The sequence below is a fragment of the Trematomus bernacchii genome, unplaced genomic scaffold (assembly GCF_902827165.1).
Source record: "Trematomus bernacchii unplaced genomic scaffold, fTreBer1.1, whole genome shotgun sequence".
NCBI classification, from domain to species: Eukaryota; Metazoa; Chordata; class Actinopteri; order Perciformes; family Nototheniidae; genus Trematomus; species Trematomus bernacchii.
This window is the reverse complement of record NW_022987616.1, coordinates 2,562,035-2,677,714: the sequence shown is the minus strand read 5'-3', so window position 1 is coordinate 2,677,714 and position 115,680 is coordinate 2,562,035. Positions and strand designations below refer to the sequence as shown.

The 115,680-nt window shown below is 40.5% G+C and overlaps 8 protein-coding genes and 1 long non-coding RNA gene across 12 annotated transcripts; 5 read left to right on the top strand and 4 right to left on the bottom strand.

Annotated features, from left to right (window-relative positions):
- Positions 1-57,684: 57,684 nt before the first annotated feature.
- Positions 57,685-66,642, top strand: LOC117483923 (cyclic nucleotide-gated cation channel beta-3-like). Its single transcript, XM_034132266.1, has 17 exons — positions 57,685-57,822; positions 58,374-58,428; positions 59,472-59,595; positions 61,641-61,801; positions 61,968-62,488; positions 62,571-62,621; positions 62,700-62,786; positions 62,877-62,941; positions 63,076-63,198; positions 64,390-64,531; positions 64,860-65,019; positions 65,151-65,248; positions 65,331-65,414; positions 65,599-65,717; positions 65,843-65,995; positions 66,386-66,527; positions 66,622-66,642. Exons 1-17 carry the CDS (start codon positions 57,685-57,687, stop codon positions 66,640-66,642), a joined length of 2,244 nt encoding a protein of 747 aa, XP_033988157.1.
- Positions 66,643-67,977: 1,335 nt separating this feature from the next.
- Positions 67,978-75,129, top strand: cngb3.1 (cyclic nucleotide gated channel subunit beta 3, tandem duplicate 1). The gene is made up of 17 exons (XM_034132265.1): positions 67,978-68,065; positions 68,391-68,540; positions 68,987-69,254; positions 70,502-70,662; positions 70,929-71,228; positions 71,301-71,509; positions 71,633-71,683; positions 72,236-72,322; positions 72,402-72,466; positions 72,807-72,929; positions 73,025-73,166; positions 73,271-73,430; positions 73,554-73,651; positions 73,742-73,825; positions 73,909-74,027; positions 74,262-74,414; positions 74,549-75,129. Exons 1-17 carry the CDS (start codon positions 67,978-67,980, stop codon positions 74,697-74,699), a joined length of 2,409 nt encoding a protein of 802 aa, XP_033988156.1. The 3' UTR covers positions 74,700-75,129.
- A 218-nt stretch (positions 75,130-75,347) lies between these two features.
- On the bottom strand, positions 75,348-87,689 carry nsmaf (neutral sphingomyelinase (N-SMase) activation associated factor). The gene is made up of 31 exons (XM_034132302.1): positions 87,583-87,689; positions 86,590-86,676; positions 85,618-85,696; positions 84,625-84,686; positions 84,226-84,262; positions 84,054-84,104; positions 83,588-83,659; positions 83,357-83,404; positions 83,095-83,147; positions 82,842-82,971; positions 82,684-82,755; positions 82,487-82,595; positions 82,013-82,189; positions 81,734-81,813; positions 81,334-81,424; positions 80,742-80,805; positions 80,412-80,463; positions 80,113-80,233; positions 79,839-79,970; positions 79,721-79,763; positions 79,471-79,637; positions 78,886-78,997; positions 78,532-78,590; positions 77,987-78,054; positions 77,833-77,900; positions 77,628-77,751; positions 77,380-77,463; positions 77,078-77,228; positions 76,498-76,600; positions 76,138-76,247; positions 75,348-75,994 (listed from the first exon to the last, which is right to left on the bottom strand). The coding sequence occupies exons 1-31, from the start codon at positions 87,618-87,620 to the stop codon at positions 75,900-75,902; spliced, it is 2,739 nt and encodes a 912-aa protein (XP_033988193.1). The 5' UTR covers positions 87,621-87,689; the 3' UTR covers positions 75,348-75,899.
- A 662-nt stretch (positions 87,690-88,351) lies between these two features.
- Positions 88,352-92,264, top strand: LOC117483948 (transmembrane protein 241). 2 transcript variants are annotated; one of them, XM_034132301.1, is made up of 15 exons: positions 88,352-88,556; positions 89,138-89,184; positions 89,523-89,600; positions 89,698-89,779; positions 89,943-89,993; positions 90,220-90,245; positions 90,340-90,391; positions 90,510-90,558; positions 90,709-90,754; positions 90,931-90,966; positions 91,046-91,080; positions 91,183-91,252; positions 91,690-91,783; positions 91,896-91,960; positions 92,042-92,264. In XM_034132301.1, exons 1-15 carry the CDS (start codon positions 88,485-88,487, stop codon positions 92,103-92,105), a joined length of 867 nt encoding a protein of 288 aa, XP_033988192.1. In that variant the 5' UTR covers positions 88,352-88,484; the 3' UTR covers positions 92,106-92,264. The 2 variants fall into 2 exon arrangements, with proteins under 2 accessions (XP_033988192.1, XP_033988191.1); XM_034132300.1 differs by having other exon boundaries at positions 89,916-89,993.
- Positions 92,265-92,373: 109 nt separating this feature from the next.
- Positions 92,374-96,935, bottom strand: rbbp8 (retinoblastoma binding protein 8). Its single transcript, XM_034132299.1, has 16 exons — positions 96,851-96,935; positions 96,674-96,765; positions 96,395-96,467; positions 95,965-96,146; positions 95,765-95,860; positions 95,188-95,261; positions 94,983-95,050; positions 94,551-94,812; positions 94,274-94,439; positions 94,059-94,147; positions 93,761-93,881; positions 93,484-93,630; positions 93,350-93,395; positions 93,176-93,263; positions 92,953-93,094; positions 92,374-92,768 (listed from the first exon to the last, which is right to left on the bottom strand). Exons 2-16 carry the CDS (start codon positions 96,717-96,719, stop codon positions 92,668-92,670), a joined length of 1,701 nt encoding a protein of 566 aa, XP_033988190.1. The 5' UTR covers positions 96,720-96,765; positions 96,851-96,935; the 3' UTR covers positions 92,374-92,667.
- Positions 96,936-97,095: 160 nt separating this feature from the next.
- LOC117483949 lies at positions 97,096-97,862 on the bottom strand. The gene is made up of 3 exons (XR_004556059.1): positions 97,743-97,862; positions 97,277-97,402; positions 97,096-97,138 (listed from the first exon to the last, which is right to left on the bottom strand). It is a non-coding gene; the product is annotated as an uncharacterized LOC117483949 (long non-coding RNA).
- Positions 97,863-98,422: 560 nt separating this feature from the next.
- Positions 98,423-103,259, bottom strand: fam168b (family with sequence similarity 168 member B). Of its 3 annotated transcripts, none has more exons than XM_034132295.1 (7): positions 103,120-103,259; positions 101,462-101,560; positions 101,277-101,360; positions 100,969-101,111; positions 100,640-100,835; positions 100,082-100,206; positions 98,423-99,965 (listed from the first exon to the last, which is right to left on the bottom strand). In XM_034132295.1, the coding sequence occupies exons 2-6, from the start codon at positions 101,544-101,546 to the stop codon at positions 100,094-100,096; spliced, it is 621 nt and encodes a 206-aa protein (XP_033988186.1). In that variant the 5' UTR covers positions 101,547-101,560; positions 103,120-103,259; the 3' UTR covers positions 98,423-99,965; positions 100,082-100,093. The 3 variants fall into 3 exon arrangements, with proteins under 3 accessions (XP_033988186.1, XP_033988187.1, XP_033988188.1); XM_034132296.1 differs by having other exon boundaries at positions 101,477-101,560; positions 103,120-103,258; XM_034132297.1 differs by having other exon boundaries at positions 101,492-101,560; positions 103,120-103,258.
- Positions 103,260-103,803: 544 nt separating this feature from the next.
- fbxo45 (F-box protein 45) lies at positions 103,804-106,600 on the top strand. The gene is made up of 3 exons (XM_034132659.1): positions 103,804-104,296; positions 105,116-105,472; positions 105,595-106,600. Exons 1-3 carry the CDS (start codon positions 103,970-103,972, stop codon positions 105,778-105,780), a joined length of 870 nt encoding a protein of 289 aa, XP_033988550.1. The 5' UTR covers positions 103,804-103,969; the 3' UTR covers positions 105,781-106,600.
- Positions 106,601-109,949: 3,349 nt separating this feature from the next.
- Positions 109,950-114,857, top strand: nrros (negative regulator of reactive oxygen species). Its single transcript, XM_034132636.1, has 3 exons — positions 109,950-110,536; positions 111,777-111,891; positions 112,773-114,857. Exons 2-3 carry the CDS (start codon positions 111,790-111,792, stop codon positions 114,726-114,728), a joined length of 2,058 nt encoding a protein of 685 aa, XP_033988527.1. The 5' UTR covers positions 109,950-110,536; positions 111,777-111,789; the 3' UTR covers positions 114,729-114,857.
- The last annotated feature ends 823 nt before the right edge of the window (positions 114,858-115,680 follow it).

Below are 115,680 nucleotides of genomic sequence, written 5' to 3'. Positions count from 1 at the left end.
AATTATATTCTACTGATTGAGTGGAAATGTTTGCTACATTTCCATTCCATTGAACCATATATTTAGTATTATTGCCCAGCTGCCTGGGAAATGGCTCACGGCAGTCGGCTGTATAATGATTTAGCCACCACAATAAGCAGTTGGATTGCATTTCCTTTTTTCCTGTTGTTTGCCCTCCTGTTTTCAAAGAGGACCCGGCACCGGGCAGGGCAACCAGTCATCTCTTTCCTTTACTCAGAGAAGTGTTAAACAAACTCTCGTAAGGAATTGATAGGGACGACAGGATAAAAGTCCAAATTAATGAAGCATAAATACACTAGTAGGAGTAGCAAATCCTGAAACTCAATGGCAGTTTGACAAAAATCTATCCTGAAGATTTCCAAATCTCCACCAAGCTTGAGATGAGGACACAACATGCAATTAAACACTTCAAATGGCCACCCTCAGTATCACATCATTGATGTACAGTATGCCGTAGAAAGAAGTTTGGGTAAAAGTCTGCATAACTTTTAAACTCCAAGGGGTTCCAACAGAACAGAAAGGATGATGCAAATAAGAACTAGACAGTTCGCTGTTCTTAGAGGTCTATCAGTATTCTGGCAGAGCCTGTAAAGTTTCTCATGTGTTCTACATTACAGGGAGTGTCTCAGGGATAACTGATATAAAAGGGTGTTGTTGGGAGAATTAATATAAATCTAATTTAGGGATGGATCGATCCCATCCTCCAGATTGGCTTTGAGCAGACCAGGTGTTGCACATGACGTAACTGTTCCACATTCATTTCAGTGTTTCTTTGGTTATCAGTTACATTCATAATGTCATGGCTGGCCGTTGACCCGGTCAGTACTGCAGAGATCCCAGCCAGATGCTCTCTGCTGCCAAAACAACCCCAATGAGGTCCACGTAGTACGCTATACAAAGTTCAGGGTACTCTAATGCAGGCGTTAGGGATACAGTTGGGCTTTAATGAAACACGCCTAAGATTTGCTTTATTGGAAATATAGGTTCTATTCATTTTGGAGACGGGTTCATAGAAAGTAAAAGTTAATCCCGACTGATTTGATTTTACTATTATTCTTTGATATGTCGTGAGTACTGGTGGTACTCTGTATGGACAGAATAAATGAAGATACAACAATCAGCATTGATGTAAAAGGGTTGGATTTGTGAAAGAAGAAAAGCTGATGCATGTTTGATGCATTGCGGTTCAATCAAAAGAAAGATGTGTATAGCATATATATTATCCTCAGTTAGCTTCTTTAGCTGCGGAGGATCTACATGATACTTTTCTTGTTTTTTGAAGCAGTGGTTGAGACGGCCTCGCCCATGGGAGAGCAGAACTGGGTCAGGGATATTATTTGGATGCCTGGCCCATTATTTGATGAAGTGCTTAAAGTTTCCCTGAGGTCCAAGACAAGATTCTCTAATATGATTTCCCTACTGGCTAATTACATTATGAATAATTTGTAGCCAGTCCACCCTGGCTATTACATGTGGAGCATGAATTGATACAGAAGAGTGTAAGTGTGTATGCATGTGTGTTGGGCTCATAACACCAGAGAGGGAGGAATACAGAATTAAACAGAAAAGAGGGGAAAAAGATCAGTCTTAGCGACAGAGGAGAGCATGGAAGATGACAAGGTAACTGATGTAATGTCAGAGCAGCAGGCTAAAAGGGGCTCTACAAATGGGCCCTTCCCTTGACTACAGAAGATAATAAGACAAGATAATGCATAGCTTTCTAATAAAATCTTAATGAGAGTGAATATATGCTGGAGCTCTCGTGTGCAGATCATGCTGTCTGGAATAAAAATGCAAATTGTCTTTCTGATCAGTTTGCTCTTAAAACCTGTTGCCAAAATTGGGTCCCAGATTTTAGTTCATTAGGTTAGCTATTTGTATGTCCTTCGAATGTTTTGCTTTAGCTACAGGGGGCTGTCTGCTCAAAGTACATATAGGTTCTTATATATTAAATAATTGACGGAATAGAGTGGTGCAGGAATATGTCATACAAAATTGAAAAAGAGTTAGCATTCCCGTTTCCTTCTCTCGAAGTGTTTTTGTACGTGTTTTTGGTTAGATGCCTGAAAAAGGTTATGCGGTTAACACAAGGTTAAGAGATTTTCAAGTTTTGTTTTGTGACACACAAAACGTCAATAAATACCCCACTTTTAAATTGTTGAAGCTTCTATGTTGCATAAAAAACAGCTGTTGCTAACAAGTAACTAAATGAGACCACTAAACGTCATCAAGCCAAACATTAGGCTCCTTTGGCTTAGCGGTTTAAGCCATGCAACGTTGATGCCGTTTGTTTGGAGCCCAACGATTAGCTTTTCTACTTCTGGCGATTGCATTTATGCATTAAAAATCATAAAAGTTGTTTTACAGCTATTCAAAATCCAATGGAATAGTCCTTGAAATGCTTACTTCTGGGTCACTATACAAAAATATAGCGTCACTGCACCCCTTTATATTCTACACTGTTTAATGTGACACTGGTTGAGCCTCTGCTTAATGGTTCATTCACAAAAAAAGAACACAGACGGAAAGAAAAACTGGATAATGTTAGAGCTCTGCAACAAATGTGTTTGTTTGTTTTTGCCAATGAATGATTCACTTGACTCATCACTCAGAGCAGCTGTGAGGCATGTGGGGGGGGGGGCTGAGCCTGGGAGGTGAGCCATGCTGCGTGAGGCGGCTCCTCCTTCATCCCTTTGGGTGTTTTTGACGCTGCCGCTGACACAGTGTAATTTGTTTCCTTTCTGTTGTTTCATTTTGTCATCCATCTAATCGAGTGGCTGCGCCCGTGTGTTTTCCTCCCCGCGCTGTCATGTAATTGGTTTGCGAGGTGGCTTTTTGTTTGTGACAGTTATGCAGCATATATGGCGAAGATGAATGGAAACTGTCCTAAAACTCCCTTTTAAAAACGATTGCAGCGTGGTGGCATTAAATGAGTGTCTGATTCAAAGAGTAGAATAAGACAAACTGAAACAGTGGTTTCCTATTTGTACTTTCACTACCAGTATGAACTGGGCTCTTCTGTGTTTGCAGCATGATTGGAACGTATGAAATAAGAAATTAACAACATACCGTCTTTCCCTAAATGTGACACTAAATTAAGATTTTTGCAGCTTGTTTCTTCATTCAATTAAAAGGCCTTCCTAAAAAAACATATTTGCTTTGGAAATCCTGATGATATAGGATAGACACAAAAGTAAAACTCCCTTATGAAAAATGTCCCTATTAGGCCTTGTGTTATTGCATAGAGATTATCAGAGATTTATTAGTGTTCAAATGTCCAGGGTTTTCACCAGCTTATTAACCGGTGGAAAACATTTACTCACTGTGGCATCTCTTGTTTTAACAACAAGAAACCAAGAGGATTTATTATCACAATTCACCCTCTTTTTGTTTGTGTGTGGGGGCTTTATAGCATCCTAGGTCTTTATCCGTCCCTCAGATTGGTGGTTAAGTGACGGATAGATGATCTGAGCAGAGGACAGCAGGGGTAGAGATCACACAGAGGACTGAGAAACTCAAAGTTTGTGAGGGTGAGGCTCGGAGAGTGAGACGAGGATCTAGCAGGAGAAAGCGACAGAGCCTCAGGAGGATGGGCAGACCATTGAGAAAATGAGGAGGAATGTCATGCTCATGAGCAGTGGCATGGAGGGAGAATAGCTGCAGGAGATGAGAGCTTCAGAGTGATGGGGGCATGAGAGGAAGAGAGGGCAAAGAAATACTAGAGAACATGCTTTATGAAGGAAGAAAGGACTGAACTACAAAGACATGATCCGTTTCTTTCTTAGCTGGATTCCACTTGTATCTGCTTGGATGGCAGATTTCTGTGTAAATTATCATGGGGAAACTTGCACCTGTTTCATCCAACTCCTCTCACAAAAAGTCTTGAATAATTGTTGCTGTCAATGAAACCTCTAGTTGTTTCAAGCTAGTATCCAAAAAAAACCTGCGTTCACCCTCCGTTCTCTTATTTGCATCCTTTTTGATCTCTGTTTTCTCAAGATTTAAGCATTTTGCTGAATTGCATTCCCTTCTGATCTCAAAGGGGGCATACAAGGAGAATATTACTTTTAAGTACAATACACAGAAAGTAATTTATCACCAAAGTGTTATCAGTTTTAAGAACAAACAGCGATGAAAGTTTGATTTCCACGGTCTTCCCAAACCACATGTTATATGCTCCTGCTTTACATTTTCACATAAAGTGTCAGAAACAATAACAGTTAGTGAATGTCTCTCCACATGGAGTGGGAGAGGTAAATCCGTTTGTCACAGAAAAATGACATTTAGCTTGATTTATAGACTTGCTCCAGTAATGACAACATTAGGAAACCACCCACTGTATAACTAATCCTGTCCACATTGGGCTAAAGACAACAACCTCCACCTAAAGCTACAAAGGGAACACACAGAGGGACAATTTGGGTTTTCTGCATGCACAATCTGTGGGTTATTTCATATATTGAATGTTTCCCAAGCCGTTCTGGGAAAGGCACATTTGAATTTATTCATTACAGTTTTTATTTTTACCTTTTTTTAAATCCTTCTTAATCTGTGTTTAGCAGGTTTTTCTCACAAAAGCTGCTGCATTAGTGTCACATTAGCTCTTAAATGACTGTGTTTTACAACATATAAATACATCCATATTTGTATTGAAAGGATTAACAGAAAGTCTGTCGGGAACCTTTAAGTGACTCATTAGACACCAATGGCAGCTAAAACTGGCAGGTTGCTTTTGGAAACCTGGATGCATGATATCCAGCATAAAGGCTTCCCCTGCTGCCTTAGAAATGTGAATCAACTGCTAGTCACAACAGCATTTCAAATGAAAGAAATGAGTGTGATCTTTCTGCGTAGAGTTCAACTTTTGGGAAAAGGTTCCTCCCAATTAGCGCGATTGACCAACAGGAAGCAGTCGTGACAGCGGTGACCTTTTAAGAGAATGGAGAGTTATAGATTCTAAAATGCTACACAAAAGAGACTTGATTGTCGATAGTACAAATATGCATAATAAGTTTTAAATAAACTTTGTAAACCTACTGTGCTGTTTGCTAACAAGCTTGCTAACTACCAGTAAGCTAACTTGCAGTAGGCAGGGCTGAAAACTCTTTCTATCTTAAAGGGGACCTATCATGCAAAATTCACTTTTTGATGTCTTTTCTACATAAATATGTGTCCCCGGTGTGTCGGGGAACTCACGCAGCGTCAGAAAATAAAACCCTCTCTCTTTTCCTCCGTACCCAAATCTCTAAAATTGGGGGTACAACGGAGCTGATCCAGATTTGCGTCCGATATGACGTAATATCGGAAATGTGGATCCACGGCCCTATCAGAAACGTCGCTATCAGAAACAATGCCCGACTGTTTTGGACGTAATATGGTCGGTGCATGTTTACATTAGCATCGCTAACACTCAGAGCTAACCTGTACTGCACAGAGCATGTGTGTGAAGAAGCAGGAAATAAAAAGGAACTCACCGTGTGGTATAACCGGCAAGAGAGAAAGCCTTTGAGCTCCATACTGTTTCAGAAATAATCCTTGATAATCCATGATATGGCGTTTCATCACGGCAGTATTTAGTTTAGACAGTAGCTGCCGGGTCCCGCATGAGCTCAGCCCCCTCCTTTTTATACCCCAAATCAGCACTTTTGAAACAGGAAGTGAAATAGAGGGATATGAGGCATGGCTAGAATGGGTGATCTGTTTGGTATTTTGAGCAAAACACTTCATAGACATGTTTTTTATATATTTGTATATAACTGAGACCTATGCTATTGCCTAAAAATAGCATGATAGGTGACCTTTAAATAAAACTTTTTTATTGTAGGAAATGATATACAATCCTGTGAGCAAAATGAGACTGAGGATCAAACGGCCTATCTGGTTGATACACTGTCTTATATTTGACCAGTCAAGAGGGAGTTTTCAGCATCTATCTCAGTTTCCAAAGCTTAACATTGGGACCACAGTTGTGCTCATTTGTTCCCTCAAGTGCTGCCAGTTTGCTTTCTCAGCTTACTGTACCAAAAACAATCATGTGGCAGGGAAAACCCAGCATTCAGACCTTAAACCAGGGCCAGTGACATTGCTTCCTCTGTCCTCTTTTCACATACAGATTCCCATCACCCTTGGGAAACCATCAGATAGCAACCACAATGGGTATTAACCTCTGCCACAAACCGTAGACCAGCACGTTGGCAGGCGCTCTAAAGAGTCGTCGTGTCTTTGATGAGGTTTTAAGGTCCCTGTATGGTTTTCTGCACTGAGGAAAACATAACATTTTAGGTCAGCTGCATCATAGTTCCACACACAGTTCATCTTCTTTTAGCGTGTTTCAAATTGCATCTCCAATTATCTTGGGAATATTGCCTTTTATGCACTACTGTATACTCCTTCAATGAGCAGTTATTAGTCAGGGATAAAACAAACACTGCGAAAAAACGGAATTTATTTGAAGACCAATGTATTCATTTTATTGCTATTTTCTCCTTTTTAATTGTTTATCAAGAAGCCACTGGAGACAAGGCTCTATGTCAGGATTTTATTGTACATTAGGGGTTGAAAGTAATATTCACAACAAGTTTAAAAGTGTATTGCGTTATTCATAGGCTTCTTTTGCTACATTTCCTGAGTCTGTCCGAAAATAAGCTGCTCTGACTCCCCTGTAACAGTTTGATAATGTCAAAAAGGACATATCAAATGGCTATGTAGTAACAACATTCTGAGGGGACAACTTGACCTTACTTTGAATCACATTAGATCATCGTCTAGGCTTTATTTCTTCTTATATTATTGCTTCTACTGGGAGGTTAAAAAGGCATATTACTGTAGGTATTCTGATGTTTAAATGCCCATTCCTTTCTTTCATACTATGAATAAAAGACTGCAGATCAACACCCTTTACCTTGAGCCAACCGCCAACTTAATCCTTTCACTTTTGCCTTCGTTCTACCCATAATCATAAAACATGACATGTTACTTGTTAGACGCTTTTATCCAAAGCGACTTACATACTCAATACTGTGGACAATCCCCACAGGAGCAATTTGGGGTGAAGTGTCTTGCCCAGGGACACAACGACATGCTGACTGCAGTGGGGTTTGAACCTGTGACCACTTGATCCGAACACTAACGCTCTATCCACTGCGCCACACGCCTCCCATAAAAGCACTGAAGCGTTTGATTCCTGTCTGCAGGAATCCCCTTGCACCAAATGGCTGTCATTTTTGGTTTGGACAATCAAGGCGGATTATGTTTGCAACCATATGGTTTTATTTTTCAGCTGAGCCACTGGCCTGAAGGCTGAACTACTTTCTCTGTTGTTATCATTATTTTCTACAGTAAATCTGCCCTCAGTTCTGAATTTAGAAGTAGGCCTAACAGAGCCCAGAAGGTGCACTCGACCCACAAGCCATCTGTTTGTGTCCAAGTTAGTTTTATATTGTAAAGCTGTCAAGTGTTTTTGCAGATTTATAAATTGAGAAGCTTCAACTTCTGCATTAAATTCATACGCCATGTAATTCACCGTTAAATATTATATTTAACGGGCTCAGAAACATATCAAAGCTAGCAATGGGCTTCTACTGAAAAGTAAACAGTACAAATAAAGTAAGCTGGTTCAACTAAAATATTAATATATTTCCTCATTCATTTCATTCTTAGTTTCAGGTCAGAAGAGCTTGTTATGTTAGATTAAAAAAACATTTCAAAAACAAACTTAAGAAGTTTAAGTAAAGATGTACAATAAAAAGGTAAAATGAAAATAAAGAAACATCTTTATATACATATTAGAAGTTAAAGTAAAAATGTGCACATTGTGCTACAATATATACAATTTATATTACAATAATAATAGTGGTGTCTTCTGGAAACGAGAACAGTTTACATTCATTTATTGTTGATAAGTTATTAGTAAAACGCTCAAAATTTCTGCCTATAATTTAACTTTCTTAAGTCTAATAAATATTAACCTTCTTTTTTTTGGTTATATTCAAAAGTGCTACATTGACAACTTTCCAAGATACTGTCACAATAAGTTATGAATCTCCCTTTCTTCACTTCTGAGACTAATAATAACACGGGGATGACGATAGATAACAAAAGCCTGACATCTCATTCCGTTTCCCATCACCCGGGCCTTCAGCGGTACAGAAGTGAGAGACACAAAAGCAAAACGTATCCACATCAATCTCATACGCACACACAGATGCCGCTCAACACTCTCCACCTGCCTCGCCATGTCTGCCAAATTAATCTGTGTGAGGAGATGAGTTTGGGATGAATTCATCTCGGCTGGATGAGAGAGCAGCGTCCATATGTTGGGCCTGCTGGGAACCTGAGTGCTGTATCCTTATTTCCCCCGAGGCGGCAGTCGCTGCAGCCCAGACAGAGGCATGGCGGCACTAAATGGAGGAGAGATAGGGGAGTGTTATCAGTGGAGCCTGCTGAGAGTGCACACACACACACACACACACACACACACACACACACACACACACACACACCCACACACACACACACACACACACACACACACACCACACACACACACACACACACACACACACACACACACACACACACACACACGTATCCTAATGTGACCTATTTGTCCTTATGTTACCTAGTGTTATCCAGACTTCTTATCTTGTGTCTGGGAGACGCTGAGGCATCTGAGGGGAACTATACTTGTTGGTGATGTTGAATTTTAAAGAAGCTCAACAAAGCAAAACAAAATGTTAAAGGTTAGGTTCTATAGAAATGTGGAACAAGTAGATTTTACGAATATAATGTATGACGTTCGATTATGAAGTGAATAACAGAGAAAGGAGCTGAACGGGCAATTGAGATGCAAATCGCTGTATACATTCAGTCAATTTATGATTTTGCTGCAGTTAACGAGAGACAAAACATGTTTTCCCTATGCCAAAACCGTTATTTTTGATGATGAGACATCTCTTTATGGGTTTATGGGTAGTGTAGTGTCTTCTGCCATCCTAAACTCTGAAAGAATATTTGTTTCTCCGAATCGAAGGGGAAAAATACAAAAGCATTGTACGCAATTTAAACCAATCAATGTTGTGTAATTAACAAGGATAAACTGCTGTTTTTGAGTTGATGAGTAGTGCAGATATCACTGTAAAATCAATCGACAGTAAGGAGAATACTTACTTCCGGGTGTAAAATTCTCCGTTATCCAATGGGAATACCTTTAACTGCCGCCGACATGGACCGATGCGGTGCTTCCCTGAGCGTCAAATACCTCCGCCGATGGGAATACATTGCAATCAGTTGAAAGCTCTTTGCGTCCGTTTATGAAGCTGAAGGAGACTCGGTGCGTCACAACTGCACGCCAAAGGACCCTGACCAAGCGTCGCTATTGGACTATCAGAGAGTGAGACTGTGTTGGCCAATCAGAGGCATTTATCACCCATTGTTTTAAGGATATACTGTAGTCTAGCCAACCAATGAAACCCCACATATTGTATTGTGTCTTTATACATTTTATAAGTTGGATGGTCCCAAAAAAAGAAATGTATCTCACAGTGTAAAAGTTGAAGACATGAATGACTGTTTTTTAAGGGAAATTGATCATCATCCACGTTAGGAAAAGCTTGAACTTATCTAAAAACATGGTGTTCATTTCAACTTTCAGGAGATCCGGCTCAAACCTGTTGCATTAAATCTTTTGACCTGACCGCTGAAGTAATTTGTTATGTTTAGAATCTGTGGACCATTATAAATGGATTTGTCAGTATAATGAAACAGAGTTTAGCCATTTGTTTAACCCTAGCAAACATGAAACAAAGCAGCCATACTGGCCCTCATACATTATACCTAACACAGCCATGTCTGGAAATGCTCAACTTCTTTTGTTATGCTACAGCTGTACAACAGCACCATATGGAAGATATCACACATCCTATGCTAGATTTAAGTTTCTTAGAATGATCCCCCAGCTTAATTTCCTTTTGCTTGTTACCATCATACAAGACGTATTACATCCAATAGTGTCTTTGATCAGAACATCCTCTTTTAATTATTTCTCTTTGATTTTTATTATAATTTCCTGGAACATTTGACAGTTTTGAAGCAGTTACAAATGATCTGCCTTGACCCTGATCTCAGATTCTCAGGGACACACATGTCCATATATGCCTTTTACTGTAGACGTCCATAACTCTTACTTGCCAAACTGTGATGAGGAACAACATTTCACTGAGATATACATCTGAGCACAGACTAAACACAAGCTAGCAATTTATCATGTAAATATTATGGCACAGCTGCAAAATCTGGAAAAAAGCTCATTCCTATATAAATAACTGGAAGTTGTGTCATAAGGCTACATAAATCAACAATGGAAACCTACTCTGCATAGCGTAACTCCACATGAAAATCAGATATAACTTAGATTTCTCATTTAATAGACAGGAAATTGGATGTATGAGTTTTGTGCCAAACAAAACAGAAAAGAAACTGGTCAAAATTGGGTTTTTTTCCTCCTCTGTAGGAAACAAAATGAAAAACACAAGCACAGAGATATGGACAGACATTGGGTATAGGCGCTCACACACCAGCACAGAGGCCGGAGTTTGATGAATGATGTTTGGGCTCAGGGAGGTTGCACTTCATTAGGGAGGAGGACACACTTTGTGCCAAGCTCGGTGCTCTGTTTATCCTTTCTGGTCTCCTACGAGTCAGCGGAGGCAGTGGGAAACAATGCTCAGTGTCAAAGGAGGGGGCTCACACATCCGTGACGGGGGTCTCTCTTTACTCTCTCTTAACTGTATTGTATGTCGTCCACATGGGTCCCTGAAAGTTAGCCGGTCAGCACTGCGATGATGGATCACCTATAAGGACTGGAAGTGTAGCCGGGTCTCATGTTTCCTCCTGTGTCCTTTGTTTATTATTGGACACTGTGTGGAGTCATCTGTCAGCAGACCTGCCTCAGGCTGCGTTACAGAAACCGTTTGACTAATCAGCCACATCAGGGATTATGTTGTTATTAACGCGTAATGTAAATCCAGTAGACTGTGTTTGGAGCTAATAAAGCTGCTGCACTAACAGTAATGTGCCACAACTTGGCATTGGACCAACTAAATCATAAGAACTTGCTCATTGTTGCCGTTGATGCAGTAGAAGGCTTGGAACACGTCGTAAGGCCTTCGTTACGCTGTGTTTCTTGTACTTTGTTTTGGTGGAAGCTTCATTAGACACTCACACAGTACTGTTCCAATTTGAAGACATAATTCAGCCCGATGTGGCAAGCTCCAAATATCCCAAAGAAAAGGTGATTTATTTGTACTTGAGATAAACGATACACCAACATGCCTTTTACAGACAATTAAAACCAAATAACAACAGTAGTAAAAGGGCCACATTTAGTGGCATTATCACTGTTTCTGGGCAGAAAGCTGATTTTTATCAGGGTTTTTGATTTGGGTATTTATAAGTTATTATTGGGTTCACAACTTTTACTTTTTACTATTGACCAAGCCCATCATCAGAGTGCTGACTGCACCAACGGAGAGCTAGCTTCCTCTGTCTTTATGTCATAGCTTTTGCACTGGGTTGCATATTCCACTTTATGTGGAAATTCCTAAGGTGTCCATTTTAGACAGGTTTAAGAAAGGACTCAATGTTACAAATATGGCTATTGAAAGAGCTTCATTTATCCTCTTAGAAAACTCTGAAACATTGTACAATCCTGATAACAAAAAGCCAGGTGTGAGAAAAAAGGTCCATTGTTTTCAAATGTGTACATTTCTTTTAGATGGATATATTTCAGAAATTGTAGCAACAGACCTTTGTTTTCTGTTTTCCCTGCTTGGTTTGCAACAAGGTACTTTGGCAGAACATTATACCTCTGCTTCCCCCGTAGCAGCCACAAACACAAATCAGGTGTTGAGTGAAACTGATTTTCTGAGGCGACGTTGCTGTGGAGCACAGTATAATTTAGAGAACAACAATGGCAGGCTAAGGGGAGCAGCCTGTTCCCCTGACAGTGAAATGTGAAGTGAAACAGTTTGCCTATTGTTTCTTTGGCTTTGTTCACACACAGGAATAAAATGTAACTGGGAAATGAAGCCAACACAGTCCCTCTTGTTCCTTTGTCATCCAGTAGTATAAAGCATCACCGCCCTGTGTTGTTGTTGTTGTTGTGAGTAACAAGCATTGTGAGAATGTCAGTAAACACATTATGCCACACAAATTCTCGATATGGATGTTTTTATCCATATCGAGATTGTCCTAATGTGCACAATGTAGTGACTGCTTTTTCGTCTTTTGTTTTCTTAGTTATGTTCTCTGTATTTTATATGTTTGTGTTATGTGTTATGTGTAACGTTGCTGCCTTCTTGGCCAGGTCTGCATTGAAAATGAGATTTTATCTCAATGTTTTTATCTGGTTAAATAAAGGTTAAATAAAAATGTTAGTATCCTCTCATTGACATTTTGGAGAAAAAGTGCTGTCCAACATTTTGGAGAAATACTATGCTATATATATTTTATATGGATGTATTTTTGTGGTGTAGGTGCTCGTACATCTGTGTGTGCGTCTGAGGGTGTGCTTTTGATTTTAAATGAAGACATATCGGCCTTGAGGCAGAGCCGTGATCACTCTCCGGCAGCTCGTCCGGATGTGAGGTCATAGGAAATGTGTGTTATATTTAAGAACCTGTCAGCTGGTTTCCTGGTGACACCTCCCGCAGCACATAGTGTCACCACACCTCATGAGTCCTCTGGCCTCCCGGGACGCTTCCACAGGGTTTAGTCCAAATAGCAGAAATGACTTGGCTGTGACCCTCCTCTCCTGTACCTTGCTAGGGCAAACAGGAGGCTGCACAGACTCAGCAAACCTTTCAAACGCTGAGCACATCAAATGGGGTTTTTCTCTCATTCTAGTTGAATGGTTTCTGATACAGTATTGTGACTTTGTGAATGTCAGAAACAGTTTCACAGTTTCTTGCCAAGACCTGTCAGCTCATTTCACAAGCCTTTTTACAAATTGTTCCTTGGAGTTTTGCAGTTTTTTGGACAGCACTTTAGAAACTGTCCTACCAGAAAGCACTCGTATCTATTATAAAAAGGCTCCACATTACAATTAGTAAGTGGACATTCATTTTGAGAGTGGCTTTTGGAAAGGCAGTTGGTCCAGACTGAAATACCTTTTATAATCATTTAATGGAAATCCAACCCTAATGACTTTTATCCCAGTTGTTTTTATCTTGATTTTGACCGAATATCTGCCAAACTACACTAAGTACATTCCCATTAGCCAGTACTTTGTCTTTGGTATTAATTAAGGAATGATAGCATGCTAACACACTTAACTAAATTGGTAAACCTTGTGGCCCACCTGTTAGCTCTCATGATTTAGCTTTTTATTGGTGCTTCTTATAACAACTTGTTGTGATTTCTCTGGCTTGACAGTTTTGCTATGCAGGTTTTCCATGAACTGTACACACTTAGTGCAAGGATGGCAGACTGGAACCAGCATGTCTGGCACAACAATCATCTTCTGTGAACATGACATGTCCTTTCTACTGTTTAGTTTACCAATAACCAAACCTCTCAAGGTTTACTGAATGCTCTATAATCTTGCTGTAAACATGCGTCACTGTCTCGATGAGTAAGCCATTTAAACAAATAAAAAAGGAAGTGCACATTATAAAACATGCCCTGAAAGAACTTTGGTTGAACATTTAAAATGTTATGAACAAAGTGAAGTGGAAAGAAACTGTTATTTTCTTTCTTTCACCGCACCAATGTCATCTCGACAACTTCTTTCACGATTATCAGTGAAAAACAGAGATCCTCATTGAGATTAATAAAAAAATAATAATGACACGACACAGGAACAGCAGCGACAGCAGACGGATATCTCTAAATGCTTAACTTACGCTAGTCCAGCTCTCTGCTTATGTCGGCGTTTCATCTACCATCTCTGCTGATAGGAATATCCCCCCCCCATAGAATATAAACCTAGACATAAAAGTAAAGGACTGAAACAGTAATTACCTGATGGGATCTGAATCCAAAAGTTTTTTTTGTCTCACCCAAGAAATAAACCATATGCTTGTTTATTTTTCCGTTGCACGAGAAGTATGCTGTTTAAAGGAAAGCACTTAGATATGATCAACAACACAGGTCACTTGGTGTGAGGGGTCTCAGTTGATATTCTCCTTTTTAGAATAGATGTACCCAGAAAGAGGGGTCTCTTCAGTTCAGGATGACCAAACTGTTGCTTTTTCAAGTGGAAATATGAAAGATTCTTGAAGAGGGTCAGACAAGGTCTCTAAACACAGTCGGTGTTATTTATGGTCTCTGTTATTCTGTGCTGCTAGTCGAGATAGAGAAATGTCCTTATGTGACATTCTGATCGGACTGTTAGGAAAGGAAAGCAAATAATGTCATTCCAGTTTCTCCTTTGTGTTGTCTGACACATTAGAAAACACAGTGTCTCTCAAGAGAGGGACCTTAATGATTACCCTTAGAAATAAAACAAAAAAAACATGGCAGAACACTTTTCAGTAAATATTTCTTTTGGGATGGGCTGATATTGAGTGGACATAAAAACTTGATATCAGACTCACTTCATTCTTGTGGTCTGCATCCAGTTTTTAAAGACATCGGTTAGCTAAGTGTCGTTTCTTTAAAGCTCCAGCTGTGATTGATGCTTTCAGTCTGGATAATAAATGGTGAGTGTAGATGTTAGAAGTGGGATCTGCTAGAATGAAGTCATCCTATAAACAGCATATTAGGGTTTGGCAGGGAACGTTTGTGACTATTTGAATATTGCAACATCTGGCTTCCTCCTGGGTCAAAGGCAGTATGTGTCCTTCAAAAGGGATGAAGCTTTGGTTCGTGACACAAAATCTACTTTTCTTTGCTTTCTTATTATACAATTAATAGAAAGTGCTTCTCTTAGAACTTTTTAACAACAGAAAGAAAACAGATGGAGCCCAATTTCCTCCAGATATGAGCAAGCCTTTGAGAATAAGTCACACAGACCACTTTGACTCCACCTCGCAATTTACATCCAGGGCCGAAGTTCAGTGCCAATACAGGAGGTAGTAGGCCCTGTGTATGCCCTATGCAGAATGTGAGGGTGTGGAGTTGGGGTGGTGGCTAGGCAGAAAGCCTGACTGACTTCCCTTACTTTGATCAACTGTATTTAGTGCTTAACATTAACTATGATTCATTTGTATAAACTGCAATCTTTCTTTCACCTCAACCTTACCACAGATTTAAATTGAAGGCATATTAACATCTTAAATAATATCTTCCACTAGTTTTCCCAACTCTGCCAGGAGTCTCTGGAAAGAACACAGAATACATCACAAGAAGTACACTCATTATATACACCAGGAGAATGGTTATAAATCAATGCTGTGCTATTACTTCAACTATCTCATGGGCCAAGGTTGGATCAAAATGATAGGAAACAGATAACCAATCATAGAGTGAATTAGAGACAGGCAGGCTGATTTGGCTGTGGAAACAAATCAAGAGATCGATGTGCATTATGTTTATGAATACAAACCGCTGCACTCTGACGGGCCAGTCAGACGGCTTTGGAATTCAATCAGAGAATGCATTCTGTGTGCTCATTATCCGCCTCGCACGCACGCTCGCACGCACGCACACACGCACGCACACACGCACACACACACACATCAGTAGACTGACCGATGCACAGACAATGTGGGCGCACAATTCAATAAAGAAGGAATTGGAGCAGGAGCCTTTTTATTGGGTTCGTTAGATCTTACCTCAGGACACAGTTTCCAAAAATAAACAGTCATAACATAATTAAAAGGCTTTTAATTAGTCATTAAGGCGTGTTTGATATTCATTGTAGACCTTTGTGGTGGTAAATGACAGATCTTTTGGTAAAGAACCACGCTTCAGTCGATCATAGCCTATAAAAACAAGCCGCAAATCTTGTTTATAAAAAAGCTCTACAAAAGTTGCCTGTTTCTAATAATTATAATAAAATACTCAAATAATCATGATAGCTGTTTAGGTGTATAATCAACTGAAAAGCAAACATTAAAACACAGCACAAAAATAAGAAACTTAAGACTAGGGATGGGTATCGAGAACCGGTACTAAGTCAGTACCGGTACCTGATTGGACGGTATTGGTATATCGTTAAGCCGCTGGACAAACAGCGCTGCTATCGGTATATGAATTACGCTACTTCCTTAGTTTAAACAATTGGGAACCCTCATCCCGTGTGACGTATCCGGCTTGAGTACCACTGATTGGCCACTGTGAATGCCACTCGTCATCTCTCCTAACAGCGCTCTTATTATTGTGAGACTCCCGGGGGCAGACCATAGGGGCAGACGCAACATCTTGCTAGAAACAGCGTCTCAAGGCTTCTTAACATTTAACAACCTATTAATGATGCATACCCACTTAACGGGAAAAACTCAGCTAACAGACGATATTAACCATTTTACCTACACGGAACAGAAGTCCAACACCAAGAGTCTAAATCAACACTTAGCAAAACGGGCTAACGGGGCTAACAGGGCTAACGGCTACTTTAGCACATAACTGGCAAAAGCGATCTTTTCTACGTCATTTTATCTGCACAAACAACATATCACATGAAAGCTGATTCCATTGGTGTAAGTCTCATCACTGTACGACCAAAACTCACTGAACTAGCAGCCAGGAAAGAGCAAAAAAACATCTTCACTTTACGTAGCCATGATGATAGTTATGTCTTACCTTTGCTGTTTTGTGATCAAAAGTTGTGTTTAAGGGCATAAAAACAGTTAATCCAATGTCTCTGTGTAACTTTAAAATGATTACTGATAATCCATCATTACAATCATACATAATAAACGCAATATAATGGTTAGCCGACCGGAGCTTCAGGTTTAGGAGGTGCGCACGCAGCGTCTCGTTTTAACTGAATAATGGTCATGTTTACATGGATTTATGAACTGCCCCTAATTACCGCCCCCCTTCCAGAGACACACTGTCAAACACACTCATACCTGCTTGGTATGACATTGAAAAAGTTACATTAAATAATAAATACAAATAAATTACAATAAAATGACTGTTGTTTAATCTTCACATCTTGTAATCATGTCTATAATTTTGAGCACCAAATTCTTGAAGAGTATCGATAAGAGTATCGAAAAATACCGGTATCGATAAGCAGTATCGGTATCGATAAAATCCTAACGATACCCATCCCTACTTAAGACCAATATTTGAGAAGGAATAGACTAGAAATGTCACATGTTTTGGAGGTAGACATTTTTCTTCAACACTGGCTAACAATGATATTATTTGAAGGAAGCTGAAGGTTCACTTTGCTTTTGCCTTTATGTGCTCCCTCCCAAATGTATCCACATCCCTGCATGTAACTTATTCAATTGACAGGAAACCTACACACACACACACACACACACACACACACACACACACACACACACACACACCAAAAAACCTAAATTTAGGCTTTCGATGACGCAAGTGCTGATGTCCCAAAATTACAGCCCGGATTACTGAGCAGCAGAGCTGTAATTTATAGGACAGATTCGCCCACTTCTCTCCCACCAAATCCTATATTAGCTTTTTTTCCTACAGTTGCCAGACAACAGTTCTGGGATTTGCTAAAACTAGATATTAAGGCAGATTCCTAGTGTATGGGTCATGTTAGGTAGAGCCCCATCGGTTCAGCCCTTATGCTGAATATTAAGCTAATAAACAACAGGTTAACATGTTCTTGTTAAATAGCCTGGAAGATGAATTGATAAAAGGCTGTGAGTAGTTATTAGTATGTAAGTGAATCATAGTTTTGTAAGTAAGATTGACATGTTTTTGAAGGACTCGCATCATGCTGCTTTCTGGGTATTAACGGAGGTGATTCTCTAAATAATGTTTGTATGTTCAAATATAATACAGTGTTGAAATGTACAGTAGTTTATCCAATAGTGGGGATCACCTGACCTGGAAGAGAAGAGTGGTGGATGCTTTATGTACTGTACATGCATCTTTGATTTCCTTATAGGGACTTATAAACCAAGTTATTGGTAACCCAGTTTCACAAACTGCTTGTCCAGTGTTCAAACCTAGTTTCTGTACACCTTTGTGCATCTGCTGTCCTGCCCATTGTCTGTCTTGGCTTCACGTCCGTCATCCTGTCCAATCCGTTTGTTTTCTGACGTGATCACACAAGCTGTGCAAGCATGACAACGTGCGACTCAAAAAGCATCTTTAATGAGTTGTCTTCTCTAAGTCAGGATTTAAACCGATGCAATGGAGCAAGGCCACACGCTGGTGTAATCATACTGGGAAACTGGCAGAATCCCAACATACGTCTAAAATGAGGGTTGGGGGGAGAACTAAAACAAAGAGAAACTACAGGAGCTGCGGGCAGGGAATTAGTCAACTCTGCTGAGTGTCAAAGTATACACACACACACACACACACACACACACACACACACACACACACACACACACACACACACACACACACACACACACACACACACACACACACACACACACACACACACACACACACACACACACACACCCCAACAGTGAAATCACTAGTGATAGATCTGCTGTTACTGGATTATAAAATGGAATGGTCCAATTTGCTTACTGTAGCCTATTTTCATTCTTCCTGTAACTTACTCCGTGAACCGATTTTTGCCAACATTAATTATTTGTGGTATGTTCTGCCACGGCCATTTTTGATAACGACCATTCAATGGTGGAAGCCAAATGAAGTGGACCTTTACTGTTGACCCTACTTAAGCCTAAGCACCAACACTTAAACCCAATTTAGCTAATGTCAGTCAGAGAAAGCTGTGTTAGGTGTAACTCTGTAGTTACCTTTTCTCTTTTCTGTCTCACTCCGGATAATCAGCTTTATCCCAGGTTCTTGCTGTGACTCAAATTGATCGGGAGATAGAGAAAAATGACCCGCAGGAATTGTAATATATTAAACCCCATGAAAAGCTTTTTTGTTCAAACTGAACCAGTTCTTGAGTGCTGGTGTTGAAGGACAAAGACCAACACAGACAACACTGTAGGAACATCTCACTGCAGCTGTTGGTCTTTGCATGGGAATTCCTGATTAACTTGTGATTCAAATTTGTTTTAATCTTTGGTTGTTATTTTTGTAAACAGATGGCAGGCATACCTTGTAAAAGATAAGAGCGCAATAGGGAATTCAACTGAACATGCATCAACATGAACGTTTTGCTGCGATGGTTTAGCAGAAACCACACTAGAGACCACCAACAGTTCAAGTGAACACTGCTATACACTGACATCCACTGATTACCAATTGTTCACAGAAGCTCTATTCACTTTTAATTAATCTGGCCAACCTATAACATTGCAGAAATTCTATTTCACAACATGTTAATTGTTACCAGAGGTGCATTTACCCTCTGTGACCTAAAAGAAACCAACATGATGTACGTCAAATTATAGCTTTTTCTCTTTGTAATGAGGAAAATGTATCTTCCAGATCAGATGCTACTGTTGTCCTGTGTACTCACTGCAGTATTGTAGATAATTAGGAATTCATTACTTGGTCATTCTTTAACATTTCAAATGTGTCCTGTCTTTAAAGATTACTGGAGCGTTCAGCTGTAGAGCAACTCGGTAAACCCAACAATCAGACATGACAACAACCAGAGTTCAGTTTTGTCGCTATTTCCTTTAAGATGTGCTGTTTTCGCAGCGATGGCAATGTTTTTCTTGTAGATGTTGACAAATCCCAGCGATGCGCCTCTAACTCCCCTACGGGCGAGCAAAACTGTGTCAAGGCAGACATCCAGCTCCCACTGAGCCGCAAATGAATGTCTCCATATGACACATCACATAATATTATGATGTTGCTAAATACCTGCATGTCACTCCAAATCCACAGCTGTCAACAGTCAGAAAATAACATTTAGAAGCTTTATAGAACACAGGAAACCGCAGGAGCTCTACATCGTTATCCTGTGCAGGGGAAATCCTTCAAGGCTTTGATCCGATCACAACACCAGGGTCACACTGTCATTTGTCGGGCCAATTTGTCCATCAGGGCTGGATTGCAACATGTGTCAAGTGCAGCTGGGGCAGTGTGGTTATCATGATTCAGATCTGAACAAATCAACAGGAACTAACAATACAGAATAAGAAAGGATTGTAACTAGGATAATGAAATGACATGTCAGCATTAATGCAGGATCCCAAACACTGTATTTCACTGTAGTGATAAGTAAGGCAGTGATAAGTAAGGCAGCATTTGGATCAAATTTAAATTCTACAATCATACTGCAATCTCAACCACAATTCATTTATCCTAATAACCTCGCCCTCGAAGCATTGTTTGATTGTCTTGTGATGAGGGAATTGTGGATCCCTTAAGTGTTTCCCATTTTTATTTCATTTGCCTCCGATCTATTTTTGTCAGAATGAGGAGAATATATTCAGGAAGGAAAGTTACATAAATATGATGGGGGACACGGAGGTTATGCTGAGGACGATTTGCTGACGGAAGAAATGATGCAGCTTCTGTTACTAGGCAAAATGTAGAACGTGAAGTAGTAGTCGAAGATTTTTGAAACCCTAAGATACTCTCTTTCTTCATCCTAACATGACTTGATTTGGACGTCCAGGCTACTATCTTTTTACAGTATTCTTGTCTTTTTGAACCCTAGCCTCAGGTGACTTTAAATATACCTCTTCTTATGTCATCGTAACCTCTACCTATTGCTCTGTGACATTACATAAGCCACTCTACATAGAAACTTGGGCTTAGCAGCCTAAACATGTACATGTGAAGGAGTCTGCAGGCAGAGAAGCTGAATTATACCGAGCATCACTGACACAGACACTCTCAGCATTTCAATCCAGGCTAAACACTCACTTGTATCGCGCTGCCTGCTCCTCCTAATCCTCTGTTTGTTCTCCTGCCTTCCCCTCTCTCAGAATTATAATATATTTCACTGTGACATGCTTCAACACCTCGGTCAAAAATAGACTTGATTTGTGGTTCTTTGATGCATTTTCAAGCACTACTTTTGTAATGCAATTCCCATGCCCAACATTTACTTGCATGTGCGAAAAAACGCTTGCACAGCTCATATGGAGAAGTGTGTGCTTTACTACTAAAGGACGCTCACTGCTGTTAACAGACAGTTTGTATTTCATGCTTAATTTTCCATTTACTGCTTCCTGTCCACTGAGAAGTACCTCTGTGTAGGTTTCAAACTTCAAAGGCCAACAGGCTGAATCTATTAAAGGGCAATCATTTGGGATGGGACACTCATGCAGCTTTAGCTTGTGATTTAAACTGACACGAGAACATTATCATTTAACAGTTATAACATTGCCACAACATTTTTCCTCACTGACGTTTTTTGCACCTGTCTACATAATGGCTTTTGAACGGTGTCTCCTCAGTCAAATAATGTTTCCATCTCTGCAACCCATCTGCTCCGCCCTGGTTCTGTGTTTCTAGTCTTGTAAAAGCTAATGAGCCCGTGACACAGACGCCATCATCTGATCCAACGTGCTTCAGAAAGAGAACAAATCTAAGCCACTGTAGACCAAAGAGAAACTACACAACTTCCTGGGAATGATGTCAGAAGTTGCAAGTGTTTTTGATCAAAGACTGAGAAATGTTCTCTGTTGGGCAAGACTTTAGGAATATTGCTTTGTCAGCCGATCAGACAATGCTTGGGAGGAGTGGTGCATCATTCCAAAAACTTTCATCAAAAAATTACATGATAAGAACAAACAAACAAAACTGAAATTGAACCAAAATAGTTTCTGTATTGCTATGTTTTGTATTTGTTTTAACTCGAAGTGTGTCTAGAGAGAGTTTCTTAACAGAAGAGCGACTATCAGTTTAGATTTAGTCATAGATCTGTTTCCCTTGACTATACTATCAACACACTCAATCCAACACACAAAGTTAAGCATCTTGGGGCAAATACAGAAAAATGATGCTGATATCATCGTAAAAATCTAAAATGTGCAGAGAAAAGAAAGAAAGAGAGATTATTGTTTTTTGGGAGGAATACTGTGTGCTATTGTGGTTATGAGTTGCATTGATGAACAGCAAAGCCCATTCTAGTTTGATTAGACAGTGCATCAGTGCAGGTTTTAACCTTATCTCTGGCCTGGGGATCACAATCAGGAAGCATCAGTCTGGACTAGAGGGAGGTGTGTGTGTGTGTGTGTGTGTGTGTGTGTGTGTGTGTGTGTGTGTGTGTGTAGTGTGTGTGTGGTGTGTGTGGTGTGTGTGTGTGTGTGTGTGTGTGTGTGTGTGGTGTGTGTGTGTGTGTGTGTGTGTGTGTGTGTGTGTGTGTGTGTGTGTGTGTGTGTGTGTGTGTGTGTGTGTGTGTGTGTGTGTGTGTGTGTGTGTGTGTGGTGTGTGTGTGTGTGTGTGTGTGTGTGTGCTGTGTGTGTGGTGTGTGTGTGTGTGTGTGTGTGTGTGTGTGTGTGTGTGTGTGTGTGTGTGTGTGTGTGTGTGTGTGGTGTGTGTGTGTGTGTGTGTGGTGTGTGTGTGTGTGGTGTGGTGTGTGTGTGTGTGGGGGGGGGTGTTATTGAGCTATCTCACATCCTCAAAAAAAAACAAAAAAAACTCAGAAATTGTGCAAATCAGCCAAGCCATGTTTTAACTATCATCCCCATGATGCTAATTGTGAACATTGCCCAACATATGCCCACCCTACAATACATTTCATAACACTTTGAGGTATTCTACATCTCCAGGTTCACTACAGAACTCTAGGAACTAGAATACATTTTTTTGGGAACCGGAGCTAACCTGGAGAAAACCCATGAGGTGACTTTTCAGTCTCACTTCACCTGTAGAAAAAGGTGTGAAGCAAGCAGGGATCAGTTGATGCATGGCTTCCTATAGTACAACAATGACTTGGCTGATTTGGACAATTTAGGAGAGGTTTAGGGGGTTATTGAGCTATCTCACAACCTCAAAAAAACCCAAAACAACTCAGAAATTGTGCAAATCATCCAAGCCATGTTTTAACTATCATCCCCATGATGCTAATTGTGAAAATTGCCCAACATATGCCCACCCTACAATACATTTCATAACACATCTCCAGGTTCACTACAGAACTCTGGGAACTAGAATACATTTTTTTGGGAACCGGAGCTAACCCGGAGAAAACCCATGAAGTGAGTTTCAGTCTCACTTCCTATAGAAGAAGGTGGCAAGCAAGCAGGGAGACTTAGTTTCTGCCTGGCTGCATGAAGGGAGGTTCTCCTGATCCCTGATGTTCCCCCTCAGGACCTCCTGATCCCTGATGTTCCCCCTCAGGACGCCGATGCTAATGTAGCGTTAGCGTTAGCATGTCTCCCCCGGGGGCATCCGGGGGAGTATAGAATGATCACACCGGTGTGACAGTACTCTTCAAAAGTTCACGAAATATGACTACTACTCTTACTGTTTAACATTTTGGGTTACTTAATGTTACTTCATGTTAAGGCTAATAAAAATGACAAGGCTAAGGCTGTAATGCTAACTAACGTGCTTGCTACTAGCTAGTTAGCTAACTTGATCCAGCCACTCCTGGTCCTTTCATCAGATGGGAAGCGAAAGAACAAGCAAGACCCATTGCTGGTAGGATTACAACCTGCTGGTACTAAGCACACAGGCATCTTGTTAAAGTTATCTTATCTTAGCTATCTCTTATATTTAGTGGAGGAAAACAATTATGACATCACTTACGCGACTCTGGGATTTGTAGTCTTTCTATTTGTGTATTTTTCATAGTCTTATATTTCAACAGTTTTACGACAAACTGTGACTTTTTTGACATGGAAATAATTGTTTAAGATTGACAAACATCATATGTGTAATTCATGGCACAATTCAACCGGGATCAAAATATATACGTTTTCTCTCGCCATTGACTTCAATACATAATTTTTCCGAAATAAGGTCCCATGTGTTCCACCGGAAAGGGAGGGACTTCGCCTCTCTATCGGCAACAAATGTGAGTGAGACCCAGCAGAGTGAGATGAGACCTTGGCCGACCTTACACCTGGGTTTGTGTGTGTGTGTTCGTACAGGGCTAATAGAGCCAGATGCTCCTGAGGCAGGACAGGTGAGCAGTGGCAGGTGTCTCTGCTAGGCAAGTTAAACATTTTTAGTATAGAACTAGTCTCTCCTTCAGCGCTGTAGCCATGGGTGGGCCAGGATGTGCCATGTAACAAAAACAAAAAGTGCATTATGGCTAATCATAGACAAGGACTTGAGCGCTGTAGACACAACAGGGTTGCCATTTATTGTGAATGGAAGTTTGAAATAACACCTTACCGCCACTGACAATCAGCGATGCCATTCAGAACTCGGTAAGACGGAGGAATGTTTGATTGTCACGGTCGACAGGTTTCGGTTCTCTCCATTTATATTTCAACAAGCTTCTAGGGCTAAAAGACTCGCGTAAAATCATTACCCAGGAAGTGAACTACCTCGTTGTGTACCATTATAAAGGAGAAAATAGCTGCTAAATCCGGTCTTTAAATTACACTCTCAACGGCAAACACACCTGCAAGCTTCAGGCTTTATTGTGTGAGCATTTATAGCTGTTCCCTTATGTCTGTTCTGTTCTTTCAGTGATAACTCTCTAAATGTAAAAGCCTACACGTCACCCTGTGTGACTCATTGGGACATGTTTATGTAGGGTAACATTGACTTAAGCGTGACCAATCGAACAGAGTAGTGCATTTATTACTTTTTGCAGCAATATTCTCCAAAAAACAAGTGTTTGTGAATATATACAATATTGTGGATTCATAAAAACATTCTTGACTTCTTCACAGCTTCTTTAGAAAACTCAAATTGTCGCAAATGTTACGTTTCTGTGTGGTTGATCATCACCAAACATGCTGCTTTCAGTGAATACGCTCAAACTCACTTTCTTCTTCTATTTGGATTACGTTTTCCATACAGCTCCAACTTGACAGCAGTGCACACAGCATTGTGGGTTAGCAGCCTGGATGTTTATTAATCAGCTGCAAATGTAAGGCTTAAGCAGGATGTGTGCTCTGGGATCCACAAACTGCCATCTGTGATTGACACCAATGAGGCTAAAGTGATGTGTACACAGTTAACCGTGTGTCTGTTGCTCTCTGTTGGCATAGTGCATTTAAGTATATCTCATATCTCACTTCCCAAAAACAAAGCCACTGTGGTCGATTGTCGAGTTACTAAGCAGAAAGGGCTAATAATGTGCAAATCATCTTCTCTAATAGCCCAATAATAGCCAGCTATTACCCTGTTTGAGATCTTCATTGACAGTAATGAGAGCTGTGGAGCTATAATCAGTCCATAATAGTGTGCAGGCCTGGCACATAAAGCAACAGTGGGAAAAGATGGAGGGATGGAGCGAGAAGAGAGGAAAAGGACAGCTGAGAAATCTCAGACGAGACCAGATGCCAACAACGCTAGCTTTAGGAGGAAATTAGTTCATTCCCAGAGGATGTATCGAGTAACATCGGCGTACACACACTGCTGCTCAACCGCTGATAGCTCAGTGGGAACGTTACCCAACGCTGCGGCAGCTACACAATACGCAGTGGATTGTAAGCTTTACCACCTGCAGTCCCTGAAGGCGTCAGAGTGATGCCATAGCGCTGAGCCGTCCCACTCAATTAAGGACATTGCGACAGGACAGCTTTAGTTGGGACTAAGTCTTCACAGGATTAAAGCTAGGAGGCATGGCAAATCGATCAGGTCTTTCACTACATGGCACTATGAATGGATCGGCACGTTTGACATGTAATCCATCGGGCTGGGTGGATTAAAACGCCTGCATTTACAGTCAATTCTATCCTCAGTTGTATAGAGAGCCAACAAACAGGCCTCCATGTAGGTGCGTTTATACATGTGTGTGTGTGGTAGATAACAATGAATCAAAAGGGCCCAGCTGACTTATGTGATCGTCTGGAAATGAGACACAATATTCCGATAGTTTGTCCAGTGAATATTCCACGGTGTCTTATTCCAGGATGGTCTGCTCCAGTTTGTAAGCGTGGGAAAGCAAAGCTGCTGTCTGAATGAGGCCAGGCCAGCCAAAGGCCTGTGAGGTTTGTTTGCATGTGTGTGTAAATGTGTGTGTATGTGTGTTGCAGCTGCAGCACAATCAGTCAGTCCAAGCATATCCTGTGAACTCATCCGAAGTCATAAACACAAGAGCTATGTGTATCTGGCTACTGTGTTCATGAGAGGACTGACTTTATTGCACTGATTTTAAAGTCTGAAGCCGATTCCTTTGTACAAGCTCTCATAAAGCTTCAACTATTTATTGAATGCTATTCAATACTCTGTTGTGGGAGAACTACAAACATGACACCTGATTGATTTCTAAAAGCTGATTTAGGTTTTGCACAAACACGTTCAAGTGACACGATATGTAATTGGATTTGAGGACATAAAGGAAATGAGGCCCCTGTCAGCCATATTGGCTCCACCTAGGTTTTTTGATAAGGAAATGAACAGTGTCATTTCATCTCTGCTGTTTGTTGACAGGGATCCAATATACTATCCTTTATATATCCAATATTATCACTGTCACACCAACATATTTGCTTATTTGTCTTGATATGCTTTGAGAATGGCTGCAACTAAAAAGGTGTGGGAGAGAAACTCCCTCTGGAGGGACCATTTACAGTACATGCACAACAACCTTTATATATACAGTCTATGACAACAACCCATATAACACACAATAGGAAAGGGAAAACTAAAAAAAAGCACAATATGGCCTCTTTAAGACAGACCCCAACCCTCACCTGAAACAATTCATTTGTGTAACATGTGTAATTGTTGCACTGTTTCCATTCTCTCCCCATCTCACACACACACACACACACACACACACACACACACACACACACACACACACACACACACACACACACACACACACACACACACACACACACACACACACACACACATCTTTTTATCTACCTGCCTGAATCAAGAGCCTGGATCGTTGCATACAAATGAGGTAAAATGATTAAGACAGAGACGGCTTCATTCGCTGTGTTCGTGACTGTGTCAGTGCGTGTGTGTCTGGGCTGAAGCCGTGTGCTAGTGGCTGTCAGACACCTGTCGGGTGGGGGGGCTGATGAGACACAATCAATCCACCCCCCCTCGGTCGGCCTGGTTAGCTGTTATCTCACTCTCCACTCTATCCATATATCTCTCTGTATGTGTCTTTCTTTTTGACTTTCTCTCTGTTAACCCTGTTGTTTCTTTACACACTCTGTCTCTTTCACCGTTAGTATTCCCCATCACTTTCATCTCTTATCTCTTCTTGACTAAACATAAGCAGTGAAGTTCAATCAAGAGTGCTGTCACGTGTGAATATCTATGATGAAGGAAAGATGAAAACTGATAATACTGACACTTAACTGAATGGGTGTGGGTATTTCAAGTTTTCTTGAAAAAAAGAAAAGGTGTTACCTAGCATTGTTAGCTGTTTTAACCGAGAATGACTTAGTGTGGCTGCAGCTGTTAGCTCCCTTAGCTTTAACTCACCAAATGGAGATTCCAAGGCATGGTTTAAGTAAGGTTTTCAAATACTATCAGAGAGTTGTAGTCATGCTGTAGCCCTAACCAGAGGGCAGGAAACATTTCATTTGCCAGTGATGCTCAATATGAAAACAAGTCTAACAAAAACACATAATGAAGAGTTCAGGAATGACACAAACTTAAATCATATCCCCTAACATTTTTTGATAGACTACAGAGAGAACACAAAAACTGAAAAAATATGTATTTAATTCAGCTACTTTTAGAGATTGTATGGCATGACCATCATGAAACACATCAAACAATCATTTCAAATGAGATTTCAGCGCATTCGCATTCAGCTTTTGTTATTATTCTCCGGGCGATTAATAAACCAGCCTTCACCCAGATGAAAGCCAGACATCGAATCAGGGCAGAGGCTTATCTCTCGGGGAAAAACAATTAGGGGTCCCAAAAGACAACTTTACATGGGAAAAAGACACATTTATTATTTAGTTTTACCCGCTAGTTCCTGTGAATTTCATTAAACAGTTGATTTACAAACCTTCTAGTGCATCCGGTATTGACATTTACTTATGGCTACTTCAATCCTTGTTATCTGTCTTTGTACAGTTGGCTGGGAGATTTCTTTTCCCCAGAATGCTTCATGCCTCAGGCTTGTTTCCCAATCATTAATCGACGACAATGTAAAGTGATTATCAGGTCTGACAAAGGGAAGGCAATTTTGTGAATGTGAGCAAGAGAGACTGGCTTGCATCAAGGCCGAGACAATCCTGACATGACAAATGAAAATCCACTGAGCGTTGTCGGCTCTGCTTTGACAGTCTTTGATAATGACAAATTGTTTCATAAATCGAAGCTGGTTTTCAACAATGTCTTCAACGGTCAATCTAATATAAGTATTTTCATTTGCAGCAGAGCTCCAGCACGTCTCAGCGGGTCATGTTATTTTCACCACAGGTGGATACTTTTCATTAGAGAGGAAGAAGGGTAAGGATTTGTTGTGCTGGTGAGAAAAACTGCATTTAAGCAGCAATACATTTAAGGATGTGAAGATAGAGGGATTGATGACGTTTCTCAAGCACTGCACAAACATCACAGTTCAAGGCTTTAACTTAAAATGAAGTCACAATTTGGTAAACCCTTCCATAAAACATATCCTTGAAAAACGAATGGGCGCAGTAGGCCTGTCAAGCTGTATATCCCCCCACATGTTGAAGGGGTGGTTGTTTAGCAAGACTGTTTTCCTTAATTGTAGAAGCAAGGCCTTGATGCTATCAGAGTTTTTCAGAATGTTTACACTTCAGTGACTTATTTGCTTGGATACATTTAGCCAGTATGTAAGTAAGTATTTTCTCTCATATTGCTATCTGTGAAAACCCACTATTTTAGAATACAACCAATACATATTTAAAAAACAAACCTCTTGCTTGTTTTAGTACTCAAGCAAATTGTAAACCAGTTTAAAAGCAATAAAATGAACTTTGATTTTGCATTATTATTGCAGTTGGCACTTGATGGAACCAGAGCTTGACCTCTTGTACGCTACACAGTGTTTTATTCAAAGCTTCTTTATCGCTTGATCTAAATTCAATGTGGCACACTTATGTCATATGGCAGATGATAACAGCATAACAAGTCAATAAAAACCTTCAGAGGGCTATTTGGCACCAGAGTATTACAATAAGAAGCATAACGTAGGTGTTGGGGGCGAGGGGGAAGCAAAGACCACCTTTTCTCTTTTTACTTGACTACAGTATATGGTTATTTGAGCAGTTTAATCTGAACAATGGATCATTCTTACTAATTCTGGCTAAATGTATTGCTGATTTAGTTCAGTACTTCACAAAGACCCATAGCCCATTAGTCTATCAGCCAATGTAATCATAGCTTCAACAAATGACCTCTCCCAGCTCAATCTTTATACTACACAGGCACTGAAAACACATCTCTAAGAAAAGCTAGACCCTAGTGCCCATTATTGTCTTATAAAATCACAACCCTGCCTCCCTCTCATGCCCCTGATTTATGATATTGAACGCTTTTACCCTTCTATCACCCAATATGGCTTTTTGGGTCCATAGATATAGTCACGCCCACTAAACACTTGCAAGCTAGCTCCCCTTTTTAGTGCCTGCAGTCTGTAGTCCTGTTACTTCCAGGTTTAACATCAAGTTTTGCTCGATGGCAAGTGTTTAGAGAGTAATATAAGTGTGTCAGCTAAATGACATGTCATGTAATATTGTAATAATTGATCAAAAAACTATCAACAAATGGGAAAAAAGAGTAAGGATATCTAGTAAGAGGAACAATTGCTTTTCATACTTTCATTGGTTTGCTGCTTCAGTAGACAAGTTGCTTCAGAGGCTAATGGCTGACAGCTTTCTGCAATGGTGGAAATCCCCTCGGTGGCTCTCTTCTCTTGCCTTTCCTCTTCTAACTCCCATCCATCCTTTCCTCCTTTCCTTCTCCCTTCCCTTGCTCTCCTGCTGTAGTTTTGTCCTGTTTTCTGTCCACGTCCTCCTCTTTCTGATCTTTACCACATGGAAGGGGGTTTCCAAATATGCTTAATTTGGCCGACTCTACGTGGAGAAGGAGCCCTTGAGCTGAGGAGCAGAGAGAGTGAATTAAAGATGGATGGATGGAGACTGAATAATTAAAAGAATCAGAGGCAGATGGGACTGCTTTGGGGCAGTCAGACAGCTCTCCTGATATTCATATTCAATTATCTTATACAAACTGCAATTCAGGGTGTGTGTGTTTACTTGCATACATATGCATCATGTGTGTGTCTAATGATTGTCCAGGCATGAGCTGTCTCCCTACAGCTAAATCTAAGAGACACACAGACAGCACCGTCTGCTCGCTTGATGTATTCAAATGGCTTTGGTGAACAGAATGAATAATAGATGTGATTGTATGTGTTTTTTGTGTCTTCGGTGTGATTGAGAGTGGTGGCGGGGAACTGGGCTGTCTAAAGCAATAACATCAAAGCTCTCTTTGACGGGACAGTAGTTGTGAAAACAAACAACAGAGGGATGTAACCGGCTGTCAAACTGAATGCCTGTCTGTCTGAATAATTTACAGTGTTTCATTTTACTTTATCTTTAAGCCTACCTGTCTGTCTGCCCATGTCTTGTGTCTCTATAGGAATGTAGAAGTTTGTATAGTGTCTATAGTGGGCTTTGAGGTGACATCTGACGCATAACTAACTACAAATGTGGCGTTTTTTTAGAAACTAATACGAATTCTACTTCTTAAGGCGCATGTAGATTTCAGTATGGCTGAAGGCTCCCAGGCGCACTTACACCAGAGTCCTTGCAGATCCTTAAAATGTCTTTGAATGTCTGAAATTGTAGAAGTGGAGGCTTTAAATCTGGTTCTGGGTCTGCATGTTCTTTAAAGAGAGGCGACATCAGACCTTGGCTTTGCATCCCCCAGCATGCACCGCGTGTTTCAACCATCAACATCTGTATCCGCTGATAATGACCTTTGATGACTCCCATAGGGATGACGGATGACATTCCCTGCAGTGGGTAATGTTTGTGTTTGATAGATTTTGCCCCAGTTAAATGTTGTTTTTCTCAACTTATTTCTTGTTGGACTCGAGAAAAAGCCACTGTCTGGACTTGACTCTGGCATGACATGAAAAGGCTATAAAACTTGGGCCCTAGACATGTTCTTTCAGAAAGAAGCAATATCTTGGGAGCATACACAAATGTAACCACAATTAAAATGCAGCACGTAATGGCACAACTGCAGTTGGTGTGGAAAAGAATGCAATTATATTACGTGAGGTAGTATTCATCTTTGCAACATGACCTCTATTTCAGCCTCTGAAGTAAAGCAATTATCCAACCAGAGCACACCTAACCACTAGACAAGCCAACTGTGAAGAACTCAAGACAAAGACTCTAAGAGGAAAAGTTGTGTTCACAGTTTCTGTAAAACAATAAAGGTTTGGTCAGTGATCCAAACAGTAAATAGATAGGACCCCTAATAGTCTGCCAGAAAACAGCCCTTTCTCAGTACAGTCAAATGCTCTCAGGGATGGCGGGGAAAACATCACGTTCTGCTTGGAAGGAGGCTTTCTGAGGTCAGATGTCTGAATTACATTTCATTGTTTTGCAACCTGAAACTTGCACTTTTCAACGTTTTCTGGAAAAGTCCTCAGGAACTTGCTGCTACCTAGATTTTCCTTGGGGACGTGTGTATGTGTGCATCTTGGGTGTTTTGCTCCACCACAGCGTGGTGATGATGATGGGGTAATTAGGTTGCCGATGTGGCTGCCTGCTCGCAGAATAGGTCAGACACATCAATCACAGAAACCTCCACAATGCAGTCCTGATGGGAGACTGTAAACGCTTTGTGTTTGAGTCTGAGAGAGGCGGAGGGAGATGTTATTGTGTACGATTTTTCATTACTCGTACGGGTGTGGGCTCAATGTATGATTATTTCAACTTGTGTTTGTCCACCCTCAGGATCTATTCACAGTGTAACAAAGAAGCCACATCACACATGTCCTTTTCTTCTTTCTTTACCCTGTCCTCATTTCATCTCATTGTGAATTCCAATGTAAGAAACCAAATTTAAAGCAGGACATCTTTCAGACGGAACAAATCTTTTTAAATTACTACCTGACAGGACAGCTGTTGCACAAGAATACTGTCTGTTGAAACATAAATAAGATTCATTTTTTCATTTCATTTTTGTTGCCAGATGCTCACTGTTTTCCATCTTTAGCAAACCAACAAATAAATGCACTTGTTTCCAATCAGTCACCATGACAACTGTTACATGCAGGTTTGTATGCAAGTTGATGCTACCATGTGATGGCATTCTGTAGTCAGCCATTGGTATGACTCATGTTGTTGTGCAAGTGACTGATGAAGAGTCACAATGCTGTCAGCACTGAAGAAGGACAATCTAGAACATGTATCACTCCGAAGAAAAGACGAACACAGAAAAGCTGTAAGCAGGACAAGCTATTCACTTCCTGTTTCTCCATTTCGGTTGTGCCCATACTTTGCAGACCTAAAACATTGCTAAAAATAACAAATACAACTATAATCTTGTTGATATATTTTTCAATGATATTTGGAATAAGGTTTTATTCCGTGTAAGATTCCAAATCATATTTCAATGTCAGTCAAAATAATCAGATTTGTTTATTTTTCTCAAAATCATGCAATCTTTTCCAAACTTTGACCCATATGGTAGTTGTCATATATGAAACCGATTTAGGTTATTCTTTTTTTAATCCTTGGCATTCAAGCAAACATTTGATACACTATTTGAATTGATAGGCTGTGCAGAAGAAACAAACTTTTCACATTTCAAACTTGTCTCACAGGACTGTGTGAGTTTTGTCTGAACATTAAAAACATGAAAGTATTATATGAACAAGTCTGCACAGAGAGAATCCAATATGAGACTTGAGCACTGCAGTTTCAGATCAACATTTTTTAAAGTCAGATGTGAGCTCTCCGTCGGCCCTGCAGCTTCCCCATCTGCCAAGCCGAGCAAAGCCTGTCGATGATGAATCTTCCAACACCGAGGACCTCTGTCCTCTCAGACGAGTCATGCATGACTTTTGCTGAGCGCTGCCTCATAGCTTCCAGCTTATTTCAAAGGTTCAGTGCTGCACAAGTTCAAAGAACTTGCATGCTAAATCAATGCTTATCCATATAGTCACACTGAGGCCAAAGGGGAATAAGCAGCCTCTGGTATCTGCATTTCATTTCCGTCTTTTGGCGTTGTTGCATTTGTAAGCATAACGTAATAATTAGTTTATGGTTATTGCACATCATAAGAGACTGGATGAGCTCACTGTCAGTTATAGTGGAGCCAAAGTCAGCAGCGTTATGCTGAGCTGTGCTGTTTGAGTCTGTTGAGTCTGTTTTGATATCCATGGCACTACGGAGGGGTTTCCCTTCCTTCTGAAGTCTCAGGGGCCACATGTGTTTTCATCCCTCCCCATATTTTGTGTTATTTATTTATTTCCATGTGTGTTTTATATATTTCACTAAGTTCTTTTGTATCACCTCGCCATCTCCATCCTAAAAGTTTGGGATGGGGGGGGTTTTACAAACAAACAATTTCCCTTCATGCTCTTTCCACTGCATGAAGAATCTTCACTAATTAGATCTCTGCGACCACCTACCTTGATTTAAGGACCTTGTTTTCTTCCAGACCTTTCGCTGCCACTATCTTTAGTCTTGACCCCTGACCTGCTGGTAATTTAATGTGCTTCCTCTCTGAGAGTTACAGCATTGCTAGCCAAATGACGCCGTACATGTGTTGCCTCCAAAGGTTAGCGTTTGGGTTGGTAATGCACTGGCTGTAAATACAAACAAAGCAAGCTGTGGATAATAAGCAAAGCGAGACCTCCTACAGTCATTTGATGACTTTATGTGGCTGATGTTTCACTCTTAGTACGCAAGCCAAACTTTTACGGCAACAGAGGATTGATGCAGTGGAAATGCAATAATGCCAAAATAGTCACAGCAAAGCATTTAAATAAAGCTGATGGCAATTTGTAACGGGAACGCTGGATTTATACTGTTTACCTCACGATTGTAGCAACACGATTTGATATATTGGCCTCTTTTTTTTCTTATTCGCAACTTCAAAAGCAATGCTGGATTTTCAATATTAGTGATTCCTTTTGATATTTGGATTTTCGAGGCAAAGTAAAGCAAGTGACCTTCTCTGGCACTGTATTACTTTCCGAAAACATTTCTCTGTGAGTATGCTCCAGAGCTCAGAGGGTAAATACAACTGTAAAATAGCAAAGCTGTGCATTTCTTAAAAACCTCAAGGTTAGGCCATGAGGAGTGCTCGCGCTTCATCCTGCTTTCACAGTAAACAAACATTGTTAATTAATTCAGGCTTCAACTGCTATTTTTATACAACACTTGGTGACACCAATCATACATTTTCCAGTGATAATAATAATTGCCCCTTCTAATCCTCCCATACATTTGTAATTAACTGGTGGAAGAGTTTATCATCGTGAGTACAGGAAGGATTCTGAATTATTCTTGGGGGGGAAAAAATCATTTTCTGCAGTGTCAAGGATTAGTAGCTCCGTGATGCACACAGCAAGGAGCTGAGCAGTCAGAAAAGGGACAATTGTGTAGGCAGAATGGGGTGCAGGGTGTGTGTGTGTGTGTGTGTGTGTGTGTGTGTGTGTGCGTGTGCGTGCGTGGCAGTATGGGTGAGAAGGACAGAGAGAGAGATTGACGGTGTCCTGTGCAGGAGGGGGTGAGGAGCCATGTGCTGCTGAGTTGAGTGCTATAACACTTCTGTTGATGCTGTACTCCAGAGAGAGTGTGTCACTTGGTAGTAAAGAGGCAGAGACACATACAAGAGAATGATCTGAACTCCTGCACCACCAGATGCTGCATTTCTCTTTCTCCTTTAGTCTGTATCATCTGCTCCTCTTCCATCTCATTGTCTAGCATCCATATTTCTAACCAAATTATAGTTTTCTTTTTGATTGGAAAAATAGGATTTGATCAAAGATCTTCAGCAGCAGCAGTATATAACACCAATGATGATTCCTGAATGAATGATTCATAGGATATGCAAATCTTGTCAGAAGAGATTCATTTTGTAATTATTTGTGGGTGCTTCAGATGTCTTAATCTACATGAAAAGGTGACTACATTATCCGTGTTGAGTTGCAACCGTCCTGTAAACTGTCAGAAGCTCTGTGAAAAACCCAAGACCATAACACAAACATCTTATAGAAAAATATGAAAGCAATGACAAGGAAAGCTTTGCATAGTTACCTGGTTGCCATACAAGTTGGCAGATAAAAAGAAATACCAATTATCGGAACTTGTGGAATGCGTCTCAATAGACTCCCTTATTACAAAAAGTGAATGGCTCTCTGGAGTTATAGCTCTGTGTGGTGGCCTTCTACTGTTGGAAAAGATTGCAGTCCTCCGTCATCAATCTGTCATCATTAGTAATAGCACTGACGCTGATTCCACCTCCACACATCCTGCTTCTCCGGAGTCATTATATCAAAGGCAGTCCCGGCCAAAACACTCTGAGCGACGATGTGTTGGATAAGATTTGTTTCAGGTCCAACTTCGCCTAAACCTCGCTGTGCAACTTCCTGGGTATCAGTACCAGGAAAGAGACCAGCTGTTAATGACCCGACAACAGACAGAGCTCTAGTTAGGGCAGTGGTTCTCAAACTTGGTCTGTCATTCCCCACTTTGAACAGGTGGGCCTTTTCAAGCCCCACCTGTTCCTCATCGCTCCAATAAAATGGTAGGCCAAGCTTAAAATTGTCAAATGTATCGTTCTATAACAAATAACCTCAGTTCAAAAATAGAGAAAATCAATAACAAATAACAGTTCAGAAATAGAGAAAATAAAAGTGCAATGGTGTCAATCCTTGCCTCAAATGGGCTGAGTTCCAAAAATATAGAAAAAGGGCCTATACTTTTAACAATTGTGTTATCAATGGTAGGCCAAGCTTAAAATTGTCAAATTTATTTAAATAATGTCAAGTTGTACATCACATATTTCAAAACGCGGTGTTACGCCCAGGTCTAGGGGAACCTAGGCGCAGCACAAAATTGCACTCTCCCCACTCCCAAGAAATGGACAATGAGTCAGAAAATGCCTTTGGTCATTTTAATTACCTGTTTTTTTTAACAGGAGGCGAGACAACCCACATAAACAAATAAACCTTGGCATACATAAATCTTGCCTAACCAATAAGTAAAATAAAATACAGGCTTCTTACCTACTCTGACGAAAAAACAGGAGAAAACGGGATTTAAACAAAAGAAAAGGGTTTCGCACTCCTGGGCAAATTAAAGCGTGTCTTTCAAGACAGGTTCAATTAGTTTAGCTTTCCAAGATACAAAAGTGTACAAAAGGACCGGTAATCGGTAGATTTAAACACACAGTACAACAGATCAGATTTTCAACAACAATCGCGGAGTTGGGAGTAGGAGAGGTCGATGGGAGAGAGGCAGAGGAACTGCATGGCTGCAGCTTAAATGCTCCTGTTTCCTCAGGTGGACCAATCAGCCTGTCGAAGGCAGCCAATCAGCAAACGGCCACCACCTGCTCACTCACACACACACAGCCACACAGACTCTCACAGGAGGAGGGAAAAATATCCGCACACACATGACATAACGACCCAGGGTCGTAACAGCGGGTGCAGGCTTGATAATGCAACTCTCAAGTCGTGCTCAATGTTGAGCCTAGATCTGTATTTTGTTTTCAGTGTTGCAACAGCTGAAAAGCCCATTTCACAGAGATAAGATGTGGCGAAGGGAAGAAGAATGTGCACAGCTCTCTGCCCAATGGTTTCAGTTGTGTATGTGTGTGTGTGAGCAGGCTCGGATTGGCAATCGGGAGATTCGGGACTTTTCCCGGTGTGCCGCTGCCGTTGGTGGGCTGCTGCCTTCGGTGGGCCATGGACTTTCACAGCGCCGCTGCACCGGTACCGCATCAGCCGCCGCAAACACCCGCCGTTGCAAGGCTCCGGCGCTGTGAAAGTCCACCGCCGTTGCGAGTCTCCGGCTGTAAACAGTCCACTACCGCCCGCGAGGACCCAGGTTCGATTCCGGCCTGAGGTCCAAAAAGTTTAATAAAAAATAAAATAATAATCTCCAGTTCATCGCGTCCATTCACGACGCACCTATCACATCTCTGCGCCCCACCAGTGGGGCGGGCCCTACACTTTGAGAAACGCTGAGTTAGGGAGTTTAAAGCCCCAATGACTAGACACTGGGTGAAATAGGATTAAGATTGGAAAGAGAAAGGTGATAAATGTAATTCTAAATCAAAGTGTGAAATAGGGCTGCACGATTTGGGGAAATAATCTATTTGCGATTTTTCAGACAGATATTGCGATTGCGATTCGATTTGCGATATTTGTTTTTAAGCGACCCAACGGAAGTTTATTGTAAAATGCGGCCATATCTCCGGCTAGAAAGGTCGTATCAACGTGCTCCCGTCTCTAGCACCCCCGCAGCCCGAGCTACGAGTGAAAGAACTAAACTTACATGAAACTTCCGTTGGGTTGCTTTAAAGTCAAGCTTCAGTTTAAGATTCACCCTGTAATAGAAACATGTGATGGAGCATTACTAACCTGACTCAGATGCTTTGTTTCACCAAACCATCTAGGAAAGCTCCATTGGAAGCCATTTGGAAAGGGCAGGCACTTTCAAAAATACTTGGCAGGTGATTGGATCAATCTGTCAATCACCTTCTATCATGGGCCACTTCTGATTGGTTAACAATGGCTGGTACATGTGGAGCACAGCACTTCTGATTGGTGTGGATGACTGACACACAAAAAAATTAAAAATAAATTAAAAATTAAATTAAAAAAAGATCGCAGGTTTTGCAATTTGATAATCGCATCATTTCAAATCGCGATTTCGATTTAAAATCGATTAATCGTTCAGCCCTAGTGTGAATTTCAATTTGCGATACCAGTAGAGGAAGGCCAATCTGCCATTTTGATCAGTGTGATCTGAAGATTCAGAAGTAAAGAACTGTCCCTTTTCCTGCCTCTGCTGTACTTTTCTTCAAAAAGAAATTGAAAGGGTTAAAGGTCAGTACTGAGGAAAAAGGCAAGCTGGTTTAGTTTCAGTTGTAGCAGCTGTAGGGGATTGCAAAGGAAGCTGAAGCCTGGTCGAGTCTTTGGGGAATTGTGGGGCAATGAGATTCCCGCTAAAGTCATTTAGAGCTTTATCAGCACCGAGGACCATCCATCATGGCAAAGAGAGCCAGGCCTTTGTCACTAGATAATGCATTGTGAGGAGAGAAGGGGGAAAACGTCTCAAGTGGAGAGTGAATGTCCTCCACTGTCCTTAAAGGAAGTTATTTCATTCTCATGATAGTCTTTGACTGTAGGCGTGTGCGGAGCAGCAAAGACGAAGTAAATAAACAACAACTTACAACAAAATTACCCAGAAGCTCTTCCCGCGCTCTGACAACCACATATTTCTAGAAACCCCCACAAAACACCAGCCGCACCAACAAGCACCAGAGGGCTCAATGTCCATCCTCATCACCAAGTCTGGAGCCAGCCCCAACACTCAGCCACTGGAACAATGGGCTTGATTAATGCCCCGACTCCTCCAACTGTTAACTAGTGAGAGAAATAGAGAGCCTGAGGATGAGAACAACCCCGAACAGAAGAGGAATAAATAAGCAGCGAATGGGTGTTTAGAAGAACTGGTTTTCTCATGAGGTTTTACCCCGGCAACAGCAGCAGCAGCTGTCTTTAAACTGGAAGAGAGACCTGGCAGAGGGGTGTTATGTCCCACCTCTGCCAGAAAGAATTGAGTCTCAACAAAAAGAAATCCACCACAGAGATTAAAGGGATAACAGTCCCTGAAAGTATTCTCAGCAGTGCCAGTGAGAGATCGGAGAGAAAGGGAGGGACAATATGTTTTTTATTAATCCAATATGAGATAGATGAGGTCTATTATATTACAGTCAGAGTATATTCTTTTTTGTTATTGGCAATAATATCCTCCCCGTACTGTACAATGAAAGATAGAAAAAGAAAATTCCCTCTTTAATAAAAGTGTCCATCAGATAGCTGTTTTCTCTTTTGTGTTTGCAAAACAGTTTAATCTTACGCCCCAGGTCCTCTGACAGCAGAAAATGGGAGATAACCTTCACTAATGTGAATAATATAGCACAGCCAACCTTTTTATTTTTTAGAACAAACATTAGTATTAAATCTTTTAAACCGAGCATGAAATTAAAGTGGCAGAAGATGCATAGCTAAACCACATCCACGCTACACATTTGCATGAATATAAAATGTTGTATATCTATGAATGTGAAACCTGGTTTTATTAGCCTTTGTTACTGATGACTCATGTTGGGACAGCTGTGTGTTGGCCTGCTGGAAGCCCCTGTGTCCAACTTTGCAAGTTAGATTTTCACAAAGTAATTTATCAAGCTCAAAATGATATTGTGTTGGGACTGTTTCTGTGGCGGATTTGGATCAAAGAATGGAAATTGAGGAAGAAATTGAGTTGTATAGGCGTTTGTTGGCAGAGACATTAGTATCTTGATAGCTCTCTTTCTATGATGAAAACAATAGATTTATTTCTGGCGGGTTATCTTGAGGAATAAGTAATATGGTGTTTTCTGCTCATAGAGGTGCAGGTTGTATAAAAAGGTGGTGGCTCTGTTATGGGTCCAGAATTGTCATTTAACATGTGACCAATAATGTTTTTTTTTAGTTGAGTGATGAAGTGACGACCCTTCTTGACTGTTAATAGAAGAAAGAGTGAGACTTCAAGGTAGGGTAGGTAAGAATGGAGAAACCAGCTCGAGTACGCTAGAATTTGAAAGTACACAACCGGAAAAAATCTGCCCCTTCCTTCAGACTTCCTTACAGAGCCCCTCCTCCAACACACACGAACGCGCACATGACCAATGGGGCCACGAGATAAGTTTGTGCACGAGATGGAAGGCTGACAGGCAGGTAGGCCATCCAGTTATCTGCTGCGGGCCGAGGCAGATAATTGGACTTGCTTTTTACAGCGCCAAGGCTTCCACAGATGAAATATTAGTATATATTTATTGTCAAAGCATTTAATGTATTCATTGCTATCGGGATGTTAAGAGCATTCCATGGAATATAACAAAAAGTGTTTCTGAAGTGAAGTGAATTACCTACCCTACCTTTAAGGAAAACCACATAATCAGTTGTTTCCACAAAAGGCCGGTGAAGACATATTGTATGTTTAAGTGACAAAACCATTGTTTAGCTCTAGGAATTATGACTCCTATTTTTTAGGAGTAAAAAGGCACAAAGTCGGCTGGACGAAACGATTGGTCAAGAAAAAACAATTAGAGAACGCTGTACACTTCTTGTTGCCCACCGTACATTTGTTTTGGCCATGACTGCTACTGCTATATTTCTGTAACGGTGATTTGTAACAAAGTTGGATGGCACTGGCATGACATGAGGAAAATTGTGTATATTTTAACAATTAGTTTTCCCTTTTTTCCTTTCGCTAAAGCGATGTTCCTGCAGTCAACCCCCATGACCTAATGTGTTTTACTCTGGGACCACCTCCACCATCAACAGCTCTCTGTGACTATTAAGCACAGACTTCATTTCCATTACTGGCTTGTGTTTCTGTCTTTGAGTTAAACATTCATTTCTCATTAAAAGATAAACTCCCATTGTCCTGTACCAAGTAACATGTCTTTATATTGATATAACTGAGCAATTCTGCGGATGATGAACTTGGCTTTCACAGATGATGTTTGTTATTGGCCCGAGAAGCCTCTCTTAACAGATTGTCTGTTTTTCTTTCCCAGAAACCACAGTCATTATATATTTGCTTGACACTTAGTGATTTCTATGTAATGCAGGCTGGAAATCACATGCTGTAGATTGAGGTGATTACGCTGTCGGATTTAAATTCCGATTTCACCAACTTCAGATATATTCCTGTCCTGAAATGATTTATTTCTTCCTTTAGTTCTCTCTTATGTGACTGAGCTGAGCTGTACGCTGTCATTTTCTTTGCCCCAGGGAACTCTCGGTCTCTCTTATGTTTCACCACCAGACTGGAGGCAATCCATAGTCGATTGTAGAGTGAGGAGTTCATGCACCCGTAATGAATGACGCTGCTACCTCTGCTGACCTTTTACTCAGTCCTGAAATGACTGCCTAGCCTAGTAAACCGAAAATAAACGGCATTGTTTCTGGCCTGACAGTCAGCTGTGAAGGATTTCCATTCACCTGACTAGTCATGAAAGACGCTCTACCTCGACTGACCCTCAGTGAGTTGGGAAGGGAAAAGTGATTTAGCATCGTGACGCTCATCAGGATGACTCACTCCTCCTCTGCCAGAACCAGATGAGAGGGGAACTTCCCTTCTTTCCTCCTCCAGCGACTCCTGTCTGTTCTCTTTTCTCTGCGTTGACGTTTCAACAGCACGAATAGCACCCGGGTAATATTTAGGTCCAGCTTCTTTTGTTCCTGCCTGGCAGAGTGTCAGACACATTTAAATAAAAAACTGGAGATGGGCATAAAATGAGGTGAAAGCCAGCGGGTGAAAATTATGGAGGGAGGAAATAACTTGAAGGAATATTGTGTTTCCAGTACTGCAGGAGGGTTTTATAACAAAGCTGATTCCAAGCACCTGTCTCATATTTGAGAGTAAGGCTTTTCCCGTCAATGTTGTGCAGTCAATCATTTCTATGACAGGTAGGGTGCTGGAAGACACTTTTACAGCTATCTGTTCCATTTCCTGGGCTGGCATTGCACCAACACGCATCTCTTCAGCAAACTCTACTGCATTAAAACAATTTTTCTCCCTGCACATAAGTCTCGCAAAGACGGCTGTGCAGTGTGCGAAAGCATAATCTACTTATCAGACTAGATGTATATCACGCTATAAAAACATGCCGCAGCCCCTAGGTTTGATTCATCTAGCACACAACTCACATTAGTGGGGCTGAGGTTCAGCAGAGAGAGGGATGGTAAAAGCATTTGCACATGAGACAAGACATCAGTCCCAGCCAGAGTTCTGGCAACACTTCTTGGGATGTTTAAAGTCGCTATAAAATACTTCAACATGTCTTTAGTCCTGTAAATCTCTGGTTTCTGGGAAATCCCTGGGAAGATCGGAGTTTAGAGGCACACCCTCGCTTTCTTTAGGGTATGTACAGCTTGCTTTCTAACGTTTACTACTAACCTCAATTGGTAGGCTCCTTACTTTCTATGAAACGAAAACACACTGTTTTTATTTCTCCCACTTTGGATTTCATAGACCTTTTGGACATTACGTCAAAAACTATTACTTCTTCACATTCTGTTGGTAAAGAATAGAATAGAATGGGAGGGATGAAACCCTCTTTAATGGTCACACATGCAGAGCACACAGCACACAGTGACATTTGGCCTCTGCTTTTAACCCATCCTAGTACCAGAAGTCTAGTACTAGGAGCAGTGGGCAGCTATTATACAGCGCCCGGGGAGCAATAGGAGTGGGGGGGGTGTCCGGTGCCTTGCTCAAGGGCACCACGGCAGGGCCAGGAGGTGAACTGAGACCTCTCCAAGTAGCAGTCCAAACTCCATATTTGGGACTTGAACCGGCGACCCTACAGCTCCCAGTCCAAGCCCCTAGTGACTGAGCCACTGCCGGACAACCGGTTGCCACAACCGTGTTCTTCCTACTACTACAATGCACTAGTAAGCAGATTTTAAGTTGTGTTGGACCATTGTTGTTCTTTAAATCAATTACATATCCAAGTAAGCATAGTTACACACACAGTTACAATGCAGCAACCAGGTTACACGGGCACATCAATGAGCTTAGCTTTTACTCCGTCACTGTGTCTGATGCCTCAGGACTTGCCGCATATTGATCACAGCTTCTAGTTCAGTGAGCAAACACAGACGCAAGGCTGGAGCAGGCTATCACGTTGCAATATCCACTCTAACATGATGGTGCCTATTGATTGGGCTCATCCCAACGGCTGCTAATAAATACCTTGTTGCTTCAGCTGCTGCAGTTTTACCCTGAGCTTGCATTTCTCCGATATGGATCCTGTGTGCTGCGTAAATCCCCCATTTGCTCTAAGTAGGACCTTGTGCCCTTGCTTTCTAATAAAGATTAAATATAGGATCTTGGATAATGGTGATGCGGCGATATATGGTAATAAATGGCTTTAAGAAGAGCAGGACCATCATCTTGCCCAGGGTGGAAATCAGGAAAGGAATAGCTGTAGTAATTGTGTGTAGTAATTGTGTATAGTATGTGTGTGTATGAGTGTTAGTGCGCAGAATGGTTTTCTTCCCTTGCAGAGTATTTTCAGTGTACAACACGGAGATAGCCGGCTGTCTGGCAGGCTTCAATTTGTGTAATTATCTTTCTTTTTTTTTACCCACCTGACAATTCCCCCTCACTCATTCAGAGTGTTGTGACATTCTGAATCAGCAGCAGCTTCCAGACAGCAAAGTGACTGACAATAAAGTGAGCTGCTCCTCTGTCCTCTCCTCATACGTTTCCTCTGCTTCAACTTCAAACATCGCAAAATAAACTGGTCAGACTACTCCTTGACCTTTCATCTAGAACCCACCTCACCTCTGCCCACTTTGACAACCTAGGATGGCTTAGAGTAGACGACAGAGTACAGCTACTTGCAATGGGCCTGGTCTACAAGATCCACTACACCTCTATGGTACCCATGTACATGTCAAAATTCTTCCCAAAGGTCAAGGAATACCATGATCATAACACCAGAGGGAGCTCCACAAATCATGTAAAACCCAGATTTGGCACAAAAAAGGGGGAATACACGTTTCGCAATTATGCCACATCAAGGTGGAACGCTCTTCCCACAACGGTAAAGGAAAGTAAAACTATACTTACCTTCAAAACCTCTCTTAAAGAGCACCTTCGGGGGAGAGCATTGCAAAACTGGCCCCGGTAATGGTACAAATCTCAACCTGTCGTACAATGGACAGCTTCCCCCCCCCCATCTATGTATATACTCGCATTTTAGACTCTGTTACTAACTGTATATCTGTAGACTTGGTATGTCTTAAATGTCCGGTTAGGATGTATTAGAACGAAATCTAAAATGAAAATTGTAAATAAGCCATCTGTATGTAAAAAACCACCTGTATGTAAATTATAAATAAGTCATCTGTATGTCAAATATGTCTTATATGTCTTAAATGATATGATGAATTGGAAATGGGGGACCCTGATGTAAACAAGACGAAAGTCTTTCTCTGGTCTGCATCCCCTTAACAATTGTATGTTTTGAGCTGTACTGTACTGTACCCAATATACAAGCTGTTAATAAACTTTTCAATCAATCAATCAATCTGCTGAGGCAGCGATGTCAATAAGGCTGTCTACTGTAGGTCACCTCAGCCATAATGATCACGGCAATGGCCTTTTTATTTATTGGCTTTATCAGTTAAACAAAATCACCGTTAATGATCGCTTTTTACAACTATAATTGTTTTAAGCTTTGCTAGTGAAATTGATATATCAGCCAATGATTAATGGATTGACATGACATTTATTGCAGGCATTGTCCCAGAGGAGGAATCCTACTTTTTAGTGATCCTCATTTCTGTCGTGCCACTATGAGCTTAGCTTTTGTGGTTTGCGTTGAAATGTCCTGACAACTGGATGGATTGCTATGAAATTCAGTTCAGACATTCATATTCCTCTCTGGTTGCATTTGATTAACTGTGGTGATCCCTGGGCTTTGTCTAGCATCCTCATTATCCCCATTACTCTGGTCAAATGATGACCCCATTCACTGATGAAGGCTTGAGAGTTCACTTGAAGCAAGTTAGGGTAACAGAGGGTAACGGTACAGAGATTGATGTTTTCTTACACAGGGCGGCATTGGGACTTTTAATCACAGGGACATTCTTTTATGACATACAATTTGACACGTTGAATTGTTTGTAGACAGTAGACAAGGCAGTGGCTAGAAAAGAATGGAAGGGAAACAAGTTTTTTCCTAATGTATCAACGTACTGGAACAATGCTACATATGGCAAGAGGAAATGGAAATGGAAACAAAGAGAAAGGAACATAGATGAAATCAGAAAGAAAAACAGTGAGAGTGAAGACAAAGCAAGTTCTTTACTGAAGCCTTTTGGAAAACAGGCTCCCCTGAGCTCACACATCAAGTGCTCCTGTCCCTGTGGCCGTTGCCCACAAGCCCCGGGGCTGGACCCCCATCCCATCCTGTCCCAGCGAGACGCATCATCTGACATGCTCGAGTGGAGGGGCAGGTGCTGCGTCCCAGCAGGAGGACAATGTATGCCATTCCTGTCTGGCATGCAGTCAGGCTCTCACTGGAACAAGGCACAGGAAAGGTGTGTGTGTGTGTGTGTGTGTGTGTGTCCATGTTACTATTGGGAATCTGAAAGTGAAAATCTGGCGAGGCAGCAGGGATAGGTGGAAAAAACGGCAATGCACTTGGACTTGATATAAGGTCAGCAGTATATGAACACACACATATACACAAAAACACACACACCTTAAATGCCGTTCAGCAGGTCTGTTAAAGTCCAACGATCTACTCTAGGTACATTAGACCCAAGCAACACCTCTGCCCACCTGATACACATTCAACCACAGAGTCATTTATTTGAAATCAAAACATCAAATGACTGAATATACCAAAAATAGTCGCAAAATTCACAATATCTCCACTGCTGTGAATTCGCACATTGAAGTCGCAAAAGGTAGATCCACACCTTGACGGCCTCATGTGGTAGTGTGAGATCCTGAAGTGTTTGAACTTCACCATCACAGATTTATGAGAGGCTGTGAGTAAAAGTTTCTTCTTCCTGTCAAGTGGAGATAGAGGTGATGAGGGCAGTGTGTTTCTCTCAGAATGTCAGTACAGTGTGTGGGGGTTACATCCAGCAGCTGGCTGCGGGGTTTCTGTGTGGAGTTAGCATATTTTCTGTGGGTTTCCTCTGGGTCTCCTCCCATAGTCCAAAGACATGCAGCTCAGGTGAATTGGAGACACTAAATTGCGTCTTAGGTATGTTTGATGAGAATGTGATTGTCTGTTTATGTGTGTTTAAATGCTGACTCTATTATCTGGAATATAGTACCTTGCTCTTCGCAGTCCTGCAGGTGCACAGATCAAACGTTCTATTACATCACAGTCTCTGCATTGCCTGTGTAAACAATGAGTGGCAGGACATAGTCGATAAAATCCCACTAGTTGACGAAAGACCTACTTTATCCCAAAGACTTGAAATTCATCCACGTTGCGCTAAATTGCATCTTTGCCAGCTACATAATTTAAGCAGACTCCTCCATGAGTCCCAAAATAAATTAAACAGTTTTTTTGACAAGAATGAATCACATTTACAGTCGTAATTATTTCATCATATGGAAATTACATCATAACATTCATAAAAAATGTATGTTGTGCTCTGTATTACAACTCCCAGCTAACATGTTTAACTCTCTGAGTAGCATAAGTTGAACTAAATTATAAATCCATTGCATTAAATCTGTAATTTGTCACTTTAACTTACATTTTACATGAGGATGCATTTTCATTTTACGTTCATAATGTTTATGTCTCTGCTTCTCACACTCTAAAATGTAGAGTAATTCATTTCATGAAAACATCTGCATTTGCCAGTCTAAGCATGCGTGGCAAAAGGCCTTTAAATCAAAGGGTGGGGTTTGTTTATGTCTGTTGTTTGTTTTGGAATACTCGTTAAAAAAGAACTACAGTTGATGTTAACCTTGATATAAAAGTCACATAAACCGCCACCTAAAGGAACTACATCTTATGTCATTTCCCAAAATCACACTGATTACATTGGTCTGCCGAGAAGTGGAAGTGCATTTTAAATCACAGAAATTAGGACAATATAATGAGAGAGGGAACTCACAGATTACCACCTTTTAAAGAGTAATGCCGTGTATTTAATCTCTGTCTCAGCTACTGTCTGTAATAGGAAGCAGGAGAAGCACATTTTGTATAGTAGACTGATAGCAGGAATTCAACTCTTTCATGGAACAGACTGGCAGTACAGTCAAATAATTACAATAAAAGTCAGAGGAAATAAAAGTGCCAGTGGAGTGTTTTTGCTCCTACACGGCCCACCTGCTGTGCACAGGCCTCTGTGATAACGCTATCCTTAGCTAAACAGCATTGTATCACTTCAAAAACACCAATGGGAAGCATGATGTATCCTTAAGCTGAGGTCAACTTCCCTTTGTTATTATTACACGGTGGATTTATCTGGAGGTGATCATTTTTACATAAAAAGCCGCGCTACTGTATTTAATGCACACAGTCTCAGCAACGCACGGCTCTTCTATATATAAAACACATATCCACACACAGACCTGACGGATTACAGTTGGCATCCGTAGCATAGATATGAAGATAGTCGGAGCTGCAGCTCTTATCCAGAGGAAGTGGAGCTCAGTGGGGCGGGGGGGCGGCCGGGGGCCAGAAAGTAGCTCTGAGAGGACAGGAAGAGGGAGGGTGTTATCAGTGTCTCCATCTGTGGAGGGTGGCACAAGACAAGATGAGAGCCACACCTTTCACTAACCTTCACCTTCCTCCTCTTGTTCTGGAACGTGTGTCTGTGGTCAGATGGCAGATCATGCGCTGTCAGAACAATGCATGGAAAGTCCCTCCTAGTATTGTTATAGACATTTAAGATTGATCTTTATCTATGTCAATCAATGTCTGCTCATGTAATGTTTCAGGCATTTAAGCAGTTCCAGATTTTGTCCATAGGTACCACTGTTGGTGATGAATCACTTGAACTATTAGTTGATTAATTGGACTTTTAAGGTCATTCAAAAACAAATCATCAAAAAGATTTCATCAAAGAAATGTTATTACCTGTAATATCAAGCAACAAGCTCCGCCCCATACCCCATGTTAACATTCCTAACTTTAAAGTACAAATAAACATGTTTACAGCATAGCAAATTTGATATATTGATTGTTTTGATCAATGAAGCAAACTTTCACATTTTGACAACTTAACAGGAGGCACATTTTATATTACACACCTTTATAAATTCAAAAAAGGCTTAAAGTTAGACATGTTTAAGGACATGGTTGCTTTGAGTGACAGGTGGGTGTCATAACAAGGCTTAGCCCCTAGCTTGAAATGTGTTATTTCTTTCTTCGACCTTTATAGTATGTATCGCCCATTTATTTTAAAGTGAAATAATTTTTAACTCATTGTTAATGTTCTTTTTCTGCTATGATATACCCAATTCTGCGGATTCAGACTTCCGTCAGTGCAGTCGTGCATTCAGCATGTTCCTTTACAATGTTACATTGAGCACAATGACAAAGACCCAGTAAACACAAGAAGAACATATTTATGTCATAAATGGCTGCTTATTTCCACTCCCTCACACTAATCATTAAAGTTTCATCGCTTCATATTAGCCTCAGTCAATGTACTGTAGCTAATTCAAGAAGTGTTGACAGGAAGTAGCTCATATTTTTCAGCCGCAGTTGACCTTTGTCCGGCTTGAAGTGTTGTGATGAGGAGACCTGTAGCTTAACACTGGATGACAGCCTTGTCATGTAAGACTTGATTGGTCCCTGGGGGTGTGTCAGACCCTGACATGAAAAAGGAAAAAAAAGAAAATTGGCTTGTTAACATTCATGAGAAATTATCACAATGTCAAAGGGAGAGCTTCAACGTGTCATTCTGCAGACGGCACTGATCTATGTGACTGGCTGTCTCTCTTCCATTCAGCCCTGTGATGTATGGATCCATCTCATCTGCTCCCTCTTCTTGCTTTTTTCACATCCTCCATCCTTTCCTTCCTTTAAACCCTCCTTCCTGCCCTTCCTTATTTCCTTTGTTAGTTACTTTTCCTTTTTTCATCCCTCACCCCACCTTCCCTCCTTCCTTATTACCCCTTACTTCTATCTTTGGCTCCCTTCTTTCATGTCCTTCTAAAAGTCTTTCTTCCTTTCTTTTTTCACTTCCTTCCTTCCTTTTCTCACTTCCTTCCTTCCTTTGTCAGTTCCTACCTTCCTTCCTCCCTCCTCTCACTTCCTTCTCCCCTCTTTCCCTTTTCCTTCCTTCGATCTCTTAGGCCCCGGCTCCACGGGAACGCATACGGCAAAACGCATCGGAGTAACGCAAACGCAACCGCAAAAAACCTTCCGCCCACACGCAATATACACCGGATTGTGTCAAGCTCCACGAGACGGCTCAGTTTACATCCAACCGCTGGAAAAGCTGCAGTACATCTGCCGAGCCTGTACGTGGCGCTGTAACTTCCTCCACAAAAAGCAGCAACTTCCTCCACAAAAGCAGCGAAGAAGAATGGTTGTCATGGCTGCACTTCTGTTTATTCTCCGCGGTGGGGGCCGAGGGAACCGCGCAGAGTTTTTCGCCGGTCAATGTGTGTTAAAGTTTAAATCTTCATGCTTCCTCATGCAGCAGCTGATCCAGTAAGTAAACTCGACAGTAAAAATAAACATATTTATAACTAGTTTAGGTAGTTTGAGAGGTAATTAAAATAGCTAAGGGTGGTGATCTGACTTGAAGTGTGTGTTTTGCTCCCGCTGCATCACAGCCGGAGGAGCTGCGTGTCTCCGTCCTGTCAGATTAGACTTCACTCGCATTTATGTTCATATCGAGATAAAGATAAATAATCTGAATTCAGTGTGCAGTGTACTTTTGCGGGGGTGAGCAGCAGAGGTGGGGAGAGGCGGGGCTATTGAGTCGTCATTATCACAACCCACAATAATGGTGCAACCCTGCGATCCGCCATTGTTGTTGTTAACGAAACACATCAGCAATGATGCGGGGTACGCGGAGAGGTGGGAAGAGGTGGGGAGAGGCGGGGAGAGGCGGGGCTATGAAACGGATGACCGTATAGGCGACCCCACGGCCCCGTTGGACCCCCCAGAGCGCTCCGTTCCCAGATCTATCCACCTTTGGACCCGTTGTCGTTTGCGGGGTCTGTTTCTACGTTTCCGTTACGGCGTCGTCGAGCTTAAAGGGCTATACGCATGAGAAATATGCGGATTCAACCCGTTTTCGTCCCCGTGGAGCCTAGGCCTTACCCTCCCACCTTTTACGTCCTTCTAACACCCTTGCTTCCTTTCTTATTTCAAAGTCAACTTTAATGTCAATCTTACTCAGTTTGTGTTTACAGACAGAGAGATCGAAATGACGTTTCCAACAATCCCGAATGTAAAATTATACAGTATTACAGATATGTATAAAAATATGTATATCCTATATACACAATCAACAGACACATTTACACATATGCACACATTAAGATACAAAAAAAAACAACACAACAATCAATAATAACAGTCACTTCAATATCATTATCTTTGGTGCAAGATTGTCCATAAAATGTGCATTTATTGCAGATTGTCCATAGCAGCGTAAACAAAGTGTCTTGTGCTGGATTTGAGTGTCTGAGTGTGTGGGGAGTTATAGTCCAGTTGGGGCAGGGGAGAGAGGGGAGAGGGGAGAGAGGGGAGAGAGGGGAGAGAGGGGAGAGAGGAGAAAGGGGAGAGAGGGGAGAGTTCCTTCCGTTTCCATCCCTTTCATCCATCTTTCCTTTCCTTCCTTGTTTCTCCCCCGCATTTGTCCACGTTTTATTTTATTTTCATTCCTTTCTTCCTCCATTCCTCTATTCCTTTTATCGACTGTTCCCAATGTTACGTCTCGCACTTTTGTACTTTTAAAAACGTTCAAATCCCAAATCATTCTGAGCACCGCCATCCACCTCTGCCTTGTCAGCAATGTGAATGAGGCCACAACGCACATATGAGCAGTATAAATAGCCAACGGGGGAAGAATCGTGCAGACATCCTGTAGATATGAATAACTAGCATCACGACGCAGATCCCAAGGCCTGATGTTGATGCGTAAGTGTTAGCATATCCCTGCTTATCATCCACCTGTTCATGCAGAACCCCCCTCTCAGTAGGCGGCTCAGAGCACCTGAGCTTCTGATCTGGAGTCATAACGTTATGTAACAGGTGACTGTAAGCTTTAATAGGCAGTCTAAATCACCGACATGTCACTTTATGCCTCCATTCAGATTAATGTGCACATCAACCGGCCAGGCATTAACCCCCAAAGGTCCTTTCAATGACACACCTCAGCGCTCTGTGGCTCACACACTGAAAGACCCCACCGAGGCTTCTCATGCTCTGGCTAAGAAGCTTTGAAAACACAAACATCTTCACCAGGAAAGTCCAGTAGACCAGCACTCTGCAACCTTGGGAAGAGATCAATGGAAAGAGTGAAACAATGGGAATGGCTGGGAATCAGATGTTTCTCAACTGTGGAGTTCTCCAATAATAACACAGCCTTGTATTGTCTCGCTTACCTCATCTCACCCTGTCAGACTTTTGTTAGCTGCTAAAACACAATTCAAGATGGAAAATCAATTATTCGTGATTGATATTTTTGGTCGTTATCCAGGAAATGTGAAGGTAATCTTTAAAATGAGACACAAATAATGATGGGACATTGAAAGCAAAGGTTTGTTAATGTTAAGTAAGCATTCAAGTTGGCATTTTCCAGATAAATGTTCCTCCTGTGTAGCACTTACACTCAATACATCATCATTCCCTTGCAAAAAAATGGTTTTAAACTAAGCTTTTGACACCCAAAGAGTCACAGCCAGTGCCCAAAGAAATGCCTCATCACAAAGAATCAGATGTTAAGCATTCATTCTTGGGTTTGACGTTGAATTAGTGGCTCCTTTTTATTTCCCTGGGACAAGTTCTGTAGTGGCACCAGATGTGGCTGACTTTAAAGTGCTCATAAGTCACACGGGTGTCTGCTCTTGTTGGCTTTCTCAGATCTCAGGGTAATTCTCAACAGCATCTGGCTAATTCGAATGAAAATAGCTCAATCATCTGAAGGAGAGGAGACATATGAAAGGATGCTCTGCCCCCTTTTGGAAGCACACAGAAATGCAGCCCTTAACATTAAAAAACGTAGACCTCACTAGCGTCAACACTCAGCCCTTTTAAACTTGTCACACATTCCCTTTGAACCACCATTCCCAAGCTACACTCAATACTGCTCATGTGCAAAGTGTTTGATCACCAACATAACATTTATTTGTAGAGTAGATATCAAAGGCAGCACGTAATTACATCAGATTTATACCATTTTAATAATTCTGTCTCTTACTGTAGGTACATTATTACTCTGAGAATTTTAACTTACATAAATGTATAACTTGCCATATTAGGCATGAATGTATGTGCTTCCTTAACGAATACAAGGGCCTACACGAACACATTACATACAAAACTAATGGAGCACAGGAATGCTTATGGTTATTCTGGAAAAAAGCAATAAGCATAGAAAACTAGATATTTAGTGAGAGCAGTGTGGGCCACCGTGGCTGATAAGATTAACAGTTACACCTGAAAGTCAAACTTTCTCAACAGGAAAGCAAAAATACCACAAAATAACCAGAATGCTTAGCAACAACATTGCCAAAAAACCCAGGAGGATTGAAAGGATTATTACTTTAATCCTTGTGGACCTGATTTGATGTGTAGGACTTAATAGGTTTCTAGCACGGGTGAAAAACGGGAAAAAATGGTGTTCAATTGTCTAAATATCTGCAGCATTCTGATTCCTAATGTATTCCAGCACCAAAAAAATCCAAATGAATAGACACGAAGCTTCATAACTCACACTGGATGTGGACACTATAGTCAGGGAGCATGTTCTGAGTCATCTCTGGGTTGAATAATTAAGGCACCTAAAGACAAAGTTAAGATCTACATTCAAGCTTACAAGTCAAAGCTCCATGTCCATTAAAATAAATCTCAAATACTTCAAACAGTGGGATAAGTGTTCTCTTTAAGTCATCTGAAGTAATCGCTTTTCTCGGAGCAAATCACGGCCTCTTTCCGTCCTCCCGTCACTGAATGGAGACCCCTGAAATAGTGACTGTAAAGTGCTTGAATTCTATAGCGTTACAAAAGGAGAAATCATTGTGGCCTTTGTCACAATGATTAAGCCCACACTTTGAATTGGCCTGCTTGGTTAGGCCTTGTTATAATGTCCAGACCATAGGTCCAGACCCCTGGTAGAGAGCAGCTCTGTATTACAGCAATTAGAGCGGTGAGTCATATGTCACTGGCCACCGGAATTCAGCCTCCTCCAATTTGTGCAGTAAATGTAGCTCTCGCTGCTACCCCTGTCAAGGTCTGTTGTCGTTCTGCTGCTGACTGACAGCTGTAACCTATGTGCTGGTTTCAAGGCGATGCGGTAGAGTGTGTGTGAGGAGGTGAAAAGGTCAGGGTTTATCTGAATTAAGACACAATTACATTAATTCATCTCCTATAATCACTTTTCCCCAATTTCATGTACCATTTTAGAGTCATCAAAAAGGTACTTAAAGGGTTTTCTTCACCTCTCCATAAGTGCAAAGTGAGTAAAACAACAAACAAGACAATTATTTGCTCTTTTTATTACCAACCAAGCTCTTTCACAGCAGTGTCAGTGACTAGGCCCTCCCCCCAAGGCATAATTAGAGTAATGGTAGAGATGGAGAGGATCTAATGACCCTATCCCCTTGCATCACTGCGTAGCGGAAATATGTAGAGGCATGAAAAAGTGACTCGCCTGCTTCCTCCTCTACTCATCTCCGCGCCCCAGACAAGTCAATGGTCCTTGAGAACGCTCCGAGATACATTACACGAAGCCCCCGGCTGAGTCAAGCCCCGTCTGCATCACCGTGGCATTTCATTGGTCTGCTCTCCCTGTGACAAGAGAGATGGAACAGCAGAATATGGGCTCTGTGGGCGGGTGTCATTTTATTCTTAATGACAGGCAAGCAAATTAGTGTCTTACTGAGATATGGGCTATGGGAACAGGAAAGTTTGTGAGATAATGAAAGTGAAATGGAGAGATTTATGGGGTGAAATAACCACACTTATAATTTCTTCCTGTGTGTATCTTGGTGTTTATGAAACCATTTAATGTATTCATGATGTAAAGTCTCTACACTATAAATCACAGCATGTGGACAGGAGAAATGTATATGCGCCCAAACACACAGGTCTGAACCTGCCCTGCTTCTAAATGTTGTTACATTTAACTTGTTCATTCATGTTTTATTCTGTAACTCACCTCTCCTCTTGTTTTAGATCCGTTCACTTCCTGCCAGGTTTGATTGTCTGCCCCGCCTGATTAATTTGAACTGTCCCTTTGTTAATCGTGAAGTCACATCACCATTTCACCTAATCAGTCTTTCCTGCCGATACTCCTTTTTTGCCTTGAGACTTTGTAAGTTTATTCCATGAATACATCATTAAACTCTTCCTGCTGCTTCCTCTTCTTTTAACCTGTGTTTGGGTTTTAACTGTGCATCCACTGAGTATTGATTCACCTGGTCAATCCACCTATTGACAGTTGGGGAAACTAATGCACCAAAACAAAGACCGATGTTAGACCCATTTTCTAAAAACAGTATTTTTTTCTCTTAAAGTGGACCTATCATGCTATATTATAATAATATAGTGTAGGACCATACCTATATAAGGCATATTTATACTTTTTTTTTTTCAAAATACCAAACAGATCATGCATTTTAGCCATGCCTCATTTTGCTCAATTTGAAATTGTTTAGCTCTGTTTTTGCAAGGGCTGATTCTGTGAGAACAGCACCATCTACAGGCCTGGCATATGTACTACAGCGTCTCCAGCGCTTTCGAACGGCAATGGCCGTGGCTGTCTCCTCCTGATTGGTGGAGTTGGCCCAATAGCCGTAGCGCCACCGTCCTGACGTCAGGACAGTGTTCAAATCTGGATCAGTTTTTATCAGATCCGTTGCAGCCCCTTTTTTAGAGATTTGGGTATGGAGGAAAATAGAGAGGGTTGTGTTTTCTGACACTTGGTGAGTTCCCTGGAACACCGGGGACACATATTCATGTATAAAAGACGTACAAAAGTGCATTTTGCATGATAGGTCCCCTTTAAGCTTTATGATATCCAAAGCCAAAAGTTCAGTTCAGAAATAATTGTGCTTGACTAAAGTCTTTCCTCTACATCAGTTCCACTAACCCTAACCCTAAAACAGTATAACAGGGGACCTATAAGGAAGAGAAATAATGATAATAAGATTCCTGTTCTGAAAACAAAAATAAAGTAATCTTTACACAAAGTCACTATTTAAACCACTGCCACTATCTAGTTTAAGAGCAATAATATTCTTATGATAAAACATTTGGAAAAGTATTAATTTACACGCGTTTAATTACATAAAGTATAGCCGTTATGTTAAGCAATAATAATATACTTAAAGGTGGGGTAGGTAAGTTTGAGAAACCGGCTCGAGATACACTTTTTGTTATATTCCATGGAATGCTCTTAACATCCCGATAGCAATGAATATCTTAAGTGCTTTGACAAAAAATCCATAAAAAAATGTCATCTGTGGAAGCCGTAGTACTGTAAAAAGCACGACCAATCATTTCAGCCGGCCCGGCTAAAATAACTGGATGGCCTACCTGCCTGTCAGCCTTCCATCTGTGCACAAACTTATCTCGTGCCCTCATTGCTCATGTGCGCGTTCGTGTGTGTTGGAGGAGGGGCTCTGTAAGGAAGTGGTAGATTTTTTCCGGTTGTGTATTTTCAAATTCTAGCGCACTCGAGCTGGTTTCTCCAAAATTACCTACCCCACCTTTAAGAGAAAATCGATGTCAACATTGTGATTATTGTGTTTACTGTTGCAATATACAGAAGCCTGTATCAGAGTTCACATGTTTAAAGACACCTGTAATAGTCCTGCCTGTTATCACGCTCTGATCAGCAGGTGGTGTCTGAGCATCAATTAAACCTTTTGGGAGATACCATGTGAAATCAACTGAAGAGGGGTAAGTATCCTTTAATTAGCTGTTCAGGTTTCTTTTATGATTATCTTGTGATGTGTCAAATTAATTAAGATCCTCTAGTAGTCAGTGTATTTGTCATGTCGCGTTAAATGTTGTTAAAAATGTATTTGAACGTCTTTGTTGTATTTGAGTTTTTTGATGTAAGATGCGATTTCCCTATACTGTGGTAGAGGTCGAGGGCGTTGCCGGAAGCAGGATATATTGTTGCCTTCGTCGAACGCACACAAGCCCCCAGGAAGGGCACTTTTCCCCATTGAATAACATTGGGAAAGAGACGTCTGGAGATCAGCGGATACTTTTTTTTAAACTAAATAAACTACCCAGTATGAACTATTTTATAGCCCTTATTAGAATGATTAGGTCCTTAAAGTTGTAAAATGCACTAAAAGCCGAATCTAGATTTATTTTCTGACTCCATTCAATCTGCTGAGCCGAGAGTGGGAGCTCCGGGGGCGGGGCTTAAGGGGCGCATGCTCTGTGAGCGCACATACGGGTTCTTCTGCTCTGACAGCTAGGCATGACGGGTAATCTGTGACGTTTCGCTCTCTCAAAAATTGGGCCATTTTGTCCTCATGCGCCAATGAGCAGCTCTCATAGGAAAGAACGAGACCCCGCCTCCGACGCTGTATCCAGTTCTTATTATACATCCATGAACGCACATCTGTAAAGACGACCTGTTGCTCGTGGTTGATTGTTGCCCACGTTATGTGAAAACTGCCATTGTTGTATTTATTTGTTTGCACAGTGTGGTTGCGGTCATGGTTGGTGTGCCCCTAACCTCTGCATCAAGTCTCCTGAATTTAAAGTAAAATACTGCCGTCCCGACCCTCGCCCTCTTCGCGGAAATGTAACCCCCACCACACGACCGTCCGTCCGTCCCTCAGGTTAACGCTAATGTCGTTGTTTGCACTGTACTCACCTGTTACCTGCCGGCCACCGCCATTTTGAATCGCGTGTTAATGCATCCCTCATTGAATATTCAACCCATGTACAGATATTTATGTCATAGCTAACTTTAGGCCTACTGTATTATTCTAAGGTGAAATGTCGCAACTTCTCTAAGCCCTTGAAAGTCCTTATTTATGAGGAAAGAATCGTAAGATCCAATTTAAATATGGTAGTTCCTCTACATTCTACATTCTGGCATCAAAACTGTACTGAATCAAGTAAAAAAATAAAAAATACTACTTTTGTTTTTCTAGTAAAATAATGTTTAAAGGCTTACATTTTGAGCACCTTTACTTTATGGAAGTGTCTTATTACACTCCGACATATTGGAAGAGCCAGTTAAAGCTTGTAGTTAGATAACATACATTATGTGCTGCAATGCTTTCAACGAGATATGGGTTAAATGAGAAGTAGCATTTAACAAGTGCAATGGTGAAAGTATTCACACACGCACGTACTCTGTACAGGCAGTAAGCTTACACCTGTAAGCCTATTGCAATCTTATGGTGATGGGCTTACATGACACTAATGGTGGGGGCTATTCTCTGTGCAGGAGTATTAGTGGTGCTAAAAGCAGTAACACCATTGGAGACAGCTTGTTTGTGTGGACGTGTTGCTTTAAAAGAATGCAAGAAGAAGAGTTTGACAAAGAGAAAAGAGAGGGTTGATCTAGAAGGGAGTATTTCAGCTCGCATGCAGACATAACAGCAGGTTATGCTTCGTTTTCTGGACATGTTTGGCAGGTTGAAGAGAGTCTTTGCTGGCCCGCAGGTGCCAGAGGCTTCAGGCACCCCTGCAGCTCCTGCTCCAGCTCCTGATCCTGATCCTGATCCAGCGCCAGCTCCAGCTCCTGATCCAGCTCCAGCCAAGGTAAGACTTGTTTTAAAAAGAAAAAAGTGTGCTATATATTCATTAAGTAAATACAACTGTTAATTGTAAACTGTGTAATGTTTACAGTGATTTCTAAGGCATTCATTTATTCTACAATGCTTTAACAAGCGTTCAATAGCCCTGTAACAGCCAAGACTGAAATCAAGCATGATAACATCATGTGCAGTGTTGCATCCAGCCTGTAACACAGCAAGTTTGGTTTACATTTGTTCCTCACATCAGTGGCATCTTATCTGCTCCCCCATACACTCAATTGTGCCGTACCCTTGCCAACAAAGAATCAAATAAAATTGCTTCTCGACACGGATCTCATTGAAATTGCTCATTACCCAACGGGCACTTTTAAATTCATTTCATCTCAGACCCAGCTTGTTTAAACAATTTTTGTTTAAAGTGTATCAGGCAAGAGAGTAATTTGTCAAATGCTAAATTCCCTTTTCTTTAAAAGGCTCTCTAAATTAAAGTGTCTCTCTAATGACCATGTTTTGACTAATGAGTAACTTTGTGGGAAATGTTGATTTGTCTTGTAGGAGGAGAAGCCAGCCGATAAGGAGAATGAGGCCAAGAAAGAGGACAAACCGCAGGGTAAGTGATCATTTATGTGAGAGCCACACATTTAGAAACCAAATTATTCTGCTTCCCTTTTTGTTTTGCTTTGTGTGTCAGCTGGACTTTACTGTCCTTTAAGGTTGAAACGGTATACCAGGCATACTGCAAATGTTGTCACTTTGTACTAAAGTGACCTTTAGCATTTGCAACTTAACCATTGTCTGTATTAGTTTTTAATGCATTGTATTGCCCATTCCTGTCACTTGAAAAAAATACATATATATTATTATTTATTAATTATTGAGAAGGATGATCAGATCATTCAGAGTGGCACACATTGATAAACTGCAAACATGTGTACAACATGTAATGTCTCTTGTACTTATTGTCTGTCCAAACATCATTGACCCTGCAGTCTGATGTAAGATGCATTGAATTCAGTTACTTGTTGATAGTGTGGCTCTCCTTCTAGGCACTTGTCTTGTAGCAATTGTACCATCAAGCACAATGGGTGTGTCATAGCTCTGTTATTTTACCTTATATAGATAATAATACTTTTACTTAATTTCTCTGAAAACCAACTTACCCTTTAAAAGGCTTTTACTTTAAAACATGCACCACAGACAAATCTGGTACTATGGACATTGTCAATTTCATTTATATCATACATGTTTTTATATATTCATTTGGAGCGTAATTGATAATGACGTGAGATACTTTATAGCCACGGAATTATATACTGTCATTCTGAGGTTATTATTTTTAATTTAAAATGTTTAGAATCTAAACCTATCTCTTAATAAAGTGCCATATGCTTAACATACCGTGGCAACAATAATGACGTTATTTCTATGGCAAGAAAAATGAAATGAGAAAAGTCACATGAAAAAAAACACACAAAATGAAGAAGTTCAGGAAATGCATAATGTTAAATACATTGTTCAAATGCAAGGCTAAAAAAATGAGGAAAATGCGTTTGGAGGAGATACACTTATTATGGATTCTGATTGTTCCCATTTTCTCAGAATCAACACCTGCCCCAGCAGCGGCCCCTGCACCTGCCCCTACTCCGGCTCCAGCTCCGGCTCCGGCTCCGGCTCCGGCTCCGGCTCCGGCTCCGGCTCCAGCTCCGGCCCCCACTCCGGCAGCAGCCCCTGCCCCAGGAGCAGCTCCTGCTAACCCTGATCAAGCTGGACCTGAGGGGTAAGACATGCACCCTTGCTGCTTTCTGTAGTCTCCAATAGTTTGAGCAATACATCATCACAGGTATTTTCTCTGTCTGATATGTTTGCAGACAATATAGCTGGGAGATGCATTGAGAGTATAATAAAAGTATTGGGCAATTAAAGAGAGTAGATGAAGTTTGTTGATCCGTCGAGCCTCTAAACACCACTTTAGCGTACCAAACCACGCGCCTGCCAAGACACTGACACCGAACTAGTTTCAATTAATCACCCAATGGCCTCTAATTAATCAGATTTTCTGGCAAGAACACAGGGAGATACAGAGATGAACATATGTGAGATCTTGATCCCTCTGCACAACATGCATACAAGGGGGGGTTGACCTGAAAGTGGATTAAAAGCTTTGCAGCTTTTAAGGTTTAAGGAGCTCAAGGCTGCTTCGGGCCCAGCAAAAAAAAACCTGACTGTGGCATATTGACCTGCAACACTTAAAAACTAATATTACTTATCTATATGAGTAGATGTGGCATTGGGATATTTTTTTTTTAAATCCTCGGGAGCAGAGAGGAGCTGTGGATTATTGTTATTGATTAATGCATCAGTGTTTCTTAGGGTCAAAAACACTAAACTTACAACTTAAAATGAAAGCGTTTAGTTTATTTAATAAAAGAGCACATGTTCAATGTGAAAAGTGACAGTAGATATAGATTAGTTGCAATTTGGTGCTCTATATATATATATATATATATATATATATGTATAAAAAAACCACCTTGAATTTCAGGGGGGGCGCGGGGCTCCGTTGGCGGGGCGCAGCGCCCCTCCAAGACAATGGTACGGGAAACACTGTGGTCATATAAGAGGCAGCAGTTTGCAGTGCTGTTGAATTGTTGAGTTATAAATAGAGGCATTTTTGTAATTTAATTTACGTCATTGATATATATCTGTTGGACGAAATGATATAAACTTGTTTCAAGCTATTGTGAAAAGTATTGTCTTTAATTTGATTACATTTTAAGTTATTCAATTCATATATGGTTACGCTCAGGATGTTGTGGTGCGGTAGTGATTTATTCAAATCAATGACTTGACACCATAGACTGTATATATAAAGCTTGAAAACAAATGCTTTTCAGCTGGGTGTAATACTAGATTGAGGCCACCAGGGGGCGACACATGAGCACAGATGTCCTCTTCTCTATCTGTACTGCTGAGGCTGCAGTTGCCTGTTACTTCCTAAGCTGAGCCTTTCAACTTTTAATGTAATTTCACAGAACAAACTGTTTCATTTGACATAACAAATCACTATTTGCTATGCTGAGCCATGTGTGAAAAGCAGTTGTAGACTGTAGACATGACATACTGTAAGTAAAACAGTTACTGACTTGTTCTTACTTTTTTGTTAAAAGACACATAACATTTCATTTTCTCTGCTACTACTTTTCGTTTAGTTTGACCCACTTGCAGGCAGATGCTAGAAAGCTGTGAACACAACCATTAGTTATTCGTTAAAGTTGAAATGGCAATCTTTCTAGCACATATTTGGCTATTACCCACACCCAGCTGATACAACAACATTAGCATTTGATCCAGTTTGGTTTCTGGCAGCTTGGTTTATTTAATTCTAATATTCCTCCCATTATTGGCCACTTCACTCTTAAGGGAAGTAACTAAATCTACTAAATCCTCCACTTTGTACAACAGCTAGACACCTACTGCATCTAGTTAGCGCTATGCAGGCAGTGTTTCATGTGTTTTAAGAGTTTTAATTTGGACTGCTCAAACAGGTGTCTGCTCTGGCCAAATAAGAGCATTAATGCTGAACCAACACAGTAGAGTTATGTTTCAGAAAACTGTACACTAAAGCTCAATAGATGCGATGACAACTGCAGACTCTTTGTCAAAAATATTGATTGTAGGCACTAAGTAACATCACCTCCGACTAGTCTTGCTACAGCTTGCTAATTACAAAATAAATTGCTTATTTGCCATCTTAAATTCATATTTCATTCATATCCAAGGTACTGTGGCTAATATGTCTGCTAATTGTTTTTTAATCTACAGAGAAGAGGCGCCCCCTCCTCCACCTCCACCTATTGTCATAAACAAGTATGCAGACGAGCAGCTCAGATGCATAGCCCAACGCATGCAAGCAAGACTGAACATCTACAAAGAGAAAGTGGTCGATCAGTACGCTTCATCCCCAGAGATCACTCCTCCTGTCAGTAAGTACTAACCCATTACAGCCTCACTTCAGCTGTGTAAGTTAGCATGACAGCTTCATACCAGCGACTTGCGGTATCTTCCGTGCTTTACAGTCTTTATAGTTCACAAACAATGAAAAGTTGGTTTTCCGTGTCTCCAGCCCACTTTTAAATATTGTCCTTTCAGCGCCTGTGCTGCTCAAAGACGAACACGCAAAACTCCTAGAGGAGAGGAAAAAGCAAGCAGAGGAGGACCTCGTAAAGAAGGAAGAGGCTGACATTAAGAAGAAAGAGGAGCAGGAGAAGAAGAAAAAGGAGAACGCAGAGAAGAAGAAGGAAGACGACAAACAAAAGAAATTGCAGGCTGCAAATGTGCAACTGAATAGGAACATACCGACCAAGATAAAGGAAGCTTTCTGGTACTCGGTGGACGTTGTTCTGAAGCCAATTGAGGACAAGATGGACTCTGTGCTGGGGACCACCATTGACCCTTTCACAGACCGGCACTACATCGCCTGGCTGAGCGTGGTGACCTTGGCCTTCAACTACAACACCTGGTTTATCACGGCCCGTCTGTGCTTCCCGTACCACTCGGAATTTGCCATTCCCTTCTGGTTCGCCGCAGATACGCTGGCAGACCTCATCTACCTCACAGACGCAATCCTCTTCCAGCCCCGCAGACAGTTTGTCCAAGGAGGGGACATCATAGTAAGTCTAATTCCATTCAGTAGATCCTGATGATGAGAATGATTTAAATTTAAATTGACAAATGATTCTGTTCCCTTTTTAGACAGACCGACTGGTGACAAAGACAAACTACAGAAAATCTGACAGATTCAAGGTTACTATAACTCCATTTCTTAGAAAAATTAGGAAGAACTAATCTCAGTGACCTCATATCTCTGTCTCCCCTCAACAGCTAGACATGCTGGCCCTCATGCCATTCGACTTGCTGTACCTAGAGTTTGGATTCAAATCCATTTTCAGAGCCAATCGTCTGATAAAGGTGAGTTTCCCCATGTGTTACAAAGGCCAGCCAATTGATGCTTGACCTCGATTCCTTCCTGTGGCTGACAGTTTCTTGCTTATTCTCAAGGTGGACACATTCTTTGAGTTCAGCGATCGTCTTGAGAGCTTAATGTCCAAAGCTTACATCTGGAGGTCAGTCAAAGGATCATGCCGTAATTGATGTTACCATATTTGAATCACTTCATAAAAGTCAAGGCTGTCTGTTTGACAGGGAGTTGACAGAAAAGGAACAGATAAAAAGAGACGTTTCTTTACTTTTCCATTAGAGTGATTCGGACCATTGGATATCTTCTCTTCATGCTGCACCTCAACGCCTGCTTCTACTACGTGGCTTCAGAGTATCAGGGAATCGGGAAGACTAGATGGGTTTACTCCGGTCTGGGCAACGCGTAAGTACAACAGTTAAAGTGTGAGGCATTTTAGTTTTCTATCTCTAGACATTAAACATTAAATACAGATCATGAGAAAGAAATGTAAATATCCTGAGAGTGAGGTGGAAAACTGAAATGGCCTGAATAAAAAAAACAACACATTAACGACACTTTATCCTTAATCCCAGTTCTACAAGAAACACACTTTCACCAGCATCTTTATCTATAAACGCAATTTGAACTTTAATTAGTATTCTATATGATAAAATAAGATAAGATGTACTTTATTAATCCCAATTTGGAAAATGTTTGCGTTGCAGCAGCATAAAAGAGAAGGCATTGCCCATAAGAGAAATTAAAAGGGTAGAAATAAATCATTCTAAAATGTAAACATCTCAAATTAGAAATAAAAGAGCATTAAAATATATATATATATACATGTTGAAATACCAATTTACAGTAAACAAAATTAAGCAGGATATTCTATACATATTATATTATTTATTCTTTTGCTCATTTAAATAAAGGTGTAGTAAAGTAGTTTCCCATAAACATAGGGGCTGCCACACGTGACAAAACGGGACACATTTATCAAACACCAGCCAGCTTTTAGAGTCATTGCAATGCTTGCTGCACTGAAAACAAGTTGTAGTTTTCTCCATCTGTGTGGCGTCCACACTTTGAACATGTCTTGTATGTTCTGTCCACCGCTGCTGCAGCTACCTCAGCTGCTTCTTCTATGCCGAGAAGTCCCTGCTGATGATCGCTGAGTTGCCATTACCAGACACCATGTTCGGACAGATCTTTCAGATGACAAACTACCTTTTTGGGGCTTTCTTTATGTCCACCATTCTTATCCAGGTAGTTTGATTATAATCATTTTAAAAACGTTTTTATTTATTTATATATTTTTATTTGAATTTGAGCGCATTTATTTTCTACCTTTTTGTATTTTTGGCAGCAAGGCGTCAAGGCAAAAAAAAGGATACATAACAATCCTTCCTCCTCAACACATGCGCACATACGTCTAGCACTATGTCCGTCCCAAAATATAACAGGCCAGTGAAATATCAATTCAATTCAATTCAAAACCTTTATTTATCCAGATGAAATCCCATTGAGATCATTGATCTCTCTTTCAAGGGAGACCTGCAGATGCAAATATAGTGAGTGTGACTGCCGCCCTAACGCCCCCCCCCCTCTCCACAGGTACCTGCGTTGTTACTACTACGCTGTCCGCAGTCTGATCAACATCGGGGGTCTTATCGAACCCCATACCGTGTTTGAGATTACCTTTCAGATGACTAACTTTTTCGTGGGCGTCTTTGTGTTCTCCAGTTTGATTGGACAGGTAACATGGAGCTAATTCATGAGTCAAAGTCCCAGCATGCTCAGTTCCTGTAGAAACCTCTAAATTACCGTGTCTCCTTGGTGTCGTAATGTAGTGACAGATGAATAAAACGTGTGGTGTTAGAAATGACAGACACCACCATTCATCTCACCATAGTAGTTCCACTAACACCCCATCTTCCGTCACTCTAAATGTTGTGTTCCACCGGTTCCTTGTGAAGTCTTGACTGTCAAAAATCTTTTTAAATATCCAGATTTTAGCTACAAAAACATGTGTAATCGACTGCAGTAGTTCTCCGATTTGAACGAAAGATTTCCCTGTGCTTCAGATGAGGGACGTCATCGGTGCAGCCACAGCAGGACAGACATACTTCAGATCCTCCATGGACGGCACTGTGGCCTACATGGTGACCAATCACATCCCCACTGAGGTGCAGAACCGAGTCCGCACCTGGTACACCTACACCTGGGACGCTCAGGGCATGCTGGGTCAGTAACACTACACAAAGTGTTCAGTTTACTTTTGTTAGAAAGCCTTTCATTATTAGAATCCACAGTATCTTAAAAGAGTGACTTTACTTCCTCCATTAACCTTTCCTGTTGGACCTTGGTGCTTTCAGACGAGTCGGAGCTGCTGGACAGCATGCCTCTGGTGATGAGAACCGCCATCGCTGTCGACATCAACTTGACCACCTTCCAGAAGATTGATCTTTTCAAGGTGCCTTTCACAAACACAGTGAAGCAGACATACTGCAGCTTGGACATTAGGTCATTTAAACATCTTGTTATTATCTCCCAAGGGCTGCGACCAGCAGATGTTGGTGGACATGTTGCTGAGGCTCAAATCTATCATCTATTTACCTGGTGACTTTGTCGTAAAAAAGGTAAGTTATTATTATCACGTCTAAATGTGCTCCACATTATTTAATTTTCCCTCTTGAATTTGGCCTTATAAATGTAAATCTGTATCACCCTTTATAAGTCAGACATTTCATAATCATGTATTGTTTGTTATTCTGTCCATTATTTTGTATGTTTCTGCATGTGTTTGACTTTGCCGTCTTGCAGGGGGACATCGGGAAAGAGATGTACATCATCAAAGAGGGAGCGGTGCAGGTGGTGGGGGGGCCGGACAACAGCATCGTGTTTGTCACCCTGAAGGCTGGCTGTGTGTTTGGAGAAATCAGGTTGGTCATTGTCACACAGAGATGATTCATGTGCCACAATGTAATCTAGATGATAATAGAGTCAAATCCACAGACAAAGAATACAGTCCGGGAAATGTCATCCGTAAAATGTTGTTCTTTCTCAGTCTGTTGCAGTCTTCCAAAGATGGAGGGAACAGGCGGACAGCTAATGTCAAAGCGTATGGTTTTGCTAACCTCTTCGTCCTGGAGAAGAAAGACCTGTTCGACATCCTGGTCCACTACCCAGAGTCTCAGAAAGTGTTGGCCAGGAAGGGAAAGTAAGTCAGACACTCGGGACACACCACTACTACAACATCTTACTCTTTCCCAGAGCCACTGCACACATTCCAGCAATAATGTTTTTAAATGATAAACCAATAACACGTTTGCTCAATTACAGAGCTATTGCTGAAAGAAATGTTCTCACCAAATGTTGATATTAGCTGTATATAATCCTAGTATGAAAAGTGTATACTAGGCAGCTCACGTTTCAGCAACGAAGACCTTTTTCCTTTCCCTTAAACATTTGATCTCTCTTTAGAACCATTACATTGCAGCAAACGTAGACATCGGACTCAGAAATACTCTGTTTGTTACCCGAGTAGCAGCTGCTTTGTAGCTAGCACCAGAGCACTTTGTTCAGCCAGCTTCTCCGTGTCTGTGTGTAGGAAACTGATGAAGGCGAAGGGTCCCGCAGCAGCTAAAGCAGATGACGACAAGAAGAAGGGGCTCGCACTGTTCGGACCCAAACCCCCCACACCCAAAATGCTGCGACTCTTCGGCGGAAAGAACATGATTGAAAGAATGAAGGTAACAGCACTTACACTTCTCTCTATATGTGCTCATTAAAACTTCATTACAGTAATGCTGACATATGTTTTGTATTTCCCCCCCCCCCCACCAGGCTGCTTCTGGAAACAAATAAGGATTGTTGAGAGCTTTTTATTTACAACTCCTTTTTGGGAGTGCATGTACAGTTTACTTTTGTACTGATTGTGTATTTTGTGTCATTTTAAGATATGGGTTTTCTTTCATTACAAACATTTGGTTTGATATGCTTAGACAACTCAACAGAACCTCCCTATCTGAGTAGGGCGTGTCGACGCTCATCGTCGGCCTGACGCCCACCGATGGCCAAAATCGGCTTGGTGTGTCCGGGCCTTTAGACAACAAGACATACAACAATGTTACCAAACTATTTGATGAGATGTGCAATATCTGTGTGTGAAAACTACCGCCCTTAGTGGATACTGCTTGTTGTATATGTATATATTTATCCACCTTGATTTGTTTGTCTGCTTTTCTCTGCTATATTATTTTGAGCTTGCCAATGCACAGTCGTTGTAAAAGCCTTACAGAGATTATCCAAACAATTGGTACAATAATGTTCACAACACAATATTTAATTGATTGGATCTGTCAATATCGGCTTGAATGAATAAATACTGACTTCATTTCAGTTGATAACAAAATAATGTCCTGTTTGTTTGCTTGTGTGTATCTGTGTGTTAACTGTGTGTGTACAGTAGAAGTTAGAGTTCGGACAGAGAGAGCTAAAGATAATCCTGTTAGCCAGAGAGAGACATGGTGAGAGTTAATTCACTAAATGCTCTCTGAGTTTCTGAACTCTGTAAACAGAGCGGTCTGAATTAACCTCAGCAGTCTAATTTTACACCAGACACTTTTGAGTTACTACCAATTAATCCATGTATTATCCCATTATGAAATATATTGGAAAATGAACTCAGTTCTATGTGAAATGCAGAGTCCAAGAACTAAAGGTAATGGCACATTTAGTAAGCAGTTTGTTCTTACCAAAAAGTATCCGATCTGGCTCTCCTCTCTGACCTGGCATTTGAGTGTAAAGGAGAGGCACTCGTTTTAGTTATGATAATGAAGTTTCCCCAACAAACATAACTCCTTTGGATGGTCTCTGCACTCGAGGCTCTGCAACAACACACCGTTGGGCTGTTTGACTTGAATAAAGGGTTACCATGCTAAATGGGGTAGCACTCAGCTTTTAGAGTCACTGGCAGTGAGGAGGCGGTGATAGCTGACTCTGCGTTGATTCCTGGAAAAATGGGAGTGACCTGAGGGAATTAATGCCTATAAGAAATGGAATTGCCTCAGTCTGTTGTTTGGATGTGAGACGAAGACTGCACAGCACCCTGAGAGTTTTCAGAGGAATCGGAAATCAAATAGAAATCGCCTTCAGGAGCAGTGGATGGGCTGGTGGCTGTAGCCCACTCCGAGACCCCCCATGTTCAGCAGGTTGAAGAGCCTGATCGGGGCTCCTGAGCCCCCCCCCTGCCCAAGCTCCGACCCCACCATCATCCCCAGCTCCAGCCGTTAAGGTAAGGCCTTTTCTAATCTTCAATATAAATTCAGAACTGACATATTATTGTTTAATTAAACGTTACCTGCCTGCTTGTTTATCCGATTTCCTAGAATGCTACTCAGATCAGTGAAAGCCTCTGAAGCAGCTTGGCACTGATAAACAGCATGGGTGGATTTACTGTTGCTTTTTCAGTAGGATGCTGGCAAGGCAATATGTGATCCTGAATCTGAGGAAGGGGATAGTACTGAGGAATAATTAACGTTATGTGTGCACAGCCTTATCATTAGGAAATGAGTCCTATTTGTCTCAAGACAATTTCCCACTTTTTTCTGCAGTTACTAGCATCGTTTCTTTACAGGAAGAAAAGCCGCCTGAAAAGAGGGATGAGAAAGAGGAGCCAAAACAAGACGAGGAGAAGAAAGAGGAAGAGAAGAAAGAAGAAGAAAAGAAAGGGGAGGAGAAAAAGGAAGAAGAGCCAAAACCAGGTGAGGTATGATTTTAATTTAGAGCACAACACAACCATGTACAGACCGGTAGTCTAGGTGATTACTGTTACATACACACTGTAAATATTGTGACTATTGCAGTTGATTAATTGATGTTAGAAAAGTAGTAACATGTCTCACTTAGTTGTTTTGAAATAATAACAATATCCTCCTGCAGACTGCAGTATGAACTTTAAAGCAGCTGCTTTTGGCCATCTTCCTCATGCACTTGCAATTGATGATGAATTGCACTTTTCTGTTATCAGAATTTCACACTTGAATCTGAATTTATACTCCAATAATACCTATCCTTACATATTTCCAAGTGATTTTATTTGTTTACAGATTTAAAATACCCAAGAAGTCAAAGGAGTGTTAGATGGGGGAAATGTAGCGGGCATGGTCACCCAGTGTTGATGTGCTTTTGTCAAAATGTCCTGCTCCAGCTCCTGCTCCTGCTCCAGCTCCTGCTCCTGCTCCAGCTGCTGCTGCTGCTCCTGCTCCTGCTCCAGCTGCTGCTGCTGCTCCAGCTCCTGCTCCAGCTCCTGCTCCAGCTCCTGCTCCAGCTCCTGCTCCAGCTCCAGCTCCAGCTCCAGCTCCTGCTCCTGCTCCTGCTCCAGCTCCAGCTCCAGCTCCAGCTCCAGCTCCAGCTCCAGCTCCAGCTCCTGCTCCTGCTCCAGCTCCAGCTCCAGCCGATCCAGAGGGGGTCGAGGGGTAAGAGCGCACCATATACTGCCCCCTGTGACCCTCCAGAGGACAAGGGGGAACAGATGATGAATTGACAAATCAATGTTGACATTTCAGGCTTTCAAAAGTGACTTTAGGCTGAACAATACATCACTTATCACTTAGTCACAATCCCACATTTAGAAAAGATAGAGAAGAAAATATAATTTTAATTATTTTGTTGGAAATTTTAAAAGACCCTTTTAAGAACTGACATTTTTATTATTATTAAAAATATTATGAGGCTAGACGAGATTGTAACAGTGATTATAATAATAATAATAAAGCTTTATTTATATAGCACTTTTCATACACCACGTGCAGCTCAAAGTGCTTTACAAAATGACACATCACAAGTTCAAAACAAACAACAGGAAATTCCCCTCAGATGATTTGTTAAGAACTTTACAGACTTGTACATGCAGCAAAATATAACATTTGATCAGGTTAATAAACACAAGGAGGTAAAATGTATGATTATAAAAATAAAATAAAATAAATAATGGTTTCTCTCAGATAAGACACAAGACAACTCAGTCGATGCAACACTATAACATATAAAACCCCATAAAACAAAGTGAACATATAGGTACAACAGAAATAAAAAGATTAAGACCTATAAAATAAATAAAACAATATAAAGGTAGGTAAATAATAAAGACTAAAAGAACATTTAAAGTGGGGAATTGCTAATAAAAAGCTAATCTAAAAAGAGGTGTCTTTAGCTGTCGTTTAAAAATGTCCTACTAATACCTACTAAATTTAGCTCTGTCTATTTCAGGAACTCCACTTCCCTGGAGTTAGGATTAGGTTTCCAGGTATCAGAGTATCAGCTTCAACACGTTCAGTACACAATAGGAGCTGTGTCTGCTAACAAGAATATATATGTTACATTTACATTATCATAAAAATGGCAATCATAACTGTTGCAAGAATCAGTCATCAATATCCAGATGTATTTATTTTTACTCTCCAGACCTACATGTGCAAATGGGCAGTTTTTCCTGAGAGGTTGCATGGTCCATTGTTTGGTCTTTCCTCACATTAAGCAGAGGAGACAGCAGCCATCATCACACTGTGACTCCTAAAGCAGGACAAGTAGGAAAGCAGATTAGGAAACGAGTTTCATTTCTGACTCAACGCTCAGGGGAAGCATTCTGCCCCCTCCTCTCTGATTAAATGTCACCTTTTCTATTCTTTAACTCACCTTTCTTTCTGCTCTTGCCCCCTCCCAGTGAAGAGGCCCCCCCTCCTCCTCCTCCCCCCGTTGTCTACTTCCGCTACACCGATGACACGCTCAGAGATACAATCAAGAGGTTAAGAGAGCGCAGAGAGGTGCTCAAACTGAAAGCCATAGACCCTTTTGCCACTTCTCCAGAAATCACCCCTCCAGTCAGTAAGTATGGACATAGAAAACAACCACGCAGGCAGAAAACCTTATTTTGTATTTCAATTACACTTTATTTATATAGCACACTACAGAATAGACCCACAAGTATGTCCACAAGTATACATATAACATCACAGATCAACCCGTATACACATACAGTATGTTAAAACCTGTGCCATGGTAAGAAGCAAGAACCTGATTGGCTACTTTCTACCAGCTGTCTGTTGTAATGTAGTTATTAAATGTTGAATAACTTAACTTTGCCTGTTCAGCGCCTATTCTGAAGAAGGAGGACTACATCAGATTGAAGGAAGAGGAGCGAATAGCAAAGGAGGAAGCAGATAAAAAGAAGGCAGAAGAAGCAGCCAAAAAGGCAGAGGAGAAGAAGAAGAAGGACGAGGAGAAAAGGCTGGAGAACGAGCAGAAGGCGGAGGAGGAGCGGCTGGCGAAGGAGGCCGCCAAGAAGGCAAAGATCCTCCCAGAAATCAACTTCTCCATCATCGACGCCCTCTTCAGCCCCATAGAGACCCGGATGGATGGCATCCTGGGAAACACCATCGACCCTTTCACAGGTGGGTGAGGGGCCCACAGGGGACAGGAGGATGAGACTAAATGAATCGTAAAATGTGTCTGTCTCTCTCAAGATCGGCGGTACATTGCCTGGTTAGCCGTGGTAGCCGTGGCGATCAACTACAACTTTTGGTTTTGCACCGCCCGGATGGCCTTCCCTTACCACAACGACACCCTTAACCGCTTCTGGATACTGTTGGACATTCTGAGTGACGTAGTGAATGTCATCGACATCATAATATGGCAGCCGAGACTGCAGTTCGTCAAAGCCGGGGACATTATTGTGAGTCCAGAGGCATTATGAACCATCACTGTTTGTAGTATCTGTATCTGTGATAGTTATATTGAAGTGTTTTATGTGTAGTCTTAACTCGTCTGAACTGAAATACTGTGTGTTCCCTTGCAGAAAGACAGAAGCATGGCTAAAGTACATTATCGGAAATCATATCGATTTAAGGTGAGTCTGTAGTCTGGGGGTAGAAAGTATTTCCTCAAGTCAATTACGAGGAATATCTTTCATTGTATTCCTCTTTATACTTCTTCTCCACTAAATGTTGTGTACTTGTTGTACTTTTGACTCGACTACGTTTATCTGACAGCTAGCTTTTTCTTTGGTTCTTACCTAATTAATCCTCTTACGACTCATCAGATGAATCTTGTGACTGGAGGACCTCTGGACTTAACTTACTATGTAGAAAGAGATTCAAAGAGACCAGCTGCAAAAGTAAAATGCTAGTTTGATGATTAGAGATTTGATGCATCAGTATCAAAGATCTTATGTCATGTTTAATAGTATATGTCAAGTACTTTTAGCTGATGATACTTTATTTTACTTGAGTAGAATTTTAAAGGAGCGATCTTAATACTTCTTCCATCACTTTGTATGTCCAAGCAAGTACATTTGAATGTGAGAAAATCATGGAATCCAACTAAATCTACCACTCACTGTAACCTCAGAGGCACATTACCTGTTGTAAACATAACCACATATTTTCCCTGCTCTTTTTAGTTGGATATCCTCAGCATCCTCCCGTTTGACCTCCTCTGCCTGCAGTTTGGATTCTCCTCAGTGTACCGAATCAACCGCTTTATCCGGGTAGGCAGTAGACACATTTTTACTCATCATATCAATTCAATAAAACTTGTATATTATATATTTGTCTGTTTCCTTGTAGATCGAGTCCTTCTTTGAGTTCAGCGATCGACTTGAGAGTGTCATGGCCAAGGCCTACATCTGGAGGTAAATCAAGTTACTTTATTTATCCAACTCTTACGACACTGTGTGCAAACTCCTGCCATTAGTAAAACTGTTGAGTTATCTCTAAGCAGAAAATAAGACTGTTGAAAGTTTCTGAACCATTTATCTCCTCAATTACTTGTCTGTGTAACTAAATTGTTTGCACAACAGATATCCACATAACAAAGACACATTATTTGTATTCATTCCATTACGCACCGTATGCTTGTTTCTCGTTATTCATTTAGTTTAAAGTCCCCAATACTTAATCTTGACAATTTGTGAGTAAAAGAATCTTTCTCTACACAGTTCAGCTCCATCTAATCATTATTTTCTTTGTTAGAGTGATTCGCACCACAGGTTACCTGCTCTTCGCTCTCCATCTCAACGCCTGCGCTTACTACGTTGCTTCAGTAAACCAGGGTCTGGGGTCCACCACATGGGTTTATAATGGGAAGGGCAACGCGTATGTACTTCTTAAGATAACACATAGTACCAGATATAGCTAATTATAGTGCATTATCGTTCTATTGAAATGAAGATGTACCCGTTCTTCCACAGGTACATTCGTTGTTACTACTACGCAGTGCGCAGTCTGATCAACATCGGGGGTCTTCCAGAGCCCGTTACCGTCTTTGAGATTACCTTTCAGATGTCCAACTTCTTCATTGGCGTCTTTGTGTTCTCCAGTTTGATTGGACAGGTATGTATGACGAGGATCTTTATTCATAATGCTATCATATTTCACTTCTTAGCATTAGCTTTTGTCCTTTTTCTCACGTCTCTATTCCCTCCGTCTTCTCTCAGATGAGAGACGTGATAGGAGCAGCCACAGCAGGCGTGACGTATTTCCGGGCATCAATGGACGGCTGCGTTGACTACATGAACACCAACACCATCCCCAAGGAGGTCCAGAACAGAGTCCGGACCTGGTTCAACTACACCTGGGAAGCTCAGGGCATGCTGGGTAATTTTTTGAGCCTTTAATACGAGAAATATAGACTTAACAACTGAAAACCAGACAATTATTAAAATGACAAAAGATGTATTTGACTCGTACTGAGTTACTCTTTACACATGTCCTCTGCAGATGAGTCGGAGCTGCTGGACAAGATGCCCATGGTGATGAGAACTGCCATCGCTGTGGACATCAACATGGCCACCTTCCAGAAGATCGCACTGTTTCAGGTCAGCAATCACCGTGTCCTGTTAGCAGCAAGGCCTTGGTCAGGACTGTTCAGTGAACACTCACCTGTCCCCTCATATTGTCTCTTCCAGGGCTGCGACCATCAGATGTTGGTGGACATGTTGTTGAGGCTCAAGTCTATCGTCTATCTACCCGGAGACTTTGTTGTGAAGAAAGTGAGTATTTGTGTGTGTGACGAAATGAAGCAAATATCCAACCATATATCCAAATGTTCATAATGTCTGATCCCCTCCTGCAGGGGGACATCGGTAAAGAGATGTACATCATCAAAGAGGGAGCGGTGCAGGTGGTGGGGGGGCCGGACAACAGCATCGTGTTTGTCACCCTGAAGGCTGGCTGTGTGTTTGGAGAAATCAGGTGAGTCTGCTTTTTGTAACGTCTCAATTATAAAATAACAGGTAAAAAAAGATTAACAAGTCACATATTTATCTTTGGTTATCATTTTAACAATGACACATGTACATAAGGAGAATATATGTAGGCATATTAGTGCAATTTGCTTATCCTTGTTTGGTATAATGCATGGCTGTAGCATTGCAGTGTAATATTTGGTCTTGGACACATGGTTTATTACTGCCTCTGTCCCCTCAGTTTACTACAGTCTGCCAAAGATGGAGGGAACAGGCGCACAGCTAACGTGAAGGCGCACGGCTTCGCTAACCTCTTCGTCCTGGAGAAGAAAGACTTGTTTGATATCCTCGTCCATTACCCAGAGTCTCAGAAAGTGTTGGCCAGGAAGGGCAGGTGAGTCTTTACAGTTAGCCATAAACACAATGACACTTTTTTCACACCAAAGATGTTTGAGCACCAACACCTGTGCAAATTAAAGTGTAAGATGCAGCCCATTAAGGATGTGTCTGTGTCTGTGTTTTGTGAAGGGCCCTGACCAAAGCCAAAGGCCCTCCAGGTCCTAAGCTTAAGGAGGACAAGATTAAAGGAGGCGCTCTGTTTGGACAAAAACCGCAGACTCCCAAGATGATTAAACTCTTCGCTATGTTACGCAAAGCGTCAGCGGCGAAGGTAAAGTAGCTGTTCATAGAGAGATAACTGGAATACTTTGATATGGTTAATAACAAAAAGCCTAAAGACAATGTAATGACTAGTAGAAGACTTTCAGCAGTGACGCAGCATTGTCTCTTCTCTCTTTCAGAAATAAGAGCGGACGAGTGATGCTGCCATCTCTACACTCTCTAATCTGCCACCATCATGTTGTGTAGTTCACTTTACACAGGCATCTGTAAATACAGTTTCAAATGATTCACCTTGTTAACCTTTATAGAGTCAAATGTATTCTGATTAATCTGATCAGAAGCCAAATCTGTGAAAATGATAGCGATACTTTACTGCAAAACGGAGCATTTGTATATCTATTACTCACCCTGTGCTATCTTAAACTCTCAATGAAAGAGAGCCGTAATTAGTCATTACTAGTGAGCATTAAAGTGCACGAGTCTCTAAACAGATGTTGTAATATAGGTTTGCTATTTTTACTAATGGTTATTTTATCAGTTAACGTTTCCTTGAACATGTTTTAAGATGTACATGTTGCTTTATTTTTAATATCAAATAAAAAGGTTAAGCTGTTAACTCCAATGTGTCCTCGGTGTTATTTACAAACAGATAAGCTCTCTAGGTTTCTGGAGTGACTTTGTATTAGCAGAAATAGCTGAACAGGTAAAGTGTTACTACAATTTATACTTCCATCAAATAAGTTAAAATATGACAACACAGTTGAGCTGGTCACAAAACCTTAAGGTATTCCCGGATTACAAAGAGACCTGTAACATTAAAGAAGTATTAGGAGACAGCAAAGTTGACTTTAGATCAGTGTTGATTGAATAATGATAACACCCGAGCAGCATGAAGCATCAACTGACATTTAAGGTCCATGATTTCTAATTTAAAGCTACAAAAACAGTGTAAGATGATGCAGACCAAATAATACATTTAAAAAAAAAAGATCCTGCTCTCATGCACAATACTGCTACTGGACATTCTCTTAATAAGCAGAAGCGATGTGCTAACATGACTGTATGACCTTTTGTTTGGTTTAGCATTGAGAACAGCTAAGAGAGAACTGCTCTGTGATACTGGACGTGTTCAGCTCCTCAACAGTTTAGTGAGTCTCTGTTTGAAGTCAGATAGTCATGTCGTCTGCAGGATACTTGGCCGGTTTAGTCCAGAAAGGTTTTCATCTCCTCAGCAGATGGATTGTGAAGAAAGCGTCCTTTAACTCTGGAGCTTCCAGAAGACGATCTGTCTGTCCTCTCCGCCGGTGATCACCGTGGAGCACAGCTCGCTCATCCACATGGCCGTGACGGCACCTTTTACAGGAGGAACATAATATGCATCATAACCTTATCATTTCTGTAAGTACACAGAAAACACCTACTTATTTTATGTCACATTTAGCATTAGAGCTATTGGTACAAATCCTGCACATAGACATTTAACCAGGTAGCTGTACCTGAGTGTGCGGGGATCCTCTGGGTGACTGTGTTGCTGAGCAGGTCCCACAGCAGGAGGTCACCTGACCCCCCCCCACACAGCACCGAGTTCCCGTCCCAGCAGAAGCACCTGAACCCACAGCAAGAACTCCTTTTGAGCTGCAGCATCAGGTATATCACATGTTCTTATTTCAATGGGCTACAGTTGTTAAGAGCTTACACCCTGGCAAGGCTAGGCTAGGCAAGGCAACGTAGAGACTAATTAAACGTAATATACATACGAAGAGAACATAAACTTATTTAAATACAAATATATGAAACAAATACTCAGTTGCGTACGACTGAGGCGCTGAAATCTGCCTCTCCTGTCCTGCTCTTACCTCTGCTCCTCCTCAGCTTTCACAGACGATATCACCATTCCTGTCTGGACGTCAATGACCTTCATACAGGAGTCAGCGCCGACACTCAGGACGTGTCTGCTGTCTGAGGACAAAGAGATCCAAGTCATCACTTTAGACATGGTTTGTAGGTGACTCAAGAGTGTTGATTTGGGATGTATAGATCTTTGTCATATTTTCAACACACTACACTATGCCGTTTTTTATTCTTCACATTTTCGACATGACGTTATTTCTCCGATTTCTGACATGCTATATACTATGCAGTTTTATTGTATGGTGACTATGTGGAAAACATGCAGAAAACAAACATAGTTTAGTGTGTCGATAAGTGACAAAAACGATACTATGCCTTTTTTCCATATTTTCAACAAACTATACTATTACGTTTTATTGTATGTGGACATAGTCTTTTATGTCGAAATAAGGCACGGTATAGTGTGTAGAAACCAGGCGTAGTTTCGTTAAAAATGACAGAAAAGCCATAATATAGCGTGTCGAAAAAATGCAACAAAGAATCTCTTATCTCTGGTGAAAATCAGCGGGCTGGTGTAACACCCACCTGGACTGAAGGCCGTGTGGTGGATGGTCCCCGTGTGGCAGTGGACCTGCTGCAGGGGGGTGTAGCTGCTGGTGTCCCAGAGGCTGACCGCCCCGTCTTTACAGCCCGACACCAGCAGGGTGCCCGCTGGATTCAGACCAATGGTGTTCACCTGCAGGGAGACACACGTGCATGAGTGCTCTGCTTCTACCTTTCAGTGTTTGGACTTTGATCCCAACACGTTTCAGTTCCTCTTTATGAATGATATCGATAATAAATAATAAACTTGTGCTTCAAAATGCAGTGTAAGCGTCCACACTCACCCCAGCATCATGTTCCAACTCGGCCAGTACCTCAAACTGGGATCTCTTGTGATTGGACGAGCTATCATAAGGGCATTTCCAGACCTGTGAAACAAACAGCAATGGTCACCCCTCTCTTAGACATGAATTCATGCACATTGCTGTCATGTAGTATTACTGCCATTCTTCCCCGACTCTCAATCTTTCTGAATGCCTGATAAATCCATTGCTTTATAAACAGCATCACCTCAATAAAGTACTTTTTTTACCTTGACGGTGGAGTCCCAGGACGCCGTGTACAGCCGCTCATCAAACCAACACATGTCACTGACGGCGTCGTCATGGCCCATCAGAGTGTCCTGCCGCCTGCCGTATGGGATGGAGTAGAAATACCTAAGGGAAGAGAGACATATGGATCAGTGTGTGGTCATGAAGATCCTTTTGATATCATTTGTCCTTGGATATTATACATACACATTGTTGTCCCAGGAAGAACACACCACCGTTTTACCATCAGCCAGCATGAGACATGACGATAATGCCTGAAAGAAAGCCACATCGTTTATTGTTCAGAGAGTTCAAAATGATTAGAGAGATGGTGAAACGTAAATACAGCTGCATACTGTACCATGTTAGAGAAGGACATGCTTCTTTGGAAGTCCTTCAACTCTTTGGAAAACATTTTAAGGGTTGAGTCTGGAACAAAGAGTCATACAGCTGAGTATTGCAGAGTACAACCGTTTCTTTCCCCACCAATGAGAAAACACCCATTTCAGAGTATTTTGAACCAATCTGCTATTTGTTCTCCCTTTCTACTTGTAAAAACTACTTGGATGAACTAATTCAACCGTTAAGTATGGTCTTATCCCCTGTGAGGTTCTTACTGTGATGACATCATTTTGCACCAGAATGCTAACAGGAACCCCAACGGGCCACTAGAGGGAGAAGAGGCCATACATTGAGCAGATATAAAACCACTTCCCACAATGCCACTCAAATGACTCCATTATGAAACTTAGGGATGATGTTACCTGTTTAAAATTACACAAACAAGTTATTTGTTACCGAGTTAAATCTTTAACCATTATGGATCAGAATTGAACAGGTTAAACTAAACTGAAGAATAGTATTTTGGTCCTTTTTGCACCTCTGTGATCTATATATTCTCCTGACCTTGGGATGTGGAGAATATAGCTGCTCCGTCCCGGGTCACAGCGATGCCGCTCACAGCCCTGCACATGACACGGAAAGACTCAATTACACAAGAAAAGGCATACGTATCCAGAAGGAAATGTGCAGGGGGGGTTAACATAACGGTCACACTAGTACATTTAGCAAAGATGTATTCAAGCAGAAACTTGTCCTCGACTCACACTCCTCTACAAATGTCTTCACAAATATTTGTGTTATTATTTTCTGCAGCTGCCGACCCGATACTAGCTTTGCATGCACTTCCTCTTGTTTGAACCAGAGCTTTTCTCAGTTATATGTGGACTAGCAGTTCAACCTTGATGCCTCCTGACTTACTCTTTATGGATCTTGTGGCTGGAGATGGGTTTCAGATTTCCGATGTTCGCCCAGGATAACTTCCTGCTCTCCTCCGTCAGGTCTTCAAAGGACGAGTCCTCACTCTGAGAGGCTGCAGGAGGGACAAAGAGGACATTTTTGATCAATGCCTGGTGTTGGATGCAGCTTATGCCAGTTTACCATTATGCAACTAATCACTGGAAATAAATTAAATCATCAGTACTGAGCAGATTATTTCATTATTTCTGACTATTTCTATTTCCTTGTAAAATCAGCAAAGAAATGATCTAGGTCAGTTGAAAATGAATCACCCTCTGTTTGGACACACTACATGTTGTCTATAATTTAAGTGCTTTAATGACATATTTCACAGTTTGCATGTACCCACCCTCAGAAGAAGAGAACTACTACGGGGATGATTCACTGAAATACAATGCCTCCCAAACTGCACGAAACAAGTGCTGCATATACAGAATACTCAGACTATTTGTCTTCTCCAGATAAAGCTAGGAATCAACATCGGCAGCAGACTTTGCACGGTAGTTTCCGAAGGTTTATAAGTTTGTGTGTGATCATCTATTGTACCTGGAGACAGGTCGCTGACAGGTGAGTTGCTGCTGGGGCTTCGGGTCATGTTGTGAAACCGGGGGGTGATCCTCTGAGGGTGAGGGGTGGTGAACAGCTGTTTGGGCGTCTGGCCGAACTCCAGGATCTGTGTCAGCATGGCGATCCTCTCGTCAGGGTCCTCGATGCTTCAGAGAAATGGAAAGTTAGATCAAAGAAATAATGACAAATATTTGTAATAATAATCATGTGCGAGTGGTTTTCCATGTACCTATCACAGTCTACACCTCCTTCATAGGTCAGAGGGTGAAACACTGAAAAACAAAGAGATGAATGTGAGCTTTTTCCACGTTTGGTTGGTTTGATTTGAAAGAAACAGGTCTCTTTACCATTATGGGCTGCGAGAGCTTCACTGCCTCTCTGCTTGAAGCCGAACACCAGGTCGATCCACTCGTGGAGGTGCTCCGACACGTACTGACTCTCCAGCGCTGTCTTGTGCTTCTGGAGGAAATCACTGGTATCTGGAGTCAAACAGGACACAGTGAACGTGAGAGTGGGAGTTTTAATAGTTGGTAAAACAACAGAGACAAGAGTATACCATAATGTTGTCAGCGGGTGTAACAGAGATTACATGCACACCATGAACAGATGTGAGGAAGTTACCTGAGGCCCAGGGCGGGACAACAACATCCCCGACCAAGCTCCCGTTCTGTCTCCTCCCCAAACCAAGATTACGTTTGTTTTCCAGGAAGCTGCAGTCATTCCCATAAAACTCTGGAATCAACTGCAAAACAGGAAGAACATTCATACAAAATCATCCAACACATTCTTAGACAGAAACCATTGAAGACACCATGTTTGTCTTGGTGAACACAACAACACATAAACTCTTAACTTCTAGAAAGATATTTGTTCATATGGCAGTAGTGTCTAAGTGACATTTTACATAAGTCATGTTTTACCTCTTTGAAGTCTGTTGCCCCGTCTAAGCAGTTTTTCCACGTATCACCTATGCTGTAAGAAATCCATGAGGGTCAGTTAATACAAATTCACACTCAAATGAAAAATGTATGCAGTAAATATGCAGTGTTATTATTTACAGACTAAATATAAATAGTATACTCGTACTACAATGTGTTTGTACAGTTTCAGGAAATATCTTTATCTATATTTTAGTGTAACATTGTTCCAGATTGTCATTATTCCAAAACCAATAAATGAGGGGGGAAATACATAGGTTTGATGTTTAGATGATATCCTACATGTCATGGTTATCAAAGTGGAGTAGATACCTATTGAACATGCGATCTGGGTGGTCGTAGCGGCCGTTCTGGAGACACAGCATGTGCTCAGGAGCTGAGGGGCAGAACACAGAAACACCGATGGCATTTAAAGTCAACAGTTTCCACGTCTTAAAAAAGATTTTCATTAGAAATTACCCAAGCTCTTTTTGTGTAATTGGTCTGTAGATTCCTGCAGAAATACATAGTTAACAGCTGTAGTGAAAGAGGCTCAATAGAGATTAAAATAACCCAAGAAAAGGCAATGTAACGTATTATTTATTGTTGTTTCGTTTGTCTTGGTCTACAGGGTTTTTTCTACAGCACAAAACAATGCGAGATATAAAAAGGGGCTGCTGGATGAATCATAATATCTAATAGTATTAGGTTTGAAACATGTCGTTTTTGAAGCATAAAGAAGTATTTGAGGTTTACATGTTGGTTAATGAACTGACAGGCTTTACACCTCAGTCTATAACAAACAGAGACAGTATATTACAGAACAGACAAGCATGCAGAAGACCGTTGTTAAACACACTGAATGGAAGCTGTGAATATAGAGTTTCATATACACTGTAGCTCTAAAGATGGAGGTGTGACGTACCGACTCGGACCAGGTAGAAAAGGACGTAGCCTGGAGACGAGTAGTGACTGCCGAACATGAAGCGGGGCTCGGGCATGCCTCTGTATCGAGACTGTGGACGAGACAACTCTGTGTTACTGATGCCAAATACACCCCTAAGTCTGCTACCAAGCAATGTGCATCTCAGTTTTCCTTTGTTATATCCATATTTTAAATGAGGTAATATGCATTCAATTGGGGTATAATCAGATCCTTTTTATGCAAATGAGCCTCATTGAAAAAACAGTACAATTCACAAATGTGCTTATGGTCACAAACAGTTACAGACACATTTTTAGCACCTTCACTAAATGTACGATTTTTCCCAACTACAGTATGTTAAATAAATTCCATAGAAGTCAAAGAAACAGCAGAGACTCACCAGCAGTCGGTCTAGTCGCTCTTTGTTCAGAGCTCCCACGGGTTTGCTCAGGTCCCTGAATGTGGCCTCGTTGGTCAGATCTGGGAAATAGAGGGAGAAGTCCTGAGTACAAGCTACTGATGTATGCATTAATATGGATGATTATAGCTTAATATCAATCTGTTATTATAACAACTTGATGATAAATACAGTAATCCTTGAAGCTGGATGCTTAATGAGCATGATCACTATAGGGACCTGCAGTAATATGTGTTGTTATTTATGACTCAGCTGACCCACCTAACTGGGGGCTGGAGTAGTCTGCGAGGACCCAGGGGAAGACGGGGTACTGAGAGAGGTCGTTGCAGCTGCGGTCAGCCAGGTTGTTGAGGTGGAGCAGATACTGGTAGTTGCTCAGATGGCCGCGCTGCCACTGCAGCATGTAGCTCTCTGCTGTGTGCTCCGTCACGTGGTTCTCTGAGCGAGGAGGAGGAGGACAACAGAAATGTTAGAATGCAGGTGTTTTTGGCTTTTACCAATAAACGCCAATATTTGTCATCATTGCATTTGCATTATAAAAGAGAGTTTTTAAGAGAGCTTTTTTAGGCCAGTATAGCTGAAATGAAAGAGGTTTGATAACAGGAACACAGACAAAGTCACATTTCAATCCATAAGACTTTCAATACTGTTGACCTTCTTGTTTTACAGACACAAGACCGTGTAGGAACTAGAGATATTCTGTCACTGATTCAGTCCTGGGTTGAGTTTTCTCACCCAGGAAAGTAGCGATGTAGTAGTAGATCTCATCTCTGTCAGCCGTCTTGTAAAACTTCAGGTAGATGTCGGAGCAGAAGTCATTCTCAGTACAGAATACCTCCAGACCCTGGGTGAGAAGAGATGCACACAGACATGAGGATTAAAATGATTTCGTCCGTATTATTAATTGACTAACTCCTCCTAGTTGTACCCACCAGAGGTCTGAGTCCATGCCGTCTCTTGTAAATCCTCCTCACTTTGTGGAGTCTGATCTGAATGACCTGCTCCTGGAATGACACGTCATATAAACATGATATTATGACCTCAGCTCAATAAAAGCTCTCAGCATGTCCACTCAGATGTGGCGTCTCACCGGATATCCATTGAGAGGCTGGAAGTAGAGGCTTCCATCCGTTATGCAGATGTGGCCGGGGTTGGACACCAGAGGCAGGACCATCTCCACGGCACACTCCATGTGAGGCTTCTCTGCCACGCTCTGAAAGCTTCACATCAGTCCCAACAGTTCATCATCCAGCTGCATACTCCAACAGAAACTTCTTAATCATTATATCTCGTTACAAAGTGTGATGTAACAGACAGCGATATGTGAATCAAAGTGAACATACCAGTTTTTGTCAAAAGAAGACCTCGCCAGGCGTGATTGTAAAATGGCGGCAATCTAGAAATACACAAGAACTGTGTGTTTGATCATGAAAGACTATATGAAAGTTACCATGCTTTAACAATTACAAAAATAACCATGCACTAAAGGAAAGGAGGTCATGTGAATGAAGTGCAAGATGCTGTAGTCTTTCATCATTTCACCATCTTTAAGACTTGAGAGGCCCACTGTGTGTGTGCTTGAACTTTCAGTATTGATTGACTCACCATCGCAGTCTGGTCTCCAAGCTTCTCCAGACAGGACGCCCTGTGGAGCTGCAAAATGTATCAGAGTGTAAATTAGCAGCAGTACAAATCCAATGAATGCGTGTGGAACAATATTACAGCTCTGTTTATTAAAGCAAACACACTGCCCGGTTCCCATGACTCGGAGATATGTTTGGATGTAAATGTACCTCCCAATCCTAGAGCCACAATTATGGAGGAAAAGCTACGTACCTGAAGAAATGTCTGAACCACATCTTCTGTTTTACTCCAATCTTCCAACTGGAACGTCACTTTCTTTGCCCCCTGCCAAAGTGATGAGAGAAGTGTTTCAATTAAATATATGAGCAAATCTCTGAGCCTTTTCTGTTTGATCTGCTCAACTTATTGCCATGTTTCTGTTTGAGAGAATCAGCATGAGATCAGTACTTGTGCACTGATGACACATCACTGTAGTCTTCAGATGGCTGAGATCCACATTTGATCTGAGGCTGTGAAAACTCATATGTGACTGACAGTATTCTGCAAACTACTTAAACTCCACCGGCAAAAACAGAGTATACCATAACACGTGCACAGACTTGCAGATTTGCATGGATGCATTGTTACACTACAAACAAACAGACACACAAAGAGGAAAGTCAAGTCTGTGCAAACTGCTCCTGGCATTTAAACATCTTGTATATATTCACTGACTCACCCTTTCATTTCTGTAAGGTGCTATGACATTGCTCTCCTTGATGTAGATAGCCTGAAATGAAAGTGTAAATGTTTATACTTTGTGAAGCTGTCATGACAAATATTCATTTATCTTTGTCCATATTTATCACATTTGGTCAGCTGTGTTATGTTACATTTGAATGATGACCTACCTGTACACATGAAATAGAGATGACAGATGGTCTGGGACTATGAGGAAAACACAACATACATTACTTTACTTGGATTCCTTTTTTTAAAGGGAAACTTCCAACCAAAACTAAGTCCCAAATTTAAAAAGTGAAATTTACATTTAGGCAACACAGAATAACTTACACCAAATGTATACCAAACTTAACTTTCTGGGTTTGTCATCCAGACTTCAGGTGCATAGTTTGTTCTAAATGATCAAATATAGGTTGCTCACTGACAGCAAATGTTGGTTTTAGAGTTGGTTTCCAAGTGTAGTTCCTAGTTTAACATTTGCATTCCCTTTTTAAAGTTACCGGACCAGTTTAATCAACTGAATAAACATCAGTGTGTTGACAGCGCTACAGAAGAAGAACACTCACTCATTGAAAGGGTTGCTCTCTCTCTCCACAAACTCTATCTTCTTACAGTCTCGAAGAGGAATCTGCAGAAACAGAGACAAGTCATTATGTATGAACTTTTAATTACAACCTGTTTACTGCCTCTTTTGCAAAGCAGACGCACAATAAAGAATATAACCTCCATGCAAATAGAATAAAGTGTGGGCAAAACTGGCTTTTTCTTGATATGAATAGAGCATGAATTTCAGTATGTTGAACAGGGGTGTTTCCTGGACCTGGAAACATCCGGGGCTTAGCCCACAGTGGCGGCGCCAGAGATTTTCTTTTGGGGGTGCTGTGGGGTAGCTTGACGTTTCATAGAGGGCGCTCAAACATGTAGGGTTTCCCATTAAGGTACCGGGCGCTACAGTGGACACTTCTACTGCAACACTCCCCACGCAAATACACGGTACACCCGCGACTGTTACAATGAAGGCTCGATAATCAGCTCACCGCATATAGGTGTAAGCAGGGGTAAAGTGCTATTTTTATAAGTGGGAGTGGGCCTAACAACCTCTAGGGGGGTCCTCACCTCTCTAGGGGGGTCCGGGGGCATGCTCCCCGGGGAAGATTTGTTTTTAAATATTGAAGTTAAAAGCATCAATCTGGTGCACTTTGAGAGCAACATTAAGAGATCTATGATACATCTCTCAACACCCATATGAAACAGAACTGTAAGCAGATTTTCTTTTTGGATATTTTACAAATCACTCCCCTTTTAAACTGTATTCTTGTTTTACTGTCATATAGTATTTCATACCTGTTTTTCATTTATTCTCTTATGTTCTGTATAACTATAATGATCATATGAAGGTGTGCCTTGGAAATAATCTTTTACATAATAATTGCATTCACTGAACACGGGAAATTACAATCCTGCCGTCCTCTCTAGTGTCATGAGGTTCAGGTAAAGCACGGTTAATGTATTATTGAGGGAGAATTGTCCGGGGCTACAGAAAAACTGTTGAAACAAACCTTTAAAATTGGCTCTGAAACATCCTCTGGATCAAATATGACAGATCTGGAGCAGACCTTGAACGAGCCTCTGACTTTTCTGAAAGGACAATAGCTAATGTTAGCTTGTTAGCACTTTTAGCCACTTTTGTCAAATTATAAAACAACATACTTTAAGCACTGCAGTAAAGAATCCTTCAAATATAACCCATGAATACCTTTATATATACAGTCTATGATGAATACACATGTTTCAGAAGAAGTACTTTGTGTTGAAAAGTGATGGGGACATAAGTGCTTGGATAAAATAAACATTATTAAATGTGCTGCAACATATTCGATTTTAGGCAGCGTAACGGGAATTGCTATGAGGTCAAAGTAGGTTATGATGGCGGATCAGGAGAAAAATGTTATGAGGCTGCATCAATAGAGCATTCACTGGGTAACCGCAGCTTTGACAATGGCGTAAAATACAGCGTGCTGACTGGTACAAATTGGCATTATTATCACAGTAACATTTAATTATTTGTCATAAGGAAACTGCTTTTCACATAAAAACGGTTCCTTCACATTTTTGGAAACGTATTATACGACAATAAAACTAATATGTCTGCATAGTCTTCTTCTGAGTGTCTGGTGACTTTTCTTCAGTTTGCTTAAGACATTATAAAAGGATAAGATGTTGTTTGAACAGCTGCTCCTAACAAAACCGCCACAAGCTTTAAAGGATTTGACTTAATATTAGTACATGCAAAAAAACTGACAAATAAATAAAGCTCTACAAACATAGCTAACAGGATATGATGTATTATCTTGTTCCAACCACTATTAGGGTTTGCATCACAACATGGTGATGAAGATTATCACATATTACAGGAAGGTTGACATAAAAAGAAACTGGCGAACCGACAGAGAAACCACATTCATATAGTCACATATTGTTAGGTGACTGATGTTACTAGAAGATAAAGCATATTAGAGAATATGAATTACCTCTCCTTCTTTGAACAGGTTGTCACGTGGTATGCAGTGTGCTGTTCAAAATAATATTCCTCCAAATCCAGCAACAGGAGGGAAAATCTAGAGGAAAACAACAATATTTCAATGTCAAATAACAGGAATCTACTGTAAAAGGCAGCTGGAGTGTTAACCCACCACTAAAAAAAATAGGATTAGTATAGGGGACAATACAACCACAACTAATTCTGGAAATCTGAACAGTTGTTTGAGTGAATGTTTAATGGTCAATTGTGTCAATACATTGTAACTTATGTGATACATTAGGAAATAACACAATGGAACAACAGGTCTGCAAACAGTTATTCACTTCAGCTGAAACAGTGGATGCTTAATTCTTCTTCCTGACAAAGTAAAGCCACAGTAAAGTGCACTGAGTAGTCTGGAAATCCAATGCCTCCCTTTAGGTCAGAACCACTTTGAAAATGATTTAAACGCTTTTAAGAGATGCTCTTGTGGTAAATGTGAAACATATAGGGTCTAGTCATGAAGGATTTGATCAATCGGATAAGACTTTTTCCATATGTTCACAATGGCCACTATAATGTATTTTATGCACCTTTGTGGATATATATCTCTATATTCATATCAGTTGAATATAGATATTGTTGCTCCTTTCAGGTCAAAACTAACCTCGTGAGGATTTGGTCATATGGAGTCAAAATAAGCTGTATGTGTTCAGTTGAAGGAGACATTGGACATATAACGGTTTGGTATGAAAACACTGTTATTCATTGCGTTATCAAAAGCACAGACTGAACTCCTGCTGCTCAGCGAGGCCGCTCATTGTGCCTTCAATAAAGAAAGTGCATCACACAGCTGACAGTGAAGCGCTCATTAGCGGAGTGGCCCAGCCTGGCGCTATAATGAGGCTCAGCCACAGCCGAGAGAAACACCGGACTAAACCCACAGAATGACCTACACTTTCTGAAATAATGCTATGTCAACAGCAGGAGAAGCAGCACAAACCTTTCTTTAGTTCGTTCTTTCCTCTTTAAAAAAGCCATGACTGCACACCATCCTTTAACGAAGTAAAGAAACACCGAGCTGTCTGGTCTGTTCACATCTCTGTAAACACGGAAACTTGCTGGATACCACGTGACTGCATGATGAGACAAACGATACCATAACAATGAAAAGAAGAGGCTTCACTCCGACTGTATTTCGGGATACCATAACGAATTAACAACATTTAACCGAGATACTTTATCAAAAATAAAACAAATGTCATGATAATGTTTTTATGTATTTTTATCCTGCATTTAAGGATTTCTTTCAAAAATAGTTAGACATATTTTACGGGTTTTAAGAAGAAGACATTACCGTTCAAATTGGCCCATGAATATTTGAAAAATGTAGCAGTGATTTGACATTAATCTACTAAATGTAAATACCCAGAATTAATTAAACTAACTAAAATGAGCCTGATTTCAACATTCAATACATTCAATTATTTACCAGTCCTTTAAATGTATTAATGTAGGCAGTGGTATTTTAATGTATTAGACATACAACGTGGAGTCTGTTTGTCTTCCGTATTCATTAAATACTTTCTAATTGCAGATGACTGACATTTTACATTAAATATTGGTGTTTTTGTTTTCATACAAAATCATAAACAAAATGCCCTGCAGAAAATGATAAATAACTCCAGCATTAGATTAAGATGCGTGACGTTCATTTTACCAGTGAATGGTCTCTTCAAATATAGACGATCTTTGTCTCAAAACGTCTTGACGTGTCAACAGGGGCAGTGAGGGAAGTTTGCAGTCTTGACATTTTTTGTTTGAAAAGGGCTACCTGTTTTAAATGTAGTATTATTATTTTTTGTTGAGAATCATGTCCCTGCTGCAGTGTGTGTGCAGGTCAACATGCAGTGGAGGAAACACATTACTGGGCTCGCTTTTAGCATCGTTTTCGTTGTGTCATATTTCACGAACAAGGTGAGTGTAAGACGATGGCGTTAACTCCAAGTACATTATTTCGGCTCATAGTTCAAATAAAAACATCTATATGTCTTTTAACCATTATTTACAGGTACAATAGATACTTTTATTTCGCAAAAACAACTTGACAAGGCAATTAGTGTGCATATAACGTTACTACCCATGTAGATAATGTGAGTTAATCCTATGAAAATTGCAATAACCCTTGTCATGTAAGACCCTTCTCGAAAGTGCTGTCACTAATCATGCATGAACGTCACCGATTAAAAGCCACTAACTCAACTAACAACTTAACAAATTCTCAACTCTTATTTTGGTAGAAAACATTTGCAGGAAATGAAGTTGTAAAAATGACACGTTTTGGATGTAGAACATACCGAAACGAAGTGTGAATGCAACCATAGATAATATATTTACATTTAAGTTATACCATATATAATGTAGTATTATTGTGGAAACACTACATTTCGATGGAGGTTTGGGGGCAGTGTTGGAGCATCTCCTAGTTTCAGGATGATAACACATTGGTTTCTGTTAGAATAAGCCAATGACCTGAACTATATCACTCTTTTTTTCAGTTCGTCCTGTCAGTGTTAAAATTCACATATCCGACCTTATTTCAAGGGTGAGTAGAAGCTGAAGGTAAATACTTTCATGTGGAACCTCTTTGTGTTTTATCCTTTCATGGTCATTACAGGATCTGCAGGCACCTAATGACATTTAAAAAATACTGTATATTCAACACTTGGAATGGACTCAAATGTCAAATGTTGGCCTTTAAATTCAATCCAATTTTAGTCAGTTTAGAGTCAGACAAATAAATATACAGATCACAAATCTTAAAAATGTGTAATTACAAAAAAGCTTGATCTGCATCTCTTTTAAAATTGCTTGTTTGCATCCTATAAATACACATTTCACACCCTGAAAACCTTATAAACTTATACAAATGCATGTTTTCAGATGGCAGACATTTGTCGGGGCTCTCCTGCTTCTACTCTCTGGGAAGTTTGGATGGGTGGAAATGAGCCGCATTACCAGGTATTTTTATTAATGAATATTGTATGCCATATGATTTGTTTTCAGCGGCTGCCAATAACCACATGTATTAATAGGAGCTTAACATGTTGTGTTACAGATCAGCGGCTCTTTCCTGTCTTCCAGGCTCCCTCCTGTTTGTGGGAAACATTTATGCTGGTTCCAGGGCTTTATCACGCATTGTACGTCATATAACCTACAACCTTAGATAAAGTATATTTGTAACTACCTTCATTCTAAATATCCTAGTTAATATTTGCTTTACCATATACAGTTGAGATGCAGTATATCTGAAATCCTTGTCTTCTCTATACCCAGGACATTCCTTTTTTCTTCACTCTTCAGAATTCCTCCCATGTCGTCAGTTACATAATCCTGAAGGTTGTCCATAGAGAGGTGAGTGGCGTATGTGAATATATATCATTATGTGCTGTGGACTCCCTCCCTTTGTACTCCCCCATCCTATCGATTGGAGGAAAATGGAGCACAAAGGAGGCAGACCCACCACTGCTTTACGATCCTGGCCGCACACTATATTGTAAAAGCTAGAATGATTCAATATGCTTTGTTGCAACAGGGACAAAATTGAAAAAGCGATTAAAGACCTCTTTTCTATCAACAGAAGACACAATGGCTTAAATTTGTCAGGTTTGTGCAAAAATAACTAACATTAAACTCATAAATCCAAAAGATTCAATATTACCTTTGACATTTCTAAATATGCTTCTTTTTCTTTTTGTAGCATATGTTTCATGCTGCTGTCAGCCATCAACCTCCCGATGTATGACCCTCAGGTAATAATTCTTAATGTTCATATTATATATATGATATATAATATTGTCTGTTTTTAATTAAGAATACAATGGTCCTTTGCTATAAGAAATGACTTATGTTTATTTGCTAACTTTCCAGTTTGACATCAGTGGTTACCTGTGGGCTGTTGGTCATCTGCTCTGTGTGGGTAAGTCTAATATACAGAGATGCTTTACTGATAAGTGTAAGAGCTCAAGAGAAGAGCAGAAGCCCGAGGTTTGAGCCTTGAGGGACACCACCAATAATTGAAAAAACTTTAAAAATCAGTGGAGTGTAATAAACAAATCTAATCTTTCAGGTGGATACAGAGTGTTTCAAGTTCATTACAAATCCAGTAATTTGAGGTAAGTGGAAGCACAACAATATGTAACGGCAAACATATACATTTGAAAATGTGTTTCTTTTTTAACTCAAATGCAGTTTTCATCCTGAAGTTGTTAAACCACTCGTCTGACTGACATAAATGATCACTAACTTTAAAAAGTCACTGACAAATCTTTTTGTGATGTTTTCATTGCAGTGACCTCGAACAACAGTGCATTAACTACTTGTTTAGGTAAGAATATATATTTAGTTTGGGTACTAAGTCAGTTTAATTTCAAATGTAAACTCAACCTTTCCCCTTTTTAAAACAGTGTACTGCTTCTGGCCATCGCCGCTCACCCATCAGGTATGTATGACCCCGAGCAAGATAGAAGTTGCAAAAACCTATTGTATATATTTGTTTCCTAGCAGTCAAACATTATGAGTGTAATACTTATTCACTCTATAGGTGACCTCATGGGTGCCATGGAGTTTCCCTCACTTCAGTCCTACACATTTCACTGTGGCTGCTGTGCAAGGTGAGCACTTTCTGCCCACTTTTTTTTGTAAACACTTCTTACTGAATACAACTTCCTTAAATCATAGGTCATTAGAAACATCTGCTGAGCCAAAGTATCTTCTTTTTCTTTGTAGAGCAGCAAGTATAAATCATAGTGTCGAAACAGAACATGCTTTCAGTGCCAGTTGTCCTTTGACACAGAGCCTGGACGGTCAATGTAACCTTGTGGGATATCAAGTGCACAACAAGTTAACTATTTATAACATGTGGATGCCTACAGAGCCATTATTATAAGTAGATGTATGTTGGAAAGTCAAGGTCATTTTTAGACTTGATAAGTTTCATTTCATTTTTCTAGAAGGCATGACATTTTTTTTTGTTATTGTTTATTTGTAGTTTAAGGAACACTTTTATTTTATTGATGTTTTCAGAATAATGAATCCTTTTATTTCACAGTGCACTGCTGGGGTTTTTGTTGTTGCTGGCCACAGTGAAACTAAAGAGTGGGTTGACCCTTGAGCACTTTGAGGTCTGGATATTTCTGTCTAAGGTGATTATAAAATACATTTTACTTCACAGAAGCAGCATCATAATGAACACAATCAGAACACTGAGTGAATCACATTTTTTGAATTGCTTAAGAAGAAACTCTTTCCCTCCAGATCACCGCCATGTCCCTGTCCCCTTTTGTTTTCAACATGGACATTAACACTCCATCTCTTATTTGGTAAGCACGTCTCCTGCCTAATTTAAATACTGAAATGTGTTGGGTTATAATCATTCCTCTAATTAGTTGTTTTGTTCACAGTGTGATCACCAGTCATGTTGGAGAGGCCCTGCTGGTGTATTCCCAGAGAGACTCTCAGATGTGATAAATAAGAACATTTCAGCTGCGGCCAAAGACATTGTTTTCTATCAAAATGAAACTTATTTTTGTAACTTCTCTATGCACTGACAATCTGCTCACCAAATCAAATATCTTTATATATATATATATATATATATATATATATATATATATATATAGTGCCTTCTCCGTGCTCTTACTTTGCAAAACATTCCTATTAACACAAATTGGAACGGCAGCATTTGCTGAATCAAAATGGATTACTTGGAATAACTTGGCACATTTGACCTCACTCCAGATATAGTCATTTTTATTTATCCAAACGTACCCAAAACATACTCAGTCACTATCTTAAGAACCTCCAATACACATAAGCCACTCAAACAGTCTATACATATAGAAAACACTTGCGACAAAGAATTTAAATAGAAAAAGAAAAGATGACAAGGTGTCAACTTTCTTAATAAGATCACTGTATAAAACAGATCCATTGTACCCTTAGCTCAATTTGTATACAGTAATGAGCCTTTTCTGAAAATTGAACAATTGAAAGAGTTATTTTAGGGAGGCAAACATACTTTTGTTGTTTAGCTTTCTTCCTGGTTTTGCTTTAGGGGGGAGAATAAAGCATTGTAGGGTTGTCTTCTCCGAGTACGAGCCTGGGGATTCTTGTCTTCCTTTATATAACCTATGAGGAAATGATTTGTCTTAGATATGTATTTTTATGCATAATCATGGGATTTTGTACCAATGAAGACATTGTGAAAAATGACAATGTATGACCCCTGCAGGGAAAGTGTTAAATGTCCTGCTATCCTTAACACTTTCTGTTAAATGGAGGGTTTAACTAAACAGGTAAAGAGTGAAATTACCTCGATCAATGCAGGTTTGAGTTGATGGGAATCCGACTTCCCAGAAGTTTTCAGGAGTACAAGGAGGAATGTACAGAAAGCGGTGTCTCGAGCATGCTGATAACTTTTTTTCCTTTTCATCCTCTGGGAGATGGGCGTAATACTGTTGGACATAAACATCTTTAACAAAGGAGCAGTGATAAAACATGTCATTGTTACTCAGCTTGGTGATCAAAACACTTACAACGTCACATTCCTTGCAGGTAGTGCCCTTCAGTTTTCTTCTCTCGTCTTTCTTGCGGACCACAGCCATGTGTGCAAACGCTGGACCTCTTAAAAATATCAAATAAAGATTGTTGGAAATAAAAAATGAATTCTCCTACATTGAAGACTGTAAGTCTAGCACAGAGTTTCTTACCGTGCTTTACGCCTGCTTATTTGGCTCATAGTGTTTTCATGAGGATCTTGGAGAGTAAAACAAGGACAGGAACACAAGTTACATTTAGGATCTGATAATCAATATTGAACCGTTTTTAAAATATGAAATCCTACCATCATCCTCCTCCTCTTCTCCTTCTTCTTCATCCTCTTCATCATCACCACCACAGGGCTGGCTCCGGCCTAAGCGAGAGTTGTACTCCCCGCAAGCTGTGGTGTCAAACATCATATCCAAACTGTCATTTGCCTTCTCTCCTAGTCCTGGAAAAAGAGACTGACATGTTATTTAATTGTCATTACAGCCCATTTGATTGTTAAATCCTGTAGATAAGCTGTCAATCAAAACATTGGTTGGTAAGCAATGATTATAAAAGCTACGGTTTGTATTCACCAGACACACTGTCTCTTCTGTCCTGAGCATTTTCTCCCCGCCCCAGGAGAAGGCTGTGACTGACCCAAGTGCGGTCAGTATCGACCAAATCTGCAGGACACTCTTCCTCCTCTTCCTTTGGCTAAAATATAAGATGCAGATAAGCAGAGAGACACCATTTAACTAATATATCCATCTGAATGTTACAATGATTTCCTATTGAACGTTTTCCCTCTTAGAATGTTTATAAGAGGACGAAAAGTCATGACATACAGTGTACTGATCACAGAATGTTGTAGCAAACAGTGGTCACAGGTACCTCATCTCCTCTCCACTCACTGTCATACATGGACCGGGTGAGAGCAGGGTCCATGCTCCACATGGGCTCCACTTTAATCTTCCTTTCCCCTGTGAGAGCAGAAACAGATCGAGCTCACATTGAATACAAGTGATTATAAAGAAATACCTGAAATTATACAAAAAGAAAATTATGAAATGCAAACTGAACACTGCCAGAAACAGGACAGAACTCACCATCTTTTCCTTCAGGTCGGTTATGTGAGGCCTTCAGATCCTGCTGAGGTTTTCCATTCCTTCTAACACTGTCCTTGTTTGCTTCTCCTTTAGCATCTGGCTTCTTGAAAACAGGACTCAAACAGGAAACATTTGGCTTTTGGTTGAAAGTCCCATTTTGTCCTGACTGAAAGAAAGAAAATCACATGACATTTAAAAACCACATGGAGGAAATGTTTAATCCTACTTATCCCAACACACACATACATACATACAAGCCTTTGGACATCTCTCTAACCTTGCTGTCGCGCAGCCCCTGCTTAAAGCTTTGATTGCTCAAAGGCGTGGAAGTTAGTTTGCCTCCATTCTGTTTGTCGGCCCCTTCCTGGTTTCCTTGTTGGTCTTTCTCTTGCAGAACACTTTCCTCCTTTTTCCGTTTTGCTTTGTTAACGGAGCCTTCCTCTGAAAACCTTTTGACACATGGGAGAAGCGACGGAGACCTTTCTGACGTGGAGTCTGGACTGTGGAGCAGCGTGGAAGAAGGGGCGGAGCGGTAAGTTCTTAAGGCAGGAAAACAAATATGTTTGTGTTATAATAATGTGTTATAAGATAATTGACAGGTTGGACAGTGTTTTTTTTTACAAGCCAAAGTTGCAAAAGTCAGAACTAACAAGTTATGATTTTGATGGGATAGTTGGCCAATTTGCTGTAATATCTGTTGTCCTCTTACTTTAAATGAACGGCATACTTCCGGGGACATTTTGAGCTGCTTTGCTGGCCTTCAGTCGTCTGGTTTTTCTGAGAAAAAGGAAAGAAATGGGATGTTATTAATAAGCTGTATTGGTATTGAATAAAATAGAATGATTCACTTACAAAGGGCATATTCTGGGAAGTCTCTTTGACAAAGACTATTCACCAGTATGAAGCCTACCTACCATGCGAGGCTTGTGAACTAGTTCAAGGCCGCAGGTTTCTGCTATAGCGTCTTCCAGATTTACATTCACATCATCTGAAAAAAAGACCCAACAACACCTTTACAAATCTCAGAATAGATCTTCAACTTTGGAACCTAAATTGTTATTTTTTAAACTTAAAATTAAAGAAATGCTACCAGACAAGAACATAAAAAGCAAAAGTATTATCATGTGTACCATCTCTGCAAATATATGATGCCTCATTTCAAACAGATAACTATGCAAGAGGTGGTTTATATTATACTTTTCAGTTCTCATTAATTCCTCCGTGTAAAGAGGACCGAATTGAGACTTTGCAATCAAATGAACAGCAATGCCTCTCTCTGTGCAGCCCGTCGGGTGAATCACGCTGATGTGATGGGTGTGTTTGCGTAGACAATGTTGCCACGTGCTAATCTACGACTTCAAGTAAGAGATATTTTCTAATGGGAGGAAATAAATAGGGTTTCAATTCTTGTTCTCTTAGAAAACCAAAAGTAGTCCTTCTGTATGATATTTCTTATTTTAATTTTCTTTTTTAAATTGGATAGAGCCATACTTGATATTTCTGTTGTGTCCAGTTCACATGTGTTGGGTACAAGAACTTGTGCTCTTCCAGGATTCGTCACAGCATCAACATGCTCCTTATCCAGTGCTTTAAAAAAGAAAACACATTAGAAGATGTGGGGCCTTCAGACAGGAGATTTAGATTAAAGGGGCATTAGACATGTTGAAAGTAACTTCAAAAGGCAGACTGACCGCTGAAGAGAGAGTTGTTAGCCTTTGGTAGAGGCATCTCTGCATAGCGGACATGCTTAATTCTGTCGATATTCTTTCGTTTCTTCAGCTTATTTGCTACAGGCAGCGAGCTTGCCATAATAGGTGAGTCTGGGATGACGTCTTCTTCTTGTTCTGGGGAGTTAACTTGCTCCGGCGCTGAGCTGTTAAAAAAACAACACCTGCAATGTTTAACTGGGAACTGAAACTTTATTGTAAATGCTTTATCTGCTTCAAAACTCAGTTCACCTGGCTCAATCAAAGCAGAAGTGGAACCAGTATGATCAAATTACCTACAGTATGTATAGTTATCTTGGGTAGCTGATAAAAGAACATTTCATTTATTTTAACACTGACTATGTCAAAGAGAACATGTTGACAAAACATGACTGTAACATAATAATGAGCTTACCAAGAAATCTTTAATTTTTGCAGTTCAGCATGTTGTTTTCTGTTTTCATCCTCGAGGCTGTTTCTTTCATTCTCTGGTGAAAAGCAGAACTCCAAGGTGTTACACAGATGCTACCTCACTATTAAAAATAGTATGCTCTTTGCCAGGCAACTAGCAATATGCTGTGGTACACTGGTACAGTCGAAATACATTCCAGACCTCCTGAAGACACAGATCCCTACTTTAAAACAGTAGGTTTTTCTATCTGACTGGAATAATAGGAATCATTATTTAACTCACTCAGTTTGGCGATGAGTCGTAAATTCTGATCCTGGTTATTTTTCATGTCCTCCTTTAAGATGGCACAACGATCACACCCTCCTTCACGGAGCCTGTAAATCGTTTTGTTTTTTTTAAGTTCCTGGTCTTTGTTTCAAACAGTTTTGAATAAAGGTTACCTGTTGTGGGGGAAGTTACCTTTCCTCCAGGAGGATGATGGCATCCTGGAGGGTTTTGTTGTGCTCCTTTAGCTGCTGGGTGCGACTGTGAAACACCTCAAGTCTCTGAGCATCTCTGAAGAAAAAACAAAAGCAATGACAGTTAGCTTCTGAAGACAGGACTGTATTTAAAGCGACCAGTCTCACATGATGGTTTAAAGCCAGGGTTAAAACTACTGATGTTATTTTCATCCTCATTATTAGTTAATTAGTTGTTATACTCACAAATAGTGCTCCTTTTTCAACTTGGTCACTTTTGCCTCAAGTTCTAAAAACAGCAAAAAATGCAATGTTGAAGAGTGTGACACAAGAAATAAACTTTGAAAGATGTAACTTTAGTATCTGTCTTTATAGTTACCTACAGGGATGATAGAGGCAACACTTAACATAATGGCTGAATAGTTACCTTGTAATGCATTCTGTTGGCACTCTCTGAGCTGCCTCCATAAGTCTTCAAAGAGGTCAGCTGATGTCCCGCTGCTCTGTCCTGAGCTGCTCATCCTCCATTCACTGCTAAAGCACACCCTACTACCTGAAAAGAAATATCTTTATCTAGTATTCTATATTAATTTATGTTTCAATGTGCAAACATGTTGGTCTCTCTGTGTTAAACACTAAGTAACTTTACTACTGTATACTCGATAGCATCTTGTTTCCTTGAGTGACAATACATGGAGAGCATTACAAATAGTTGGTTACAAAGCATAGGTGGTAACGTCAACTTAAAGTTAGCTAAAAGGTTAGCTTAAATCCACATGTATACTTGTCACTCGCTATTATTATATTTTACAACAGAAAACCCATTACTAGCCTTGAAGTTAAACATACCACACAACACGAAACACTGCCACATTTAAATGAACAAAACTTACATGAGTCCAATGAACACGTATCTGTTTATAGGGGACTACACTTTGAGGCTAACTCGTTACATTTACGTTATGTTGTGCAGTACTCTCATGTTTGCAACACCAAAACAAATCCCAAATCGCGCGCCGCATTGCATGCTGGGAAGTCTTCTTCTCCTTTCTTTTTCTTCTTTTACTGATCTGGAATATTTGGCGCCCCCTGCCGTTCAAATCGGTTTAAACCACTAATACTAGTACTAATACTACTATCGATAGCTCAAACAATGAGCACTTGTATGGGTTTTTTTATATGTAGGAACCCCGTAATAAACATATATATTTTAATTATTGTTGTATATGTAAATGAATGTTAACAGTATGTGCATCTTATTCTTTAATAGCTGTTGTAATGTACAGTAGAGCATTGAGGGCGTTTGTCTGTGGTTGTCGAGAAGCATTACTCCACCCTCATTCTAATTGGCTGCCCCAGCTGTATAAGCAACATTTGCTGTGTTCTTTTAACAGCTAATATCATATGTCACCTGTAGCCTATAGTTTGAAGAAAAAGGTTGTGTTATTACTACCGTGTAAACATTTATTTTTATTCACAACCTTTTTTGGGTAACTCTTACCACTATACAGTATATCTGCCAGCAAGGTACTTTTTAGGACCAAGAAGTGAATGACACAAAAGGAAACAAAGATTATTCTTATATTTGTTTTATTTTTGGTCTTTCTTTATAATACAAAACAAGAACCAAAATCACAAAAATAACATTTACAAAACAGATTATTTAACCGAGGTGACTGAGGCAACATATAAAAGCATGTCTGAAACAGTGATATTGGTGGTTAGCCTGAAACCTTGAGGTAAAACAGCGAGCAATGTAAAAGGTCAGATATCTTTACTGTTTTGAATTAGTGCCTTCAGTAGTGCTAATCACAAATGAAGTTTAACAAGATAATTTTTTTTCTTACATGTCCACAGTTAGCAGTGATTTTATGTAGTGCTTTAGACCTACCTAAGAACAAATTGAGTATTGTGAGATGTAGGTCGAATATTCTAGGCGCGTTGCAATATATGGCACCATTTTTAATGGTTTCTATTTTAACACACACACACACACACACACACACACACACACACACACACACAACACACACACACACACACACACACACACACACACACACAACACACACACACACACACACACACACACACAACCACACACACACACACACACACACACACACACACACACACACACACACACACACACACCACACACATACACATGGGTGCAAATGATTTCTAACAACTTCCTCTACTTGTTCCTCACAAAAAGAGTGTTTCTGGCTAAAATAAGTGAATAATTGTAAAAGTATCACCCCAAAAAAAAGGAAGAAAAGCTGCTTGACACTTTTGGAAAGTTGATACTCCTGGATATAGCAGGAAAAATAAAATACTCAGAATGGTTGAGTTTTTGACTGATGGCCATTGCGACACTTAAAAAGTCCTATCTTTTCCTAAAATACAAAAATGGTAAGACAAAATGCTTGAACTGCATGACAGAGAAATAATAAAAACCTAGCCGTACTTACCAAAACACATAGCAGTGAAAATAGTACAGTTTGGTCTGCACTTCTTTGTGCAGGTATGTTTTTGCATGAATACACGTTTCTTTCATTCTTTCACATGTAATAAATGGTCACTGGTGATTCAGCATTGCAGATTATTACTTTTTTTTAGTTCCTTTGGATGTGCCTTTTGTTGATTTTGCATCTGTCACAGCAGGTAGATTGCGCTAGCATTACTTCATATATCTATGTATACACATGCATTCAACATCATATATATCCCCCAAATTGAAAGAAACACAAAAACTATTCCAAACTCCCTTTTTACCACTTAAGATTTTTTTAAGCTAAAAAACCCTGCATGACAGTCCACAAAAAAGTTTGCATGGAGGCATTGCTGTTGGATGTGAGATATGCAGCAGGTTGAAGAGGTGCTGGCGCTGGGGTTTGACATGGAATGCAGCCTTATTCCATTGAGAGGGGTCATGGGGATGGGCCTATTCTGCACCCCCGACTATCCAAATGGGCCTCTTTCTATGTATTTGGGTTTAGATTCACATTATGCTGGAAGAAGAGTAACTGGTTGCAGACACTGGCAGAGCAGGTCTAAACCAATTGCAAAAAACACTGGCGTAGAGTGTGAATGCATATCTACTGTCTTCTAACCTGCGAAGAGAACAAAATGCAGAAATACTTTATATGTGTGTTTTCTGGAAAGGTTTCAGAGAGCAGAATGTAAAGCCAGAAAGGTAACATGTTAAATATTAATGGCATGTACTCACGCTTCTCTCTCTTCACCATTGTGGGGGCACATAGCTGTAGCTAGGTGTGCCCGGGGGCCGATATGTGGGCATCGTGACTTGGTGAGGGTTAACAGACGCTGGTGATTGAGTCGTCAACAAAGTTCCTGAGAAGCAAAGTGACCACGGAATGAAAACAGGTCTTATACAATAATAAAATATACATTTTCACAACGAAGAATGGGACCAAATTTACTGAAGGTGTAAATATTGGTGTAAAACTTGAAATTTATGATTTAATCACAAGGAGGTATAACTTCAAATGTAGCATCTTTACAAAATATTGTTACTGCTAAATTATACGTTTGAAACGGAATAGAGTTTTTATTTTTATTTTAAATCAATCCTTTCCGGTGTACGAGCTAAAAACGGTTTATTTTATGCAAACCAGCTGTAGGTTTTTTTTTTTTTCAAACGTTATGAACTAAATGTTGACATAATGCTGATCAAGTGTGACCCATATTGGTAAAACTCTGTTTGCTGGTCCAGTCAGGTGTTTGGAAAATGTTTACACCAACCAACCCTTTAATCGATGCTCACCAGCTGACATGGCCATGGTGGTGCCGGCTACCATCCCCATGGCAACGCTGTTGTGGCGTTGAGGATGCATTTGGGGGGTATACATGGCTGCATGCATCCCATTCGGCTGGACCACTGTAGTGTGATGGATAACATGAGGCGGGGCAGCATACAGGGGCTGTGTGTAATAAGCGCCTTGTTGTTGTGAAGGTATTAGCTGGAAGACAAAAAACATGTTACATTCAAAAGTTCCAAACAAACAGGAGTTTAAATACATTTAAACCAGACAGAAAATACATTGAAGCAGCAATATCACCATAACCGAGAGCTAAATGTAAACACACACTGACCTGTGCATAGGGGTTCTGTTGGGGGTAGGTGCTCCTGACCGGGTACATAGCAGCTTGGTATGGGTTGGGTGAGGAGGAGTAAGGTGGGACAGTCCCATTGTTGGGAGAGCAGGACATTTTGAAAGGAGTGCCTGGAGCATAGCCTGGGTGGGAGGAAGACATTTAAGTTACTGATGATAATTCAATGTAGTGTCACTTACAGTAAGTGGGTGTGACCTACATACAACACGATCAAATCCTTGCTCTAGCACTGACTTGTCAAATCTCCATTAGCTTATGTCATACACGCAGTAATAACATGTTCTTACCGCTGGGGAAGGCTGGGTTTCCTCCTGCATAGATATTGGGATTGTATGGAGGAGCTGCTGTTGCATAGCCAACAGGGAATCCAGCTACCATAACCAAAAAGAGATCAGAAAGTCAATCATTGAAAATGTTCTTGATTCCTGGATATTTTTGTGAAGTGAAGATGTTTGTTTAAAAAATTACACACAGCAAATGAAATTACCTGGGTATGCCATACCCTTAGTATTGGTAAATGGGACCCCTGCTGCTGCAGGGTTGTAAACCGGATTCATAATGGACACAGATGCTGCAATAAAAGAAGCATAGAACATGATTTTCAGAGATAGACAAAAAATAACACAAAAATAAAAGGAAAGATCATCTGGGTAAATATAGCACAGATGCATGAATCAGGTAAAGCTGTTCACCATCAAGGCTGTTCAAAAAGCATCACAGTTTAATCTGTAGGTTAAACAGATCAAGCAAAGGCATGCTGAAATGTTGACATTCCCCTGATGCTGCTGGTGCCAAGTGGCTCGTCCATATGCCAACACTTAGCACAGACAAGTCATGACATTTTAGGGACTGCAATGGTTAAATAAATGATAATGTGTGTATGGATATGATATTATCTGGTGAAGAGAACAGTGAGGACTGCTGGTGCATTGATAATGTGATATGACCTTCACAGGTCATAGTGACACAAAATATGTCTTTATCTATTATGTCTCAAAACATTTCCAGCACATAAAAAGCTTGGCATTATTGTTTTCTGTCACTGTTATTTATCTGTAATGTTGTACAACGGCCTAAACAGAACATCTTAAATATACCTCCTATAATACACATTTTGTTACATGTAGTAAAACACAATCCTATACATGTATTCATTAAAATGTCAAATTTGCGTAGCAGAAGTTTTAAAACGTCCATTACCAGAGGAAGCCCTGACTTCACATGATGCTCATTAGTTAAAAAAAGAAAAGCACTCAGTGTTGCCCTCTAGTGGTGATCCCAATAACATTACATCACTTTGCAAGTCTGCTGATCCAAGGACAATTCCATCAGTGAAGAACGCACTACGTTAATACTTCATTTCATTTAATATGAAGGTAAAACTAAAACCATGACACAACCATTTAGACAGAGAACAATATTTGCACAGTCAATGAGAGGTTACTACAAACTCGAATCTATTTTAAAGTCAGAGTTTTTTTTATGGAAACCGCAAGGATAAATATAACCTCATAGTGTACAACAATCTCTATCATCCTATCTACAAATTGAAAAGACATGCAAAACTGTGACCAGGAAAATGTCAGCTATAAAGATCGTGGTGTTCTTTCCTACCACCAAAACCAATGAGCGAGTGTGACGCAATACTAAATTGATATGTATTTTTCTTATTTTTTACAAAATGCTGATTGGTTATAAGAACGATGTTCCTTCCAGTAGGCATTGCTAATAAAGATGTGTTTGTGTTTTTTCATGTGATGTTAGATGCATTGCCTGCAAAAATAAAGATGGCAACCTTTAAGTAGAAGAATTTCGAAAGGTGAACGTAGCGGGGCTTTGTTATCATTAGCTAGCTCGGCTCACAAGCCTTATTAGCGGCACGACCCGCCGTTAGCCACGCATGTTAACCATTGCAGGTTGGTCATGGTGTATAGCCTGACCTGCTAATCACCTGTCTGACCGCAGAAAAACATCGGACTGTCCCCGGACAGCAGCCAGATGGGGCAGCTTGTCAACAGGCCGCATAGCACAGGAGGCAGGCAGCCCGACAGCTGTGCTCTGCAGTAATTCCTGTCCCAACACTACAGAAAACACATATTCTTATCCAGTTAAAAACCAACAATAACTTACTGTTAACTGCTCTGAACGTATGGTGGTTTTTTCCTTCGGTCTTCTGGTGTAAAATGTGAAATTTTACGCTAGCTGGTGTTTTGCTCCCAGATGCTTTACTGAACTCTTTTGAGCATACGCGTCACTTCCGTGTAGTGTCACGTGGTATGTGAAAATCTCTTGAATATAAAACACATTTGCTTTATCAGTTCAATTGTGTTCTTATTGCAATGTGTATTTGTTTTCGTCTCTATGCAATAATGTGTTTTTTCCCCAAATGTTCCTCAATGCAAGCACAATCTCTAACAGGGTTAATTATCAAAAATAAAATGACGTAACCGGCCACAGATACAATTTGCAAAGCAATGCGGTTCATATTTAATATGGTACCTTTACGCAGTTGTTGTGTTCGACACAGTCGCAATACGTTGTTCTTGCAATAATATAATGTACAATAAACATAACTGCAACATTGTTGCAATTCTCCGCGAGCTTATTATTGTGTCTACTCAATGGTCCTTGAAGACACATACAATATATTTTATTTTGTGAAATTATTCCCTTTATCTGATAACTCCTAAATACCTGATCTGACGATTTCCCTTAACACTTTAGGTAAACATCGCCCATATCACTTAAATGTCATGTTTTTTTAACAGCATTAGAATGATTTATTTTTGCTCTTCAAGGACCTTGACGCATCGTTTCCATTCAGCCATTGAACTGGGAAGAGTACGGTTGTAGTTTCATTGCGACCTGAGTGCGATTTTATAGGTAAAATGGTGCTATTTAAGTTATATTAGGAACCATTTTACGTTGTCAGGTGAAACTATTCGGTCGACTGGTTTAGTCGTTAAAGAGCAGGGGCACAATGTCTGGAGCGGCCGGTGGAGGAGGAGGCTCCTCCTGTCAGGGCGCAGCAGCGGCAGCCAGTTGCAGCTCCGCCGGCTCTCCCTACGCTGCTGCAGCCGGAGGAGGCGCAGGGGTGGCCGGGAGATTACCAGCTCGGGTCCTGGAGCATGTTTTCTCGTATTTGGAGCTCTCCGACTTAATGCGTTGCACTTTGGTGTGCTGGCATTGGAACAATATCCTGGCGGATGAAAACAGCGAGGTGTGGCGCAGCCTCTGCAACCGGTCTTTAAGCGATGAATCTATGCGATCTGACATCCTGTGCAACCTGCCGACCTACAGGGGGAAAGTAGGTTCAATATATGCCGTTGTTCTCTCGGGCTGGGAAAACCTTGATTGATCAAATCTGCCTATCTGGTGCTACCTTTGTTTTGCAAACACCTTCACGTAGCGTTGCTGATAATGTGGTTCACTTAAAATTAAAGTGTATGTTTACTGAAAACCGAAATCCAACGTGCATATTCCTATTTAAGGTCTGATGTAGGGATTTAAATGTCTAAATCCTTTGTGTTTTGTTGTCATTCGCTCTCATTAGGTCATGGAAACCTTTTTTATTACAGGGCCCAATAGTGAGGTCACTGTTATTGTTTACTATTATATTGCGTAAATCTATGTACTCTATGGAAGACCAAACATATCAAATGATAGTGAAACCCTATTTTAGAGTATGTAGAATAACATGTTGATATATTAAATGATTCAATATGTCAATGGAAACCTATGGATTTGATTGTGTGACCAATGAAGCTGCTGTAAATCACTTGCTACACTTGACAATGAAAAATCCAAAACAAATATTAGATTGAGGCTTTAATCTGAAGATATTGATCAATTCATCTCAAATAGTGATAGTTGCCATAATCATGTACTTTGAGCTCCAAAACCAACACTAATGCAACACAGTATGTACTAAAGCTAAAGTACTACTTTGATGCAAGCATCTAGGTACAGGATATGTTTTGGACTTTCCTTTTTAACTGTAGCACCCTACACATTCTAAAATATGATGTTATGAAGTATGCTTGTGTGTTTATATTTTAATATGTTTGCACCACTGTAATGCCATTAACATCAGACTCTCTCCTACCTCAATGTCTGTCCACTACAGCTCAAGGCCTACCAGTATGCTCTGAGCTCCCACGACTGCTCCCGCAATGTTTACGTGAAGAAGAACGGCTTCACCCTGCACCGCAACCCTATCGCCCAGAGCACGGATGGTGCACGAGGTAAAATTGGCTTTACGGAAGGGCGGCACGCCTGGGAGATCTGGTGGGAAGGCCCTCTTGGTACCGTGGCAGTGATCGGCCTGGCCACCAAGCGGGCGTCCATGCAGTGCCAGGGCTACTTGGCCCTGCTGGGCAGCGATGACCAGAGCTGGGGCTGGAACCTGGTGGACAACAACCTGCTTCACAACGGGGAGGTCAACGGAAACTTCCCCCAGTGTAACAATGCACCAAAATATCAGGTAGGAGTTTTTATTTTTGTACCCTCTTCAGATTGTAGGTCTATGAATAGAGTGGAATCATTCATGTATTTATTATTTGCCATTTTTGTAACCCTGTAATGTGTATTTGTGTTTGTCCGCAGATTGGAGAGAGAATACGAGTGATTCTAGACATGGATGACAAGACGCTAGCCTTCGAGAGGGGTTTTGAGTTTCTTGGAATAGCGTTTCGTGGACTGCCCAAAGCCTGCCTGTTCCCCGCTGTCTCTGCAGTGTACGGCAACACTGAGGTCACCATGGTGTACCTGGGAAAACCTCTAGACGGCTAGCAGCAAACATACCTGTGCCACCATTAAAACTCACAGTCCACTGGCAGGTGCAGGACTTTCTCTGTCAACTGACCCTGTTTGTTGCATCGTTTAAAAGGTTTTGGAGTCCAGGGGGTCGTGTTCCTTCCAAGCTGAATACTATTCACACACACAGAGAGAACTGTTGACATTTCTATTACTGCTAAACATAAGGAGGCAGTTTTTCGACTGGACAAACTACAAGAAAAATGAATGTGTCTGAAACATGTTTCTGTATCAACGTGGAAGTGTCCACTTTTACAGTTTAGCTGCTGGACTGTTTTACTTACAGGATAGGGGGAACATTATTTAATTTTGTGCGATCATGGCTAACAGTGCTGAACATTTCCTTGAGATTTTATGTCTGCTTAAATAAGGCCAAAACTATTCTAAAATGTGGCAAATACTTTAAGACATCTTGTTAACAAGTGAAACAGTAGTTGTTATGAATTGTCATCTGTTGTATGAGTTTATAGAACCAGCTCATCGTGGATTAACACTTCACCTATACTTGATGAGTGGAATATAGTAGTTATATGCCAAATCAATGTGACCTGATGTTATACTTTGAAAACTAAGAGGACATGCGGACCAACTGTCATGCATGTGCATGGAGTATAACATCTGACATTTTAATATACCCATTCAGTAATGGTGTAAACTATACCTGTATCATGTTAATGTGAGTCCTTTTCAATGTGCTACCGTAGTATTACACACTATTTATTTCTTGGTACTATAGTTACTGTATGGTAATAAGGCCTGAGAATAAAGTCTACATTGGTGCCACTCTTAGAATTAAGATGACTGGATGTCTGATTATGCACGACTGTCCAATTACACTACATGTTTCCATCCAATGTTATATTCATCTTAACAAAACTCTCAATTATATATATGCTAGCACCCAGTTTTAGACGCTGCATAAAGTTAATGTCAGAGTAAATGTGTACTTATTTTTCATTTAGCATTGCGTATACTACTTCTAAATCTGATCACGATGTGTGCATGGATTAAAGCAAAGGAATAATTAGCATAAATATGTCTGTCTCACCATGTAGTCAGTGGTGAATATTGCAAACATATTTGTGTCTAATCTTACCTTACCTTAATTATTATCTTTACTCACTTACTTACAAGTCTAGCAGCAGAAGTTAAGTGGCAATGTGCAAATACTACGGCCATTTTGCATGTCAGGAGATTCAAAAGAAAAGAAGCATTAAAAAATAGTAGTTTTACTTTTCCAGGCACCATATCATTACTGCGTGCACATACGTTGTCCAACCTGTGCAAACACGCTGCAACAGCCCAAAACATTACATTAGGAGAAACGTTCTGCAACTCCAAAGCAAAGAAAATAAAGAAACAAATGTCCCAAAACTAATGCAAATAAAGAAACATCCTCAGAAATAAAGCCCCTCCACCTACAGGAGATCAGCCCTCACCAACAGGAAATAAAAGGAGATAACATCACAGCACTGGACACAGTGTTCTGCTGTGATCTCAGATGGTTACCACTTTAATAAATGATTGATTGAATACAGTATGTGCAGCCAATGCTAAGAGCTTGGCTGCCTCGGTATGTCTGCCTATTTGTCACTTTCTAAGACACTGCGTATCTGCTATTACAGAGCATTACCTCTAATATCCTGACGTTCTGCGTTCTGACCCTGAACGTCTCTCTGCCGGACTGTCTGTCTATCAATGTCAGCCTCTCCATCCTTGATCGTTTTAACTGCCTGTCTGTCAGTCAGTCATCTTTCGTGTTGGGCTGATGATCTCATGTCTCGATTTCTCGAATTAATGTCAATGTGGAGTTTAGCACAAAAATAATTCCATACCTCTTCTGTTGCTAACTGTACAAACTAAATGCAGCTCTAAATACCAGATTATCATACATACTCGCTTTTTATCTATAATTTCATATATTAAGAAGAAATGCAAAGCCATTTAAATACCATATAACAGTCCTATTTACACCGGCAATACTAGTTTCAAATATTCAATATATCCTGTTTACACAAGAGGGCAGTAATGCTCTGGTGCATGTTATGAAAATACCCTTACAGCAAAAGAAAATTCTGGTCATGTTCACGATGACATTTCAAGAGGACAAAGGTTCTTCAGCTTACTCTTTTAGTAAAAATCAAGCTGTTGTTTTGCAAATTGCATCAGTTTTCATTAACCCTAACCCTAACTGAACGAATACATTAATGAATGAATGAATGAATTGTATAGTTACACAGCTCAAATATTAAAATACACATAATATACGTTAGAAAGATATTAGGAGGAAGATAGGACTTACATTTGCTGTTGACAGAGACTACTGTTAAGAAAACTGAGAAAGCAAAATCAAAAAATGTAAACAATAATCTTCATTATTCTTGTATTTATTGATTCATGTGTTGTAATGTCAGTTCCTTTGGCTGTTGTCTTTTGAATTGTTTACAGGATTTTCCTTACTGCAGGCTGTGAGTAGACCCCCCCCCCCCCCCATGGGACTTTACACCTCAACGGGCACTCTCACCACATCAGCCCTTAATAATAGAATGCTAATTTGTACACTGCACCAGGCCTTAATATGTCCTGAAACAGACTATTCATAGAGAACCGCGTTCACAAGTGTGCCCACATTTTTTCACCACACGTCCAGAGTGAGAGTCGCTTTCCTCTGTGTGCTCAGAAACAAGAATTACACAAGTGACACGCCACAACTGGGAGGTAATATGATGACTTTTAAGTAGTCTTTCTGGACCCTCATACATTTCCTATCATTGGGATACTCACCATTTGTCATGAAGGTAGAAGACTCCTGTCTGACTCTCTCATGTTCTCACTTCTTATCGCAGAAGTATTTTCCTGTGGGCCTGTAACAGAAAACTCAACACCTTCCACCATGAGCTGGTTATTTTCAGTTTCAACAACGATTCAGTCAAAAGTATTTCATTCATTTGCACCATGGTGTGGTTTGAATTATTTCCTGTTATAAAGAAATGGTTGTTAACAATAGCCATCACCTCACTTCAATACGGGCAGACCTTGAGATTTTATTAAAATGTTTACATCAAATGGTGTAATGTACTGAAGTAAGTACTTAAGTATGATATTGTGGTACTTGGACTTTACTTAAGTATTCCATTTAATGCTACTTTATACTTCTACTCCACTACATTTCAGAAGCAAATATTATACGGCTTACATTTATTTAACAATATCAGTTACTTTACATATTCAGATGATAAGCTATATGAAATATAAATAAACAAATACATGATCTATTAAATATAATTGTAGCAGTATATAAAGTAATTAAATTAGCTCAACCTTTACCATCTGTGATGAACACATTAACGCATCAATAATAATCCAGTCATTTATTATATATACTTTTCAAAAAGGACATTATGCACAATAAGTACTTTTATTTTTGGTACTTTAAGTATACTTGGATGACAGTAAAGTAAGTGAGTAAGATTTAAAATGCACGACTTTTACTATTAACAGTGTTTTTACAATGAAGTATTTCTACTTTTGCTTAATAAGTAACATATCTGAGTACTTCCTCCACCTCTGCACACTCAATGTTATTGTTTAAAGTCTTTTTAAACTGCAGCAGCTCCTAACACTGTACAAATTCCAATGTGTATATATGAATTGGGTGATCTATTGGCAGAAATGGAATACATTATTAACTGGAGTAAAATAGCCTGAAACCTAAAAGTGATTTGTTTACCACTATCTTATAATGAGCCCTTCATATTCCTCTTTATGGAGTTTAATATGTTATACTGCCATGTTTCTACAGTAGCTCAGAACATACACATTAAACAAAAAAAGGCATTTTTACGTTACCATAAGGCAACTGTGGGTTCTTAGATGCCACTAAATCCTCCACACTGGACCTTTAAGAGTATCACACAACATTTTACCTCCGTATGCAGTCATCGATTAATAAATGTTGCACCTAAACTTAAAACAGGCCAGAAGTGAGAGCTTGAGATGTCCTGTGTGAAAACAGGAAGGAATCACCAACAAATCAACCATTGGTGCTGTTCCCTTTTCTCTCCCCCATGGGTTACATCTAAGAAGTTTACAAATGGAGTTTGTTGCAGTGATGCGGTTTGTTTCTAAAATTGTGTTTTTCATTAATCATCTTCTTCTCTAAGGGATGTTTTGATCCAGAAGCATCGTGACCCTTGAACATACTCCCTTATACTCACAGACTGGAGTGTATCTGTGTGTTGCGTGAAGGTTCGATAGGCCGAATATCAGGCAGGAAGGGTGTGTTTGTCGAGTGGTTTCCTCTCTAGTAGCTTGGCTGATCAGAAAAAGCCGAGGGTGTGAAGGGTGTGCACTGCTAAGGTTTTTGTGGTTGCCGTTGCACTGTCAACCTTAAAGGTGCATGCACAACAACTGTCTTGGAGTGTGTGTGATGGGAAACAAAAAACAAAGAGGCTTATGCTGTGCTGGTTGAGAACTGTTGAGCCTGCACTCGCCTTCCTGTGGCCCCTGCCTTGAGAACCTCTTTCTGATTTCAGCTTGTCCATGTGACTCGGGTTTCCGCTGCTTGCCTGCTTCCGTGAATAGTAAAAAGAGGTATTGGTGTTTCTCTCAGAGCAGAGGAAGGCAGCTGAATCTCACACACGAGAACACACTCTGCGACAGCGAGTCAACCAGCGATATGGTCAGGGGATCAACCGTCAGTGGCTTGGGAAATCCACACCTAACCACCACAGTAAGTAAATACACCTTGCACTCAACTAGTACTGCAGTATGCGCTGAGGCTACGGCTGCTTAAAGCGGGATTTATCTTACATTTGAATGTTGAATTTAAACTTTTTTGTCTTTGGTGCATTTGCGAAGTATATCATATCAAACACCTGCTTTTGTGCATTATATAAATCTTGCTTATTCTGTATAGGATGTCATAAAGAGTCGTTAAAACTCTTAATGGCATCCTATACAGAATGTGTATGTTGCTTAATGAGTCATTAGAAATGTCCCCAAATTGCTTGTATCGCATTTGAGCACTATCGTTGTGTAATGCATTACTCACTACTAAAACTCCAAAGTTGGAATAAAACAAATGGCCCAATGTTATCTTAATTTATTTATGCAGATTTTTTGTTTTAGATTATATTATTCAATTAACTTATTTCATATTGTGTCATTATTCAGATGCATTGGACAATATGCTGTCATTTTGTGCAATTTTAATGCAAAATAAGCGTTGATCAGTATTAACACCACGATGGTTTAGATATGCAAGTTATGTTGTGCAGAAGAATGTAGTTAACTACTTTTAGCCCTGCAAAATGGGAAATATTACATATTTATTTCAATAGTTTAGCATAAAACAAAAGTAAATGGTGGTCAAATATTGTTTTTCAAAACTCAGAGTAAAATCTCATTAATAATACCCCCCAAAACAGGATAACACCACTGACGTTAATTAATAGATTAACATGCGTGCAGGCCAAAAAGGAACACAAGGCCCCCATATTCAGTGTATTTCACAACCTTGTTAAAATAGAAATTGGGGACATTTTACCAAAATGTCCAGCTGCTGTTTTTTCAGGAAGAAATATGATTGTATAGAGAATATTCATATTATTAACAGACTTCCGCAATGGAAGGCGCATGAACTGGACACAGTCAGCACATGTTTGTCAGGCCATATTTATAAGTTCAGGGTTGCAAAAAAACTATTGAAATAATTGGCTCAAGTCGAGAGAAATGTTTTAAATATGCCTAAATTAAGAAAAACTCAAGTAAAAAAGATAACAAGTATAAAAGTATACATTTGTTTTGTTGCGTTATCATTGCTCTGACCTCCCCAACGCTCCCCCAGTTCAATCATATATTTACAGTGAAGGAATTGATCAACCACAAAAACTGAGGAACAGCAAGGCTAACACAACACAACACCCCCCCCCCCCCCCCCTCTCTCTCTTTTTCTATATCCTTGTCAACAGTGAGGATGTTAAAATGCCAGTCCACAGGATCCATCACATCCTGCTTTGCTTGTTACACATGTGGACAACCCTGACTTCAGTGTCAAGTCACCCACAACACAGCATATGCCAGCTGGTAAGATGTCTCTCTTTTATACATTCTACTTAATAAAAGCACATCTTGAAATGAACTTAAGTCTCATTAACATAGCTGGACATATGAAGTAAATCTGATGAAAAGGGCAAACCTATTCATTTTTTAAAAATTTTTATAAAAACATTGCTCCTGGTAGACAGACTCAGATGTACAGCTTGGTTAAAAGATTTTTTTAAATGTTTCCATTACAACACTCATATATTATAATGCTGCATTCAGTGCATATCAGATGTTCTGTAAAGATGAGAACTGAGACTAAAAATGGTCATGTGAACATTTTGCAACAATTGATATTTTGTGGGGATATTTTGTGTGTTCTGACATTTGCCAATTTTGCTCATCAGGCAAAGTGAGTACATTATTATGTGATTCATCAAAGTTGGATATAAAAATATTACAATTATTTGAAATTTCCACACAAAAAAAAAATAGTATCTAAAAAGCCTATGTACCATACATACTATAAGCCATACTGCATATATGTACTTTAGTCTGTATCACTACTTCACATTTACAGAAGGGATTTATTGGAAGTACTCTTTATTAACGACATACTCACTAAATAGTGATAAAGTCTCTATTTATTAAAGTAATTCATTCTTAATAATCCAGGTTTGGTCTGGAGGCTGCAAAGGTTAACCATAGCTGAATTATATCGACAGTTTAAATCCTATAGATAACTTGAATAACTTTTCTCAAATAAGAATTCACTGCTATAAATTGCAAAAAACTGTTGTTGAGAGTGTTTGTGGATCAAAGTGGTAGACATTTGCCAAATGAAATTCATTCGCCATTTGGCTGACAAAAATAGACTTACAATTTACACACAATCTTAAAGGTATGTGCTCTTATCTCCGCAGATACAAAGAACGGCTGTCTGCAACAATGGCAGTCTCTCCTCTGTGCCTGCAAGACTCCCGAAGGACCTGGAGGAGCTTCAGCTCAACCACAACAACATTCAAACACTACAGAACAATTCTCTCCTCGATTATCCCTCACTAAACACCCTGAGCTTAGCTTGTAATAGTTTAGAGAAAATTGAATTAAACACTTTTCAAGACTTAAAGTTGTTACAAAGCCTCAATTTAGCCAAAAACAAACTTCATGTTGGGTATGAAGAAACCAGCCATGCATTAAAGACTCTACCCAGGCTAAGGGCTCTGGATCTATCTGAGAATGAGCTTAATGATGAAATGATAGCCACTCTCCTCCAAAATCTGACATCCCTGGAGTACCTCAATCTTTCCGGAAACGTCTTGGGGAGACTGGATGAGACGTCGTTCAGTGATCTCCACCAACTCAAAGAACTGGACCTACAGAGGAACATCATGTACGAGATTGCTGGCGCCTTCGACAGCAATCCCAAACTCCAGCGGCTCAACCTGGCCTTCAACTATCTGCTTTGTCTGACAGACTTCCACATGACCCAGCTGGTGGTCCTCAATGCCAGCCACAACTTCATTGAATGGTTCAGCTCCAGACAGGACCTTAATGACACGTTCCTGCTAGAGACCCTCGATCTATCAGATAACAGACTGTTCTTCTTTCCTTTCTTGCCTAGCCACAGCCACTTGCGGAATCTTTACCTATCCCACAACAACATTAGGTTTTACGAACACTTGGCAGACAACAGCACATTGCCGAACTCGACAACAACTGTTGAGTTCTACAATATGAAAAAGTATTCGGGCAACGTGACGGCCCAGCTGTGGGATGAGAGCATTCATGGAGACATCGCATCTCTAGAGATTTTGGATCTAAGAGGGAACCAGGTGCAGTATTTTCCTCACGGATTCATCCAGAAAATGCCTGTTCTGTCGAGACTTCAAATGTGCACAAACTGTCTGGAAACCCTGAATCTAACCTCTGAACACTTCTCTGGTAGCTTGTACGAGTTGGACGTTAGCAACAACAGGCTGAACCAGATCGCAGCAGATGTAGGTATGCTGACAGCTCTTGGAAATCTGACATACCTTAACCTCAGCCTGAACGACATTAAGTTGTTACCCTCTGGATTATTTTCCTCATTGCCAAGCCTCAGGTCAGTGGATCTGAGTTATAACAACGTTGGCTTTTGCCTTCCTGAGGAATCTGAGACTAAAACAGACAATAGTACAACTTGCGTGGATTGGAAAAACATTGCATCCTTAAGGCAGCTTTTCCTTAAAGGTTGCAACCTTGAAATAATTCCATCATCTGCATTCACTGGGTTGTCTCTAACGCACCTGGAACTGTCAGACAACCCTGGAGTCATTGTCCAAGAGTCACTAAAAGGTCTAAGAACATTACAGCATCTAGGTTTAGGAAACACTTACATACAAGACTTTGACTTCTCCCATTTCCAAAGCCTGAAGTCTTTAATCATTTCCGGTAACTATCTTTCCCATCTTCCCCCTTCCCTTCTTAATCTCGACTTAAAAGTGCTGGATTTGAGGGACAACGAAATGTCCACTATTCCCTCAATTCAGGCCAACACATTAGCCCAGAAACTGCACACTGTTTTCCTAACAGGAAATCCGTTCAACTGCTGCCAAACCGAATGGTTCTGGACATTTGAAACAACAAAGACTATCAATATGGTCGGACAATCACACATTGAATGTGAGGATCTCATCCAAATGAGATACAGAGTGGAGCACTTTCAGCTATTTGTGTGTAATCAGACAGAAGAGGAATCTATATTGTGGTACATTCTGCTTTTTGTACCTATCTGTCTTTCTTTTGTTGGCATATCAGTTATTGTTCTCCTCACCTCTAAGCCCAAAATGCTACCAATGTCAATCAAAAAGAAGTGCCTGAAGCCAACATCCTACTGATACTTTATAAACGGAAACAAAACCATGTTTGTACAGTATATTATTAATAAATGGAACTGAATGTATTTTGGAAATAAATTCAAGTCATTGTAATGAAACAATCATTCTATGATATGTATTTGAGCAAAATACTATTTTTTTTTTTACTTTGTGAAGTTGAAGTATGGTTCAAAACTGTGTGTGTGCGTGTGCGTGTGCGTGTGCGTGTGTGTGTGTGTGCGTGTGTGTGTGTGTGTGCATGTGTGTGTGTGTGTGTGTGTGTACATATGCAGAAGTAGTGTGATGCAAGCTGTGGCTATAAGCAGCAGAGGAAACATGAAATTTCCTGTTTTGCTAAGATGTGCAGGAACTGCCCAGTTCAGTATCTCAGAGAGGAGGGTTTGAGGTTTCCTTCCCATCAGGGAGTCACAGATGAAAATCAGAAGCATTAAATTCCAGTGTATCCGTATGTCGGTTTAGACCCAAACCATATTTTGATGACCGATAATCATTTCAACTCTGCATTTAGCTGCAATTTAAGGTCAAGTTTAAGCAAAGTTGCGTGGATAAAGTCATAAACATTATGAAAAAGGGACGTTTATCTACCTGTGTGTGTATGTGTGTTGTTTAGCAGCAGGAAGGTTGGTGGATCAGTGTGTAGCCGTACTGAGTGCCGGAGGCCTAACCAGAAAGTAACCAGAATACCGCTGTGGTGATGCTCAGGGTCATGGTGGTTGGAACATAAAAAGAGAAACATGAGTGAATCCGTGTCAAAGCCTACAAATATCATTATTTTTACTTAACTTTTATGATAAAGTCGACAGTAAGAGTCAAAACATGTTTTTGGTGTCCATCTGCAGAGCATGCACATTCAAGAAGAAAGAAATGTTACTCCGGCCATCAGATAGAGCTTGTGACTTGAAGGTTTCTAGTTTGAATAACTATAACCGCCATTAAGTTATTAATAATAAGT

Excerpts from the sequence above, each read along its gene's own strand:
- LOC117483923 (XM_034132266.1), top strand. The coding sequence starts at position 57,685 with ATGTTTGGCAGGTTGAAGAGAGTCTTTGCTGGCCCGCAGGTGCCAGAG. Across the intron at positions 65,020-65,150 it reads GGACGCTCAGGGCATGCTGG|ACGAGTCGGAGCTGCTGGAC; the intron begins GTCAGTAACACT and ends TGGTGCTTTCAG. Across the intron at positions 66,528-66,621 it reads ACATGATTGAAAGAATGAAG|GCTGCTTCTGGAAACAAATA; the intron begins GTAACAGCACTT and ends CCCCCCCACCAG.
- cngb3.1 (XM_034132265.1), top strand. The coding sequence starts at position 67,978 with ATGTTCAGCAGGTTGAAGAGCCTGATCGGGGCTCCTGAGCCCCCCCCC. Across the intron at positions 68,541-68,986 it reads GGAAGAAGAGCCAAAACCAG|CTCCTGCTCCTGCTCCAGCT; the intron begins GTGAGGTATGAT and ends GTCCTGCTCCAG. Across the intron at positions 70,663-70,928 it reads AGAAATCACCCCTCCAGTCA|CGCCTATTCTGAAGAAGGAG; the intron begins GTAAGTATGGAC and ends TTGCCTGTTCAG.
- nsmaf (XM_034132302.1), bottom strand. The coding sequence starts at position 87,620 with ATGGCTTTTTTAAAGAGGAAAGAACGAACTAAAGAAAG. Across the intron at positions 82,972-83,094 it reads TCTTCTTTTGACAAAAACTG|CTTTCAGAGCGTGGCAGAGA; the intron begins GTATGTTCACTT and ends ACTGATGTGAAG. Across the intron at positions 79,971-80,112 it reads TGTCCCGCCCTGGGCCTCAG|ATACCAGTGATTTCCTCCAG; the intron begins GTAACTTCCTCA and ends GTTTGACTCCAG.
- LOC117483948 (XM_034132300.1), top strand. The coding sequence starts at position 88,485 with ATGCAGTGGAGGAAACACATTACTGGGCTCGCTTTTAGCATCGTTTTC. Across the intron at positions 89,601-89,697 it reads GAAATGAGCCGCATTACCAG|ATCAGCGGCTCTTTCCTGTC; the intron begins GTATTTTTATTA and ends GTTGTGTTACAG. Across the intron at positions 90,392-90,509 it reads TCCCGATGTATGACCCTCAG|TTTGACATCAGTGGTTACCT; the intron begins GTAATAATTCTT and ends CTAACTTTCCAG.
- rbbp8 (XM_034132299.1), bottom strand. The coding sequence starts at position 96,719 with ATGAAAAATAACCAGGATCAGAATTTACGACTCATCGCCAAACTGA. Across the intron at positions 96,468-96,673 it reads ACGACTCATCGCCAAACTGA|AGAATGAAAGAAACAGCCTC; the intron begins GTGAGTTAAATA and ends GCTTTTCACCAG. Across the intron at positions 94,148-94,273 it reads CCGACCTGAAGGAAAAGATG|GGGAAAGGAAGATTAAAGTG; the intron begins GTGAGTTCTGTC and ends CTGCTCTCACAG.
- fam168b (XM_034132295.1), bottom strand. The coding sequence starts at position 101,546 with ATGAATCCGGTTTACAACCCTGCAGCAGCAGGGGTCCCATTTACCAAT. Across the intron at positions 101,112-101,276 it reads AAACCCAGCCTTCCCCAGCG|GCTATGCTCCAGGCACTCCT; the intron begins GTAAGAACATGT and ends CCTCCCACCCAG. Across the intron at positions 100,207-100,639 it reads CACCATGGCCATGTCAGCTG|GAACTTTGTTGACGACTCAA; the intron begins GTGAGCATCGAT and ends TTTGCTTCTCAG.
- fbxo45 (XM_034132659.1), top strand. The coding sequence starts at position 103,970 with ATGTCTGGAGCGGCCGGTGGAGGAGGAGGCTCCTCCTGTCAGGGCGCA. Across the intron at positions 104,297-105,115 it reads TGCCGACCTACAGGGGGAAA|CTCAAGGCCTACCAGTATGC; the intron begins GTAGGTTCAATA and ends TGTCCACTACAG. Across the intron at positions 105,473-105,594 it reads ACAATGCACCAAAATATCAG|ATTGGAGAGAGAATACGAGT; the intron begins GTAGGAGTTTTT and ends GTTTGTCCGCAG.
- nrros (XM_034132636.1), top strand. The coding sequence starts at position 111,790 with ATGCCAGTCCACAGGATCCATCACATCCTGCTTTGCTTGTTACACATG. Across the intron at positions 111,892-112,772 it reads AACACAGCATATGCCAGCTG|ATACAAAGAACGGCTGTCTG; the intron begins GTAAGATGTCTC and ends TTATCTCCGCAG.